The sequence below is a fragment of the Anastrepha obliqua genome, chromosome 2 (assembly GCF_027943255.1).
Source record: "Anastrepha obliqua isolate idAnaObli1 chromosome 2, idAnaObli1_1.0, whole genome shotgun sequence".
NCBI lineage: Eukaryota > Metazoa > Arthropoda > Insecta > Diptera > Tephritidae > Anastrepha > Anastrepha obliqua.
The window spans coordinates 81,499,114-81,643,292 of NC_072893.1; the positions used below are offsets into that span (position 1 = coordinate 81,499,114).

The 144,179-nt window shown below is 34.8% G+C and overlaps 1 protein-coding gene across 2 annotated transcripts; it reads right to left on the minus strand.

Moving 5' to 3' along the window:
* Window positions 1-4,151: 4,151 nt before the first annotated feature.
* LOC129239306 (uncharacterized) lies at window positions 4,152-119,229 on the minus strand. 2 transcript variants are annotated; one of them, XM_054874717.1, is made up of 5 exons: window positions 117,862-119,229; window positions 55,124-55,171; window positions 21,728-21,784; window positions 11,217-11,468; window positions 4,152-6,042 (listed from the first exon to the last, which is right to left on the minus strand). In XM_054874717.1, exons 1-5 carry the CDS (start codon window positions 117,991-117,993, stop codon window positions 5,269-5,271), a joined length of 1,263 nt encoding a protein of 420 aa, XP_054730692.1. In that variant the 5' UTR covers window positions 117,994-119,229; the 3' UTR covers window positions 4,152-5,268. The 2 variants fall into 2 exon arrangements, with proteins under 2 accessions (XP_054730692.1, XP_054730693.1); XM_054874718.1 differs by lacking the exon at window positions 21,728-21,784.
* Window positions 119,230-144,179: the final 24,950 nt, after the last annotated feature.

A 144,179-nucleotide genomic window follows, 5' to 3' on the forward strand; every position in this document is an offset into this window, starting at 1 on the left:
TGGCTCGTGCACTGGATTTTGATCTCTGCTTGTGAACATGGCAACGTATTCCAATGCGGCATACACTGGCATCCCAATTTGTTACGAACTCTGCGTAGCAATGTCGTTGATGGAACCTACTGAAGGCCACGAAAAAGTGGTTCTGGTATAAGAGGTTGTAGTGTTATGGTGCGATCCCGTAGTTTTGACGAGGAAAAGGGATACGAGATACGAAGTCTCATTGAGGCTGACCTAACCACATTTACGAATTTGAAAAATGTTACAAATAAGCGAAGATATATCTCTTTAAAAAATTCTATAGTAAAATTTTCATGACTGAATAAATTTAAAAATTGTTTATTTTTATTTTTCAAAACTTTTTTAGTTTACTTTTTTTGCACTCAAGCCTACAAGTAAGCCAATTTTCAGAAATATTTAAGAGTACGTCCAAAATACTTGCATCACTCCACACGGCATCGCTCAAGTGCGAATCAGACATTTCAGCAATTCACTATATAGAATTTGTAAATTTACATATATAGAAAAAAAGAAAGCAATTCCAAGAGGTAAGTTGTTACAGCAAATATCTGATTGCGAGAAAATATTCATTTTCACATCAGCATCGTCGAAGATAAGACGAACAAAAAAAAACAAAAGATAAGTCTGGAAGCAAGTAAAAAGGTCGATGTTGACAACAGCAGCAAACGAGGGAGACTTCTCTAAATTAAGCCCATAGTAGACAAGGATGAAAGTGGCAGCAAAGAAATTATTTCTTACAAAACGAAAATCAGCAACAGAAACTGGGATGCCAAGTAGGATGAAGTGCCAAGTAGTTACGATGAAGAATGAAAAATTGTGAGCATGAAATCTGCTAACTTCGAGAAGAACACAAAATCACTAAATTTTGTTACTTTTTTAGTTGCAAAGCATTTCTTTTACTTTTATTGTAGATTTTCAAAATTATTTCCGAAAAAATTGGCAGAGAAAAACATCAACTTAATTTAATTTTGAAATCACCTCCACTTTCACCTTCTTTAGAGTTGATACGTATTTTAAGTTGGCGGGAACAAAATTAAAAAGTTGTTTATTTTAGAGCACAGTTTTAGTCATCAAAACCGGGCTTTTAACTTTCCTTTGTAACTTTGAGTTTCTTTCAATTCAAAATGTTCCATGCAAAAAGTTTTCATCTAAAGTCTTCCAGTTACAAAATTTCGTGGGAATGAGTGGGAATTGTATTTGTTGTATATGGTTTGTTGCACAGGGTTTGTGATTGCTTGTTTCCTTCAAAACACACGCAGTTTTTTATATTTTTGTAATTTTTATGTTTTTATTTATTTTCAGTTTTTTCATATTTCATATTTTATTTTATTTACTTAATTTACTAACTCTGAATTTTTCAAATTTATTTTATTTAATATTTAAATACTATTACTTACGCACTGTGTTTTTATTTTCTTTTTCTAATTTGTTTTGAAAAATTTGCTCTTCGTACCAGTAAAGCATTTTTTTGTATTTTTTTCGACCTGCACATTTTGTTGGTTTTGCAATTTATTATACACATACACATATAAGCTATTATTAGCAACTAAGCTTAGCGACTAAATTTTTATGTTATCTGATTTATTATTAGTATGCACTAAATTTTTTATTTGCTAAAATTTTTTTTTTTTGTTAAAAGCTAAATATTTACAAAGTCTGCATTTTACCGTTATTTTGTTCTTTTTTTTTTGTTTTTATTAGTTATTACACTGGCTTTATTTATTTACAAGAGCTATTTTATTTTTCGTGACTTATGCGTAAAGAATTAAAAGTATTTTTTATAAATATTATTATCTTATTATTATTATTTTTTTTTTTACTCTATACATAACTTTGTTTTGGGCTTTATTTCAATTCAATTTTTAACAATTTTTTTTACAAATTTTTATGCTCACAATTTATTTTTTCCTACTTTACTGATGCATTACTTTTGGGACTTTCGCTTTGTTTGGAAGATATTTTTGATTTTCTTCATTTGCATTTCACATTTTTACAAGTTGAAGCATATTTGCTAAATATTCTATTTAATATATATTTTTGGATAATAAACACTTTTAGGTTAAGTTAAGAAAAATTTCAATTATTTTTATATTACTAAATAGGTTTGGTGTAGGCAATTGAAATCTTCAAAGGGAAAATTAGTAGACATTTTTCAAATGTCGCTTTTTCTTTTTAAGGAAAATTTTAACACAATTTAACTTAAAAGTGTTACAAATCCAAGCTAAATCATTGGAAAATCATGCATGCAGTTTTTTGAAAATAGATTTGTATACCAAAAAAATTAGCGGTAGAAACTGAGAAAAAATAATAATTTAACAAAATATATCAGCAAAAAATGTAGAGCAAAAACTTTTTCATGCGACTTTTCTCTATGTCTACATGGAAAAAATGCCAAAAGCTGCAAAATATTCAAAACGTAAAATAATGCAATCAATCTCCATTTTATTGCTTAATATACAAAGTGGCGCAAAATTAATCATTCAATTTGTTTTTTTTTTAATACATTAATATGACTTTGATTGCAAGAAATCTTTATTTTTATCTTTAGGCATTCCATTGATTCTCTTTTTGCATGCTACATAATTATAAAAAATTATAAATCTGTTGTTAGGGTGATTAATTTTGCGCCATCTTGTATATACAAGATTATTCATTTAGCGTTTGAAATTTAATCTAATTTAGTTAATTAAATAATTACGAAAATGTCTAGCCACAAGCTAGATTTCTGGCGCATCTTTTAGATGTTGGAGTAAAAAGAAATCGGTTCTCCGAACTACAAACACTATTTGAACCACCCAATACGTGAATTGGTTTGAGTAATCGACCATACACAAAACCAAATTTAACACATCTAAAAATTCATGTATCAATCGATCAATATCAAACGCCCGTTTTTTCAAATATCTTGCCGGATTTTCACTCTGAACTTGTCTTTTCTATTATTTACATTTAAATAACCATTTGCTCCAAAAGAGTCATGGGTGGATGCAAAGATATGCACTTGGATCAGAAGATCTATTGCATCCTTGGATTTGTGGACACTATGCTCATTTAAAATTTAAAAAATTGTTTTTAGACCAAAGTATGAGAAAATAGGCAGACTAAATTTTGCTTCGTATGTTTTAATTTAACTCGAAATCTATCTCTTTTGCTTCATAACACTTACTTACTCACTGTGGCTTCGGTTTAAAAAAGGGTATTTTGAAGCAGCAACGAGTTGAGAAGTTAGTGTGTCGCATTTGAATGCATGACAAGAACTTGGCGAACAAATTTTTTGAGCGAAACATGAACGTAGGTCATCATCGCCCAAGGGCGAGTGCTTTTTAAATAAATATTATATCGAATTTTCCGGCCATCAGCAATCCATGCTTCCAAAGCAGCGAAGATATCCTTGAATTTCTTGAAGTTCGTGTTTGAAGTGAAGAAGTCGAGGGCTCTGCACAAAGTTAGCATACCAGTGCGTTCGCAATAGAGTAGTGATGTGAATAAAAAATAATTTTTGGACAAAATCAGTCACTTTATATTGAAGGACTAAATATTTTCATTTTTCAAATTCTTTCCGCAAAGAAGTTTTCAAAAATTTTGTATTGAAGAATACTAAAAATTTTAATTTTAATTTTTAAATAAGATAGGGTTATATTGTATATATCCCCTACAAAAAATAATAATAATGAATTTTTTTCTGGAAATTATTTACGTCAAAGCGAAACGAAAAATTTCGAACAGAAACTTGAGGTAACCAATTTACTAAATCCAAAATTTTTTGCGCCAAAAAATTTAAAAAAATTTTGTGTTTAAAAAATATTTGCGCCAAAGAAAAATTAATATTTCCAAAACTTTATTGATATTGAAGGACCAAATATTAAAAATTTAATTTAAAAAATTAAAAATTTAGTGCATAAAAATGAAAGGCTCGATTTTTTTTTTTGTTTTGGATAAAATATTTCCCCAAGGAAAAATTAATATTTCCAAACAAAGATTCTATGATTCCTTTTTTTTATGATTGCAAACTTTACTACTTTTGAAGACATTTAAAAAAGGCAAAAGCAAATTTTAAAATTCAAAACAAAATCTATGCTCAAACATAAAATTGTGAGATTCTACAGTAAAGTAGAAACATAAATATATACACTATTTTTTTCGAAAACGTCTGTTAAGAATTTGGCTCCATATAACTTTAAAAATTAAACAAAAATTTAATATTTATAAAATATAAGTGAGACTAGAAATTCTGTTACGACATAATACACACACCACACATACACATCTGCGCTGATGAAGCTGCAAATGAAACATGCATACAAATATTTTGCTTCTCACTCACTACTATAATTTGCTTTTTGTTTTTTGTTTGGGACATAAAACACCAAATGACGACAACTAAACGTCAAAGTTAACATTTGGACTCGTCATATGTTGCGATTTACAAAAATAATAACCATTATACGGCTACACATACATATGCACGTGCATATGCATTTCAGTAAGTGTGTATAACTTATCAATTCTAGTAGTTCACTAAGCTTACAGGCTACTACCAAATTGGCGGATATGGCAACGCTGCGGCGGTAGTCAGTTGAGAAGATGCGCGAACCCATGTCTTTCTTTACATGTATGTATATATGTATGTATGCATTTGAATTCGTTTTTTGGCAAACATTTGTTTACTTTGAAATTTTAAAGGATTTACATTTTCGTGTCAAGCTGCAACTCGTTAACTGCCCCGATGCCTTTGCACTCACCACAATTCGCGCCAATTGGCCCCTAATGTCAGCGATGTTTAAATATTTATATGTATATATGTACTCTTAACCACTAATATTGCTATACACGCGCTTCAAGTCCCCCGCTCTTCGCAAAGGAGCATGGACTTATACACATACAACAAAAAAAAAATATATTTTTTATACACTCATGCACTCAAATTCGGGCGCCAAGCTTAATTAATATATCATACATATGTATATACACATATGTATGAATATGTATATTTATGTATATAGAGCAAATCACCATTCTGCGCTCAAATGCAACACTGAGCTTACACACGCTATTTACAACTATGTACATGCAGAGGCGAAATGTGAGAAATCGAAATGTATTCTTTAGCATTTAGTACATCACATCACTGTTTTGTTTTTAATTTTTAATATTTAAGCTTAATAAATTATGAATTAGCAAAAACCTACGCTTACTATCAATTACTATTTACAACGTCCACCATAATGCGTCCGCTCTCTCCCCTACACTTTACACGTGCAATGTTTGCGAGTCTGACGCGCCTGCATGCAATCCGCACCCCACTGGCAAGCCTTCCGTCAACGACGCCGTTGTATTCTTGGGTGTCACTGTAGGCCCCACCGCCACCGCCACCGTCGCTGCTACCTTTGCCGCTTGAGGTGTTTGGCTTGGCAGCAATTCGTTGTGTATGAGCACCTCTTTGTCTAGAGCGATGGCGCCGGCGGGCACATGTTTACGCGCTGACGGCCGCACGAGCATGTAGAGCACAAGCAGCGCGACAAAGAGCACGACTGAGCCGACCACGGCAAAGGTGATGCTTTGTGTGAGAAAATCGACTGTATCCACGCTCAGCGGCCGCTCACCCACCAACTTAGTACGCAACACAGAATTGTGACGTGCAGATTGCTCTTGTTGATTTTGATTTTGTGCAATGGTTGTTGACCTTGTGGCATCTGATGTGGTGGGTGTTGTTGAACTGCTGGTGCTACCAGTACTGCTGGTACTGCTGCTACTACTCGTTGATGCAACATTGGCATTTGGATTGTAGGGGCTGAGGAAATCTTTGGAGCTGTCCTTCAGTATGCGCATGCGCGAATCCGTCTCACCCGAGTTGGCGCCTATATCGACCGCGCCAGCCGCGCCGTACATGTGCGGCATCATGCCCTCCCTGCTGGCCATATTGCCCGTTTCCAGAGTAATCGCTTGCATGCCGGTAACAGTGCTGTCGCTCAGCTTGTGCGTGTCCACGATCAGTTTGTAAGAACGACGCATGCCGCCGGTCTCCTGTGAACGAGAAGGAAAATAAGAAGAAATCAGAAGGAGAAAAATTAGTAAAATTACAAAATTGGGAAAAGGTTGTATATAAAAAAGTGGTTTGTGTAAAAAAGTAGAGATCTCCATAGTCAATGAAAATAATTGCGCCAATCTGTGTGGCGGCTGGATGAAAACGATTGCGTTTTATACACAAAGGGCCTGCTTCATCGTCTGTGTGTCCGTTTGCCTGTTCGCCTGTCAACCTGATAGTCAGGGCAAATGCTTGTAAAAATGTTAACAAATTAATTTACAAAAGCAATGAAAAGACAACGCGCGATAGTTGCAAGTTGCATGTGGCACCGCTACACGCATGCGTTGTTACTCTCTCATGCGGCACACAAAATGTTTCCATTCCAATCATTTTGCAGCTGTTTGTTCATACTCGTATGAGCCACCATCACCGGGTGCAACATGCCAATCGATCAATATTTGTGCGCTGTTCGCTTTGTTGCACGCTGTCAATTAGTGTACAAATATTAAAATTAACAACAATGAGAACTGCTGTTGTTGTTGCCAGTTCAACAAATTGCGTCAGGATTTCAGCAACATGAGCAACACGAAAGAATGCAGCAAATCATTTATAATTGCATGTCTTGTCACGAACTTCGGATACCACTAATCACATCGGTAGGCAGGCACGCAATGCAAACGGGAAGGTTCGAGTGGTTAGGGCAAGTAAGGGTGTGCTCCTTAATAACAGATGAAACAACCACGTGGAACATTTTAACCGTAATTAAGTTGTTGTATTCTGTATGCAAATGAAAGAATATCTCAATTGAGTTCTTTGAGTGCTGAAAGCCTGCGTTGAATATGCCTGGTAATGTGAAAAGCTAAGACAATATAATTGTCTAAGAACTGTCTTCAAAAACCCTACTCATATCTGCCTCTTTTCACTGCCTCCCAGCACAGATAAAACCAAGCTAAAAAGATTTTGGAAAGTCTTCTAATCATTTATTCGAATTCCATTAACTTTAGTCACATTTTATATTTCCGACGCGGAATAGCAAATATTTCTCCCAACTCAAAAGTTTATCTTTGAAATAATCGAGTATACAAAATTTTCGTGCACAAAATGCCTAAACCTTCACGGAAATTTTGAGCTACTTTAAACTTTCACTTTATTAATATATACTAAAATTTAATGGCTTATAAAACTGCGTACCCAAATAAAAAAAAAATAATTAAAAAGTTCGAGATTTTAAAGAAAATGTGTCGATTTTTTATAAATCTGTCAAAAAGTTTGATAAGTGTATTTCTATAAAATGAAATATATTTTAGAAAAATAATTCAAATTGAAAAATAAATAGGTAAACTGTCCAAATTTGTCCATATGGGTGCCTTTTTAATTTCAGCTACCTTTACTCAAAGTTTTATCCGAAAGGCGGCGATACTTTTTGATATCCTATATTCTGGCGCACCATGAATAAGTGCTTGAACGACAAACGACGATCCAAAAAATTTTTGGTTGATTATCTTGAAACCGTTTACTTCTGACGTTTTTTCCCCCAAAATTTAAAGTTATAAAAGCAAATTACAAAAAATAAAAAACCAAAAAAATAATAATAAAAGAATATTGGCAAATACTCGCACGTGTTACACCTGAGGGAGCTTACATAGTTTGAAGACGGCAAACAAATTTTGATGATTAACTGAAAATTGTGTCTCTTAGTGACAAATTCTGAGCAGAAGTTTACTTTGAATGTAGATGTCTAGATAATATTGAAGATTCTGGTTCTTCCCTTTGGAAATACGAGAGGTCGCTATTAAATAACACGACTGACGCTGCTAAAGAAGAAGTGCATGCCAGAAAGCGTCAGCAGTTTAGCGCGAAGCCAACACTTTCGTTCACCGTACTTTTTGTTTCGTTACCAGTCTTTGTTCGCATTGTTTCGTTTTTTACCCGAAAAATGTTAAGCCCACAATACAAAGTTTACTTGTATGTACCAAAACATAGATTGCTTTTGCCAATGACGGAACAAAATATTGGAAAAAAATAAGAATAAATTACGAACCATGGTTTTTTAGCTGTAATTCTGTAAGCACCGAACCCAAAACTGTGCCAAACTGTGTGTTAGAAGAGCCCAATTTCATCGAGATCGAATGAGCTAATGAAAATTTCCAGTAGTGATGGTTGTTATCTTCTAAATTCATGCGATTGTATCGTCGGAATGGATTTCTGCAGGTCAAAATAACTATCTTTAAGTTCCAGCTGAACTTCGTAGAGGAATACTCACAAAACCATCCCAACTGTGGAGGAACAAGTCATGGATTCACCCTCAATGCAATGCGCTGGTTCATTCAGCTTTTTCTGCCGAGAAGATCCTACAGTTTCTAGACAAGTACAACAGTATGTGCTCGATCATACGCTTTATCAGCCGGATGTTTCATGCGACTTTCGTCTGTTACTTAATGAGAAATCTGCACTAAAAGGGACAACGTTCTAATCCGTTGAAGCTGTGAAAGAGAAAGCGTCACGCGTCTTGCAGTAGCTGACAGAAGAAGGCTTCCAGCTTTGTTTCGAGCAATAAAAGACTCGTATGGTGCGTTGTATGGATATGCGAAAGAGGTGCATATTGAATGTGCTAGCAACTAAATATGTATATATCAAAATAAATTAAAATGTATTACACATCGGCTAAGCTATTGAAAACAGACGCTTCCAGCACGATTCCACGATTGCAGACGTCTTTTAACACGATTTCACTCTTGAAATTTCGTTTCGAGTTTGTTTCAACCAGTCATAGGTCATTTGGGCCCAGATGAGTATAAATGGTGCATTTCTAACCACCTGAGCGATAGGGGCTTTTTTTTATAGCCAACAGAGGTTATATCTAATGGTACGTAGAATAACCGGTATTCGGCTTAATCAAAAGAATGGTAATTTGAATGTGTAGTAAATTGCTCTTTTGAAGGAAAGTAGGGAAGCCGTTCTATGCTAGCAATAGTCCAACAGGCTGCAGCATTTTCTAATCACATGGGAGTACTTACGGAGATCAGTTAGTCTGTGGTAAGGAGGTACGTTTATTTTGACGCTGTGTCGCTTTGGTCTGGATTCAGAAAGCAGTTAGCTTGTTCGACTTCTAAAAATCTCCCAGAACGAAAATACCGACCATTTTGCTGTTTCTCTGAATGTTTTGTGTGTTGCTTTATATCAAACATTGCCTTAAAGTGCAATACTAGTTTTTTGGCAAGAACAAATACTAATAATAATAGAAGAGGATGTATCTGGCATCAGCTTTGCCGAAAACAGCACTAGGCATAAGCGTCTAAATTTTTTTTACAGAGTGTTTATCGTAAATATTAAGTATAAAACGACTTGAAGCACAGTTTGAGTTCTCAGACTTCTATAATAAAATTTAAATAAGAATGTTTTCGTGGTATATTTTAACCCTACACCTCCTACCTAAATGGGTGTTTTTGACCTTTTCTCAAAATAGGTGTAATGAAAGTTCATTAATAAAGGCAGTTAGAGGGTTAATTTGTTCCACGAAAATTTTAAACTGACAATTTTACTGGGGGTCCCTGAAGACAAAAAAGGCGTACGAGCTAAGGAGAGTCTGCTAGTAAGCTTCGTCGAAACTAATGTTTACACCTTTGGTATAGATAATTGTAAACACATACAACTGTGAGCATTAGGGAGTATCAGATTTATATGGAAACAATTTTTTTTTCTTGCTTTATTGCATAGGATGATATAAAAATTAATTTAACGTTTTTGTAAAATTTTTGGGCTGTGACAGCAATTGGGTCGTAGTTTTTATAAAGCTACTTATATTTTTTATTAAGGGAGTGGCATGGATGTGACATGCGATGCATTGCCGTCGCATTTCTGCTTTGTGTTCCCATGCGCACTTAATGAATCTAACCAAATTCACTTACTTCTGAAATATATAAAAAATAATGCAATATTTAACATTTTTATAGTAATAGGCGTATGTCTAATAAAATGAGAGGGAAGTATATGAAACTTGATGAGGATAGCCTATTAAAAAATATATTCTACTTACAATTTAAATCAAAAAACGCATGATCAGGCTAATTTACTAACCAGAAGGTAGCCCAAGAAAAGTCAAATATCAAACTACAAACTCGCTATCAGTCTACTTTTAACCACCACTGGGTTACTGAAATATGCACAGTGCGACTAAGTTCCTCAGTCTGCGTGCGAGTTAAAAAGCAACTCACAAGATCACTCTAGCTTTCAGCGTAACAAAGCCACATCGATTCAGAAGAAGGCACCAGCAAGTGGTTACTCGTTTTTGTATTTAACAAAAATATAAAAAAATAACAACAAAAACAAAGATTTAAGCACATGTGTATGCAACAATGGCACACGTGTGCTAGCTGTATTGCTGGCCGCTGATGGCGAAAGCCGCAGATGAATTGCCGATCGCATGTGATCATGCAACTTCTTGTGTCTTGATACAACTTACAAAGGCACGAAAGCAACGAAAAGTGTGTTAGAAAAAAATAACGCTAAAAAATATTGGACATTGAAAGACTGCGCGCAGATATTTGCTGTGCATAGGCGCTGCGCGGCAATTGTCAACAGCTATGTTGCAATGATGTAATTAGACAATTAGTGTGGCTTTCACACCCGGACGCAGTTGGTTGGACGCGTCGATTGAACACCTTGGGAGTAGCGGCAATACACACCTATGTGTTTGTATATGTATTTGCAGAGCCATAATATGTGTTTGTATGTATGCGCGTGTTGGACAATTAAGTGGCGACAGCAGATATGCAGCAAAACAAAAGAAATGCAAAAAATTAAAAAAAAAGCTAGACAATATGCGGTGTGGAGAACCCGTTTGCGGCGAGTGCAGCCACAACGATGCTGATCATCTTTAGCCACGCTATCAGCATAGTGCGCCACGGTGGCAATCAACGACTTCAATGGGGCTTTGGTAAATATGTACATGTAAGTATGTGTGTATGTGCATACTTATGTATAGGCAGAGCATGGCTGAAATGGCCATAGACCTGCACTACTACAATCGCTAATCTCTTTTACTACTTGTGACTTTGATTTTGTTAAGCTTTTTATACAGACATACTTGTATTTATTTTAATGCTTTTTTTTAGTTACAGATGATCTCTTCTTCTTGCCCTCTCCCTTTATTTTGGGATGCACACTCACTTACCTTATGCTTGCACGTAACTTGTACGTGATATACAGTATCTGGCCAGAGGGATAATTCAACAGTAGAACTATCAGTCAATAGATTGCCCATTAGACCGCCTCCGGAGACCTCCCAAGTGACCAGACACTGTTTCGATGCATTCGTAATCGCCTGGTCCCAAGCAATGGTCGTCAGTACTAGCGAGTCTTGGCGCAATGCTGAGTTAATGTTCAGCGGGAAGGGACCCAATTGTTGATCGCAATTGTTCCAGCACTGCAAAGAAACCAAAATGGAGAAGGGTTACTTTAGCAAATGAAAGGAAATGTAAAGAAATAATACAAAAAAAAAACACAACATACAACTTAAGACTACTAGCGCAGCGCTTAATAAAATACCAATAAAAAATCGGAATCGCGATCATCTACCAAAAGTAAGAAAAAATTGGAGAAAATTGCATAAGAAAGGAAGAGATCAAGAATTAAGCACTGCAGCTAACGCAGTGGTAGAGTAGTACATATAGATTGTGTGTATGTGTGTGTATACTGCGCGTTGTAATTGAAATTAATTTGTGGCATATTGTTGTTTTTGCATTCAAATTGTTAATACCTCAACAGCATGAATCGTTGTTGTTGATTGTTGGTGGCTTCGTTGCCGCAATTGAGGCAGAGTCAAAGTTCAGCCAGAGCGCAATGGCATTTAACCCGTTTTAACCCATTTTATGCAAATTACCGCTCATTGCATACTGCACGACCGAGTCACGGCGTAAAGGGCATGGCTGGTTAGCTGATTGGCAGCACGAGGGAGGAGTAGTTTGTCTGCAGCAGCGAGTGATGCGTTCGCGGTGATAAGTGTTGCAAGCGGAGCGCTAGCGCACAATTGTTGTTTTTGGACATAAAAACAAACATTTTGAAATGCCTGCCTACCTGCTGATCATGTGGCACATACGCAGCTCGCGCGCACCACCAACACGCGGTGGCAATGAAGCATAAGAGGCACGAAAGAAATTATGATAAACTTTTGCTGGTTAAAGACAAACGTTGAAAAGCAACAACAACAACAAGAACAAAGAGATTTTGAGATGTTTGCATTGCCAAATAAGGCTAAGTGCGCTGCTGATGAGGTTGCAACACGACGCAGATAAGCATGTTGCACAAACGATTTTCATTTTGTTTTTGCAATTTTGTTTACTGCATTTGTTGCATCAACAACAGCGATCTTTATTAGTTTGTCATGCCGCAGCGCACTGTGCAATAAAATAGTAAAATAGTTGAATGAAAGTAGCGAAAACTGACGTGGCATGCACAATTGTAGGCGGTGTAACTGGTAGCTGTTGCACGGTAGCTGCATAGTTTGTCTTGTGCAACATAGCAGTGGTGGGGTAGCCTGCTTGCCGCTAACTTCGCTCAAACTTGCTACTTGTATTGGCTGCTGCTTGTTGCAGATAAGATAAGCACAACATCGAGCAGTGGCGCAGTTTAGTAGCTTGCCACATGCTATTGTTGCGCTTAATTTTCATTAAGCCAGTTTTCTCTTTATAATTTATAGTTTGTGGCAGCCTAAGCAACCAATAAAGAATTTTGCAGTAACCTCCTGTGTCAAGTTGCAAGTGGCTGTTGCAGCTACATACCTACTGCAGCTGTTGGATTAGATTAGCTGTTGAGTGCTATGTAGTGCAGACTGTGTTGCTACAGTTATTTCATAAAGTTGCTTTGGAAAAAGAAACACAAAAGAAAAAAACATTGTCGAAGGACTGTTGCACAGTTTGCCAAAGTGTTGCATACTTTTTGTTTGCAAGTATGCCTCAAATTTCTAAGCAAGTACTCTCAAGCTATTTGCAGCATGCCAACGCACTTTATACTCACTTGTGTATTGGTTGGCATTGGCGCCGACTTAGAATTTTGTTGCAAACTTTTCATTACAGCCGATGCGGCGCATACTTGCAATTTTTCATTTGGTTGCACGAAAGTGAAACATTTAATATGCAACTTGCTTTTTGGAGTGTGTTGCATAGATGCATGAGCACCAAGACTAACTTAGATTTGAAAATAGCAATACGAGTACATGCGGCAGCTGTTGCTGCTCAAAAATTCTGACAGCTCGGAATTTAATATGATATGAAAATTGAGTTATCGTGTTGTTGCATATGTGGCGGGTATGTACCTAAGTTCATACCTACGTGCAAATGTGCGCGAATAGTTGCAACATAAAACATAACAGCACCCACAGAAGCGCAATTTACCTTCTTGTTGCATGCAACAAAAAGTGAATCACACTTTTTTCCAGCGCTCCAACAACGGTACACTCGTCACAAACCCCGGGAAATTTTGCATTTTTACGGCAACTTGAAAACTACGACACACCCACACGAACTTATGAACACACATGCAACGCTTCAACGCCGCAATGTATGCAATGCTCACTCAACGCATACGCATAAATATTTTAACAGCTTATTGAGCGCCAAAGTGTGCGCAAAAGTAAGAGAAAAAATATGAAGCAGCAAAAACAGAGCAAGGAGAACGCAAAGTGGAGGCGGCGGCAGTACGAGTTCGTAACAAAAATCCGTTTAAGTGCAAATTTTTCCAACTGCTCTGGGAAATGGCAAGCAACTTAGCCGACGAGTGAGTGCGTGCGACGTGACAAGTATTTATGTATGTATGTATGTATATTAAGTAGCGGCACTGTAATCTTAGCATCAAAAAGTCAAATATTTCGTATGTGTTAACCGCCGGCAGCATATTTTAGGGAAGTGTAAGTTGTGCACATATTTAGGCAACCTGGCAGCCTTGCCTCTAACGGCTTCTCGAAGGTAATGAGCATGCTACGAGTATTTGTGTTGCAACTTCTAACTAGTGTACAATATTTACTTCCCAGTGTTGCATGCATATTGTATGTATTCTATGGAGTTTGGCCCGCTTGAAGTGCATGTGACTTTCGGGATTACCGCTAATGTTATTAAAAATTTGTTTGTGGCAAGTAAATTCGTGAATTTCTTATGTATGAAAGTTGATGCCTGATGAAAATCTAATTTTTATAAATATTTTACAAAGCAATTAGAAACAGCAGTAGCAAAGAAACACTGAAAGATTTTTTGAACAGAAATTACTAGAAGTTCTCACGAAAACTAGAACGTATGAGATGCAAAGAGATATATCGTCCCCTTAGTATTAAAATAGCCTATAAATTTTTTGATGTTTTGAGAAAATGAATTTCAAACTTTTTGTCGAAAGTAGCTCTCACTCAAATCTCGTTATGTCTGTAAATATTTATTATTTTTTGACTGACGTTTTGACCCACTTTGTGGAACTAGAATTTGACAAAATTTTGACCACATATGAAATCGACTATGGAGAATCCAAAAATTCAATAAAAAAATAATAGCCTATGAGCACATAGGCTATTGTTATACTAAGGGGACGATATATTTGGAACTTCGAGTATGAGGTTCGAGCTCCAAAATCACCTCAGACTCAGTGGTGTACGCAAACTCTTCTTCTTTACGGTCTAATTAACATACATATATATGTACATATATATGTACATATATTATATATGTACATATATGTCGAAGATGTGGCGAACCTTTGTAAAAAAAATCTGAGCTACCTTCTAATTGAAAGATTTTCTTAGCAAAAGTTTAATGATTTTTAGCGAGCTTTAATTTACTAACATTAGGTTGGTAGGAACTGCGATCTGGTGGGTTAGTTCTAGAACGAGGTACTTGATGTCAATCAGCTTTGAAACAAATAGAATTGTCTCATCTAGGTAAAAGATCGATGTGTCTTACTCGAAGTTCCGATATGTCTTACTCTAAATATACGCTCTTCCAAGAGATGCTACTAACAAAATGTAACTTCAATACGCGCCAGTAGTGTCACCTCTCTGACTTTGCACAGACTTTTCAAACGAGCCTCGTATATATGTATTTGTGAGTATTTGTGCAATGAATTACGAGTGGTAAAAGTTTCTTATAATATTTAGAATATCTAGTAGACAATTTGGAGGCGACCTCGAAAAACGAAACTAATTGATAGGATGCGATGAAAGAGCGTATTGCCACTTCAACTGAATATGATCTACGACTCAACCTTATGGGGGAAAATAAAGATTGTTGAAAATATTTTTGTGGACCCTTATATCAAAAAACTATGAAGCCCTTAATACTTTCTAATTTGTAGAGGTCATTTATAACGTGAATATGAGCTGGAAGCTACAAAGGAGATAAAAAATTTCACACAATTGCGGAAGCGGGAATGGTTTAGTATTATTTGTGCTTTTTTTTATACTGAAAAATCCAAATTTAGTAAGTATTGATTTGGATCTACATATTTTTGCAGCAAATGACATTTCGTCGAGGGAATAATAAGAGCGGACCAGTACACTGCGGTACTGGTATCTCACTCAAATTGTATGAATGTACACTAATCACCTACCCTGCCAGAAAGCAAAAATAGATTAACGAAATCAACGCAAGACTGAGCCTTGTCGAGGCCCTATGCTCCCGAGTGGAGTGAACAAGGGAAAAAGAAACATCAAATCATGCCACCAGCGCAGTTGTCATTGATAGCCTCATTTGGAGGTGCAGTCCGTGAACTGACAACCTTAATTCCAATCGAAAATGTTGCAATAAAGCTGAACTAGAAGATGTATCAGTCGATGTTTGGGGAAAAAAGGAGAAAGGGAACGATTAAAGGACGGTTGAGCTAAATATTAAATTAAAAATTTCTTCTAAACGACATGGAAAACATACAAAATTCTTTAACGTAAACCTAATACTTTAGTTTTTATTGATAGTACAAATTACAAAAATAATGCAATATTTCTTTAAAAGAAAATTTACAAAAATACTCGACTCAAAATACCTTAACTTCCAACTGATTACTTCGCCTCATATGCCATTAGATCTGCTGATTTACTCGCTCTTCTGAATACTGAAATATTAACAAAAGCAGCGCCTTTTAAAAACATCAACCACTTTAGACTCTCTTTTTCGCTGACTCTCTACTTCTTTTTCAAATATTTTTTTCCTCTTAACTACCGCTTTTAATTTCCTTTTATCTGCAACCTTTTCGCACTTTCGCATTTCCATTTCCATTTCCCCAACAAATCTCCACAGACCTGCCACACTTACTCTCACCATTGCGGCAAGTTTGCTATTTACGCGAATTTCGCATAGTCAAAAATTTAAAACAAAGTGCATAATGCATATTTTATAAAAGTATGCGCACTGAAGGCGGAAAGTGTAGAAGCAGAGGTGCCATGCGGAGCAAAAATAAATTCAAATATACGAGTATACCACACATAAAGGTGCAAATATAAATGGACAACCAAGCGGCAAACCAACTATGAGCAGAATGTAAATTGGCAGCAAGTGTTGCACACCAACTTACAAATATGCGATGTCATAGGGACGTAATTTTTTTCACGATTTTTACGATTCTAGGATACGCGGGATCTCGTTATTCAAGTTCCGGGATTCCGACACTAATCTCGAAATTTAGATATTCATTATTTTGCAAAAAATTTCGTCGAAAAAAATTGCATCACTATTGTTTGACAAGATCTCCCAAAATATTGTATAATAAAAAATGAATAAAAGAGCTTTAAATGTACATTTTTATGTAAAGCGAAAAGTGTTTCATACAAACATACAAAACAAATACTTTAGTCAATGTTGCCTTTTTTGCTATAAACGGAGATGTTTTGCTCCCATGTCATATTCTTCGTAAGGAGTTAAAAATCCCGGGATTATTTGCCGACAATCTCGGAATTTTCGAGGCACTTCTAGCATGTACACATAAGTGCACATATAAAAAACATTGTTAAAAATTTCGTTTTTAGCGCTGCCTGTTTTGTTTTGGTATCTTTTTCATTTCATAGCATTTCGGTTGCACTCATTACTTTTTATAGCACAATTAACTACGAAAAAAATCGAGTCTCGCAGTTCACACACACACATGCGCACACAAATTTCTATTTATATAATGTATATTTCGTGTTGGCCAGCACCAAAGGATCGTCACGCAGAAGGCATTGCGGTGTGAGTAAGAGAGAGCAACTAATTATTTCGGTAGGATGAAAAAATGTAATATTAAAAATTATGCTGCTGCTGGAATGGGACTTGACTTGACCCAAAGTAGGCGAACCAGTCCAAAAAAAAAAAATGTTAAATCAGCATCAAAGCTTTTTACAATGGTAGGACTGGTAGTTGCTGTATATCCTTCATAAATATTTGCAATTGTGGCTTTTCATGTTTAATTTGAATATATTAATATAAACAAACGGGTATCTGTTTTAGGAATATTTAGGCATAAAATTTCACATCGCGCTATATATTAAGTCAGCTGTCAAGTATATACCTGATTTTGATATCTCCAATCAGCTTAAGTTGTCAATTGTTATGCACAAATTTTATAGCTGCACAACCTGCAGAAATCGTGGAGAATTATAAAATCAATGTGCAGTAGAAAATGTACACAGAGCATATCGACTGCTAAATGGGATTCCTTGCCTTTTCAGCTTAAGGAAAAGCAAAATTCTTTGTTTGAAGCTAACAAAATCACTAACCACAGTAACTAATCAACTACCGATGTGTCTCGAAAAACTCATTTTCTGGTAGATTTTATAGGCAGAAGCTATCAGTGAAATGTATACTGAACATATCATATATGTATATATTTTTTAATTGAAGATAGAGGTGGCGTTATCGTTAAAGGTGCGAATAAAGTATTTGATTTTACCTCTTGACACGTCAACTCGCTAGTCTTAGTGCTCATAAACCAGTCGCGATTAATGACATGGCAGCTACTATTAGGTGTGTTTTTACCAATTTGAGATCCATTATGCTAGTTAAGTCATGCTAAATGGGCCGACCAGATGATTTGCAAAAAACGCAGTAGCTCGAAATTATTTACCTACGCGCACTACGAGCTATGGCTATTACACAAAAATATTGAAGACATAAAATATTTTATTTCAGATTTCAGAATCCATGCCATGTCATATTCTCTCGAAATTCGGATCGTTTTCTCCTTTCTCTTTTATGGAGATCAGCAAGACCATGAAAGTAGTAATGGAGCGATTCGATGTCAAGTGATCTAAGTATTTTGGACAATGTCGTCGAGTTTTCTGAAAAAGGTTTATTTGTGGCCTTGATTATATAAGAAGAAAAATGAAGAAATTAAAAAAAGTATGTAACCTTTAGATTAATTCAATGGTAAAAATTATGGTGAAATATCTTTGTCACTTTTTAATATTTTTTATTAATTTTGTAAGATAGAATATACTTTAAAACTTTTTGTAAAAAAAAAAGAAAAACAAACATTTTTATTACAAATGTTAGGATGAATTTTTTTTGTCATTTAAAAAAAAAAACACAAGCCGTTCTTTGTTTTTCTTATTTTTGTAGTTAATAGCTGAAACCATGTTTAGTATTCCTAACAAGAACCAAAATTTGATTGAACATTGAATAAATCTCAAAATTATTAATTTTTTTAATTTTTAACTTTTTCAGTTTACTTTTTATTATAAGCAAGCCTACAAATAGGTCAATTTTAGAAAAATCGACGACATTGTAAAAAATACGCCCAATGCGTGAAACTCAATTAAGGAGTACAGTCCAATGAATATCGATATTGTCATCCATTTTTTATGTGGAACGATGACCTGGGCACGACATTTTATCGACCATCTGGAAACGTTTAAAGCAAAATTTTGTCCCATATATTTCTTCCAATGAATTCAAAGTTCCAGTTCTTGGTTCAACAACAATTTTCAGCTTCTATTTGCTTTGATGAATCGAAACTAACAAAAAAAAAACAGAACTAAGAGCGTATAGTTTTATACTAACTAATTTATAGAAGTAAGAATGTGAAAGAGAAGGCTACACAGTAAACAGCTGGTGGTCGGTGGCATTGGAAGCTCGCGCAAATATAGCAGCATCAGCCACACAAGCAAAGCACATGGTCGGAAGTAGTTTCTATGCAAGAAAATGCACAACTTAGAATGCAAAAAAAAAGAATTAAATCAGTATAATTTCTTAACGACACCAAACTTTCCCTTTATTATTCTAAACGAGCTATAGAACTCCATACCCAGAGCTTTTTTATAGCTTCTGATTAAAAGCATGAAAATTCTGAGGACTATTTTTTGGAATTTGTTAAATTTTCTTAACTTTTGGACAAAATGTAGAGTTTTTGTTACACAATGAACTATATTTTCATAAAAAATTGACGAGCGAAAAATTTAACGTGGGCGAATTTTTTTAAAAGAAATAGAAACTTAATTATGTGAACAAAAGTGTTTGTACTAAATTTTCTTTTTTTGTAACTAAAAAAAGTAAATTTTTGTTTGTAAAGAAAAAAATTTAGCGTGAGCAATTTAGCAACGAAATTCTTTTCGATGAATCAGCATCAGCAACTTTGATCGAAATTTATGTAAATATGTATAAAATATATATGAATATATATACGTTTTTTAAAGTGTTGAAAACACTACAAATGTTTATATACATCCCAAAAAAAATTTGTAAAAGCTTAATATAAATTTATTTTTAAAAATTAATTTGAATAAATTTACTGCCCAGAGATTAGTAGACACTCAATAAAGAAATCATCATTGACAGATACTGGCTTAAATAGTATACTAGATTTTGTAATAGTCACAGCAGTATGGCTAGATACTGTGGTAGGAAAGCAGCAGTAACAACAGCAATACGAGTTCTTAGATCAGCAGTGATATTAGAAGATGGTAAGGTATAATCAGGTGAGACTGTATGAGAAATGCAATGTATAGTAAATAAATAATAATTTCTTTATAGCCACCGCATCTCGACAGGCAATAACGAAACTCCAGGAGTAATTGTGCCATAAAAAAGCTTTTCATAAAGCAGATCTGCCGTTCGGGGACATAAAACTGTAAAGTTCACAATTCGTGGGACAACATCAAAGTGTACAATACGAATGTAAATAGTAGCTTGAATGAATTATTGCGATATGCAAGTAATTCAATTAGCGCTTCGTTTATCGATTTTATGTCGCTGTAAAATTTGTTCGCTTCTGTTTATGCTGTAACCAGGTCTTATAGCCTGAACTCTACCAGCAATGAAAGCACCGCCAAAAAGTGCCTTTTTCCGTATCTCGTTTTCTGAAATTTTTATTATGTGGAATATTTATTTATGATAACTCAATAATATCTAAGAGATTGCAAGAAAATGTTGTGCTTGAGTTGAAAAATAGCGATGTTCAAATAAAATTTTGGAAGACCATTTGCTTTGTTTTGTATTGAAGAGTGAATTTTACAAATTTGGTTCCAAAATCGAATTACGCAGCACAGCAGCTTACTATTATTTATTGTTTAGTTATTAAGTAAATATTTGTTATTATGACGTTTTCAAAAACATAGGCACGAAAAAGCGGCATTTTTGCACATCCTTCGCGCTAATTGGAAAATTTTTACTTCCAAACAAGGCTTGAGTATTATACAAGGTGGCGCAGAGTTAATCACCCGAACAGAAGATTTATAATTTTTGCAACTGGCGTCGTACGTCAGTCATATTTGAGACAAGTAATCAAAATCACATTCAAAAGCAGTTTTGTCATTTTTTTAGTAAACAAATTATTCAAAAACAAAATTGGATGATTAATTTTGCGCCACCTTATACTCGTTCTATAGGCTCCATAGACAATCTTAAATTTGTAAGCACTTTTTTAGTGTTTGGCCGGGTTTCTATTTCTATTTGTGCTGTGCGTCTTGGTGTTGTTCCACAATTCGATAGAGACCTACAGTTTTAAGCCGAATCCCAACAGAAAATGTTTTTTATGAGATGATTTTTTATTGCAGAAATACACTCGGATTCTTGTCATTGCCTGCCGAGGGGCGACCGCTATTAGACAAAAATGTTTCTATCAATTTAGTGTTTCATGCACGGAGATTCGAACCTACCCAGTCCCGAATGGTAAGCACGCACCAACTCATTCGGTTACGGCTGCCGCATTTATTTTATTTTATTTATTATTTATTTATTTATCTGGTAACAAGCGCAGTGGTAATTAAAAAAAAATGCCGCTAAACACTGTTACTCAACGACCGCTGCCATAGTTGACTGACCATTCGGGTACCGTAAGTTCGAAATTCACAGCGGGCATGAAACATCGAATCATAGAAAAGATTTGTTCTGGTAGTGGGCGCCCCCTGTAATACACAATGGCGAAGCTCTGAGTATACTTCTGCCATGAAAAGCTGCTCACGAAAGCCATCTGCATGGCGGAGACGACATAAATTTGTAAGGCTGCGCATTCCACTTAAAACTAAGCCTTCTACAATTTCTCGATACCTCTACACCATTTATCTAGCGCATCTCTAGGTGGCCATATCACTTTTTAATATCCAGGTACTACACAATAGAAATCCTTAGCCAAATTAGTAAAAGCACTAAATAAATATGAAGCAGCTAAGCAATTTTAACTTTATGTTGGTATGCATAATTTTTTTTTTGTTTTTTTTTTATAAAATTGAAGTTAGTTCGCACTCACCAGAAAACTGAACGCTTCTGGGATATAACTATTGATATTAGGTGGTGTGATGCACATCTGTAACGTAAAAAAGAAGAAAAAGAAAGAAATTTTGAAGTTGATTTCGTTTTCTCTTTTTTTAATGGTTTTTTTTTTATTATTTAAATGAAATTGTAGTTTTTGTAGTATGTGTTTTAGTTGCATAAAAGTTTAAATTAGAATTTCTAGTTTTGTTTTTGTTTTTTGGTGTTTCTATTGCTTTCTAATTGCAAATGGATATATTTTCATACAGTGAGCGAACTAAGTAAAACAAGCAAGCAGTGTTTAATGCAACAAATAGGAAACAGACAAGGAAGTGAAGAAAAAAATAATTGAAATTCTAACGAAAAATTTAGCTTGTGCTATTTTTTGGTAAAAAAAAACGGGTTTAAGTGCAAAACATAAATTCGAGGTGTTGCTGGATGGCGGTGTAGTTGGATTGCAGAAAAAGTCAAGGCTGCATGCAAAAAATAATTAAATAAGAAAAATAAAATAAAATAAAATATCCATGCGTGGACATGCATATACGTTTACATAGTTTAGTGCATGCTACATTCCTCTATACCAAAAAAAAAAAAAACTTTATATCAATTTGCTCATTTTCATGCTTTAAAGCTTGACTAGTGATATTGCACTAGATTTATTCTAGCATTGTTGTTTTAAACAAAGTAATGTAATACGTTCAACCTGTTGTTACTTTTATTGGTGTATTTTTTTTCTTTTTTTTTTGGGCACCATACCTACATAAATGTCAATATAATGAACATGCAGCGTGGCTTGTCAACACTTGTAAGATAAACATCAACATTTGTGTTGTTTGTCGCAAAAATTTAAAACACAAAATTTGTTGACGAACTTTTGGTTTCATATTTCATGCAGCGCAAGGCAATGGCAACGGGCAGTGATAGGAAGGTACTAAGGTCGCATGTTAAGTCAAATTCGAATTCAATGGGGTGGTTTGGTGGATACTCATAAAAACTAAGCGCGTTTGCTTACAAAAATGCAAATTTTGAAATTTTGTTTCAAAGTTTCTTACAAGCTCTATTTTGGGTATAAGTTTACCAAAGTCAAAAAATATATTTAAAATATGCATGACGTAGAGAAAATCCATTTCAAGAATTTCACTAAAAAACTAAGAAAAGTAATAAACAGTTTGTGGGAGAATATCAAGGCGCATGCCACGAATTGGGGCAAACAGTATATAAGGTGTCAGGTATAAATAAAAAGTCTCATATTTTAATGGTATGCAATCAAGTATTAAGGGACAGGTTTTAAGAATTTTATATATATAAATACATACAAATATTACATTTGTAGTACATATAAGCGGTAAATAAAGTAATAAAGTCCTACGAGTAAACTAAAAGTCAACTGTGAAAACAAGTTTTTTAATTTGGGATTTATGCAATGTTGAATACTTTGTTATAGAGTTTTTAAAGTGAAATATTTTTATACAATTTTTGTTTTTTGATTTTTTAGAATGAAATATACTTTTTAAAAAACATTTTTTGGGAAAAACTGTTTTTTTTTTAACTTTCGAAAAAAATTTAGAATTTTGTTAAAAATTTGTGGTAAGAATTTTCATGTGTTGTTAAAAATTTCTCCCCAGATTGTTTTAAATTTTTTTCACTGATATCTGAAGCTATGTTTTTCGAAAATTCCAAAAAAAATGTTTCCCAAAATGTTCTTAAAAGTGTGTTTAGTCCCCTTCTAATTGCGGTCGCCCCTCGGCAGCTAATGGCAAGCCCCCCGAGTGTATTTCTGTCATGAAAAAGCTGCTGCCGTTCGTAGTCGGCTTGATACTGTGGGCCCCTCCATTTATGGAACAACGTCAAGACGCACACCACAATTAGGAGAAGAAGCTCGGCCAAACACTTAACAGAAGCGTACGTGCAAATTATTTATCTTTTATACCAAAATGTTCAAATAAAATATACAAAAAATGTACGATAATATTGGGTAGTCGAAAAAGTCTTTTCATATTTTGTCAATAGATGTCGTTGGAATCATCTATCTCCAGTGCTACCAATCACATTGTGTCATATCATATGGTGTTAGAAAGGTGATATTTTAAAATTCATTTAACCAAAAAAAAATTAAATTCGGAGAAGTTGAAAAAAAGTTATAGCTGTTCAAAAATGAGTAAAAATAATGAAGAAATTCGCTATATTTTGAAATTTTTATATGAAAAAGGGAAGAATGTCACGCAAGCCATCAATGAAATTTGTGAAGTTTACGGAGACGATGCTGTATCAGTTCGTGTAGCACAACAATGGTTCGCTCGCTTCCGTTCTGGAAATTGCGATGCGAAAGATGCACCTCGCTCCGGTCGACCTATCGTTGAAAAAGTCGATGAAATTATGGAAAAGATTCACCAGGACCGTCACATAAGCTGTCAGGACATCGCCAAGGCACTAAACATTCATCATCAAACGATTTTGAACTATTTAAAAAAGGCTGGTTACAAAAAGAAGCTCGATGTTTGGGTACCACATGAATTGTCTGTGAAAAATTTAATGGACCGAATTAACATCTGCGATTCTTTACTGAAACGAAATGAAATCGAACCATTTCTGAAGCGAATGGTAACAGGAGACGAAAAGTGGATCAAATACGACAATAATGTGCGAAAAAGATCATGGTGTAAGGGTGGTGAAGCTCAACAAACGAATGGTCGCAAAGCCAGGATTGACGCCTCGAAAGGTTATGCTGTGTGTTTGGTGGGATTGGAAAGGAATCATCCACTATGAGCTGCTCCAGCCTGCTCGAACGATTGATTCTACACTTTAATGTCAACAACTGATGAGATTGAAGCAAGCAATCGAAAAACGGCCAGGACTGATCAGCAGAAAGGGCGCCGTCTTTCATCAGGACAACGCTAGGCCACACACATCTTTGATGACTCGGCAAAAACTGGGAGAGCTTGGCTGGGAAGTTTACACCATATAGCCCTGACCTTGCACCATCGGACTACCATTTGTTTCGGTCAATGCAGAACTCCCTTAATGGCGTAAAGTTGGCTTGAAGAGAAGCCTGTGAAAATTACTTGTCGCAGTTTTTCGCCGAGAAACCACAAAAGTTGGAAAAATTAGCGCCGAAGATGTATTTCGCTCTGGTTGAAAATGTATATAAACCTATAGAAATCGATAGTTGAATCGACATGTGAGTACTTAAATCATCCGTGTGAAACCGTTTGCATAAAACTGGTGCCAAGAAGAATTATACTCGTACATCATACATCAGCACTTTTAACTTCATTTAATATGACCCTACGTTTCTTCAAGCGAATAGGTGAATCAATTGGAATAAATAAACATATCTCGGTAGCGCTGGAAAAGAGCTGCCAAAAATTATATTTGTTTGTGAAAATAGTAAGTTATAACAGTTTTTTTATGTTATACTCGCTAGCGGCGAATCTTGCTCGATAACGGCTGTTTTCATATGCAAATTTTTTGTCAAGAGCAGAGCGATAGCGATCAGAGAAGTGGCAAATTAAAGAGGCCTATTATACGAAATTTGCGTGAATAAAAATTGAAGTCACATTGAAGAAAAAAAGTTCAACCCGTGAGGCATGTGAAATCTGCACTTCATTATAGTAAAATAGAATGGGCTATAAGTCGGTATAGAAGTTTCCTAAAAATTGTGATAAAAAAGTGGAGATTTTGATGAATTTTTCTGAATTGTTTTATATTTCTAGTTATTCACCAAAATCCGTGAATTAGTTATACAAGATACAAAGTGGTGCAATCTTATTCACCCAATCGGAACTAGACAAACTACAAACAGACAAGTAATGGAGCACCTAAGGGTAAAATAATAATTTTCATCGCTCAAACTCATATTTTTTATTTAGTAAAAAGATATTGATTTTGCTTCACCTTATATTCAAGATCTCTAATCAAGCGGTCGCCGTAGCCGAATGGTTGGTGCCCGACTACCATTCGGAAGACGTAGGTTCGAAACTCAGTGAAATACCCAAATGAAGAAACTTTTTCTTCTAATTTGTCGCTCCTCGGCAGGCAATGGCAAACCTCCGAGTGTATTTCTGCCATGAAAAAGCTCCTCACACAAAACATTTGTCGTTCGGAGTAGGGCTAAAACTGTAGGTGCCTTCATTTGTGGGACAAAAAGTGTGTAAGAACCAATTATATACACATATGCATATATATAATCTTTTCATTATATGTACACACATTTACTTATACATATATGTAAATTCAGGTATTTTTCACAATCGAGTTCTTCTCTAATTAACATCACCCATTCGACAATTTGATGCTGCTGTTTCTGCTGTTATTCGGTATGATCAGTTGATATGTATTAGTATGTAGCAATGTGTCTTTGTGTGAATGAACATGCAGACCGTTTGACGTGTAACTTGCCGCTTGCTGTTTATCTTGTGGATAAATTTTGATTACTACATTATTTAAATGCCTAATTAACAAGCTAAATACGCATAAATTATAATTTTGGGCAGGTTGTTGGTTTGAAATCCCTGCAAGCACCACACCACCAAAAAAACTTAATCCAACAAATGCACCTATCCATACATGTATATACTATTTACATATATGTGCACATATAGATGTATGAATTTAGCTCCCTGGTTCGGCAGGTGAGTTGACTGCACGCAATCCATTACAAATTCACATAATTTTTGTTATGGAAATTATTTTGATTTAATTTAAAACAAACACATACAGATGTTTTCAGTTAATATTTACATTATAAATTTCGATAATTACTAACAAGCTGTTACTCCTCTCGTTGTTGTTGCAGTTGTTGCTATTGCCGCTTCCACATACTAACCAACTATTAGGTAGAGAGTACCTTATAAATATGCAAAATTGATAATTTGAATTTGAATTTCATTTCGTAGGGGGAGGAGAGCAAGAATGCGAAAGCGAATGATGAGCGATTTACGAGATTACATGAATATTTGACAATTTATGCATAGCAATGATTAATGACAATGAAAACGGCAACTGAGATGTGGTGCGGTAGAAGTCAACTGGAGTGATGATGATGAGCAAATCTGAGCGCGTAATGTAGCGAGAAATGATGAACTGACGTAAAGACTGGGTAACTGAATGACCGAGATTGATCAAATGAGTGCTGGTTACTTGAAGTGGCAATTAAGGCAAACGGAATTTGTATTATTGTACAAGTAAGTGTATGTTAGGAGTGAGTACGTGAGTTTGAGTGACATTGTGTTGTGTGCTGCGGCCAGTGGGCTGGACTGGGTGTTGACAGCTGGCAACAGTTGAGCAGTTGGCCAATTAGTTTGACAGTCAAGTGTTGAATGGTAGGCAGGTAAATAATTGTGTATACATGTACTTATGTACTTATAAATATACATAGCTATGTGTGTATGTATGTGATGTGCGTAGTGTGTGTCTTCGATAAAGAGGCGGTTTTAATTGAGTCAAAGGTAGTAATTAAGATTGTACGTATATATTTATGTGTGTATGGAGATATATTTTTGAGGTGTTTACATGTGTGCACTTTCACTGATGCAGCTGTGTGTATTTGGATAGATGATTGGATGTAGAGTGATGATAGAATTTGGTGTTAGGTTGGATTTTTTTTTTTTAATTAAAGTTAACGAAATATAGGTGAGCATTTTCTTTACAAAAACCTAAGTTATTAGTAGAGATCGGATTTTTATGCAAATTGAATATTTTATTATGATGAGTTTCTACCTAGGTGCGAACTTCATGTGATGTTAAACAAAAATACGCACTTGCATAAGAATCTGATGTCTAATGATGAGTTTCTACCTACATAGGTGCAAACTTCATGTGATGTTAAACAAAATATGCACAGAGCATAAGAATCCGATCTCTAGTTATTAGTAATAATAAAATTAATTTAAAATTGAATTTGTAGTAAGTTTGTTCCAAATTTAATATTGAATCATTAATTTAAATAACTAAATATTAAACAAAGAATAGTAGAGATAAATAAAATTGGGAAAAATTGTTATTAATTATATGCCTATGTCGTAACTGATAGCAAAATATTTGTTTATACTGAAGTATATGTGCTATTTTTAAATACGGAATAAAGAAAATTGGAAAGGTATTAGCCAGCGCAATTGCTTATTCGCTGCAAAAGTTGCATAATCTCAAACAGAGAACAATATGTATACAAAAAAATTAGATAAATACTCAGAGCTCACAACATCTTTTAAATTATATAAAAAACTCACTGCGATACCAATTAAAAATATTTGATTTTATGAAAATATGTATTTACTTGTACTTGATTGTTGATTTTTGATCATTTTGTTTTTTTTTGTTAATGAATAAGAATTTTCTTTCATATAAGGAATGCTTGATGTTGTTTTTTTTTTTGTTTTGTTGGAGAAAATGCGCAAAACCGGCAACAAAAACTGTCAAAAGTTAACGCGAAAAATTATCAAAATTGCTAAAAGTGAGCCACTTCTAACTTGCACCTTGTCAAACAAAAATTTGATTGGCTATAAAACTGCATACACAAAATTTTTCTAGAATTTCTGATTAAAAAGTTTGAAATTTGAATATGTGAAGGTAAATGACAAATTTGACCAAGACAGAGATGACCTAAAGTATATTTAAAAATATTAAAAAAATTACAACATATTTTATAAATAAAAAGTTCCTTGCCAGTCAGGTTTGAAAGAAATTGTAGCAATGCTAGTCAAAGAAAAAAAATCTGAGACTGAATAAAATTCTCTAAAACAAAAACCAACTTCTTCCACGTTTTATATGAAAAGTTGCACTTGAAAACTAAGTTAATAAAAGCCGAAACAGCTCAGCTGTGCTTCGTCACTTAAAACTTAGAACTACAAATTTAAAAATCCATAGACCACCACATGCCATTCCTAACTCTTGTGCATACACACAAACTCATTTGCTGTGAAATTTGTGAATTTATAAAAGAAAAACGTAGATGCTCTTGAAGAATTTCCCAAAAAAGTTAAGCAGTTTCCAAGAACATCAAATGACAACTGACATTTTATGTCAAATCTCAAAATTGAGCTCACATTCTTCTGTTAGTCATACATACATCATGCACACACACATATATAAGTATGTACATAGGAACATGCATAGTTTGTTGCTATACACGGATTGACATTCTAAGTGCTAAATGCCGAGTGTTTATAGAAAAGTTGTCGAGGATTTGATTTTACATAACATAAGTGGCGCTCTCAAACGGCCAGCAGGCATCAGCAAAAAGGATGTGCGCTTAAGGCGGCGCAAGAGCAACTAAATTCCAATACATACATACATAAGTGAAATATGCCAGTGTGCATACGTAGATGCGGGCAAACATATCATGCACAAGTGTGGGCGTAGATGATGCCGAGTTAAAATTTGTCAACACTGCCACACAAAGCCCCAAAGAGCATTTTAGTCAAATTGTAGTCATATGCTTTTAATTTTGTTTGCTTTTCTTTAAGCATCGCATTGGCGTTCTTAGTCATTTGTGTCTTCGGCTGAAAATACTCATACATATGTATATGAGTATGTGTGTGTACAAGTAGTTATTAAATATATAGGCTCAGGCTCGTCAATCTGTCGGGATTGCCACAGCTAGTGAGACAGTCTGTGGGGAGTAATTTTCTGAATAAGTAGAAATTGAAGCCATGACATGAAATTTTAATTAAGTGCTTGTACGTGTAATTGTAAGTATCATATGTACGCATGTATGCGCATATGGTATGTAGGTGTGATTGTTTGCTGTAAATTTTAAGTGCAGAACAAGTTGTGCTATTTTCATATAAAATGGCTTTTCGCAGATGTTTGTGTGTTATAGGGCTCTGCTTTGGCCTAAAACCGGTCGACAGGGTTGTCGTTTCGGAAGTACACACATATACCTACACATTTATGGCAAATACACAGCTATAATGCTTATTTTATTTGCTTTGTTCTGCCTCGATTTCTTGGCATAATGAAATTACTTGTTAAATCGCCATTAATTACATTGATTAAAATTTTAATTGCATACTCTAGGGAGACGGAGCAAGGTTTTGCGGTTTTTTGATTGTTACATTTTAAACTAATGTACCGAAAGAGTTTGTCTATCGTATTGGGAGTAGATGATTGTGTCCATACATTTTAAATTTTTTTTTTTTTTGCATTATTTGGAAGATAAATTTTTAATTTCTTGAATAAAGAAGGCAATTGTTTAGTGTTGCGCAGGTGCCTGGTGAGCTTACTTACTAAGCTGCAGCTTTTGATTCGCCTTGCTATCCCAGAAGCCTTCCTTAAAACGCCAGAGGAAGTAGTTAATGTTTTACTCAATTTTCCACCTTCAGATTTATACATTTTCAATGGAGCTTCAAAATCTTTCTGTATACTAAAATCTCTGCGGCAGTGATATGAAAATCGTGAATCGGCACTTATAAGGGGATTATTTTGGATCGAAGGATGCCGTCCTTTTGAACGCAGGCAAGCAGTTTTTGAAGCTTAGTTCCAAAGAACGCCCGGCTTTTGTCGGAGAAAAAATTAGTATTTATGTGCAAATATTGCATATGCCAAAACAACTGAAGCACATGCTTGAGGGGCATGGGAAAAAGGAAAAATTATTTAGAGTTATAATCGACAAATTCAGATCAATGACGCACTATTCTGAATGCAGTGTCAAAGCCAACATCATCCAGGCTATAGCACAAATTCCGCCAGATAAATTACGGCGGAAATTTGAACGATGTGCTATTCCGTAGAAAATTGCTGAGATAGGCCTTTCAACTAAACAAAAGTTTTGTTAATACCTCAGACAAACGTTTGGTGTTGCCTTTTGATCCACTCTCTTTGGAAAACCCTCGCCGACAAAAAACCACATACTCCTTGTGATGATATATTTTCACATTTAATGTTTTTTTTTAAATTAAATTTAATTAATTCCCAATTCAAAAATAGTTTGTTCATCAAAATGTCCAGCTTTCTAATCAGAATTTGCAGAACTATTTTGGGTATGCAGCTTTATAACCTATTAAATTTTAATATAAGTGAAGTGTAGGTTTGAAGTGCTTCAAAAAATGATTTTTTTACAATTTTGTGTTTGTATTAGTGTTGTGCATACTTTTTCCTTATAGAACACAATTTTCATACAGAGGAAACAAATGCATTTTTTTAATGGAAAAATTGCGCAACTCTGAAAAGGAAATAATTAAGGAGATTTTTTAGCAGTTTCAAACATGTACTTTTTTGCACTAAAATTCAATGAGTTTTATATCTGCGTACTAGAAATCCTTCCTGGAATTCTATTTAAAAACTGTGGAATTGAGATGAAAAGTTTGTGAATTTCTTTTAATTTTAATATAAAATTTGAGAGTTCAATTTAAATGGCTTTTCTTAGACAATGAGCTATACTTTTATGTAAAAATAGTGAGCATTAAAAAACAGAGTCAAAACTGATCAAAATGTTCATGTGCTGTCTTTTTTCGTAGGGTGTATACTCAAAAACAAAAAAAAATGTAATAAGAAATTGATAAATATTTATAAGTCTATGAACTGACATAATATCTTTTGTTATACCTATAAATAATATTTTTTTTTAATCAAAAAATAATAATTTTGTTGATCATAAAATTATATAACATTTTTTTCTTTTAAACGAAAAATAAGTTTTAAATAAATTGCCCAACTGGGAGCAAATTGTAAATTGCGTTAACAAAGAAATATAAGAATATTATTTAAATTTTGTGTAGGATTGGGAAAGCCAATTGTGCCATATCACTCACACACTTGTTCTTACTCAAAACATTAAATGAAAATACATACATATGTATGTACTACATACAGCAAATGCTTATTCTTGTTCTTCTAATTCAGCATAGCACTTTCGGTCTTGGTCAAATGATGTAGATGCTTTTTATATACAAACATACATACATACACCCATACATACTACATATTTTACGAAGTCCTCTAATATCTCCCAGGCGATCAATTTTATACATCACATGATGGACAGCAGTTACAAAAACAATATGGCTCACAAGTCAAAAAACAACATGCAACTAAAACAAAGAACAAATGATTTCTTTCTGGATTTCTGTGATTGCCAGCACACTGCGGCAGCGCTGTTAATTAATTTTCACTGTTTTATTTTTGTTTTCAAAGAGCTACTCTTGATTGTTGTTTTGCTTACACTTAGAAGCGCATTTGCATTTTGTTTGCTTCGGCTTCAGCCGCAGCCGCAGTCGCAGTCTCAATCGAAAACAGAAAACTATTATGAAAACTAAGCAATGAGTTGCCAGCAATCAGTCGAGGCAGTACAAGTATAAATGTATGTATGTATCTACGTATGCGTGTTATCTTACTGCTGCCTCAGCCACATCATGCACGCCTAACACTTCTAAAGCACTGTAGTAAAGTATATTTGATGTGTTTTTCTTGTCTTCGCTCATACATGTATGCGTGTGAGTGAGTGCTGGTATGTGTTTATTATTTCAATGCTTCATTTGAAAAAAAAAAATCAAAATTGTTCCATTTTGTTTGCTCTTACAACAGACTGCTGGGCCACATGCGCACAGGATCAATAAATATGTCGAACGCCTTGACATTAATGTGCTGAAAGATGTGTTCGCTGGCATTTACTTAAATATTTGGGCGCTTACATACATATATGGTATACAGTAGTGTGTATGCACGCATGTGTATATGTATGTGCATGCATATTTGTGTTGCTGTCTGACGAAAAAGTGCCACCTAGTGCTTATCAAATCTGGTGTTGGTGTCGAGACTGCCGCGCATTTTGTGGTTGCATGCTACATTGCCGTTGAGTGATGAGATCAATGAGGGCGCTGAAGTGTGGGTAAAGATGAGAGTATGCTTTGCCCAAGAAGAGATGAATAATTACGTGTCTGTTCTTAATATTTCATATTTCACTAGAATGGGGTTAAACTAACACGTACTACAATTTTTCTAATTAACTCACAACCAATTGCTGATAGTGTTAATCGATCACTAACGTCTCAATTTTTTCATTTGATATTTTCAATTTTTGTCAATTCGCTTTCCCACGCCTCCTTCAGCATTCATAACGTAATCTGCCTGCCAATCAATTTCCATAGTGTATGTATACACTTGGGGCACATTTAGATTAGGAAATTCGAGCCCATGCGTCATTATCACTTCGAATGTATTCTAGTAAATGTAAACTTAAACTTTTAATTGTTTTCGAGTTGTACATGGCACTCATACGCCGACAAAAAGACATTACACTGCTCGATTGCCTACATTAAGGCGTTGAAACGCCCAACTAATTATTGCTTGCTTTAAAAGTGTGCATGTATGTAAGTATGTGCGAGCAAACAAATATGAATGCGCGTGTGTGTGTACACTTGAGAATGAAATAAATTGATAATTGCGGGCGTGGATTGATTTACATGTCAAATATTTACCAGCTCAAGGTACCACAAGTCACATCACACCTAGAGACCCCACTTGCAGGCGTGTTGCCTTTCAAGGGAATTGAATATTTAGGGGTTCTACTATAAATATGTGTATATCCAATTTCTAAAACGTTTAATTGCCAGACCGGCAGGCCGCCACTGATATGTAGCTGTCAACAGCTCTACCTTTTAAAAAGTAATATTTAAAGAAGTAAAGACTTCGAGTTTGATTTGCTTTTGAGCTTCCATGATGATTTGCTATAGAACTTTCGTGATTTACGTATTCTATGCAACCGAATGTTTAATTTTTTCGAAATCTTTTTTTTTTTATTTTTGGAACGATGTTGTTTAACGTGCCGCTGAAAAGCATTCTATTTTTTTTTATCTGCCACAGACTCTTGTCCAAACAATGTGTGCGTGCATATGTATACAAGTATGTATGTATGTTTATATGTGCTCTGGGTTCAACAGTAAATATCTCTATTTTCTCTCATCGAAATGCAAGCTGTAAAACTGCTGCCAGTCAACTAGTTTTGTATGCTGCACGTTTACATGCCACAGAAATAGATGCAAAATAAAGAAAAAATATTTGGCAACACTGCCACGTGCTTCAAGTGTTAGCAGATTGCTCAAAATACTTTGCTGTTTACATATGCATACATAAATACATGCACACATACATACAAGTACTTATATTTTCTCTGCACCTCCTTGCCCTACATTCACAACCAAGCCACTTCAGCGCATTCTAACACTTCACTACCTAAATACCCACTTAAAAATGTACATTTGAAACTTTTTTTCTCACATTCTTCCGCACTTGCCTTTTGGGGGCCACACTTTTCAAGCGCGTTTCGTCTTATTGCCGAGTTTTGAGTCAGCTCTATTTGTCTGTATTTACACTTCTTTTGTATTGCAATGCTGCAGCTCATTGAAAATTCCTAACATACGTTCTAATGGAATCATTAACGTCATGGGTACGTACTCGCGGCTATATATTATACATATGTACATATGTATGTATTTATTTTTTACTTGTAAATCATATATTTCAGCTTTCACTTATACATACATACACACGCACAAGTATAGGGTGATCAATTAAGAGGAGTTTTTTTCATTTGCGTTTTTTTTACAGATCGCGCGCGAGTTGTGGCAAACTGTCATCGTGGATTTGTTGAACAGCGTTTGGCATTTCATCATGGAAAGACTCACACCGCAACAACGTCTACAAATTGTTCAACTGTATTATGAAAATCAGCGTTCTGTTGCCATACAGCTCGTGAAACAATGACTTTATTGAGAAGTCATTTCGGAGAGCAGCTGATTTCACGTTTAGGACCTGTGAGTTGGCCACCAAGATCTTGTGATATCACACCTTTGGACTTTTTTCTTTGGGGATTCGTGAAGTCCAAGGTCTATGCTGATAAACCAGCTACGATTGAAGCTCTGGAATCCAACATTACGCGTGTTATTCACGACATACCAGTCGAAATGCTCGAACGAGTGATTGAAAATTGGACCTTCAGAATGGACCACCTTAAGCGTAGTTGCGGCCAACATTTGAATGAAGTCATATTCAAAAAGTAAATGTCAAAGAATGTCCTTTCAAATGATAAATAAAGGTTTTGAACATAATTTACATTTTTTTTTTTTTTAACTATTGAAAAAAGCACCTCGTGATTGATCACCCTATATAACTGTATGTACAAGTAAATAAGTTGAAATTTAATCGTACTTTGGCCCTCGCACTCCAGTTATTTGTCAATGCAGTGGAAGTCAGTCAAAACATTTTGTAGCTTTTTGTTCGCTTTTTGTTCGCTTTTTGTCTTTTTGTGTAAATATTTGGCGATTGCGATACGCATTTTTGATATGAGTATTTGTGCCTCAAGTTATTTCAAATACAAGAAGGTGTTTATATACATATACATATGTATATACAATAATTTACTGCAATAATGTTAGTATGTGTGCACGGATCGTATTTATTGACTTGTGATAGGTTTTTCGCATTGCGAACCGCCAGGTCGTGCGAGAAAATTTAAATTATTCGAATATAGAGATGGTTACAAGCATGAAAACTGAGTGCGACAGTAATTTAAATTATTTTATCAAGTCATTACATTGAGTAAAATTCTTATACAAGGTGACGCAAAATGAATCATCCAATATTATTTAAAAAAAAATTATTAAAAAGAAACGTTTGAAGTCTTTAGTTTGCCCTTTACGCGCGCCATTCCTTGCCTGTTTGTATACTATTAGTTCCCAAATTTCAAATAAAGGGTGGTTAAATTTCAAGGGCCGATGTTGAATGTAAACCACACCTAAACGCCAAGTTTTTCCTGCATTTCATTTGACATTTTTCAATTTCAGACTAGCTCAATTTGAACCATGGAAAGATTATGTATCTATCGAGCAGCGCGTTAAAGTTAGTTAAAGCAAATGATTTTCAGTGATGAGGCACATTTTCATCTCAGTGGATTCGTCAATAAGCAGAATTGCCGCATTTGGGCGAATGATAATCCAAGAGTGATTGCCGAAAAACCAATGCACCCACAAAGAGTGACTGTTTGGTGCGGTTTATGGGCCGGCGGCATCATTGGGCCGTATTTTTTCCAAAATGAGGCCGGCAGGCAGTTCCTGTGAATAGTGTTCGCTGTCGTGAGATGATAACGAGCTTTTTATGGCCCGAATCGGAAGATATGGATGTGGACGATATGTGGTTTCAACAGGACGGTGCCACTTGTTACACAGCTAACGAAACAATGGCTCTTTTGCACGAAAAATTTTATGGCCGAATAATCTCACGTCGCGGCGATGTCAATTGGCCGCCAAGATCATGTGATTTGACACCGTTGGACTTCTTTCTTTGGAGTTATTTGAAAGAATAGGTCTACGTCGAGAAGCCAACAACAATTAAAGAGCTAACAGATGATCTTTGGTTGTACTCCTTCTCCCAAATAGCGATTCCTGGTGACGTTTAGAATATTACTTCATCAATGAAACACATGAGTTCCTAGTGAATTCAGTACTTAATCCAGTTTTTTTTTTTTGTGTGAATATTACACTGTGGCCGGATTTTCTGGTTTTTTGGGCAAAGGTTTTGGCAGATGATTTCACTTCTGGTTTTGTCAGATTGGATTCAGTTTTTGAGATAACAGTATTTAAAAAATTTTCTGGGTGATATCAGCGCCACCCATAAATTTCTATGCAATATGACACGATTCAGAAAACCATTTGCAACACGTCTTAAATTATTAAAAATTTTTTTTCTTTAATTCGCTTAAATTTTAACTATTCTATAAATAACTTTTTCAGTTGCAAAGTTATACTGTTAATATTTGCCAATACTCCAATCGATAAAGGTTGAAAAGGTCGTATATCCGTTGATTTCTGACTCTCAAAAAAATGGTTGTTAAGATAGAGATTTTACATTTTATTCGAGCGGAACGGCAAAAGAGATAATACGTTATCGATTTACTCTTCACCACCGCAACTGCGGCAAAAGGCATTTCAGAGAACGTCTAAAATAGAGATGGTGCAACTTATGTACATACGTGAGTAAAGTGGTAAAAGTTTGTGGAATCTTTCACTCAGTTCTCCGTTATCATCACTCCAGCAGCATGCTATTTATGTTCCTACAACAACAACAACAACAACGACCGCATGCGACAGGTTCGCAAAATTCTTGCGAGGCATTTCTAGTTGGTCTTAGTTACGAATTCCGTGAAACTCATCCACCAACTGCTGTGGCTCTAGCAAACTTTAAGAAATTATTGAGCTGGATCGGCAAGTGACATACCTCGAGTTAGAAGTTGTCTTGGACATTAGTAAAAGTCAATTACAAACGATTTTGCATGACCATTTCGTTGTGAAGTTTGCAGCGTTGGCCGTCGTACTATTCGACAGAAGCTAAAGAAAAACTTCGTTTTTCACCAAGACAACGCAAGCTCTCGAACAAGAATTCGAACAATTGATTATTTCAAGGAGAAAAAGAACAAATTATGAACTCATTGCACGTATTCACCGGATTTATCGCCCACTGACCTTCGTCAAAAATAAAATGTGTGGTAAGCGCTTTTCAACACCTGAAGAGGGTGTTGAAGCACTCAAATATAATGTTTTTGAAATGTCGGTTTCGAAATGTCTGTATAATAATATAATATATAACACAATAAATATTTCGGACAGCTGCTTCTTTGGATGCAAAGTTGAATATTCTGAAAAACATTTTATTTATTTAATTATTTACTTATATGAATGTGTATGTATATATATGTGGGTATTCCTTTATCCTCCAGCAAGCTATGGATCATGACGGTTTACATCGAGCACGCCAACAGTAGATGGACCACGAAGCCCACTTTCGAAATATATACACACGCTTGGCCTAGAAGGAATGAGCACAGAACTATGTAGGTCCCTCATGAATCCAAACCGGCCTTCCAAAAGTCCGGGGGGTTGTATCATCGCCGTGCACTACGTAATGGGAATGCATTAAAACATGCGGGATTTCCCTAAAATGACATTTGTCGCAGTTGCGAAGCGAGGAGGAGCTGGATAACGTTGAACACTTTCTCTGACCCTGTTCTCTTCTTGCCAAAACGCGATATTATTGTCTAACCTCTTGCCTCTTTGTGTGTCGGGCAGACTTGGAATCGGTAGTCATCCGCACTAATTTATCCTTTATCCGTTAGAGGAAGTGATTTCACCACATTGGTAATTAGAAGGCTCTTCGGCTCAATTTTGAAGCGGGTTTGTCCATACAATAAGTACGTTTTTTTTAAATGAAAAATGAAATTTTTTTTTTTTTAATTTTAATAAATAAGAAACTTTTGCATGAAAATTTCGTAGTATATTCGTCATATATCATGTTTTTTCGAAATATCGAAAAAACAAAAAATCGATGTTATGAAATTTCTAGACCACCGGGTCCCCTTAAATCTAATTAAATTCTCCTCTCTCTCTTTCTTTCGCTCTGGTTATTTGATATGATATCTACCATTAGATAACTGGAGTCACGGATTTAGAACTTTATCTATTGGCTTGCATTTCTAAACAGAATATTAATGCTTAAAAGCTATTAGGAAAATTTTAACACTTATTATATTTCAACAAAAATAAAACTAACAAAATAAATACTCAATGAATATTTATCTCATTCAATGCAGTCCCATGAATAAGAATTCCATTGCATAATTTAAAAAAAAATCGTAAAACTGCATTTTACTATGCTACGCATAATTAAGAAATATGGTAACAAAGCAATGTCATTAGCATACAAATATTAACATTCAAATATTCATATGTATGTACATACATATATGTCCATATGTGTGTACATGTACATTTTTTTTTCTATACTTGAAGATTTCCTTATGGGCACAACATTTGGCTGCTCACAAAAAGCACATAAATATTTTGCTTGCAAAGTCACGCGCCATTAGGAAAATATTATCTACAGCACCAAATATGTAAGTGTGTATGTATACATATATTGGTATGTGTGGACATGCATGAGAATATAGTGCACATTCGTACATACACACAAATGCATATGCAGCTATCTTGCCCTATTTTATTATGTTTTCTTAATGAAAGCAGCCGTATGTTTACATAGCAAAGAAAACACACGCACATCCAACAATGGGTATGTTTGTGTGGGTTTATCAGCAAAGAGTGGGAGTGTTAAAAAGTTTTAGAGTGGAAAACAATTAAGGTTAATCTTCCAAAAGAATGGAAATTAAAACAAAAACAAAAAAAAAGACTTTCACTATTTTCAATTTTCCACAAATTTCTCATTTTGTTATATTCTGATACATACATACGCTGGTCTATGTGGAACAGTAGTTATGTATGTTCTTAGATAAATATTTAAACTCAGTTAATGAAGCAATGTGTGTATGTGCAAACATATTTAAGTGTGCGGAAGAGCTTACCGTTATGCACATGAAGTAATTTTTGTAAGCAAGTAAATCTTTGTGAGTTATTAAGGCTATATTTTTTTCATGCAGCTGAAAAATTTAGCTATTGCTACTATACAATAACAATGTATGGATACTTATGTCTGAGAATAATTTTTTAAATATAGTCTATTTATATTAGTTTATAAAAAAAGCGGAAAAGCGAGTCTCCTTTTAAGAAAAAATTGTTTCTTAGTTTCTTATAAACGATTTCTTTTCAATGCGTAGATATGTATTTAGGGAAGTGAATTCATACAAAATCGGGCATTCTCAGCAGATGCAGCTTAAAATGGCAGACCTCTGCAGTTTATGCAGTTAAACATATTTGCTGCATTTATGTGTATATGAACACTCATACACAACCATCTGTAGGTATATACTAGGGTAGGTCAGTTTTATATGCATTTTTTTTTGTTTTTTGAATATCGCGAAGTTCTAAGCAAATGAGCTGAAGAAACTATGAGTCTTAAATCAATTTCTAGCTTGTTGAATCGCGAAAACATTTTATATTATTTTATAAAATCTTCATTTGGTTTGTTTTTGGTTTAAACAAAATTTAGTGTGGGTAAACAATAGGTGTTATTGGACGTGATGACAAATAGAAGTGGTTCCAGGGTACTCGTAAAAATGGGTAAAACTGGGCGAACTTCATTGATTGTACAATTATCTTTACAATTATCGGTAGATGGCTGTAGTGATCGATATCTCGTAAAGCATCGATCAAACAATTTAAAGTTTATGCCCGTTGTCAAGGTGACGTTTCACACTAAAAAAAATGTACTGTTTTGAGTTTCACTCAGTTGAGAGCGAAAAGGAGTTAACAATGGGCGTCAACAAAGAGAATATTCGGTACATTTTACAGTTTTTCTTTGATAAAGGCGAAAATGCAAACCAGGCCGCTGAAATTGGGAATGTGCCGATGCTGTATCAGGAAGTCACGTGCAATTTTGGTTCCGTCGACTTCATTCAGGCATTTTTGATATTAAAAAAATGTTGATAATGTCGAGAGGGTCGATAAGATAACTGAACTATACGAAAATGACCCTCGCCCAGGAGTTTAAGATTGAATCCAAAACCATTCTAAGCCGTTTACGCAAAAATTATACGCAAAAATAATGGATTTCTTGTTCCCAAAACTAAATAGTATTATACCTTTTTTTTCACTGATAACGAACAAGTTTTTTTGCTACAGTACTTAACAAAATAATATAATTAAATTAAGAATAATTTGTATACCATATCTGTATACCCAGAATATTAACTCTGCATTGTTTTGTTTTCACACAATTTTGAAAATACAGAATTATGACCCAAAGGAATTTAGGCTGTTTAGAATTTATTTCACATTTTTTCAAAAATTATTACACGTTTCTTAATTTAGTCACTGAGACAGAGAAAATGTCGTATTTCACATGCCAAAAATGGAGCAAAGTTCAGTTACTTTTAAGGTCCAATTTTTATTTTTGCGTTTACTGCGATAAGCTGTGGATACTTTTACATCAGAAAAATTGGGTGCTCTACTTCTATTAAAAAATATTAAAAGGAAAGCGTTTCCTGTTGGTCAGCGTTGGCTGACAATTTCATGAAATGATCACATCCTATAAAAACATCTTTTGAAGAATTTTTGTTATGAGAAATCCATTTCTGTCATTTACGTTACTTTTTGAAAGAGAAAAAAAATTAGTTTATTAAAATTTTTGTTTTCTAATTTATCTTCAATCCAACTACAATTGACCCACCCTAATGGGCGAGTATATCTACACCACAATCAAGTAATCAAGCAATGCTCTATCTCCTTAGTCTACCTAACCATACGCTCGCATCTCCACAACCTGTTTAATCGCCCAGCAAGGAGGCAGCCGTGGCTATCATGTGTCAGCTTACCCTTTCTACCAACATCATTTACTCCCTCTAAGCGCAATTCATTTTCTCACATTGTGTGCTTGAATTTCCTTTTCCCTTCTTTGCTTTCATGGTGATGTTTTTTTTTTCTTTATTTCTGCTGGTACGAGTATTTTTTCGATTAAAATCTTTAAATTGAAATTGAATTTTATGTGCGACAAACGCCCTCGACTAACTGCTATTGGGATAGCTACAAATACCCTTGAGCATGACAAAATTCTCTTTTTTCAGAACTATAATGTAGGTATATACATACATATATACATATACATATTTTATGCTTGTGTGAGTATGTGCCTAGATTTGTTGACTACTCCCATGTACATACATACATACATATACATGTACATATGTAGACTTCCTCGAAGGCTCTTAGGTGGTGTCCAGCATATTTCGTTGCGATAATCTAAATCTACTTTGTCGCCTGGTGTACCTACGGATATTTGAATCGGATAAATGATATGTTTAGAATTCCATTTTTCGATTTGATTTCCACGACTTTTTTACAATCAATAAACTTCTAAGAAGTATACGTACAATTTTTTTCGCTATGTCAGTTCAATGTCAGCTACGAGTATGTAGTGTGTTTATATGCATGTATTCGAAGCATTGTGTTGGTAATTTGATATTTTTCGTTTAGATTTTCTAGCTTATCAGAAATCGTCAATATATTTAGTTTGTTCTATGCTAATCCCAATAAATATACGCAGCGGTTTAGTAGCAGAAAACTCGTGTTAGTTCGTGAGTCCTTTCAGGAATTGTGAGCGTTTCATTACATTTGAAAATAGCAACTTCCATAGCCGTTTACTTTAGCTTATGACTTTTTTTCAATTTTGTTAATAGAAGTGGTAATATATTTTTTCTATAATTTTCTGCAAAAATGTTTTTTTGAAATTTTTTAGTCAAGGAATTAAAGAATCAAAAAATGCATAAAAATCAAATTCACTTCACTTAGTTTTTTCATTAATGTCGCAGCCTGCTTGCTTTGCAGTAGCGCAACTTGTTAACCCAGTTGTCTAAGACCGTAGTGATGATCTCTGGCTCTGTCTCACAAGTGGCTTACTCAATGTTCATCTAAAGGGTCCGTCACCGATCCGTCACTACAACCTACAAAGAAATCTAAAGGCGTCAAATCACAACTCCGAAGTGGCCAATTGATATCGTTGTATATATAAGTATCTACGAGTATATAATATATACATAACATAGTAGAGTAAAATATTTTTATGATTTGTTTATGAATGTCAACCTGATGGCGTCCTAATCGCTTTGTTCATAACCTTTGATACCTGAGTGAGCTTGTACCCACATCAGTTCAATCACATCAATTTTCAGTGACTACTTATAAGCAGTGTTGAATACGACCCTCTTTTAAGTGAACTCATTTTAAGGCGTTAAGAACTGACCGACTGTTCATATTATCATACATAGATAGAAGTGGTAGTTGGTCTTTAAACCAACTCATTTAGACCATTTCCGAACCATTGTGATATCACAGTAGCAGTTTGCCTGTTACTCCGCGTCAAACCATTTTGTTTTAAGTGCAAACCATTGATCTGACTGACACTTATGTATGTAAGTATATCTCCCTAAGGTCATCAGTATCATTCAAGAACGATTAGCCAAAGTATCTAAATCTAGTGGCATGCCACGCGGGACAGTGACAGAGGAGATGTCTGGCATGTTCTTCCACTTCCGCATTCTTGCAGCTTCTGCTTCTCGAAATCAGGTATGTCCAATCCTTGAGCATGTCGACCTAGGAGACAGTGGCCTGTGATCAAAGCATCTAACATAGAAAAGTTTTCCTTGATCGATGAGGTAGCTCGTTTGAGCGCCTGACGTTCCATTTTGGCCAAATTCTTTTTGTACCGTTAAATGTCAGACTATCAATACATCTCGTGTTGACTGGTAGTGACAATGCCACTTCTACCACGCAGTTGGTAGGCTGAGAGGTGTATACCTACAGCTTCCATACCAAGAGGGAGGCGAGTGTTACGACTGTAGCAAATTCTGAATTTGAATTTTTTGGCTGTGTAAATGCCGACGCCTTGAAACTCTGCGCCAAATATAATGTTTTTGCGCAAGCTGGTTTGCAAAATATGTATAATTTACTATTATTTATTGTGATCTCTGTACCACATACACACATACATATGTATGTATGCACACCAATAAGCTAATAAGCAAAAACATAAAAAATAAAAATTTTACTAAAAAAAATTAGTTTTTAGGATCTTATATTTCCGTTCAATCCATTTATACATTTCATTATCATTTTAAAACTATTTTTCTGATTAGCATTTATGTATGTAGGTATGTATCCGCATCTGCCATTTATTGTTTCTGAGATTTTACACGCCGCTGTATGCGCTCTACAACGTATTCTAGTAAATCTAATCCACTTTCTTTATTTGAATGCTGAATATTCGCTGTGATTCCTTTCTGCATTTTGTTCTGCTTTGTGCTTCCAGAAGATTTTGCTGCTGTTAACTCTGTTTGCATACGCCATACATACAAAGGATATATTACAGGTTTATACAAATACCCATACAAGTACATGTGCGTAGTGTTATCAATTTATGAATATGTATGTTTGTATATGCGCATGTCCACTGGACATTGCTTGCTATTTACCGATCATAAAGCTGATATGCTGCAGTAATTCTTTATAGATAGTAGCCCGTAAGGTGCCACGCTCCTGCCGCCATATTCCCCTTTCACTTTTGTATTTACAAATTATTATTATTTTTGCTCTTCTTCCTTTTTCTATATTGCACATGTATCATACATACATACATACTCAACGGTGTGTGCTCATAAATCGCATTGTTGTTTTTGCGACTCATCCATTTCCATTGTCGTTCCACTACTCGCCCATTACTGAATATGCACACGTATTCGCATTTTGTACAAGTGTTTTCTATACATTTACAAATGTGTGTGCGTGTGTTTGTGTTTGCATGTTTATGTTTTTTGTTTGGATTTGTTATTATTATTTTGTATTATAGTTTTTTCTCATTTCGATTTGCCAGCAACAGCAGCAGCAACTAGAAAATATGAATGTACATAAGTATGTACATATATATTCGTAGAAGTTACTGCACTGCATGCGCCAAGGATTACTGCACTTGGCAAAAGAAATGTCAGGATATTTATGTGAGGCGATTGTTTCGTTTTTTTTTTTTCAACTTCCATGGATAACAGCGTACATATAATTTTATAAATATTTATTTTTCCTGTGTTTGCATATTTATATATTAGGTATGTGGTGCTGTGGTCTGCGGCCGTTGGCAAAGCAAAAGAAGAGCAAATGGTACCGACTAAGATTGCATGTACATTTTTAAATGCTGCATGTATGGTATGTGTATGGGTGTGTGTTGGAAGTTTAAAAAAACACTAAAAATACACTTTGAGAGCGTTCGAAAATTTTGAAAACCTTTGAAAGCGCTTGGCAGTATTAAGTTAAAACCCTCAGAGTCCGAAAGTTTTAATTAAAATTATAAATCAGAATCGTTTAACTATGCCTTCATAATTAATGGAAAATTATTAGAAAGTTAATAGATAAAATATTTTCGAAAGATTTCTGTAGCCTTCTTAATATTTTTTTAAACTACAACACAACTAAAACGCAAATGTAGTGCTAAATTTTTTTTATTTTTTTCTTTGTACCTTGGTGACTGGTCTTTTAAAGATATGAATTTTGGAAGCTCTTAATTCTACTAAGTGTATCAGCAACTTAAAAAGAATACAACGATTCACGTTAAGCCAGCTGAGAAAGCGAAGCTACCAAGAGCCTTACCGGGAACTACACAGGCCGGCAAGAAATTATACTAGAAATGAGAGTATATTTTTGTAGGGATCTTTGATTTAAAAAACCTAAAGTCAGTGTCACAATTACTTTGGTGGCTCAGGCTTTCGAGATATTATGGCGTCAAGTGGAAAAAATGGCATTTGGTTTATAGTTGAAGTTATGTGGCATCGGAATTTTTTTATTTTTTTTTTGTTTTAAAGAAAACTATACAGAGCATTTTAAGTACAAGTCGTTTGCTTTCTAATGCAATGAATTTGCTCCAATACTTTCCTTTCGCTATTTTGAATTGCAAGCACTTTCAATTTTCTGCGTGGTCCTTAGCCCATTTTTGAATGTTCAGACATTTTTAAATTTTAAATTTTTAAATGTGCCATCTCAACGAAAAATATGATATTGGAGTATTATTCTAGATGGAGTATATTCGACGCTGACATCCTTTGTCTGGATATTTGGCCAGGGGGTGCATTTTGATGTTTCGTCTTCTTGAAGAGGCCTACAATTTTATTCCGCCTCCGAACGGCAGATGGTTTTATATGAATAATCACCGGGAAGACTAGCGAAGTTTTTGGATATTGAATTAAACTGATAGACGATAACATTAGAAGATCTTCGTTTTAAAAATAAGAATTACTCAAATGTCTGCAAAAAGAGAGGAACCAGAGGAACCTCCATGAATTGGATGTGAATGACTTGCGCAAATAAGTAAATGGGAGAGACAACTTTCAAAGTGTTTTTGCCCTGAAAGACTTCCTGTAAACAATATTGCTAGTTAGCTCATAGGAAGAAGAAAAAGTAAGGATTTATTATAAGAAGGCTGTGCTGGGTTTCTTCTGTTTAGTGCGGATAGTGTGCAGCCGGTAGTACTACTTTATGCTAGTCCACATTTTCTACTCATTAACCACATCAACTATTTAGTACTTAGTCTTGGTTGGATTTGTAGAGAAAAATGTTAATCAATATTCAATTAAAAACTTGAGAGCAGTATATCTCGGCTATGATGACATTTTTCGTCGCCACAGAGCCAATTCAAGCAGGATGCTCTGACTATTATTCCTAATCAATTCAATTAATTTATAAGCTGCATGTGAATTGATCGATTGTGTGTTAGGCAAATGAAATAATAAGCATATGGCGTAACTGGGTAAAAGAAGCTTTAATTTTGAGTGAAAGGAAACATTAGAACAAATTAAAAAAAAATCTAACTTGCAGTGAGTTGATCTACATACATTTTTTTAAAAGGACAAAAAAAAAATCTTTCAAGAAATATTAATTCAAGAATTTATAAAATTTTCTAGCAGGTATTACAATATATGAATATAATTATTATGTGTGTATTGGATATAATAATCCCACAATCCTGGAATTTTTTTTGTCCCGAAAACTTCGAAAAACTTCCTTTTAAAGCAAAACAGCAACATTGAAAAGTGCTTTGCGTTTACAACACTTTTATGCTAGAAATCAGCTGAGCTTCCTGGCATCACGGGATTGTAGTAATGACATCCAAAAAATCCCGGTATCTTAAAAGTCGATATGCATTTGTATATTAAGCAATTTTGAATTCAAAGTTCCCAAACCTGGTTGATGACCCTCGGTTATAATGATGGTTTAAAATTCGCTAAACTCGAAGAAATTCGCAGAATGCGATGGCTTAAAATTCACAATTCCTCAAAAAACTGTGAGGATACTAAACTGCAGAGAGAATAATAACCAAAATATATGTATGTGCATGTGTAGGAAATTTATCGAAGGCTTCTTCCATTGATTTGTTTTTTTTCACCTCACCACTTACAAAATCGATATCTGTGCCACTGAGTGAATCAGAGCAGATCATTCACATTGTCAGAAAAATATACTAAAAAAACTATACAGTTTTTGCTAGCAAGACAATCGGTGCACATGACAGTGCAAGCTGACTTCCGCTTACCGCCATACCACCGCATTTGCAACTAAGCCAACAGAACCAAGGAAAGATAATGCATACGTATGTATGCACATACATATGTATGTATATTACCAAATATGCGCCCTACTTGCCGTCGATAAGGTCGACGTCAGCAGCTTTTGCCGAGGCATGGCAATAAAGCGCACTAGTGCCAGTTGTTATTGCAACAATAAGCACGGAGCGCTCAAAAGGCTTCAATACTACGTATACATGTTGCTAATGTGCGGCAAGGTGCAGCAGGCTTTGTAAGGGGCAACGGGAATGCGGGGCATGTGTATATCCTGGCATTCGGCCTTACCGATAAATTTTCAATTGACCCAAATTTTTCACATTTTTTTTCGTTTGGCTGTGTTGACATTTCTCCACATTTTATGCTCTCTTTTCTTTGCTTCCGCTTTTGCACCGATTTCCTTTGCTGTGTTTTTACTCGTTTTTCGGGAGTTTCCTGTCAGTGTGAGTACAATGTTTTGTTTTTTTATTTTTAATTCTGCGAAATATATGCAAGCGTATATGTATAAGTAGTTACATATGTATATGCAGTAAAAGTAGTTAGGCAATAGTGCCGAGGCCTGCGGCTGGAGGTTCGGTAGATCGCTCATCCGCTTGCTTGTGCGTTGATTCACTGTACTGCCTGGCGTCAGTATGTTGTAACATTTGCTTTGTGCATTGTTTTTATTCTCATTTTCATTTTCAATTGTTGTGAAAACTGGAAAATGCATATTTCATTTTGCCAGCACCCAAAGAAAAGAAAACAGCGAGAATCGAAAGCCGAAAAATGTAGGCAAGCTATCGATCCAGCAGTCGACCGACTGCCACACTATCGATGGCTCTGTCGAAAGCAAACAATTGCAAGGCCTAGGCATACACACAAACACACATAAATTGCAATGAGTTGCAAGTATAGCAAAAGGAATAATTTTGACAAGCTCTCTTCAGCTTTTATCTTCATTTTGCGTCAGCTACTCTTTTCCCTCACTCCCCTGTGCGGTTTTGCTATTTGGCCTTTGTATGCGAGCATACAACAATAATAAATAAATTGCATTTACGAGTTTGCGTTTCTTGCGCCCAACTTGCACCGACTCGATTCACCAAAAGTTCCTTTTTCGTTTTTCCAACTCTTTTATGCACAGATTCGGCAGAAAATTGAATTGTTTTATATTGTTGTAAAAAGCACACATACATACATACATACAAACAAAGTTACATGTGTATGCACGAGTAAGTGCGTTTATGTGCCGGCGGTCTTTCTGTGCCACGATATGCCCAAATACCCATGAATACTATGGCACGCGTATATGTGTGACTGTGTGGTTGACATAAAATATATGCCACTTAGGCATAAATACTGTGGCGTCTACTGCTCCAACAGCTATGAAAAATGGCCGACATACAGTTGCACATACATACAAACGCATATATTTTATGAAATGTTGCCAAAACACACAATTTCATAAAGGCAATAAAATTGCCAGACTTTATTTAAAGGGCTGTTGCAATGAATCAGCTTTTAGTTGGGGATTATGGCGAGTTATGACGGGTACGGTGGTGCAGAAGTAATTGGCCGTATGTGCCACTTTTGATATATTCAATTTAAAATTGCTAGTGGCAGTGGTAGATTATTTTCGTGTATTAGTAGAAGATAAAAAAAGGCTAAAAATTATATAAATATTCGACGATAGACCAACAGAATTTGTACGTTTAAAGGAACTAAATTCTTTTACATTTTGAATCACACAAAACTTTAGATAAATACAAGGATCGTACAACCAATTTGTAATATATCTACATTAAGTATGCGTCATATTTTTCAGAATTAACTTATTCAGCAAAAATTAAAAAACTTGACTGTCAAACAGTTTCTAAAAGCTTTTCAGTTTTTTAATGTTCAAATCTTGAACAGAAATTCACTGTGACAAGCTGAGCCTAAGGGTGCATGAATTTAACTGGACCCATTTGTTCATATCATTATTTGATATTGATTAGCTAGGGAAAACGGGTGCGATTTAGAGAGCAAAGATAGTGTAGATGATGAGAGCTGATTACCTCCTAGTATTTTTCTCAAACTCGGAAATTAACTCACATGATTTGTGGGCAAGCTATGCATTTTATGAGAGCAGGAAGCATGAGGAAGACTAATACAGCTATAGCGAATGCTGTGTATACAACAGGTAATCCTCTCGGCGGGTTGTATGCAAATAAAATAATGTTGCTCTTATTGCGAAGAGCATGTTCTAGCTGCCGTTGGCTGCTGTGCAATGAGGAGAATTGCAGGATGCAATCAGTGTGAGCATTCCATATATCTCTTCATAACCTGGTTGAGAAGTGCGAAAATGTTAGGTGAATGAAATTAAATTACCAGTTTTCGGCCAGGAATTGCCCAGATGCAGGCGGGTGGAATATTAAGCATAATGCTTTTAAGCGCAAATATATGTTAAAAAACACTTTTGTTATTTTACAAGACCGCATTAAATTCATTTAATTTGTTTACATAGTTTTATCTAATTTCACTCTATTTAATTTCGTTTTATTTCGCTGTAAATAGTTTTATTTAATTTCATCTCATTCAACGGTGCTTCCCCTTAATGTCATTTCATTTCCTTTCATTCTTCAAATTTTTCATTCTGGCGCACAAGGAGACAATTTTTGCGAGCGTATTTACAAATGTATTTTCTTTCCAACTGATCAGTTCCACCAAATATGCGTATCCAATATGTCCATATTTTTATTTTGAATATAATAATAATACTTCTTTAATGTTTCATCTTTAGATATAAAAATTGCATTGCTTGAACCTCCAAAACCCTTACCTGCGTTTGTAACCGACTTCATTAAATATCACTCGGTTGCATTTCGTTTCATTTCAATTAACATCACTTCATTATCATCAATTTTGGCATTTGATTTCGTTGAAATAATTTAGTTCATTTGTTTCATTTCGATTCGTTTCATTTCTTCATCTGACTCATTACATATAAATTAATTTCATTTCATATCCTTTAATTCTACTTCATTTTGTCTCATTTAATTTCTCCTCATTTGTTTATGTCGTTTCATTCAATTTCATGACATTTAATTCCATTGTATTTTGCTTAATTTTTTCAAATCATTTTATTTCATCTCATTTAATTTTACATTTCATTTTATATCGGTTTATTTCTTCATTTCGTGCCATTTCAGTTCATCCAATTTCATTTCATTCCTTTCATCCGGTTTCATTTCATTGCGTTTTCTTGCGCTTCTTCAAATCATCTCTCTAAAGCATTTAATCTCTTCGTTTCATTCATTTTACTTCATTTGAATCGATATCAATAAATTCATTTTGTTTCACTCCTTCAAATCATTTCGTTTCATCTCATTTAATTTTGCATTTCAATTCATTTCGGTGTATTTATTCATTTCATTTAGTTTCCTTTCATTTCATCCAATTTCATTTCATTTTATTTAATTTCTTTCATCTCATTTCATTTCATTGCATTTTCTCTCAAATATATCTCATGCTGCCGATGCTTTTGCTGCCGATTAACGCGTCCCCATTGAAACAGCCTATGGCGGCAACTTGTGTCTTTATCTTTGATGTTCAAGTTTCCTTTTACTTGGCGACTGAAAAGTATGTTTTTTTATTTTGAAAAATAATTACAAACGAAACCTTCGTACAAAGTAATCATTCCTATTCCTATAGAAACACGCCATTCGGGTTTTCTGCATGCATCCATCCACATACTGGCTTTCATCAACCACAACCCTAACTCTAACTTACAATTGCCATGCAAATTTATGTATGAGTACATATACACATATATGTACATACCATACGAGTATATGCCAGTGGTAACATTAGTAGTGCAACGCCGTCATTCGCCACTTATGTTGCAATTGTGCTTGCGGCACAAGTGTCAATTGCCTTTTGCAAACAAAAACTGCACAAAAATATGTGAAGAAAAAATGCAAGAAGTACGAGTATGAGAGTAACGCTAAAAAAGCGAATAGGAGCGCCTACTTTTGGTTGGCTACTACGTATGCCCCTTGATTAGCTTAGCATGGTGCTTGTGAACGAAATATTACCGGGCACACTCACACCTTTTACGGGGCACAGCAAGTACACTTGAGTATTCATATGAGCAACATTGGCAAACTACTACTACACTTTTACTACCTCTCCTACGGCACTACGTCGGTACTTAAGGTTTATTAGCTTTATAAATGAAAACAAAATAAAAACAAAAACAAAACACTTAGGTACAATGAAATTGATACCCAGCAACAGAGCGCTAGAAATGAGTAAAGGAAAAGCGTATAGCGTAAATCGTAAAATGAGCAAAGTGTGCAGTAACTGAGTGCAATACTCCGTTGCTGATTTCGTGTGAGAAGTGAAATGAGTACATTGCACAACCCTTCATCCCACTTGCTGTGCCATAACATGATTTTAATTAGTTTAATTAAAAGTCCTGAGTGAAGGAAATAAAAAATAAGAAAAAGAAACAGCGGCAGTTTGTTGGCCGGTTTTTATTATCTACTCCTTTATTGTTCCAAACTTTTATACGACTTTGTACGTTTACATTTTTACCGTCTTTTTGTCGAAACAGAGACTTACTTAAAATATTTGAGCCTTTCAAATGCATTAATACCATATTAATACTACTTTCCTCTACAACACTGCCGCATGGAAACTATGTACATATAGGAAAATCCATCGTACCACGGATACTATTTGCAACTACCCCTACTACTTATTTGCCAACTACAGTGCTTAAATGCAGTCACGACTGGTGAAAGTCATAAAATGTTGTGGCACATTTGGCGCATACAGCCACTGCAAAAGGGTAGTTAATATTCGTGCCCACATACTCGTTATGCACAAATGTGAGTAGCTGGAAGTAGTAGATAGTAGGCTGGCTTGCAACAATCACTGCATACAAACAAAAAAGTATTGTACAATAAAAACTTGAAAAAGTTAAACAAACCGCCTAGCAGCGCCTGGCGGAAGTAAAAGCTTATGGGCGGGAAATGGGGCTGGTTCGAGTCTACTTCCTAGCTAATTAAATAAAGCAACCTTGTGAATACTGTAATAGGAGCACGTACAAATACAATGAAACAAACTTCAGCCAACAGCAACACTGTGCATACAAGCTATGAATTCGTGTAAAAGTCTACGTATGTATGCAGTTAGTTACAATGTACTTAGAGTGAGGAAGAATGACAAGCGAGATGGCATGGCATGGCAATCCTGTTATAAAAAGGTAGTTAAATTTTAAATACTTAATTAAATGCAAGCAAAGCGGCACATGAAGTTTCGCGTGGCGAGCAGCTGAGCTAGGAGTCAATGTTTGAGAAAAATGACAAGACAGCGTTGCGCAGAAGGCAATGCACACACATACAAACGTGGAAAAGGCTCCAGGAAGGTAGAGTAAACTTGGTTTGCTAAAATTTAAGGTATATTAACGCTTTATAGGCGTACATAACGGAATATTTCGAATATGCAGTAAATATGCGAGAAAAGGAGAGTACGGATCTTATTACAACTAAAGAGAGTATGTGAGTAGGTGCCAGGATGGTGTAGAATGGAGGAGTGGTGAGCAAACAGGTATATGAATATATGAGTTTGAATATACTATGAATAGTGTTAACACAATACAGAATGTAATAAAGAGTATATTTATTTTTTGAGTAAGTATTTGGAGTTTTTGGGGCTTGTGAAAAATGATGGGAGATTATAGATTTAGAATAGAGTAAAATATTTTCTATTTATGTAGTGAAAATTTTGGAATTTATGGAGTAGTTATATGGATTATGCGATCACATTTATGGGAGTATTTTTCTAAGTAACAGATAACATATAATTATTTATTTACATGTAACGGATATATTTTATGAGTTAATAAACACAAAATAAATAAATGATAGTTTCAGCTGGCACGGAGTACTCTCAAGAAAAATTCTTTTTTATATAAGTAAACAAGTTTAAATGCGTTTTCGGAATAAAAGAGAATTATAATTAATATTCAATATTTTCTTGGTGTATTTTATGGGCCATAATAAGTTTTAATGTTTTTATATATTTTTAAGACTTGTATAATTAACTTCAATATTATTTAGATCCTTTTTTATGAATTTTAATTGAATAATTTTTTTTAGTTTCTGGCGAATTAGTATTTATTGATTATGAAGTATTAATAATTTTAATTGTTTCCTTACTATTTTTATGGGCTGTAATTAGTTTAAATATTTTTTAATTAAAAATATATTTTTTTTGACAAACTATGATTTTTTTTTTGAATTCTAATTGAATACATTTTATTGTTTCTAGCGAATTATTATTTACTAATTTTGAGGCATTACTATTTTTAATAGGCTGTAATTGGTTTAAATATCTTTTATATTTTTTAATGAATTGTAATTGAAAATATATTTTTTGGCAAACTATAATTAATTTTTATTAAATTTTTTTTATTTGATATTAAATTCTAATAAATTTTATTTTTTTTTTATTTTTATTTTTTTGTACGAATTGTTTTTAATCGTTCTTTTTTCTTGAATATTTTTTGACGAGTTATAGCTTATTTCGAGGTGTCTTTTGTTTGTTTGTATTTTATGAATTATATTAAGTTACATTTACTATAATTAATGTAATTTTTTAATACTTTGGTATGCATTAAAATTATTTAAATTTTTTTTTTAATTATATTTTTTATGAGTAGTAATTAATTAAAATACCTTTAATATTTCATTAATGAATTGTCACTAAAAATACATAGTTTGTATGTATTTATTATTGATTTCGAATTATTACTATTGCTCTAATAGTTTTTTATTTTTGTTCTACAAATTATAATTAATTATACTCTTTAAAAAATGTTGAGGAGTTATATCTATTCTATTCTATTCTATTCTATTCTATTCTATTCTATTCTATTCTATTCTATTCTATTCTATTCTATTTTATTTTATTTTATTCTATTCTATTCTATTCTATTCTATTCTATTCTATTCTATTCTATTCTATTCTATTCTATTCTATTCTATTCTATTCTATTCTATTCTATTCTATTCTATTCTATTCTATTCTATTCTATTCTATTCTATTCTATTCTATTCTATTCTATTCTATTCTATTCTATTCTATTCTATTCTATTCTATTCTATTCTATTCTATTCTATTCTATTCTATTCTATTCTATTCTATTCTATTCTATTCTATTCTATTCTATTCTATTCTATTCTATTCTATTCTATTCTATTCTATTCTATTCTATTCTATTCTATTCTATTCTATTCTATTCTATTCTATTCTATTCTATTCTATTCTATTCTATTCTATTCTATTCTATTCTATTCTATTCTATTCTATTCTATTCTATTCTATTCTATTCTATTCTATTCTATTCTATTCTATTCTATTCTATTCTATTCTATTCTATTCTATTCTATTCTATTCTATTCTATTCTATTCTATTCTATTCTATTCTATTCTATTCTATTCTATTCTATTCTATTCTATTCTATTCTATTCTATTCTATTCTATTCTATTCTACTCTATTCTATTCTATTCTATTCTATTCTATTCTATTCTATTCTATTCTATTCTATTCTATTCTATTCTATTCTATTCTATTCTATTCTATTCTATTCTATTCTATTCTATTCTATTCTATTCTATTCTATTCTATCATTTGATTTTTTTAATATCTTTGCTTTAATATTTTTTTATGAATTTTCAATTTGCTTTTACGTTTTTATAAATTATGGTTAATTTTTTGTTTTTATAGTTCCTTTATTATAACAGTCAACTTTATTAATTTTTTTTTGTTTAATTTTTCTGTATGAATGTTACAAATGTCTTTTTTGTGTCTTGTAAAATAACTAATTTCATTGTTTTTGTTTTCAATCTTTTTTCTATGAGCTATAATTAATTCATTTTTTTTTAATATTTCGTTTCGTCTAATTATTTACGTTCAACAGTTTGTTTTTTTTAATATTTTTTATGATAAGATCAATAGATTGTATTTTTTTATTTGAACGACTTGAGAGTTTTTCCGAGTTGCTGAATTTAAAAGCTAAAATAGTCAAATTAAAAAAAAGAACAAGAAAAAAAGACACACCCTCTTTACATTGAAATTCATATTTTTTTCTATTTAAGTTGAATTAAATAAATATCAAGCAAATCATGCTTCTTTTCATTTAGGTTTGAAAGAAATTCAATAAATTGGCATTTCAAATTACTAGAAATTTATTTAACCATCACGAAACTCAACAATTAAGAATTACTACAAATTTTATTTTGGGCAAGATTTTTTCCTTTTAATATGTACAAGTAGCGTTTGACTATTTTAGCCTTCAAAATAAATTCGTTTAATTTTTTCTTTATATACTTACATTTTTACAATCATCGAAGTCCATACAGTGATGCCAATCTTGAACAAACTGTAATGAGAGTAAAATAACTAAAATTAATAATAGAAACAGGAAAATTGGATAAGAAAAATGTAGCATATTTTTGAGTACTTCACAAATTTTAAAACTCACTACTTATGTTAAAGGTTTCTAAGATGCGACCCTATGTACACCTCGACAGAATTTAGTATCAGGAGTGAAATCTCCTCCTAAAACGGCGCTTTTTAAATTCCCGCGTTACTCATATAAAAGAAGAGAAGAGACCGACACTAGTCATTCCATTCCATTCTAATGCACAAAAAGCGCGCGAGTTCGGCGCTAATGGATTTTTCAGCAGGGGACATACATGGCATACGTACCTATTCAGCTCTTGCAATGGCTGCTAATAACTAAAAATACATGCTATGAACGTTGAGGGAACTGCAGCAGTGATTAATATGCGATCGAGTGGATTAACTCCCTCTGAAAGCGACAAAATGGCTTTATTCGCTCCGCGCATGACATCTGAAGAGTTGTTATTCCATTTTTATTGACCCACCTAGCTTGGCCCCTCTTAAGGGGCATAGTGAAAACGATTAAAAGAAATTTGTAAAATTTTAATTTGAAACACTTTTTATGCGCTAATCCGACAGCTTGTGCGTCTCTTCGTAGCCTTGAAGATTTTTATTGAGTGCATCTTTTATATTTTGAAAATTTTATTGCTTAATTTTTTTTTTGTTTGTTTATTATCCGTTGAGTAAAATGATTTACCACCACTACTGCAAATACCAGCAGCAACGCACGCCCAAATGAGACAAAAGGGGGCAGGAAGCGCATCACCGCTGCCGTAAAAATGCGTTTGTACTCTATGCATTTTATGTATTTCGGTTTTAATTTTTTTCCTTAACTTGCATTTTACGGTTTTACAACTTTATTTCTTATGATATTTTGTTGTTCTTGTTACTCTTGCCTATCACCATCTATGGCTCGTAGGTGCGGCAACAAGTCATTCTGCTCAACAACTTAATTCGCTCTGCAATCTTTATAGTTACACACGAACTGGGCGAACGCTTCGAATAAAGGCGTTCAGCTTCAACGCTTTGATCGACGACCAAAAGGGAGACAAAGTACTTTAAAACGACTATATGTTTCGCCTGAACACCGCCCCTTTCACACACAGACACATACATACGCATGTGCTTCAGTAAAACGCAAGTCTACTTCACAAATTTGCTTCTTTAATTTCTTTCTTTGTGCGCTTTGTTTGACTTGTATGGCTCAGTCGTTAATAGTTTTTTACTTCAGCTGCTTTTATTTCTTATTTCATTTTTCTTCAGATGTTTGCTTAATTTATTATAGAACGAATACGCTTAAGAAACAAAAAACTATCAAATTGATTCATGGCGCGTATTTCGTTTCAGCTTTACTTTAAGCTTCAATTTAGTAATAAGCGAATGTAAGTATTTGTATGAGATGCCAAGAAAAAAATAATAAAATATTTTAAATACAAAATCTGTGCTGAGCTGCTAATTATGAAAGCGAGCTCATTGGCGCTGCACAGGAAGCTGAAGACATATTTCTGAGTAAAATTTTATTTCAAATTATAATTTTGATATATTTGTTTTGTTGTTGAGTGATTTCACTGCATAACCACCTCTGACCTCATCTAATGCATAGCTTTGTGCGTGACTTCCATTCGTTGGGCCTAGGGTTCGATGCGCAATATGTACCTATATGGAACATCAAATGATGGAAAAAGTTTCTACAAATAGCGTTTACCTCTCGTAGATAATGACAAACTTGTGAGGGTATTTGAGACACTATCAACAGGAATTACACGATGTATATTTCTAAGGTAACAGTGCATCCAATCAAGAAAAACGGAATGACAACCCAAATATGGAAGTTTATCTATGGACGCTAAAGAGATGAGTCGTAATATGGGCCAACTTATGTATGTATTGTACATACAATAGTTCAGTAAAACAATTGCATACGTTTTTAAAAAATAAAATGAAATTTTACACACTGCAAAAATGTTATGTTGAGGTAGAGCAAAACCTTTTTGCGAGTTGACTAACAAAGTTCCTGAAATTTCTGGCTTAAGACCCTTAATGGCACTCTTTCTATTATTTTACGGTGGATTTTTCTTAGCTTCTAAGAAAATAACAGATCTCAAAAGACTATAAGAAGTTGAATAGTTCAAAAATTATGAAATATATGTATGACTTATGTAGGTAAGAAAACTTGACTAGATTAACATAAAAATAAGAAATCACAGATCATTCATTCAATAATCATAAGGATTGATTTTTTTTTAGCGCAGAGGCATGATAAATTAATGCATTATTATCGACTCCTGACCATCAACCCTTTCAAGTTTTTGAATTTCCAAATTAAAATCGTCTCTCTTGCCAACACAGCTGCCAGCTCATATTTGCATCAACAAAAATTTCATTAAGACAAATGTCAATACACGCGGGAATATGCATCTAAGTATGTGTAAGCATGCACACATACTTACATACTCACGTAGGTACATAATTGTGCACATATCTAAGGCAATTGAAATTTTCATGCTAAAGTGGCTTCTAAGCACCTTAGGGCTATAGACATACCGACATAAGCATGCAACATCCGGTCGCATCATTGATTACCTCGCTCAATGAGCTGGCAGGCGTATCTTCCATTATATAGCCTTTCCAATTTCACCTTTTGTGTGTAGCAGCGAAATTTGCATAAATTCAATTACCTTAGATGATTCCCGTCACTTATATACATGCAAAGATACTTACTAGGGATGCCAATTATGAGATCCCGGTGTTTTTAAGCTCTCGGAAATTTCGGGATTAACTTTTATCAATGCTGGAATCCCGAAAAAATTTAAATGCTGAATTGAAAAAAGTACAAATTTATTTATTAAAAAGTTTTATTATAATAACAGCTACTCAATTTCCAAGAAACTTGTGTTAATTTACTTAGTTTCTTACTTTTTTGCCGTTATTAAATTTTGATAGATTAATCTCGTGACGAATCGCGAGATCCCGGGAGTAGTTTAAAAATATCCCGCTAATATTGGCAACCGTAATACATACTTGCAACAGTCGGCCACACAACCGCACAGCCGCACATCTGGGCGCATTTTGAGAGAAATTTGAATGAGAGAAAAAAATTAGAATAAAATATTATTACAAAATGCGAGCAGACATGCTTATAAATAATTTTATGCAATCTCGTACATACACACGCACATACACACATTAATAATTATGAAGAAGCAAACATTTGCTATGCAGTGGTGAAAGGTAGGAAGTGCCCATGGGGATATATTCAAACCAGTTGGTTGACGACCGGTGCGACCCATGCAGTAAATCTCATTTACAAATAGTTGAAATTGAAACTGAAGCAACAACGCAAGCAAACGCTAAAAGGCTAACACGAACTATGTAGATATGTATGTGTTGCAATGAAATAAAACGGAAAAAACTAGTAAATGACATGAATCGCTACTTCCACAACAGCTCAGTTGGGCTCAGCCCCTATGTGGCATGTTGGACAATGCAAAGTGCTGATGATGACTTCGCTGCGCCAAAACAATTGTAACACACAATGCTTTGTTCTACTTTGCTATGCATACTTTTGTTGTTGTTGTTGTGGTTGTTGTTGTTGTTGTTGTCACTGTTGTTCCTCATTTGGTTGATGACCTACCGCAGTGAACAGCGACACATTTGCTTGAGGCGGAGACATTTGAAGAAAGACAAATGAAAAATGGACGAAGAAGCAGCGAACAAAGGCAGAATGACAATGATTATGAGTAAAACTACTGAACACTGAGGTAAGTACTATAACACACACACACACACGCACCCATACATAGATCCACAATTTAAAGGAAAATGACACAGCAAAGATGGTGGCAATTGTCAACCGAAGCGGAACTACCAACCAATTTTTAAAAGAGACGCAAAGGTCAGCAGCAGTTCAGCTTGAGTTATGGCTGCCACAAGCGGTCACAAGCCGCCAGCAGAAGAGGATAAAGAAATATACTCGCATACTTATGTACGTATGCTCAACATTGATTTGCTGGATAATCATGCGCATAATAGCGGTAATAAAATTGTGAAAAACAAAATATTTAACCAAAAAATATCTCAACTCATAAAAGTGTGTACGAAAGAAAACCAAAAAAGAGCTGGCATGCCTTTAATGATGGTAAGGAAAGCGTATGAGACAGGGCACATCAAAGGAATTACATGCAACCTGCATCTGTAAAGGTTGGCTTGGTCTTTCAGCAGCCAGCCAAAGCTGGCCAACAAAAGGATCAACTTCAACAAAGCCGCAGCTATAATAATTTCAATAGCTGCACCATAAATTTTTTTCAGAAATGACTTAGTGGTGGGCCTGCTGTGCTGCTATGCTGCAGTTGCAGTTTCAGTAGCACTCTCTATAGCTGTCATTGCTTCAACCAACCCAGCTGCTATAAGTTTTTTGTACTTTTGTATTTTTGCCGTTTTTTATTTCTCCAGCTGTTCGAGTTCATGTTTGCCTTCACGGCGTTTTTTGTTGACGCCTTAGGAATAGTAATGAGCGTTCTAGTTGTGCTAGCCTGAGCTGACAGAGAGCCAAGCTGAGCTTGAGCATGGGAAATAAGTACCAGTTCTTTCTTTACAATTAAAACAAGAAGAGCAATGAACGGCGAAGTTCTAAAAAATGTGCAATAAAATTCGCTTTCGTTCATTCTTTCCGTAAGTATAAAACTAAGAACAGGATAGTTCGTCTAGTATTTAGAATTTAAACTGACGGTATTTTCGACTTTGATTGCCCGAAAAACATTTAGTTTATGGTCAGACTTTTACAAAAGGGTCGCTTTTCGCTTGAGCCAAGTTTAAGAAATGGGCTGGAGAATGCTTTGTTGAAGGTAAGCGTTTTCTACCGAAAAACCAGCTGTTCATTCAAACAAAAACATTTCGGAGTCGGAAAATCTACACGTCAGCAAGTTGAAGCCAAGTGCGGATTTTAGCCGAATGAACTGCTTTATTTCTGGTAAACGTCATGATCTTCTTGCACAAATAGAGGGACTTAGAGTTGTATGCTACCTCCAAACGATAAATGACTTTTTTATAAGAACCTTTTTCATGCCATAAATAGACCCGAAGATTTGCAATTGATTGCCATGGGGCGACGGCTTTTAGAAAAAGCACATCCTATTAATTGGTGTTTCATGCCCACAGTGTTTCTACGGCCACGGTGGAGTTACATAAACGAAATTTGATTTCGGTGTTATGTGCTTCGATCCTTCGACTTTTAATCGTTTGCGCACTCTCTTTGTCAGCCGAATAACGAGCCGAAGCAGTGATGCAAATGGGTCGCCTTGAAGCTGTGATTTGACACCATTAGACTATGTTTTGAAAAAGCGTCGTTAAGAATGAATATTCCACCAAACATCCAGTGATAGTTCAAGAGTAGGAACATAAAATCAAAGTTGTAATGGCGGTAAAGTGCCGAAAATCACAAATATTTCCCGAAAAATTTTGTTAGCAGAATGGCCTACTGTAAAGGCAGCTGTGAAAGTTATTTGAACGCAATTGTATTCCATAGCAAAATTGACTCTTTCCAAAAAAACAAAAACAAAATTGTCTGAAAAAACTTTAGGTTGAATTCCAAAATTCTGGACGACTTTAAAGTTATGGATAGTAGTAGCTCTCAAAGTGGTATGAGCCTATGATTTACAGTACGTGAATTGCCACATAAGAACTGTTAACGCGATTTTCAGCCAACCCATAAAGCTTGTAGTCCACGTCTTCTATAAATCTCATATTACCAAGATTGTAACCTATCCCATGGTAGGCCACCAGTAAGAGTGCTTAGATTCAGGCGATTAATCTGTGGATGTCGAGAAGCACCCATGAATCTTTTTGCTTGACTTTTCACCATTATTCCTTCCCTTTTTTTATTAGCTCTGCAGTTTACTTCATGTATATTCAGTCACTAAAATCCCCGATCGCTTTGTGTTTTTATGCCTATTTTCTTTTCTAGCAGTTGGTTATGCGAAATTATATGTGTACGTTATAACGTCCTTCTGCGGAGAATATGGTTCGACAAATGGGCACTGATATGCTTTTTCAGAACTGTTCTGGTACGTTTAGTACTCGTACAATCCACTTTGGATCTATCATCCACTTCTCGCGTTTATTACTACTCTGCTTAGTTTTACTACCCGTTTTTTACGTATTTTTTGTGAATTGTTTTTTACCGCCATTTTCCGCACTTACTGCTCCAAATATCATGTTTACTTTCATTTATCCGCAAACTTCGCTCCTTTTCGTTTTATCGGTTTAGCCTCTCGAGCTTCTGCTATCATTTATTTAGTTTTCTTTGTTTTATATATTTTTGTAATATTTATACGGCTTGAAATAACAATTAAATGCATTTTTGCCAACTTTTCACTGCATTTCCGACGAAAAGTAAAATGCAATAAATTCTGGACGTTCACAAAAGCAAGCCTAGTTGACTGTCGGCATTCTAGGTGTGTATGAATGCAAGTGTGTATGTATGCGTGTATACTTTGTATTCAATTATACAACTACACATTTTTCTAAGAACCCACAGGGAAGCATCCTGATCAAATTTTTTGCTCTAAATTTTCCCAACATTGAGAAGAAGAACTTTAGAGGAAATAGTGCAAGGTGTCCTCGTATTTTTATATATTTCGAATAACATAATATATATTCTAGTTGTTTATTGTTCGCTGAGGACCTTAAGCTCTTTAGCAGAATAAACTGTGTTTCTGGTATCCTGTATTTGACGAATGAGTGATTTAAATAATCTTGTTAAATAGTTCGTACGATGATAATACATCAGTTATCGCTAAATATTAACGATAAACATTTTTTTAAAAACACCTTTCTATAATTTTATAATATTTTAAACAACCAGCGCCCAGTTTTTGACTCAGGCTTCTCATTTGTATACCGAGTCTGAGTTTTAAAGACACCTACAGTGTAAATTCTTATTTAATTCTTTGGTCCACTCACAATTAGAATAAGCCTATATTACTTGGAGTCCACTTTATAATACTCATCTTATTAGATTTGCGTGCGTCCAATATAAATTTCTCCGCTTCGCTCTTAAAACTCTCGTTTTTTCTGTTGCCGTCCGTTGTCATTCTATTATTCTCAATGTAAATTCTTATAAGCCTGCAATATCTTAAAAGAAAGAAGATTGCTTATATTTGTTTGTGATCTTGTCTCTGGGTTAATTGGTTGCCCAGACCTACTTCAGCAGATAAGTTTTAATGTGCCTCTCAAATTCTTGTGTTTTAATAATTCTTCCTTTAATGTGCCTGTTACTAGAGCCAACTACTTTTCTTTTACTCCAGTTTCTAGAGTATTATTTGTTTTTGAAACTATTTCAAAGAGGTGAGTTATTTAAATACTTACATTAATCTATCGAGCAGGACTCTAATAAAGATGTATAAAAACTACTCAAGTTAAGAACATCATATCATTTATATGCAAGTAGTACCTGTAAGGGCTGGTCACGAATTTAGCAGTGTCAAGAGTAGTTTGTATTTAAATGAAAATAAGAACAAATTATAGAAGAGAAAAACTAACTAAACTAACTTAATTCTTAGTTGAAAACCATTCATCATCATTACTTTTGTTATGTTGGATTTATAGAGCTGTTTTCCTATACAGGTATTTCTTTTATGAATTGGAGTTATGCCAATCCAGAAAAACGATGACAAACACAATAGCATTACCACCACTATGCTTAACAGAGACTAGCGTGTGATATGCATCTTTCTGTTTTCTCTGTAGACGCCAGACATAATTCTATCGTATTCGATAAATTATTTACTAATGTCTCTTTGGCGAACAAAAGTCTAGATTTTTCATTATTTCTTGTAATTTTTTTTTATTTAAACGCCTACTAATTATTTTGGAGCACAGAGTAATGCCATATATTGATAACATTTCACTCTGGATAGCTCCGGAATTTTTAAATGGGTCTGCCAATGAAGCTTTGCATATCAACTCATCTTTTCTATAGGTGGTTTTTCGCGCGTTGTGTTGCTATTCCTTTTTTGCGTTACCATATTTCTGAATATGTTTAAGTGTATTATAAGCAATGCTTCGATATTTCCAATATTGTGTTTCCAGATGATTTTAGGTGCTGAGTATGCTGTTGCAGCGCTTCATAGCAACAGGATTCTTAAGATAATTTATAACAAAGTGCTTACGGAAGTGCTTTAATGGTAAAACTTATCAAAGAATTTCAATTAGATAAATTAAGTAACGTAAAAATAAGTTTCTGAGTATCTGAGCTTAATTCGAGTTCAGCTCTAACTGGTACTACTCGCTTGTAAACAAGTTTTATGACGGAGCGAAGAATATATCAAGCACCGATAATTGCGGTACACGTTCACTACTTAGTAAATAACTTTCGAAGAAACATGATGTTACTAATAGTTTAAGAAGCTAAGAAGAAAAACTATGGAGAACTATAAACTATGCCATAGAGTTCTCAATTCGCGACGACCACTGTAAATAATATAATTGTTGAAATATTCACAAAAAAATATTTCTACTGAAATATCATAAAATAGCGACGTAAACTTACGAATCGGTTCGTTTAAGCCACAAGTTGTTGTATAACATTTTATGAAAAGTATGGGTTTATATCTTAGAGGTCTGGGCGAATGTTATAAGCAAAGGACAATTCAGGTCAATCGCTCTATAATATGAAATGCCTTTTAAAAAGATAATATCATGATTTTTTATCTGTTTAAAAGGCTTAGTAAGTCCAAAATTCGACAACGGAGATTATATGTTGGCATGTAATCATGAAAAAATAGAGAGAAATGAGGAGCAAATTTAGTAACAAATTTTTTCAATTCCTTTCAATCGATCTGTATTACCATACAGCCTACGGATCTTATACAAAGCATGTAAACTAAAGATCGTACTAGGCATGAATAGGTTCTTTATAGGGTCAGCAGCTCAATAAATTCTTGGGAGCTCCGTTTCATAAATTCGTTTAGAATTCGCAGCGCAAATGTGGTACTTCCGAGGTATACAGGGCTACCCATATTTGACGGACCCATCTGGCAACCCTGTACTTTTGACAGACACGTCAGATCGGTTAATGACATACCGCGTTGGAAGCGTCAGTCCAAGCAAATATTTACCATAGAACAGTACACGCCACGTGAGCGCTCCCAAATTGTTGAAATTTACATTCAACAAAAGAAGTCAGTTGTGAAAACTCAAAGTGCGTATAAAAAAATTAAATAATGTGAAAAGTGCGACTGGTGATGCTCTTTCTAATCTAAAGAGGCCAAATCAAAACCGACCAAGGCGATCGGAAGAGAATATTGCTCTTGTACGGGCCAGTGTTGAGACGGTGTTGAGTATAGAACTATATTGAGAAGAAGTACACAATTTGGAAATTTTTGTTTTTTTCACAGTTGTACCCCGAATTTTTTCGTATCTGTACCCTATTCGGCATTCTCAATCCGGCGCCTTTAGTGTAGATGTGTGCGCAAGATGTATTATTGTATCCGGTCAAGTATTCAGCAGTAAGGTCTAGAATTAATTGAAATAAAATTTCGTGTTTTTTTTTCAAAACAATAACACTATTAGATTAAAATTTATTTATTTATGTTAAATCCATTTGGAAGAAAATATTATTATTATTTATTTTTTAATATCTGTTCCGTGCACTTTTGAATAGCGCAAATTTCGATAGGCAAATACTTTTATGTCCGTACATATGCACTCGTACATGAACATTTTCACATTTGATATTTTCTAATATGTGCCATATACGTACTTACTTTGAATGCAACAATACCATTGTGTAATAATGAATCTCTTTTCCAAACATTACTCGTAAAAGGTGAATGCCATCTGAGCAAAAAATTTATGAGTGAATAAATGAATGGGAGCTGCTCAGCTCAGCAGAAATACACACGTGCATACGTATGTATAGACGAAGTAATGAGAGTGTGTTAACGTTGTGTATGTATAATATATGTGTGTGTGTGTAGTATTTGTATGAGCATGTAATTAATGAGGTCACATAGCAGAGAGGTAAAATAGTGGCAGCAGCGGCTGCAGAATTTAACCCAAAGAAATGCTTGACTTGTATGTATGTATTTGTGCTATTATGCATTTTTCTTGTCCAAAATATTAATACGTACAAAAGTCTCACAGTACTTAACAATTCACACAAACACACTCACACACACACATAAAAGAATCCTTACAACCAAGTACTTTTCTAAGGCTCTCAAACAGTAACTGTATTGTACAAGAAATGAAAGGAAATAAAAGTGAAAAAAAAATTTGCTATTATGAAATACCACCCTGCTCCCTATAACCTGAGTAGTAGTAGGTGATTATTTCAAAGAAACACACACACGCATGCTCATATGACTTTTCTTTCTCAGCTATGTGAATGGAATTGTATGTATGTGTTCGAGACGAAATTCAATTGAGCGTAAAATATGTTGTCGTAAGGACATTTTCACACATGCACAGCATGCCAATAGAAGAAGTTAGCTCTAAAAATGCCCTCTGCAGCTATTGAATACGAAATGAAATGGGTTTGATTTTTTTTTCGGCACAATAATTTTGCTAATACTACTTTTCAGTAAACATATGTATGCATGCATGTAGGGATGTGTGTTTACACTCGTTTTGCGCATGTAATGATGACAAAGTGCCTAAGCATTTGTATGCACAATTGTAGGCTCTGTCCGAGAAATTGAGCTGCTAAAAGCAACAGGGGCTTAGGAACGACCTGAGTGAACAATTCATTAAATTAGAATGAACAAAGAGCCTTGACAATCTTGGTGGGTACTCACATGAACGCATACATACTTAGAAACATCCATGTATGGACATTCACACACTATTCAGCTTTAATGACAAAACCTACAGAAGATACAAAAAACAAAGCATAAAGAAGTATTAGTTCGTAAGTTAATCTTTCAGAGAAGCCTTTCAGCGTTTCAAAACAATCGGGAACACATATTTGCTTACCGGTATGTGCATGTGTCCTGCAGGAACCAAGGCTACTCATTTGTAAATTTAAGTGCCAATATTTCAGTGCTAATTTAGCTGTGGTGAATTTTTAACTGAGTTTAACCTTGCAACATTGAGCTATTAAACTTGGTTTAGCTGGAGTGCAAAGCTATACTTAAACTTGAGTTGGAAACTGCGCCACTAGTTACAAACCTAGTTTAAAAATATATCAGAGAACAACTAATTTTGGCTTAGAGCGCATCTACTTGGGTTAGGTTAGGTTAACTTGATTGATTAACAGTAAACTCACATATGCGCGAGTCCATTCCTAGCTATTTTGGACTTGGTCGTAAATTTCTCTAAAAATGCGTTTTTAATTATATATGGGCTTGAAGTAAACTGAACAAAATTTAAATAAGTTTTAATAATTTCAGATTTTTTCAATTTTGAATATTTTCGTATAGAGGTTTTTAAAGTGAAATCACTTCAGTTCTTTTTAAAATTTTTGTAACAATTTTTTTTTATTCTTTAGACAGAAAAATACTTAAAAAACATTTTTTTTAGAATTTCTTATTGCACTAAATTTTTGGGAAACAAATTTTTTTCATTTTTGAAAAACACCACCTCTAGATTTTTTTTATTTTTTTAATGACAAAAACACATTTTTTTCGAAAATTTTTTAACACAAAAATGAAAATATTTTCTAAAAACAATTTGTAAGGGCATATTTTATCATAAAAATTAAAAAAATAGGAAAGTGTTAAAAGTAACCAAAGAGATTTAACTTTAAAGAACTGTACCAAAATTTTCAACATTCGTTAAACTTTTTGAGCGAACATCGTGTGGCCAAAAACATTTTTTTTTAGCAATGGATCAAAACATAAAATATTAAAAGTCAATATTAAAAACAAATCGCTTCCATTTTCCACGATTTTAAAGAAACCATCAAAAAACACCATTTCAAATGAGGCGAGGGCCTTAGCATTATCTTCTTTCATTAGTTGTACATATTTTATATTGCAAAAGTGTTAGCTTTGTCCCGAAAGATGTTGTAAGATAGTATACTGCTAGTACCACAGTTATCCCTTCATCTACAATCTACCCTTGGGAGCCTTAAGTGATAGATTTCCAAGCTTGTGAAACATGACACAAGGTGTTCGTCTTCGATATCATTACTATGTTCAGATCAATTCTAAAATAGCTGAGAGAGTTTTAGGTATTTATGTATGTCATACGTTGAGCCTGAAAGAGTTGCACGAGTTTTGGCTAACACTAACTCTTTTTCTCCGAACAGAGAGTAACTCGTCCACCTTGGCTTTAGATTTTCATATACAAAACGATTCTGGTAATTTCAGAAAAAGTGACAATGAAATTATTCATTGGTGAGTTCGCCGTGAACTCAGCTGTTTCAGTTGCAGCGTAGTTCTTGGCGTGAAAAATGTTACTAAAAATTGGAACTGCTTGTAGAAGTTAAACAATTTAGCGACACTTTATAAAAAATGTTTCATTACATACATATTTAGCTAAGTGAATCAAAGAAAGTTTGAACCAAAAAACTTTTCACCTACCTTACTAATTTTTTCCTACTGATCATATGTGGCTTCATGTGCTTACATATGTATATGTGTGTGTGTGCGACTAAAGAAGTTAATTTTCTGCCTTTATCATATGCACTTCTCCATCACACTCTATTTCCTAATAAAATCACATTTTGCACGCTAACCGCGCACAAGAAGCGGTGAGAGGCGGCGAAGAAAATCTACTGAAATTCTCATGGGAAAATTAATGATACCGGCTGAGTAGAGCAGTCAGTCATCTTTATTTATTTATTTTTTTTTTTCTTTATTACATAAATATGTATTTAGACGTTGCGCACATTAAGCCAAATCGCTTTGGTAATACGTGAGCGCCTTATTTATTTTATTATTTATGGATGTAGTCAAGAATTTGCTGCCGAGTAGCTTTCAAGAATAACTTAGCTTTTAGATGCTCTGTAATATTTTATTTTACAAAATTTCATGCTAATTGTTAACAATATGCGGCTTAGGGCGATTTATTTTTTTTCTAAAAAAAAAAATGCTAATATTTGAAAATAAACTAGTTGAAAGAATTTAGTTCACAGCATGTCAGAAAAAATAATCAAGTCAGAGCAGTTCTTGAAAATGAACCCTTTCAAATTAACCTGCCTTAAAACACCTACGGGCGCTACTGGTCAGTGCCTTGTTTCAGAAACAGTCAGCTGCTGTCCAACAAAAGCAAGAATGGGCTGACTGCTACACTCATTGACAGCTAATTTATGACTTCAAGCGTTCACATCACAAAAACAAAAGATAAATATATTTATCAAAATATAATGGTTAATGCACACATACATATGAGTTGTACATTTACCATAAAAACGCGTAAATTTTTATAATTTTGCTACTGCTACAGATATTTCATGCTTGTGAGATATATAAATTAATCATATTTTTTTTGGCGGTTGAAACTTGTTTCCAGATCTAAACACACACCAGCACAGTTAAGTAAATGTACGCGCATGCATATGTACATATTTTTATTATTATAATTTTCTCATTTTTTCTCAGCATTAAGCGTGCTTTTAGCCATCACCATCACCATTGCTTCAACGTTCCGCTTATCTAAATTACACGCGCACGTTGCTTTTACGGGCTTTAACGCCATTATTTTAAAGCGTGTAACAGCTACTACTTTATATCCCTGCATACATGCACATATGACGGCGCGTCGCTTGGCTTTGTGAGCTGCAGCATCCCATTCCCATATCAAATCGCCAGCGAAAGTCTCAATTAAAGCGCTGCAGAACATAACATCTTCGAACGATGGCTTTTCGAGAAAATTATGAATACCAGTACTCGTAACCTGCGCGTGCAATAAGTCTCTTTATGGCTATTTTATATTCGGTATTAGCTACAAGTCAAGCACGCTGCAGTGAAAAGCCAGACTGCACAGCAAACATTCTGATTCATCAACTGGTATTTGATGAAGGGAGTCATACTAGTTACAAAAAGCCTAGAGTGATACCAGTTGCAGAATGACTAATTAGAGGTGCGTGCAAAAATAGTATTCTAGTAAATAAAAAAGCTTTTTCATATAAAAAAAATTATTCAAATTTAAGTATGCGCGCAATGTGAATAAAATGTTGATTTGTGTAATCCTGTGGAGCGCTGCAAAATTTGAAAGATTATCCGTGCGATACATTTTTAGATAACAGAGTATATAAATAAGAAAAGCGTTGCTAAATAACAGAAGTTAAAATAAAAATTTCATGAGATGCGTGATTTTTTAAAGTAAAGATATCTTAAGTCGAACACAAAAATTTTGTAAAAAAAAAGTTGTATGAAATATTTTTGAATCAATCCTTTATCAATTTATAAACGTATTTACACTTTCAATTCACCCGAAAGTTATGATTTTTGCAAAAAAAATTAACTAAAATTTTTTTTACTCTTATGAACGTAGTGATATCGCGATAACTCACAAGCTCGTTAAGTTAAATGGCGTTAATTCATAGCAAAGTTCGGTCCAACGTTCGGTTAACTCGTGCAAAATTTAAATAATTTGGTAGCTCGTATTTTTTCGCAGCCGAACGACTTCGATGATGTTCTTCTAATGATTCGTGCCTAAGGTGGAACAACCTCAACATGTTCTCCTCAGCTACTCTGCTCTCGTTGTGCTGAGATACTGATAAAATTCAGCCTACAGTCTTTTTCACAACCCTCAAACATAAACATCTCTCCTCTATTATTTCTTTCCTGTTTTTGTCTTTTATCATCTTAATGGTAGTGCTAGAGACGAGATTTGTGTTTATCGTCTAAGTGGACCCTTGAATGAGCAACCATTTAAGCTAATCCTACCTAATCCAGCTCCTGGGCTAGTAGTTATCGCGATTCCACTGTAATTCATTAACTGATTTAATATATGGGTTAACTAGTTCATTAACTGGCCCAATAGTGATGCTAAGGTTTACTAGTTAGTTAACCAGTGTAAAGCTAATGGAACCGTCTGGGATGAATATTTCCTAAGATATCTCGAAGTTAAAAATACCAGTTGCTAACATTGAAAAAAGATTAAGACGAACCACTTCACCCGCTAAACAAACTGGTAGTAAACTGGTCCAGAACTAGTAGGTTTGACTGCAGGGTATTATTCATCCTATGCAGGCTGTGTATAATATTTTTACACGTACAAAATTTGTATATGAAAGTAGGTGTGTTTTTGTGAGCCATAAATTTAGGGTTAATCAATTCAATTGATTGAATTGACTTTATCTGTTGTTTCTTATTTGCTTGGTCATTTATCTGTATTTTATTGTTTTTCATTATGGACTGCGAGTGAATGTTTTTTAGTTAAATTTTGTCGCTTATCATTTTTGTATTGTGTGAGCATAAAGGCAATTAAAGTATTAATTAGCTTTATTGGCTGTTTTTTGTGCTCTTTGCTTTTGTTATTACTATTAATAATTTCAAACCAGTTTTGCGTGCTTAAAAGCTCGTTAGTAACTTGAAAACAAAATATCTTATTAAATTCGGAGTTACATTAAGGCCACTTACTTGGAATTCAAAATTAGTTTTTGAATTGATCGTACAAATGCATCGTTGTTGCTGCTCAACAGCTGTTATGTGGGGGCATTGAAGTTTAAGCATGGAGAATTATACGAACTAACAATGCATGTGAATAGTGAAAATCCCCATCGAGGCATGATTGGAGCTTAACAGAGACTTTAATGAGAATCCCAATCACCATAACGCTCTGTACAGTGTTCCGTTTAATTAAACAACTCCGACTATTTAGAATGTTGAATACTTAGTACACTTTCATTCGTCATCTTCCACAGCAGCATCTTCCTCAGCAGCAGAAATTTTCATAAAGCAGTTTGCAGCGAATTTAAACTAAGACCCTGAAATTGCATGGGCAAGAGCTTAAACTGACATGTCTATGGAAACGAGCCGGCCAAGCGCAGCGCCTTGGCGAAAAGATTCTTAGAGTTGTGACCAAGATCAGACCGTTAACCGGCTCTCAGCAATTTTAAAAGAATCAGCTCAATGACTGACATTCACATTGACCATGTCGGGGGTTTGTTTACGAAAAAACTGAGATTGTGTGGGTAATATACGAAAAGGAACGACTCATAGGACGAGAAGTTGAATACGTCTGAAATGAGCGGCAGAATTCAGCTGCGGAGTCCCATATGACGCGCCAGCCGAAGCAACTCTCACAAGTTTTTTGTTTTTGTCACCATAGGAGATAGCCAAACTGCGTAATTTATCATCGTTAGCGCATTGCCGAATATGTTCACAGAATACGAAGCTCTTATAGCAACAAGCAGTGAATGTTGACTGTTTTTTCTCCAGAATGTTTCCAACAGAATTATGCTTTTTGTAGCTGAGTATCCGAGACATAAAACTTCTTAAAATTGCTAAAAAAAAAATACCCATGAAGTTTTTCTTGGAAATGAATGGTTGCTAAAGGTCAGCGAATTGTTGTTAGTGGAATTGTTGAAGAAGAAATTCAAGAAGTGATTTATCCCTTATAATTGACTAATTTCTAAAATAATTCCTACCATGAAAATATTCATTTCAAATAGGATGTAGATCTCTATAAACATTGGAGCGAACCGATGATGCTATAAAAAATAGAGGAGTTTAATTTCCCTAATTTTAAAATTTTAAAAGGGCACTCACCGAACGTGAACTACGATTAAGCGATGCTGTCTAAATATTGCTTTTAACCCAGTAATCTTGGACGAGAAAACTTCCATAGTCAGGGACTGTATGCTGAGTTCATCCCTTAGCACGTAGCTTTGGGATCAAGAATGAGAGAATACAAAATTAAGCACATTGAAGTGAAAAAATAGCCATACTTTGGCACGATGCGAATGTATGTAGATGAGGTGAGTGAGGGAATTAAGAAGAGAGCGTCAAAATAACGAAGATTTTTAAACAAAAATAGGAAGTTGGAAAGGGTTAAGGTAGAGAAAGAAGATAATGGAAAAATGAAAAGAAAAAAGGTGTATGTAAAAATATTGTTTAAGCAAAGTCTGTAAAGTAATTCCGTCAAAATTCCTGAGAGCTAAGTAACGTTCCACGGTATGCGCGAACAGCTGTATTCCCTTCATTGTGTCTTTGAATATAGAAACTACTGAGATTGCCTTTGGTGGAACAGCGAGACATATGTGCGGACAACAGAGAATATATTAGCTTTAATTTAAAACATTGAAAACAAAACTGAATACTTACAATTGATCTCAATATTCTGACTAAAGCTTTAAATTTTATTCGAAATGTTTTGGAATTTTTTTAAATTTTGTACAAGCTTTGAAACTTTGAGTTAGATTGTTTTTTGACGTAGTATGAGCTCTATTTTTATAAAAGAACTAAAAAATAATTAAAGAATAAAATATACATAAATGGCATTCATATTCTTTGTTGGATGTTGGACTGAACTGCTCCTCCACTTATCGGTGTGCGTCTTCATGTTGCTCCACAACGGCCTTTAGTTTAACATTAAATATCATTCGAAAAGGCTTCCTCTAGCTAAATCTACTCTACTTCAATATCAAATACCCGAAAAAATTTCCTACAATTGAATCAGCAATAGGAAAAAAATATTTTTATTCATAAAATTTTAAAATTATTAATTTAGTTAAAAAAAAAAAAAAATTTGCCCAAAGCCACACAAAAAACGTCTCAAAAAACATTTCTACAGCACAATCAGCGAGCTGCACTCAACTTTGACCGCCGCGTCATAAAACCACAATCACACACAAACAAATTTATATTACAAAAATTGAGGAGAGAGTTATTAAAACAAAAACGGAAATAATTTGAAATAAAAAGTTTAACGGAAGCAAATCATTCGCTTAAAATTATGTGCACAGAAATGTTGCAATGGCAAACCATTCAGGCGTTGCAACCTATAGACTGGAAAATTTGTACGCAACAAAAAAGGCAACAAATAAAATGGCAGCAGGAAAAAAAAAATCATATAAAAAAGTATTTACAAAAAATATGTACATGGAAAAGGTGAACAGTGATGCAGTGAAAAAAGTGAAATGCAGCATGCAACATTCGTCACAGAGCCAGCGACAGCGAGCAACTACAAGCCAGTAGGCGAATGAAGAGTTGTGGGTGGGAAAGTTGATGCTAGCCGCTGAGCGGCATTGCATGAGTTGCATTCAATGCAACACACTCAAAGTTTTGCTGGTGTGGGGCCAAGCAGGGGAGAAACTGAATTTATTGGAATTTTCTTGTATGTTCATCGCACATTGCTGCTACCTCCACTTCTCACTTCCTTTGCTGGCCCAATTGCTTCTGTTCAGCTACATTTGCTGATGTTGTTGTTGTTGTTGCTTTAGCTATTACTGTTGGAGCTCATAAAAAACTTTAAAGCTCAAATTGGCGCATAAAAACCCATAAAAATCGCTTTGCCGTGACAATGAAAAATGCGCTCATGTCAGCAGTGTAAGCTTTTTTATTTCTCCATTTATTGCCTTTGTATTATATTTATTTTACGAATGTATTGGGTATAATGCAGATTTTGCTGTTAAATACAGAAGTTGGCCAAATGTAGCTGTAATAAAATAATAAATTCAAATCTGCTGCTCAACCATAATAAAAAATTTAATTAAAAATAAAAATTAAAAGAAATCTTTAATGAAAGTGATGAAGTACAAGGTTTCAAATTCAACAGACAAAAGCTTTAAATAACTCCTGAGCTAAAACGAAGTAATATAAAACAGTTGCTCGGGGCCCCGTCTGAAGTAAAGAATGCACTCACATTCTTTTACCAATACACTCATATACTTAAAATTGCTAAGCTACAACGAAAGGCAGTACATTTTGCCATAAGGTGCAAGTATATTTCAAAAACGAATGTAAGCAACGCAAGGAACAACAAATTTCACATTTGAAAATATTTTCGAAATGAACTTTATGCTATGTACAACTTGCAGGTTTTTAGCGAGCTTTTCGATAATAATTGCTTCACCCCTTTTGGGTATTTGGTCGAGCTCCTCATCCTATTTGTGGTGTGCTTCTTGATGTCTTCTACAAATGGAGGGACCTACAGTTTTATGCCGCCTCCGTCTGGCAGATGGGTGTTTTATGGTGACGTTCTTGAAAATGTTTGGCTTCTGATTTCTCTATTTACTGATTTGTTTGATATTTTCCAATATGCCAATTGTTCATATAAAAGAGAAAATATTGCATTCCCAATGAGAAAGCTTTCAAAACGTAAATTTCCTTGCACTGTTGATATTTTAATTACAAGCTGAGCAAACATTAAATGTTAAAAGCAATTTCATGGTATTCAACAACAAAAGAAACTTTAACTTTACGCCGTGTATGGCTAGTAGAAAATAAAACCCATTTTTGTGAGTGAAAATTTTTAAAATTCACAATAATATTTTTCATATTAAAATTTGATCTCAATTGTATGATTTTATATACTATTAATTTTTGTAAAAATTTCGAAAATACGGATTTCATGCAAGACAAAACTATTAATATATATAAAGCAAAAATATTTTGCGCCATATAAATAAAATTCTAAGCCTTTTGTTTAAGAGAAAACAATTCACTCTTGTTTGCTACTGCCTTGAATGCAGCCTGAGTCTATTATTTTTGTAATCTTTTGTTTTGAATCTATTTCGTCACATATTGACGTAGACAAAAGTTTTATTTTGCTATTCATTTTTAACTTTATTTAAATAGCTTAGGGGTTAGTAACACATCGGATATGAATGAAACACGCGCTTACACATATTTTTAGCCAAACAACGCTATTGTCTGTCCTGCCATGTTGACTACACTAATACCGCTGAAGGCTGAAAATCCGCAATAATTCGCATCAAACAATTTGAAAGCGCATAGAAATAGAAAAAGAACAAAATAAATCAAATAAAACAAAAATAAAAGGAAGCTGTGAAAAAACGTCAAATATAAAACAAAAAATACAATATCGCGCACAAAAACGCGCAAAAAAAAACAAAAAAAAAAAAATGCAAACAGAGGTGTGTTAGTGACAAGAAAAATGTAGCTAAATATTTGAATAATTCGAATTTATTAAAAAGAAGTCAAAAGAGCGCCGTGAGAGGTTTTTATTGCATATACGCCTAAAAATATGCAAACATGCATAGCGAGGCGGAAAGTATTTGTATATGAGCAAGAAAGAGAGCGTGGGAATGAATGTTTCAGGAACTCAACTTTTTTTTCAAACTCATTTTTTATTTAATTTGTTCTTGTTTTTTGTTTTTTTTTTTCTTCTTGTTTTCGCTCTATTTGCTTTCCTACAAACGAGTCAAACTGCAAATACGGCAGCTTAAACAGGATTAAATTCGCATTTACAATGGAAGAGCCGAGCCATGCTACAGTAAATTGAAGGAAGGAGAATGAGAGAGTGAGAGAGTTGTAGTCGTAAAGGTGACTGCATTAAAAACGCAATAAAAAGCCGCTCACAGCAAATAAATTATGCATACCGAAATGCGAGCAAATACATATTTAAATATGCAAATATGTGTGGGTGTATGTGTGATAGTATATGTTTACTTAGTACTTGAGTAGCCCAATTGGAAATTGGTATGAACTTTTGTTCATATGAGTGCCTTTTGTACTGCAAAAATTTCAGATCAGAAAGCTTGCATCTGCCAATTACGCTTCCCTAATCGAGTCACTCACTAACCCGAAAAAGCTTGCATTATACTCCCTGAAACTAAGAGAAGATGTCAGAAAGATCTGTCTTTCAGACGACCATTTGATATTGTGATTTATGATGCACTACCAAGATAATCACTCACAAGCTCTGATCTCTCAAGTATTCTGCTGAAGAAATAGGGCCTTATCCTATCAGAAGAGACAGTAATGGATTTTTTCGAAAGAAAAAAAACTTAATACACTATTAATACACAATATACACTACTACTTCAGATAAGACTACTCCGCAGATTAATCAAACGAATCCGTCTTCCCTGTCGCAGCACTTGTTCAGCTGGCTAGGTTATCCATTTAAGTAGTCAGCTACTGCTGTAAGCTCATTGGATATACAATGTATATATAGACTGATAATCTTCCTGATAGGTTTTCGCATGAACTTTGTTTTTGTGCTACTGCTACCATCTGGTATGAATTCACGTGGCTGATTCTGCCAAATTCACTGAGAACTGAGTAGCGATCTGCGTTATGTACAACCATCTCTATGCTCTCAATAGCAGAAATCATCTCACTGTCCCCCATCAAAAATGTACGAACACATTTTTGTTATCATCTTAAAACAGATACATACAATAACATCAAGGATGATGAGGTTGGGCCATTTGAAGCAAAATTGTGAGTGTAACTTCGGCTGTCAGCTCACCGGGGGCTCGGCAACAGAATTCTGCCCGCTAATTTCACACGTATTCACACACTCGTCCAATCAGTCGTTGTTTAAATGGCAGCGAATTAATGTGAGTGTAGGCTCCGTTGATTTTTTTCATATATCACCAAAACAATCTCAGTTTTTTCGTAAACTGACTAATCGGTCGTAAGGCCAATCGCTCGTCTTACAGAATGAAATTATTGCACTTTAAAAAAAATTTTGCATATGATAAGTGGGCAAAAATTTCCTAATGGCAAGTGTGTATATGTCTAAAGTGTAAAAATCGTCATCATTCAACTGAGATTAAATAAAATATTCCTACGGCAATGGCTGAGTGCCAGCGAGCAATGAATATTTTATAGTGTAAAATTTAAAATAGCAACACATCAGCATGCGAAAAGGAATTAAAAAACACAAAGCCATACACACATAAGTACAGATGTATAAAAATAGGTGTATAAATGGAAAGGTGTGTCCGTAAATGCCTGCCTTTTCAACAATGCAATCGAAGCAATTCAGGTCTAGCGTTGAGCTTTCGATAACATAAAGAAATTGTTTTTCCAGAATATATTTTTCAACAAATTTAAGTTGTTGGAAGGCGTATTAAAATATGGAATAGCTTAATTTATTTTTAATTTTAAATTAATTAGTGCCTGGATTTCTCGAAAAATTGAAATTTAAATTTAAATATTGTAAATGAGAAATAATAGCAGGCAAATTTGGATAGATGCCGCATTTAAATTTAAACTAAATTACTTTCATGCAAAGTGATTTATCATAGAAGTAGATTAGATTTAGTAGTAATTTAGTATTGTGGTTTTGTTTGTCAATTCATTTTCCTTTTTCTAGGCATTTTTTCGGCGGAAGAATAATTTATATTTATTGTTTTTGAATTTTGATGTCAATCTAATATTTTTTCTTGTTAAAAATCTATTGTGCGCGCCATTTTATTCACTAGAATTCAATAAAAAGCAATTTAAATAAATTACTGGAGATCTGCAGTGAAAAAAAAAATTCTAGATAATTGATTGCTTTGGCGAAGAGCAGCAAGCAGAGTCAGGCCATATATGGAGGGACTAATCAAAGTTTGCTTAGCTATTGCAGATAGATAAATTCTTTGCAAATCAGAAAAATTCAGGCAATAGAAAAGATTTTGTAGAACTTCCGCGAACTACAGCGAGATAATTATAGCAGTTTGCTATTTTGTATATACTTAAGCCTTAAATTTAATTTTTTTGATTTTTTTTTTTGCAGAAAAATTTTAACTTTGGACTTTTTTCAATTGCCAAGACTTTCTTCTTCATTATATAGCGTAAAGTTTAAACTATCTTTAAAATACTTTTGATGTATAATACAAATCTGAGGAGTGGTATAAATCAAGTTATTCGAAGTTTCAACGTGATTCAGACCTCTGGGACTAACCGAAAGAATTTTTTAGAAAGTTTATGCATTTATCAACTAAAACATAATGTCGATGCAGTTGATGCTCAAATTCCAAATCGACAAAACCTACTTTCGGACTGTTTTTTGAAGCGCATCCCCAGGCTAGAAAATCCATAGAAATTATTAACGAGTAACTATAGAAAATTTTAATAACAAAGAAGCATTTATTTTTGTTCTCTTTCTTTGTTGTCAACTCAGCGAACTTTTATTAGGCTCCTCCTGTATAGGCATGAGCACTCACAAATCCATATGCAAAGAAAGAAACGTTAAATTTGTTGGCAAAAACAGAGAGCAACTTTTTAATTTAATTTTAAAACGCTTAATTTTTGCAAATTAGACTCAATACAAATAATGAGAAAAAATATGATTGTGTGCATGCGGCCTAGATATGCAAATACTTGCATGTGTGTATGTATACAATTGCGTGTACGTGCTCATTGTAGCATATGCCACATGCGTTGCTCGCTACTGCAAATGTGCGCCTTCCTTTAATTGCCAAGAACCTTAAAAGGGGCAACAAAACTTTTGAATACAATTTTTTTTTACTATTTTCCATTTGGGTTTTTGTACCGCCACAACCTAATTACATTTCGGTTGTTGAACGAGGCATATACGAAATGTGCACTACATGGCGACAAAGTGCCAACTGAAATTGTGTGTCGAACAAATGCATGTGCATTTACATACATACATACATTTATAAAGGGAAGTACGTGTGTGACTGCATTCACATATAGGCGCACACACACAAACATAATTACGTGCAAAGTTAGTTATTTAGTTTGCAAGTTAGTGCTGAAACTCGACAATTTTAAGTGTATAACTAGGTTTTCTATTTGCGTTGCAAATAATGTTGCCACACTATGTTGAGCCCTTTTATTTTATTTAGTTCGTTTTTTATTTTTATTTTTAGTAACACACACATGTACCTAGGTACATCTAATTTTACGGCATTGTGAGTTATGGAATGAAACTAAAGCGAGTTTGAAATTAAAATTTAAAACACTTTTAATACGAGGGTTGCTATTTATATTTTTGGCCTTGGGCATTTCTAGTATTATCAAGCGTCATTTGATGTTTCCATTGGAAAGTATGAAATATTTCAAATATATTTTGAAAAACAATGAAAGCGTTTCCAACCACCAATGCTAAGTTTTCTGTTGTTAAGCAAGAAATATAAATAGCAACCCTCGTACACATGTAAATATGACTGGGAGAATTAAGTCTGCAGACCATTTTTTTCAATATGCGCAGTCTAATTCCTGTTTAATTTTTTTTGTAATTTTTTATAAAAATATACTTCAACATATAACACAAATTTTAAAGGGGGCAGCTCCTCCAGGCAACGAGTTTTTCAAGAATTTTTTGCAAAAAACACAAAGTATTTATTATCTTTAAATAAATTACATATAAATATGCATACTTAAATGAATATACAAAAATTGTTTGAAATAAAAAAAAGCAAATGGCGGCGAAAACGCTGCTCAAACGTAGCTCCTTTAATTTGCGCCGTGGAATGTACAGCCTCTTATAATCAATTGAAATCAACTAGACAACATTTTTTTACTAAAATAAATTATTCCGCCTAGCACTTACCTATTTTTAACGAAAAAAAAACAAAAATTATTAAAATTTGAAGTGAAAAAAAAAACAATTGCACTTATTTTATACAAAAATTGATCAAAGCAATATTTTTAGTAATAATTTATATAAAATTTGAGGTACACGCAAAGGCCAGTATGTTAAAGAATATCCCTGTAAAATTTTAAGATGATATCGTGATTATTTTTTGCGCTATATTCCCCGTATTTCGAGAAAAACGCGATTAAAGTTTTTGCTTTTACTCATCTTTGGTTCGACGCTCATCACTTCACTGACTTTATAGCGACTTTTTAGGCTTTCTATTAAGCCTAAAACATTGAAAAGATATTCTTTAGATTATAAATAAATTGTTAAAGCTAAAAAAAGAAAGGGAATTTTGAAAGTTCTGAAGAAGCTGCCCTCAAACTCAAAGCTCCTTACTTTGTGCAATAGTTACACAAATTAAAAAAATTGTCATTAGAATTTTTAATTATTTAATTAGAAACTTAAGTAAAATTCTGGGTATGTAGTTTTATAGCCACTTCAATTTTTGTATAAAAAAGAGTAAGTTTGCTCAAAAATTGCGTTGACTTTTGGGATTTTTTCTTTTTTGCATACGATATTGAACAATTTTTTTTATTTTTTAACCTTTTGCAACATACTTTGGTCCGTGGAATTTTAACAGAGACACAGAACAGATTTCAGGTTTGTGTCAACGACCAGCAATATTTTCAAAAATATTTCCTTTAGTTTCAAAATTTTAATCACGGCAGATGTTGGAACAAATGAAAATGTCAACTGCAGGCTAAACAAAGCAAGGGCGGCATTCGAGCTAATGCATACAGTATGGGGAAAATCGCAAATCTCCAGGCGCACTAAACTACGAATATTCGGCTCATGCGTAAAGTCCGTATTGTTGTACGGAAGCTAAACTTGACTGGTCTCTAACACCATCACACAGAGACTACAATCTTTCGCCAACAAATGCCTCCGCATCATCCGTAGAATATTCTGGGCGAACACCATCAGTAACGACGCAATGTGGGGATTGACAAATGAGGAACCCATCCTGAGGCAAATAAAACGCAGAAAGTGGCGTTGGATAGGTCACACATTTAGAAAACCACCAGATATCATCACGAGAATGGCACTGGACTGGAACCCGCAAAGTAGCTCAGATCGCGGTCAACCAAAAAACACTTGGAGACATCACATGGGACGACGCAAAAAGAAGAGTCCAGAACCGTGTACGATGGAAGAGTCTAGTCGAGGCCCTATGCTCCCGAGAGGAGTGAACTAGGCAAAAATTTAATAATTGATACATTTTATTGATGCAGAGTGATTGTAAATATTTCAAAGTTTTATAGGAATAAAACAACACTGTAGTCGGCTAACTCATTTCTGATTTGTTGCAGTTTGATAAATAAATTGTATGATTTTTCAAGACATTTTAGAAAAAACCTTCAAGGAGATATTAGCTTTCACATACAAGAAGTCCTGTGCAAATCAGCGCATGCTGTACGTAGCTATTAGCGCACATACAACTGTGTTCACAATAACAGAGGCACGACATGTTGAAAAGTTTTCGAAATTTATATATTTTTTTTTTTTTTGGGTTTTTTATCTGGGTTTATACTAGAAGGAAAACCATATGACTTAAAGTTTCAAATAAAAAGGAAAAAAATCAACAAATTTGGAACAAAATTCAAACTTTTTATGCATGCAGTTATGCAGCCAAATTCATATAATATTTTACCAATTTAAAGAGGCTCAAAATTCGCATTGATTTCTGATATTTTTGTTTTGTTGACGGTGTAATGCATTTTCTTTCATACCTATAACGAATGCATATTTTGAGACTTTATATGATATTATATTTTCTATTCTACTTTCATACAAATCGCTCCATCCTAATCTATGTACAAATTTAAAAATATACATACATATCTGCGTGTTTTCATGCGTGCAACTGTTTGTACGTTTGTGCTACATACAAGCGCTGAACAAGTTTAGTTGTGGCATCTTTATTTGCCACCTGCCTGCACATGCAGTGCATGCCACCATATTTGTTGCATGTTGTATTTGCCATTTTGTTTGCTGTGTAGCGGCCACAATGAACTACTTAACGAAACAGCGTTGACAGTGATTCCATGGGAATTCAAAGCACCGCCCCCATTTTCCTGTTTAATGTAATGCTCCTCTAAAGTTGCCACAAATTGTTGCGTGCATGCTCGATGCTAAAATGGAAGTTGTGCCTCTAATAAGTTTTTTTTTCGCTATTTATGAAAGCGTATGTTTTTTTGTTTTTTGTGGATTGTCGCATGCATGTAAATATTTACATAAAGCAGGTTTTTTTTTATTCTCGAGTAAAAAGTTTATAAATTGAAATAAATAATAAAAACAAGCGTTAGGGAAAGGAGATTTTTTTAATCGGTAGATAGTTTCTGGGCGTTCTAATTTTTCTTCGAATTGCTTTGTGAATTTAAAACCGTACATCAAGAATGCGTCATGTTATATTGGTTTCCAAGGCTGTTATAGTTGTAGTGATTGACGGGTTCGCATAAACCAGTGACTTTAAATGGCTCAACCATAAATTGTTCAGAGTTCAATTGTAAAAGTAGAGCTCCTTTTCTGAAGGTTTTCTATGATTTCATAGCTCAGTAAAATTGCAGTATAGCAGCTGGCAGTGTCCGGCAGGAATCCGAGAAGTTTATCGATAGGCAAATTCTAATCTTGGTGTATTTCTGATAGCACAAAGTGCATGATAAAATTATCTGAAGTTTGGAGTTATCATAAAAGTGTAGGTTGCTGCTTTCAAAATACTTTCATACGGGACGTTTCAAGCGCTTCTTCTACGACGATTGACTTCTTCTAAAAAAGTGACTTGAGCTTATGAACCCAGGCATATAAAAACTTTGATCTCGTAATTAATTTTTGATTTGCGGGAATAAGAAGAGCTCATTGCGTGCCAAATTAGGACTGTATGATGGATTATCACCCAATTCGATGTTCTCAATGCTGCTTGTTTGAGCAGATGCGCGAGAACTTGCCTTGTCGTGACAGAGAATGATTCGTCTACAGCGATTGGTTTCCCTTACTTTTTCGAATAGTTTTGGTGTATGATTTAGAATTGACTGTTCGAAGTGATTCGTGCGCGAACAGATTTTCTTCAAAGCCCAGAGTTGTGTGCATATATACAAATATAAGAAGATTCCTTTGGACACATGGTCAATATGTCCTTGTGCTATACTTAAGTTATTTAACACAGTATATAATTATTACATCTAATTTTCATTTACCATTTTTAAGCCTCTTGTAACTTGCGGAATATTCATGTATAATAAATAAATTGGTTTTTACCTGCAAAGAAAAAAATTAAAAATACATTAGTCAACGAAAAATTGGAAAATTGTATTTTATGTGCAAATATTATAAGTATGTATGTGTAAACAGGTTGAAATTTTCCAGGATTTTTTTTTAATTTTGTACAAATTTTGAAAATCGGAGTTACATACATGGTTTCTGTGGTAGTACATCTGATTTAAAGATATTAAATTTAAAATTAATAAAATAAAACATAAAAGTATTCAAAGCTCTGCAATATCTCGCGTTGTTATTACATATTGTGAATGCAGCTGTATATAAATATTTGTAACATTAATTAAAAAAAATGTTTCTTATTTACATCATTTGCTTCGCTCCGCGTGTATCTAAGCTTCTCTACCTTTTTCAACTATCTATTTCATTAGCGCCCTAATCGTTTTCTCATTTCATCCTCCCTTACAAAATAAAAATGTATACTAAATGTTATGCTAATTCTTACTTAATTCCCAGCAATGAATGCGAATTGCGAGCATTCTTGCTACAGCTACTTCCTTCGCTCGCCAGCTACCTAAGACTCTTCCAAATTAGTCAGTGAGACGCAGCACATATGAGAATATTCTCAATTTGCTCTGCAGCTAGCTGCGTAATAATTTCTAATTTCATGATTTTGTTTTTTTTTTTGTAATTTAAAAAATATGTAGATGAGTCAAACAAATCCAAAATAACAACAACAACTTGTGCTCAAAGTTAAGGTGAATAGCAGTTTAAGTTGTAGCGAGCAGCCAAGCAGCAGCAAAGTTAGACAAAACGTTTTCTCAACCCTAACGAATTCAATTTGCAACGCCGGAGTCGCCCCGGTAATCGTTTTTCTCTTGCCGCTACCACATCCAACCATCAACCACTATTGTTGTCTTGTCGCTGACTTCACACATACTTGGCTTCTGTGCTTTTTGCTGTTGCTGTTGCTGTTGTTATTCGTAGTCATATCGGAAGCAATGGATTTTTGCTTTCATGTTGACCTTCGCTGCCACAGCTCATCCCCTTTTCAAGTATTTTTCAGGTGTTGATAAAGCAAAGTAGACAAATAACAACAACAAAGCAAAATATTATTGGCAAAAAACTAAAAATACATCATTCAACGCTAAGAATTCCATTTATTTAGGCATGCAAATCGGCTCTTTATCACACACACGTGAAATTCGGCGGTAGGGTAGGAATTTACAATGGAATTTGCATTAATTTTCGAAAAATTCAGCGTCAACGAAAAGCCGGCATTATATGAACAGGCAGGCGCATTGTAAGAGTAGATTTTAGGAGCTGGGGTTACACGCACCGCAGCAAAGTCGTTGAGTACTAGCTTTCCAGGCACTACTGGTACACTTTACTTTTATTTAAGTATTTATCTACTAACTTTTTTTTTATTTCGCCCGACTGCTGAAAAAAATTCCTGGTATGCCGGCATAGCTCTTGTGATGACGTTGCTCAGCTAACAAACGCGTGCACTAATTCAGCGGTGAGCCTGTGAGCTTAGCTAAGAGCGGCAGTTTAGTTTGTTTTTATCAGTCTGAATGCGCTTGACTTGCTTGAGATGGTATTAGAGGCCTGACAAATTTTGGATTTTTTTTCACCCCTAAGCGCGCTTGAAATTTTCAAAAGCTTTCCATTGTGTCATGTACGTATGTACATACTCGTATTAGTGGTGGTTGATCTTGGATTTTTGCCTGTCTTTCTTTCTTGGGTCTTAAGTAACTTAGTGCCGCTTTGTTGTAGCATTTCAATATGCGCGCCACATTCTTTTCTTTGACTATTTGGCAGGTGTTACTAAGCCGATTAACTGTGGCTTGATTCGAGGAATTCAGTTATGGTACTTAGACATATTTTTTTTTTGTTCAAATGCATTGGATGGGGTATGAAATTTAAGTTGTTTAAGAATTATTAGAAAGAATTTATTATTTTTTCTTAATTATTTTAAAATTTAAAACATACATACTGACGTACTAATGGTCAAAACAATAAATACGCGATATTTTTGATACTCTTGACTACTTTTTTTAAATTTTTTTTTAATTTATAATAACTTTTTATAAAAGTATGCATCATGTTACAGCAAATAGAAATCAAAGTTCAAAACTTTGTACAAATATATAAACATTTGAAAAATTTTCAACGAAACATCAAAATTTTTAATCTGAATAAAAAAAAAGTTTGGTATGCAGTTTTGTATCCCATTAAATTTTACTATAATATGGAAAGTGCACGTTTGAAGTGGCTTTAAATTCGCGTTGAATTTTGGTAATTTTTTTCTGTGAATGTATTGCGCATTGCCTCCATTTAACAAATCCGCGACCCTTTTTTTATTATATAGTGTAAATCCAGCGGTGGATTCAATGTAATGGCGTTGTAAATCTTCCATTTTTAATTTGCATCATGGCACCAAATATGAATAAAATATCTTCAACTTAAAATCCTGAAACTCGGTACTCGCTTTCCGAAGCAATATTTAAATTTACGGACTCGAACCCTATCCCGTATTCTGGGGATGTTTTGTATAGTCTCGAAACTTATAAATGTCTCGACACTTCGATTTCATGTTTCAACTCATGACTCTTCTCTAGAGGCAAATCTGTTCTAATGGAATCAAATCGCAGCTTATAGGCAGACTAGGCTGATTACTCGATTTTCAAAGACAATGCGTAAAGCATTGAATGTTAGATGGGTTACGCGGCACCTTGCGTCTTTGCGTCACTGGCTCTGACGACGAGTGAATTTTCCAATCTCCAAATTTGACAATTATATGTGTTAACAAAACTGAAGAATTAGAAATTAGCTTCATCGGTAAAAATGCTCAGTTCCCTGTTTTCAAAAGCTACTTTCGAATCACCAACCCCCCAGCAAGTAGTGAAGAAAACAAAACAAATTCCCTTGAACTCAACGTGGCATATGATTTGGAAGCACTGTATTATTTTTGTGTTGGTCGTTTGGAAAGAAAAAATGTAAAGCAATTTGTGATGAGCAATTTGAGGCGAAGAAAAGCAAACGAGAAAATGAATCTAAAAATATACAATTGCCCAATGGGCGATTAAATTTGACTGGAAGATCGGTATCCTTAAAATACCCCCACTTATGGAAGCACTGGCCTGCTTAAGCAAGTCACTTGTGAGCTAAGAGGCTAAAAGCAAAGTTGCTTGAACATCGCTTAACTGTTTTATCGCTCACAAAATATATGTTCGCTTGGCGAGCAGCGGAATTTTCTAACGAGGAGTGGTGAATCGAAGAACGGCACATTTTACATTAAAATTAGTTTCTGCCACATCACGCATATTGTTTCAGTTGTCTAAGTTCATCAAAGAATCGGCTGCTCGAATTCGAAATCCTGGATGGGTAAAGAAAGTCATATGCAGTTTTCTTTAATTTCAAGTCACATCCAGTAATAAAAGCAGGGAAATATGTATATATTTTATAGCTAGTTGACAATACTATTACACCCAAAAAGGAAGTTACCGCACCATAAAAAGTTGCAAACTATGGTCGAATATAATATAAAATACCAGTCTAGCTCAATAAGAAGAAAATATGAACCTGACCCTTGTATTGAAACCTACGCATATTTTATACTTTTTCGTTTAACGCTTTTATAAATGGAAATACGTGTTTCTACCACACGCAGTGTTTGCAAACATAACAGTGTGTGGTAAAAGCGTGTATAACAAAAATCAAAAACAAAGCGAATCAAGTCTAGTAGTAGTTAGACATTTGACTTCCGCCAAAAAAAAGGGGTCTGCTGAGGCGGAAATACCTCAAATGGCGTTAATAGTGAGTTTCCATAAACCTCTTGCAGCCATGCTACTTGCGCTTGAAGAGCAAAAAGTGAGCTTGTCACCCCAAAGGGCTTTGAAATTGTTATTTGAACAAGGCTTGCAAAAAAAAAGGCGGCCCTCAAAGAATTCGAAAAATGGCATAACTGCGCACCAGACATATTTATATGTATATGTGGGTATATGCATGTGTATCTGGTACTTATAAAGCTTTATTGTGGCGAGCATATTAATAAATAATTTTTTTTTTGCACAGCTGCTATTTGCTATCACCTACTTGCCTATGCAAGAGACGCTTCGTGGCGTTGCAAGAAAAACTAAACGTGCGTCGGAGAAACCCAATAATTAAGTTATGAATGTGAATGCTAATACTGGACGATAGCAAAAGCAATAACAGTATACTCTTACGAAAATTCAATATAAGTAAATATGTATGTATGCGTGCATGAATGTGTGTATGTAGAAATACAGCGCACGCTACCTTTTTTTCCCCTTAGCAGTTCAATAGTTTTCTTGCATGCCACTACAGTTCGCCTCTTCTAGCCAGCGCTGCCGCTAATAATAGATTTTCATCACGTACAAGCTGAATATAATTTTATGCTTCGCATTATGACAATCAAATGTCGGTAATAATCATACAAAGACATGACAATAATCATGTTGATGATGCCACAACGCACCGTTGACTGCTTACAATGGCTTCCATCTCCTATAATACATACTACTACTGCTTTCGTGTTTGCTGCTGCGGTTTCCTATCACTAGCAAATGGCTGCTCTACTCGCTTTTATGGCGCTACAAAACAACGGCAGCAACAACAAATACATATCAGTGACTCGTGTGGTAGTTAAAATGCAATGTTTGTTATTAAAAAGTACTAAGATCCGTCCATCCGTCCGTTCGTCCGTCCGCTTGTCTACCCAGTTATAGCTGCATGCAACGGTGGTATGAGTGGTAGCTAGAAGATACTTTTTGTAGACACTAAAAAAGTAAGCGAAGCGCGCAGCGAAACATTTCAAAGCCACCGTCGCGCCAGACAAAAACTCAAGCACATATTATTAAAACACTAACAAAACGCGTGCTTATATGATTTCTGATAAGTTTTTTACGTTTATGACATGCTTAGATAGATAACAAAAAAAAAAAACAAGAAAAACAACCAAACAAAGAAATGAAAATATTTTCGATACAAACATTGAACGCACGATACTTTTATAGAGTGAGTATAAATTTTATATTGTCCTGACTTTTTTGAAGACTACTATTTGCTTCTGAATGGAAGGGGGAAAAGCACAGTGCTGGATATGGCATAATAATAAGCATTTTGTGTTGTTGAGTTTACTTATTTTTGCTTTTGATTTTTTAAAGAGAGATGAAAATGCCAAAACAAAACTCATAATAATAAAAACAATAATAATTCTAATGATATTGCAATCGTTTATTGATTGTTCAGTTAATAGTAATGGATATGTACATATGATTTAGGGATTACAATCCCGAGAATACGGGATCCTGATGCCTAAAACCCTGAATTTATGTGCTTACAATCCTGCAATCTTCGGGATTTCTAATTGCTTAAGGAACATAAAGGCAGAAGAATCTCCTTTTGTAGCTAAAAAAATCAACATTGACATGAAAAATTTAGCAAACATGGATATGGTATGTTTTAACGCTTTTTCTTTCTGTCTATTTTTAATATAAAAAATAATGTATATGTACATAGGAATGCCTCTGTCGTAAGAAGTTGCACTGACTTACTTGCTTTTTTATCGATCTTTTTTCGACATACCGTAAGTTACTTTATCAGATATGTATTATTATATATATATATATATAATTGGCGCGTACACCCGTTTTGGGTGTTTGGCCGAGCTCCTCCTTCTATTTGTGGTGTGCGTCTTGATGTTGTTCCACAAATGGAGGGACCTACAATTTCAAGCTGACTCCGAACGGCAGATATTTTTATGAGGAGCTTTTTCATGGCAGGAATACCATCGGAGGCTTGCCATTGCCTGTCAAAATAGCGACCGCTATTAGAAAAATGTTTTCCTTAATTTGGTGTTTCACCGAGATTCGAACCTACGATCTCTCCGTGAATTCCGAATGGTAGTCACGCACCAACCCATTCGGCTACGGCAGCCGTATGCATATACGATATGTAGATATTATTAGATTAATAAAAATTTAACTATTGCCCAGCGTTTTGTTACCAATAAATCAATTTTCACTTAAAAAAGTAAGTTTATTTAAGACTCATTTATTTACTATAAGATAGGAGAGCTACTCAAACCACAGTGACGCAATTTTTTCAATTGAATTTGTTCTAAAATAATGCATATCTAAGCTTCGTGACTAGTCCCGGGATCCCGATGTTGTAATAACTAAATCTCGAAAACCTCGGGATCGTAAAACTTGAAAAAATTAGCAACCCTAATTTGAATGCGTAGTAGAACAATGGTGAAAATGTCTGCAGCAGATTCTGTAAATGAAAATACTGGCAAAGGAGATCAAATGTAGTTCGCTAAAATTGAAAATAGGGTTACCTTGAATAAAACAACAGCTCTGCCTTGAAAAGGCAAGGTATCTTAGTGCTGAATTCGTCGACAAACTACTTAGATTAGGCTATATCGTCCCCTTAGTATAACAATAGCCTATGTGCTCATAGGCTATTATTTTTTTATTGAATTTTTGGATTCTCCATCGTCGATTTTATATGTGGTCAAAATTTTGTCAAATTCTAGTTCCACAAAGTGGGTCAAAACGTCAGTCAAAAAATAATAAATATTTACAGACATAACGAGATTTGAGTGAGAGCTACTTTCGACAAAAAGTTTGAAATTCATTTTCTCAAAACATCAAAAAATTTATAGGCTATTTTAATACTAAGGGGACGATATAAGGTTAGATTATATAACAGCCCTTCAATGCGGGCGTACTTGCACAGGAAAGTAACGAGCCTTCATTTGGTGCTAAGCAGTTTAGTAAGTAGTTGAGAGATTATAGAGAATATGAGCGGGATTTGATGATTAATTAGAGAAAATTTGAGAAAACATTGCCTGCTCACAAGTAAGTTCCAAAAGCGTCTAATATCTATTCCCGATAACTCCTCGGGCTTATGTAGAAAACTTAGCTAGGTTATCTGAATCTGAGCATCACAAATGCAGAAAGCTGAGGAATAGATACTTAGTCGATTTTATCTGATCATGCTTCACGCAACCAGTGTTTGAGAATGCTTTATTGTTTGATTATTTCATTTAGTGTTCACTATGCTGTTACTGAGCGGATTTTCAAATCCAACAGCAAAGCGAAAGTGTAAGCACACGAATAGAAAGCTGTCCAGCTGTCCAGTTGTCCAGGATAGAGCTGTCGATTTGCTACTGAGATAGTAGCAGCGCGATATCAGTTCGACTCCACTTTTACTACACTGTGAAGATCTTCGCAGCTAGAAAGCAAAGCAATAGCAAGAGGAAAATTACGAACAAGCAAAAGCTTGCTTAGATTTCAGAACAGTTCTCAATGGCTGTCGAGTGTACTTCTGCTATGAGAAAACTTCCCATAAAAAGCACCTGTATTCGGAGGTGAAATAAAGCTATAGGCCTTCCTATTTATTAAACAGCATTGAGACGCACATCCGAAATTGGAAAAAGAAAGAAAAAGTAAATGCTAGAATGCGATTATTAACAGTTAAGCTACACTATGAACTAAGCCTGTCTATAGAAACAGAATTGAACGTCTACCTAAACGGTAATGAATTATTTGAAATAAAATGAATTACTTGAAACATTTCTTAGGAAATGTTTAATTTATGGTCGGATTTCGGATGAAATGCATTAAGTCGCCATTTGCAGATAAATTTACTATAAGTAGAGCTTCAAACAAAAACTTGTTGGCCCTCAATAGGTTGGTAGATGGTATTCCTGACTATCGAGAAACATTAGTAGGTAGATAAGTAATTGGCTGTAGTAGCTCAGAGATACACTGTGACTTAAAAATTAATCTGCACTCAGTAATATAAATAATAATAATAATTTAGTCTATGGAGTGTGCCCAATGGCCGACATTTCGACCTAAAAGATCTTTTTTGTCCTACGACATGCTTTAGAAGCAGTTTATAATAGTGCTATTAATTAGCACTATTACCATTAAATGTATTACATCAGGTTCCATTTAACCTAAATGTTTCCTGCCTCAGGCTGGAAATCAGTTGAAAGCAAAATTCTTTCCGCCTTGCGGACAAGCTTCAGAATATCTGCAACAGGAGCATTCTTAATTTCATTCGGATCCATTTGATCTCGATGAAAGGTGTGCAGTCTTGTCTTTGCCAAGGTAATTTGATTTGCACAAGATATCATCTGTGGTTTCATCACACTCCAGACAGAGTTATCAACTCTGCCTCATTCCCAATGTGAGTTTTTTAGAGAAGGTAGTTTAAGTAATAGTGACTTGGAGAAAACCTAGTATTTGGCTGTGGTAGTTAAAAGGTTTTATCTATAAGCCTTCTAGCTTGACGTATTTGTTTTGTGACTTCCCAATGGGTAGTTCTTTGAGTTCTTTTGAGTTCTCTCAATTATTTACCCTACATTTAACCTCTGCCCAGTTGATACCACGGTATGTTGCTGGACCGTGAAATTGTGCTGCCTATCCCACCTTGGCGACTTCATCAGCAATTGCATTACTTTATTCCAGAGATTACATTATTCCAGAGTAAAACGGAACCCAGAGTAAAAACAACCAGCCAACCTACCTACCTAAAACGGAACCCATCTTAGTACAATTTTATGTTTTGTACTAAGTTTATTAAGGTTGCCAAGGTATTCGTACCCAGTAATATAGGAATACGCTAATTGTCGGCCATACCTTCAACTTGATAATGCAGACTAAAAGTTCCTAAATAGACAAATTTCTATAGCTAAGGGATTTGACAGTATATTCAGGGAATACATATATTATCTTTTGTCGAGTAGCTGATGCCTTCGAGGGCTTTGGCTAATTAGGTAATCAGTGATTGTGTGGGGCTAGTTATGTTACCAGTGAGCAACTTAAAGCCAGTTTAACAATTTCATTCCTTTTCCTTTGATAGATTCACCTATCCGCAACAGAGCACTACTTACCACAGCTTATGTTTACCCACTCAACTATTAGAGCCAAGGAAAATGGCCAGCTAAGAGGCCGAAATGCTTGTTTTAGACTACACAGAATTAAATTTTTAAATTGAGTAGTTATTCCACTTATGGTATTGCACAGCGTCTTTCTGTACATCAGCACCGAATTTTTCTTTGCTTTATTCGAAGTTCTAAAAAATTAATTTATGATAGCCAAAAAAAGCCTGAATATTTTATGGACTGGGTACTTTTTGATAGTTGCTTTATCCCTTGGTATGTGTAATGCAACAAAAAAGTTAGAAATAAATTAAACTAATGCAAATTTACGGTAAAAAGTATTGCATGAATAGAAATCATAAATCGAAAAACAGCTAATCGATTCAATTTGTAATGTTGAGCTCAAATTGATTTTTTGCAAAGATGCCAGAAGATGTGAAAAATGCGGCAGCTGCCAAAAATGAGCGAAATAAAAAAAACGAAATTTTAAATTGATTTTTAATATAGTATGCGCATACACACACACATACATAAATACATTAAAAATAAGCGTAGTTTTTATGTATGTGTATGTATCATTCAACCGTGCGCACATTTCGAGCCTTTTGGCAATGGATGCATGAATTTATTTTAATTTTCAGCTTGATCGCATTTTAATTGTTCTTCAGTAGAGGTATTCGTAAAAAGTGTTTGTGCTTTTTTCGAGACATAAAATATATAAATTTCTTTTTCTTTTTATGTTGCTCTACATTTCTTTAAGAGGCGGCATTGCTGCTGTTGATATGAATTTCCGCTCGAAGTTGATTATTATATTTTTCTCAGTACATTGTTTTTCCTTGTTTCCATAGCTCTGATTTACGTGTGCATGTGTGTATGTACATACATATGTATTACATGTTGCAGAAACAGCAGCAACATTGCAACTACAAGCTTTACCTACTAGTAAGCCGTATACATTTACTTACACTTGAATATGCGCGTGTATGTGCATGCATCTATGTATGTATGTGTAAAAGCGTTGATGTTGCAGCGCGTAACGCAAACATTACTTCGCTGTAATTTTTTCCCTTTCCATAAATTTTGCCCGCGGCAAGCAAATGTGCGGCACGCGATTTTCACTGCGGTAGTTCGCATGTTGTGTGTTACCCATTTTTCCTTTTGGTGTTGCTTGCACCAGCACCAGCCCCCCCTTCACGCCAGCACGCACAGCATATTTCCCAATATGCTGCCTCATTTCAAGCATATTTTCCATTTTAATATGAATTTTATTTCTGTTTATTATGCTCATTTTCCTGATTTTAATTTTTCTTTACTTTTTCACTGTAAAAGGCGAAGATGCGTGCGCGCAAATTGAAGAAATGGAGTGGCATGCAATTTGCTAGTGGGCGTTGAATTAATGATACAAAAAGTCGACGGTAGAGTGCGTAGTGATCTGAAGTTTCCTCTGAAATTAATTTTTTGCATATATTTTTCGTGCAAGCATATAAAAAAATTCTTTTCAGTTTCAACTATTACATGCGCTTTAAAATGTTTGTGAAAATTTTATGTTCTTAACGAACAAAAAAAAAAAATAATTTCCTTCATCTACCATTCTGCTAATGAGCTCTTGACAAAAGAGTTTTTTTGAGGTCAGCAATGAAAATAAAATGGTGTAGGAGCACAGAAATTATGTATATATGTATATATGTATATATGTATGTGTGTACACATACACATAAATTCGGTTTCAAAAGCTTGAAAGAAATCAGACGAAATGGTCCAATAAATAAAAATAAAATGACCTGACAAATGTTGATAATCATCGAGTGTTGATACGCGCAATTCACACAACGACGGCGGCGGCGGTCGCCTACGCATTGAATTTGTGGCGACAGTAGTGCGTAAAAAAGATGAAAGTTTATGAAAATGTTGCGACTAAATAAATTTGACATATAATAGAACTGAACAGGATTTGCATTCCTTTTTTATCAGGCGCGGCCAAGAGTTTCTGAAGATGACTTTTAAATTGCGGTCGACTATTGGGCGTTCGAGAATTGCGTTCCATATTCATTATAGCTCTCTTTTGTTCTAGCATCTAAGAGCTACATTTAAGTAGATATACAAGTATATATCTAGTATGTAAGGTTAAGACTTAAATAAATAAGTTATATGAAAAATTTAATAAATAAAAGAAACAATTTAATTTATTGTTTTATTCTTACACTGATCCTGCGCTCAAAAAACGAAAAATATAAAAAGGAAAACACAATGCAGCAAATGTAACTGGGAATAGCAGAAAAATATGCAGAGGGATGTAAAACTTGAATCACTGCTGTTTTCCTGCACTTGACTGCAGCTAATAACAATTTTGTCCATCCTGCCAACTATGCAAGCAACGCGTAGGCGTCTTTCTCTTTTCAAATTCATTGTACTAAAAATAAAAATTTTATATTTTTTATTTTTCATTTCTAATTTTTTCTCACTAGTGGCAAACAAATGAGCAGCTAATAAATTTTATTCCATATTTAAGTGATTTCAAATTTGATTTTTCACCCCTTTAGCTTGTTAATAAAAATGCGGCGTTCAGCCAATTAGTTGCGCTACTTTTTAGCTATACATTTTTTAAGAATTTTTACAAAAAATTTATAAACTATATCATATTTGTGAACAGCTGAAAGCCCCTTTAATATATTTTGTAAATGAGGGATCTTAAATGTTGACCCCGCGCTATTTTATACTCATTAATTTAGTGGCCTTTTGCCTGATTTGTTTTTGCTGCATTTAAGATATTTTATTATGGCGGTCACGCCCCAAATGGCTTCTATGTGATAAACATTTTTTTTTTTTTTTTTTTTTTTAATGGAAATACTTTATTTGCAATCTATCTTAGAATACAGATATTCAGCAAAAGAGATCTTATTACCTAATGACAGCATAGTATTTACACTGGTGCAAAACTACATAGAAAACTATAGAGTTTTTTTCTTTTTACAATTCTTATGTTATTAGATTTAATTTTTACTCGAAAATTGTATAACTTACTTCATGTATAACTTATATTTTTAAAATTTATTGGAGCATTTTAACAATTTCATATTTTATTTTTTATTTATTTAAAAAAAAAAAAAAAACTTAAAACAAAAACTTAGAACGTTATAATTTTGCAAGGAAACTGAAAAATGCTATTCTCAAAAAATAAATTTATATTTAAAACGAAGTAAAATTAAAGCAGCAGATTTGAACAGTATAATTTAAATAATGGGTATTTAATTTTTAAAACTATTTATACTATTTTTTTATTAAACATTTTTATTTTGTTTTATTTTTTATTTAACATCTTGCATTGGAAACCATAACTCACAAACTGCGCACTCTGACTTCGAGGTAAAAGGTTAAGTCGAAAACTCATCGTTGCTGCTGCTGCTCTTATTAGTATTATTATTATTGAAAATACACCCTGCAGTAGCTAAAAAAATTCAAGAATGTGTTGTAGCAATTATGAAAAAGAAAGAACTCAGGAATATTAGACCACCCGCCGTTTTGTCCAAAAACGTTGTTTAGAGCAAATTCAAGTTTTCCTAGTTTGGTTTTAAGTTGATGTAAATCATTTAAAAAAACATCTTACATTATTATTGACTTTAAGAGTTTAAAGAAATTTAATTCCGCATATTTCTGTGGAACATTTCAACTCAATATTCCTTACCCGTGGAGTCATTTTTACCCCTAATCTGAAAAATAGTAAGTTTTTAATGTAGATGGAGGGTTCCACAAGAAAGTTCGCGAAAATATTTCAGTCCGGGTCTTTTCAGACGAAAGCAGTGTGCGGTAATGGACAAATCTGCAACATTAATTTGTTTCTGGCAAAGCTGCATGGCACAAAAGTAATCGTCTCATTTTATTTTTCAGTAATTTTTTTAATATTTAAAATAAATGATTTTGGGTGATGGAAACCTTTATTTTGACCTTTACGCACTCCACTGCCTATTTGTATGCTGCAGTTTTCTAGTTTTCAAAAGTGTCAAATACGATTAACGTACGACGTCATTTCTCACAATTATAAATCTTAGATGTTCAAATTTTATAGATCCATGATAGGTCAACCAGTTTCCAACACTTCTCTTCTATTTGTTTAACTGTCATTAATTTTCTATAAAAATATGCTTCATTCCACGTCAAATAACTTTTAAATCAAAGTTTCAAACCTTGTGCAAAATTTATATAAATTCGTAAAATTTTCATCACAATTTCAATTTTTTTTAATCAGAATTAAGGGGGACAGTTTCATAGTCTACTTGATTTCAGCAAAATAAAGTGCAAGTCTCAAATAGCTGAAAGTTTTCGTTGATTTTGAATAACTTTTTCTTTGTTTGAAGATGTTGCCCATTTTCCCATTTGTAAAGAAAGTTCAAGCTGTTCCAGTATTTAGAACGTAACTGTGCCCGTATTTTGGAAGCTTCCTCTCCAACTTTGTTATATGACGCTTTCCGGTCAAGTTATTTTTATTTGAAGTGGCCTAATTACAGCGTCACTCTGCCGACTTGTCCAGCGGTTCTCAACTTTAAAGTTTTCATGTAGAAAAACTTCCAGCAATAAATTGATAATGAAATAAGAATTGGCGATAAATATAATACAGTATTCAGTATTCATAAACATAGCGGCCTTCCTCTAACTCTCTCTTCACCTGCACCTTACCTTCATCCATTCAAAATTCAAATTGATAATTCTGCGCATTCGAAAACCGTTGAGTTGAGCGCCACAGCCGTTGAGAGTTGATAAAGTTTAATAATTTGAAAATTAATTTTCGACTGTCTTTGTGGTCCATTGTCTGAGTGCTAGTCCTTTACCTGTACTACGCAACTTAGCCTGCTGCTAATGCTCTATTCAGCCCTGTAGCTTGGGTCTGATTTTTCTGCCTCCACTTGGCGATTATGGCGGAACTCTTCTTCTTGGGGGCATTCCACATGTGATAAATCAGGTTGTTTGATATGGGATCTTCTGCGAATGCAACGCCAAAACAATGTTAAAACTCTTAAAAACGAGATCAAGCAAGAAAAATATGTTCAGCTTCTTTCAAAATGCTAAAGGTACTGGTTTCACGGCTTTCCAGTATAGATGATCTGAGTTGAAGCGACAGAAAATTCTTTCCTAGTAACGGTTCATTGGGTAATATTGAAGATTAGATGGCAAGAGTACCAGAGGTACTCTTCAAGTAGCACTTACATGCCGTTTTGATGCCATAATGTGGACCACTACCTGCAAAAAATTTAGTGTTTTTGAGATAGCACACGATAAGACAGACCTCCACTTTTTTGTTTTCCGCTTTTTTGAGAAAAAAATTGTGCAGTTTCCCTTAATAACGGTCAAGGGGTCACCGATGTCTGAGAGGGGGACAACTGAAACCGGTTCTATCGACGCCTTCCTGGCAAGCTCATCGGCAATTTCCTTTCCTTCTATATTCCTATGCCCAGGAACCCAGGGAAATGTTTCCTGCACGTTCAAGACGTTTGAGTTCCTTCTTACAGAGATCCCTAACCATTTTACATGATTGCAGAATCGCGAAGACGTCTGCTTGGCCCTTGAGTTACACTGTTTCAATAACGGATTTCAGGACACTCGCCAGCAGTTTCTCTACGCTCTGGATTGACTTTCTCAGTTACGCATTCGTCATAAGAGTGACACTACCTAATGGCATCTTTTTAGTCTTTAGTCTCGCATCAAATACCAGACACTCGATCGAATATTTCGCTGGTGCAGTTAATCTTTTGTCACTTTTGAAACTTCAGTTCACGGTATTGAGAGTGTATCCTATAATTTTATTGTTTTTACTTTTTACTTCAAAAGTCTATCCTGAGACCCTATTTGCTTATTGCGCACTCAGTAAGCTAATAGTACTCTCGCTCTTTACAGTAATTTGTTACTAAATGAGAGTAATTGTTGCTCTACGGGATGTCTGGATTTGTGAACTCCTTTGTACTTTAGAATTGCTTTGCTATGCTGCAGAATGCTAGAAGTGAATGTTCGTTTTACCCATTCTATCACAACTCTTAAAAAGCAGCCAAGAATATCCAGTTAATTGGCTTCATCCGTGCTGCAGAAATCAAAGGCAACGGAAGATAGATACACGGAAAATAGATACACCAAACAAAAATTGTTTTTATTTTTTTTAATCTACAAAAAGTCCTCAAGTCATTATAGATTCTTAAATTTATGCAGAAAACAAACTATTTGCAACTTTCATTTAATTTTCAGTGTCCGCAAGCAGCAGCGGCGCACCCGAGCGGCATGTTAATCACATGTGGCAGGCAGGCAGGCAGCAACTAAAATTGCAAATGTGCTCAAGCGTTGGAGTGGCAAGCAACCAGTTGGGCAGCAACTTCCTTTCGATTTCTTGTTGCATTTCCTACATATATACGTATGTATGTACTTACCTAGTTTTGAAATCTGTTTTGCGATTTGTTGCTTTCTGCAAAAATTGTTGCCTCCTGCTGTGGCGCGCATTATGATGAATGCATGCATTGCTCGATTATTCGAATATTCTACTTTAAAATTAATTTTTGTTATTTTTTGCGCTTTTTGGCTTACTGACGTTGCGTGGCAAGCGAATATAAGATTCGAGTTAAATCGCTTTGTAGACTAAGCGTTGCCTGTCTATGTGTCTGTTTGTCTATATTTCAATTTACGCATTGCGAAATGAAGTCACGCCGTGCCACATGCACATGTTGCACGTGTGTATGTAGATTTGCATATTCGCATATTCGCTTAAGTGCATTTTAAATTAAGTTAATTTTCATAAGAAAATTGCAAATTGTGTTGTATTTGTATTACTAGTGTGTGTACGAGTATATTTTTTTTGCGCGCTGATGAGCCACACCTTTGTTTCTTTACCATGTGGCAAGAACAGCAGTCACATGTTGGTATAAAAAAAATCTAGCAAATCGTATGCATGCCGCAGTAATTGAAAATACATATATATACAAACATATGTATGTATTAGAGATTTTCATTGTCTTTTTATTTGCCTACAATACCGGGATTTTCGGGATTCGTAATTTCTTCCGCAGCATATTGAATTCCCTATTATAGCAAATGAAGCAACAAGTGTTTGAACAAGATCCCGAAAATATCGGGATCGTAAAAATCGAAAAATTGGCATCTCTAGCATGTTTATATTCCAGAGCATGACTGTTATGACAATCGTCCAATTGCTGTTCATGAAGACGATGATGACGCGAACGTTGGTGTAGAAACAAGTGCTGCAACTCCAGGCTGAGACTCTTCAAAAAGTCGTGCTTTGCTTTTATTATTGTTTTTGTTGTGCAAAAAGCAGTAATCTTCTGCTGGGCGAACTTATTATGCATTCCGGTCTGGTGTGCAGGAAATTTCCCTCACACATATTGTATACTGCGTAGACATTTACAGTTATATTTAAATGTGGCTGCATGTATATAGGCGTTACGCCTTACAGGAAGTTTAAAGAAGCAGTTTTGTTATGAATTGAACTATTTTACTTCGAGATAGAAGTAACTTCCGTAATAGTTTAGTTATATTCAAGGTATATTTTGCCACAATCGAGGGTTGTGTCGAACTTTTTCTACTGAGAGGCGACAGGTACGTCTTTGATACGAAATAAAGCAAACAATTTAAGTGGGGAAGACAGTTTCAGGCATATGAACGCCACGGCTCCCCATCCTGGTGCAAACTAGCAGGTCGCACAGCTTCTTCGATACCGAAGCTCAAAAATCCACCTCAAACAATGACTTTTTAGTAGTGTTGAGGCACCAAATGAATCTCTAATGGCGATTTTAATGTTCAGCGTACGGTAGGTTTAGCGAGCACTGATTTTCATAACAAATTTAACGATTTAAAAGAGTTGTTGATTCGTGCTGCGTTTTATAGTTAAAATATAAAATAAGTATTCCCGCTGTAACTTTATCAAGATATCCGCTATATACAGACAAAGTTTGAGCACGCTATTGAAAAACCTTGTACCGAGAAATGTTTCTAAAACCTCTGTATGCAATTAATTTATTGTGACTAATTTAAATTTTTCCACTTATTTAATTCCCTCTTGTTTCGATTCCATCAAATTCAGTAACTGCTCATACATACCATATTTCCTCACAATTAAATTCGCTAATGTGTTTGCATACAACTTCAAATGGTTTTTCAATTGCAATTTGCAAGCTGTTATTAACACTTTTGCAACGTCAACGTCAACGTCAATGTCATCAACATCATCATCTTCATCATCATCATCAGTATAATCACCACCATCATCAGCAGCAACAGCCTCGTCATGAACAACAGTTCGATGCCTGTTTTTTGCGATTTGCAAAAGCGCAGTTACAAAACGCTCGAAGGCAACTGTGGGTGTTTTTTTATACCCAATGTCCTTGAGCCACATTACGCGGACTGTGTGCGGAATATTAGCGAGGGTAAGCCCGCAAAAAAGCTTCATTACGCGCTGCAGTTCTGCAACACTCCGTTGCAACGTAATTCCCAATTACGCCCGCTGAAGTGCGTACTTTAAAGCGCTAGGAAAAATATTAAGCTTCGCAGTGCAAATGTTCCATATGATTGCGCTCAGGCAACGTGATTATATACCCACAAATGTGGCAGGCTTTCAAGTGCAAGTCAAATACAAATACGCTAAAGACGGCAAAAAATTGCTGATGTGATTTGAGAAAAATTCAAATTAAAAAGTCGAAACAAAAAAGTCACTAAAAATTTATACAAAAATTATATGGCAAAAAATATAAAATTTTGCATTTTTGAGCACTTCAAAATTGGTGAGGAAACTTTGCAGCCGTGGAAATACAATGGAAAAAATACAAATTTTCTAAGCAGTAGAAGCCAGCATAGAAAGAGAAGGATGATGCCTAGCTCCTAATAGTCAGTCAGTGCTGAAATTGATATTAAGTACAACAATTTTCCTTAAAATTGATGGCATAGCAATTATTTGTTTTATTGATTTTTGTATTTATTTCACTTAGAATACAAAGAGATGAGCTCATTAAGTTCGCGGCTGGTGAAAATTTTTATTAATTTAGAACTAATTCAAAACGCTACTATAAATACATTAAAGTTTGAATCAAATGAAAGCAAAATGCCGTGAAATCATTTTGTCGCGAAAATGCGCAACACCGTCTAGGGAAAAAATTATTAAAAATCCATAAGAATTTTTAGCTACTTCAAACTTCAAAAAGCCTAGAGAATTGCATACCCAAAGCTTTTCTAAAAATTTAAAAACTCTAAATTAAAAATAAGTGTAAAATTTTAATGGAAATTTGATGAAAAAATTGTGCACTAAATTAGAGACTTGGATTTAAAATTAACTTGAAAAAATGTAGGCAAAAACATCAATAATAATGTTACTCCCTTTATAAAACGAGTGGATTTCGCGCTATGTCTAAGTTTCTCACTAAGCAAGAAAAAACTCAATAAAATTAATACAAAAAAAGCAATTATACAGGTGCGGGATGGAAACTCATTCTCACCATAATTTTCTATGAAAACCGAAAAAACGATTTTTTTTAATTTCCCCAGAACCTGCCAAACATAGAGTTTTGATTGCTACAAAAATTGTTGATATTTGAAAACAATTTAAAAAATTTGTCTAGAAAGATAGGTACTAATCATTTATAACTAAAAAAATATGCTTTATTGAGGCCTTTAGGTAATGATATTAAGAAGTTGTAATTTAACAGCACCTCCGTCATATCGTCCGAATGAATACAAACACTCCGGCTCTAAAAGTACTCGACCCCATCTGCTGTTAGTAGCAAAGAAAGAGAAATGTTTCCTTTGCGCTAGAAATACCAGGTAGAGAAAGACTGGGCTTCACTTAGTCTGTCCAAATGACGCCGGTTAGCACCAGAAAGAAACAACTGAGGGTTTTTATGAGCAGCTTTTTCACGGCAGAAATACACTCGGAGGTTTACTTGTGCCTGCCGAGGAGCTACCTCTATTAGAAAACTGCTGTTTCCATCATTTTGATGCTTCACGCACGAAGTTTGGAAGCTACGCACTTCCGAATGGTAGTCACGCACCAACCTATTCGGTTACGGCAGCTGATTTTCGGAAAGAGTGTCTAATTTTGCGCCACCTTGTGCTTGCCCCAACTACAACTAATTCGTACTCCTGCGATTTCTTCTTATATACACAGCGTCGTAAAATTAAACAACTCACTAATATTTTTTATAAAAATATGATTCATATTAAAACAAAAACCAAGTAACGCAAAGTTTTAAACTGTTACAAAATTTTCCAAAATTTCATCAAAACTTTTAACTTTTTAAACAGAGCTTTTAGAATTTTTCGGCGTATTCAGCTTAAAAGCTCATTGAAATTTACCTGAACGATATGCAAATGTCAAGTGACTAAAAAATATCGTTAATTTTTGAAAATTTGTTTCGCTTACTGTCCACGCTTTTTCTTGTATGACAAAAAAATAGCCATAAATCAACCATATTTGTGTAACACTAAAATTCAGTGGGCTATAAAACTGCATATTCAGAAAAGTTCTAAAAATCCTAGTTTAAAAATTCATTATGCTAACTTTTAGACCTTTACTCTTCCATCACCCTGTATGTTTGATTTTCTACTACAAAAATATTCATCTGTTCAAAGCCTACCTTGTGGCAAGTTCTAATGTTGAGTGCTGCCAGCATCTGTAGACAAAGCTAAGCGCTCACGATTTGGTAAATATTTAATTGAAGAAAAACAACAGTGGGATAACGAGTCATCAATAAATCAACCGATAAGCACACGTATGTATGTATGCGTGTTAGTAAATATACACAAGTAGAAAGAAGTCACAGAGACACGATAGCAAATAGATCGCAATGTAAACTAATAAACTGCGGAGTCAATGAGGCAAATAGTCAGAACAGCAACTGAAAGCAATACAAGTGAACAGCCACGCTAGTCAGTCACTTAGTCAACCGTTCAAGCAGGCAATCAGTCAGTTAGTTAGTCGATTCGCGCGTATCTTCTGCTCACGCCAAAGTGGAACTTTACTCGTACTCGTATACATATAAATTACCAGTTCCACACTTTGGAGTTACCCGCCAACCAGCCAGGCTGTCGAAGTGTAATGTATTATATATGGCATGCATACAAACAACTTGCTTAGGGGGCATATGGAATGCAACAAATGCAATGACAACAACCAAATTGACACCATTAAATGCGTTGAAGTCACATTATAGCCAAGCATTAGAACATTCTATGTGTGTGTGTGTGTGTGTGCGAGTGCGCCTAAATAAATAATCATGTGAACAAATAAATTCCTTAATTTATGAGCAGACAATTTATGATAGGTATGTGGCAAATCAAACATATTTGCTGCTGCCAACAAATACGAAGTCCGCTTACTAGAGCGTTTGCTTATCAAAGTGATTAATTTTTCATTTGTATGTGTGTATGTAAGTATGTGCGTGCATATGTAATTGTATGTGTGTGTTGATAGCAGTTTAATGATGTAGGCCCCTGGTAGTAGAAAGGCTGTCAACTGTTGCCGACAAATTATATACAAACGCATTAAGTAATTGCAGTAATAACAACAGCAACAATAATATTTATTTATTACAACAGCAAACTTGTAATTAAAGTGCCAACAACAACAAACACAACAAGCAGGCGATATTTAGACATTATCATTCTAAAAAAGTGAAGTTGATTGCAATATGCAGTGTATGCGAGTGTATGCGTGTGTATGCATTGTGATTGTATTCGTGCAGTGTGACATATTCAGTGTTGTTTGGAAAAATCGATAAGACTGTAAGTGTGCTGCGCATCGAACGCGGCCTGAGGTCAGCATGAAAGCGCATAATTTGTCTTAATGAACTCGGCTTGTTCGAATATCCCTGCAGGGAAAGACTAAATTAGTATGGAAACATTTTACTTCAGACATTGGTATTTAGTAGAAGAAATCAGACTAGTTTCTAGTTGACTAGAATAATACTAGCAGTAAAATGTACAATTTGAGGGCAAATTAGTTGATTTTTTTAAGTAAGAAAATTTAAGACTCGCTTATAGACGCGCCAGTGGAACGCAATTATTAAGAGATTATATATATGTAGGTGGATCATCTTCATTGTTGGCGTAACAGTTCGGGTCGAATTTCAACCAAGAATCACGATCCATCGCAGGCATCCTCCAGTTTTTCAGTCCAAAGATCTTGGCACTTTCAATAAGCGTGTCAATCAAGGTTTTCTTTGACCTAGGCCCTTTAAAAGGCACATACTCGTACAGATTACTATTGCAGATCTTTCTTGCAATGTCGTTTGGATCTATTCTCAGAACATGTCCTGCCTAGTTAAGACGCTGAAGCTTCATGCAGTTTGCGATTTGGAATTCATTTAGCTCAGCTGGGCACTCATCGTTGTAACGTAGGCGATAATTGACATGATCTATTCGCAACGATCGAAGGATGCGGCGTAGGATTTTTCGTTCAAATATGTTAAGCTCTTTTTCATCCGCCTTACGCATCAGCCATGTTTCAGAAGCAGAAGTAACCCAAGACCTAATTAATGTTTTATAGAGTCTCAGCTTCGTTCGCTTAGCAGGAAATGAGGATCGTAGAGCCTTGGAAAGTGAAAAGACAATACAATTGACGACACTTGGATGAAACTTATCGTGCAATTATGAAGCAAAACTATTACAAAGCATTTGGAATCGATAGCATCAGCGCAGAATTACTCAAAAAAGGACGATAAAGGATACGCAATGCGCTTTATCCACTAATAAAAACCATCTGGTGCAGTGAAGAAACGCCTGCAGTATGGCACGTAGGCGTTATTACCACACTATATAAGAAATGTGGAATACCAAACTACCGTGGTTTACTAGCTTATGCGTTGCCTACAAAATCTTCACTACTCTGCTAAATGAAAGGTATAAAGTATATCTACGCTATGTAATTGACTTCTATCAAGCAGGTTTCGTAAAAGGAAGATTAGCAGTTCATCAGATATTTAATTTGAAGCAAATTATGGAAAAATTCAGACAATCCGAAGTTCTTCTGCACCATCCATTTATAGATTTCAAGCAAGTATTTGCTGCTGTTGATAGACGAAAACTGTGTAACGTATTTTATGATTTCAATATTTCTTCTAAGATTGTTGAAATGACACCTCAAATAGCGAAAGCCGTGCACAAATCTTTGAACAACTCCTTTGCCTCAACTTTAGTCGTGTTTGCTTTGGAGAAGATTACGCGAATGTCTGGTATATCCCTGAATGGCGCCATTATGGTAAAATCATCGGAAATTTGAGCCCTTGCAGGTGACATCGATTTAATATGCAGGAGTACAGCAGTTTTGAAAAAGGATTTTCCAAAACTTCAGAACTCAGAACTTGGGCCTATGCATAAATACATGAAAAACTAAATATATACTTTTGAGCAGGTGGCGTTGTTCAAATATCTTAGATCTATCACATCTGCGCACGCAACATCCAAACAAGAAGTTAGTGCGAGACTCCAGACGGGGCACGTGGCACGGATAAATACATTTATTTGGAAAACACTATATGGAATTCTATCAAATAAAGGCCGCAATTATTCGCAATTTACTCATTTTTTACGCTGTCTCGCACCACAAGTCAGCAAGACTAGAGAAACGGATTTTTAATGTTAATGTAATGTTGTCAGTTGGAGCTCTGAAATGTCAATAGAAGTAAATATTTCTCAACATTTATGAATTGTTTCCAAATGGTCTAAAACTGATTATTTCTAAAACCAATTAGACTAGTACTTGTTTTACCTAGTATGAACTGGTGTTTTGCTGACTTTTGGCCTCTGAATTGACATTTCGTAAGACATCGTAGTGATAAAAATACAAAATGACGCAAAATTAGTCACTCTATTGGACGATTTATAAATTTTGTAAATAGCGCCGTATGGTACGTCAATCATATTTGACACATATGAACTAGACAGCGGCAGTATAGAAGCAGAAGAACAATACAGCGCGTAAAGGTCAAAATAAAACACTCAAAATCATTTCCTTTTTATTAAGTAAAAAAGATAGAACATGAACTAGTTTAGCTGAAACACTTTTCATATAAGTGTTCATAGTATAATTATTCACAACCAGTATTTTCTCTGCAGGGATGTTAAAGAATGTATTTGCGTGAGTAATTTTAATGCCTTTCAATATAAAATTATATTTTCATTAATATAAGTAGAAGCATTATTTTTAATTTAATAACTAGTACATAAAAGCACTCAAGTACAGTCTTCATTTCGTCTAAACACTTATTTAATATATAATTAAATTAATTAAAATTAGAGAAGTAAATAATACTATAATAGAAAGACTGGAAAATCGGCATACCTTGAAAGGCGGATATGGGTAATTTTAGCCAAATAATTTTAAAATAATTTAATTATTAAAGTTTTTATAATGGAAATAAAAAACGGGCATAAGCATAGAATAGCGTCTACTACCTCGGTAGAACTGGGATATTAAGCGTCTTTCATCTTTTCGCACTGATTTTAAGGGCATATAACATTTTTTGTGTAAAAAATACAGTACAATCGGCGTTAAATGAACTCCTCGGCTTAACGGCATCATGCAAAGTGCTCAACAATAAAACATTTACGTCTGCTTGCTTAGTAAATTTTATTTTTTTTTAACATATAATAAATGCAAGACTTTTTTTATGGAATGCGCAACATTGTAAGGGGAAAAAGTTATCCAAAATCAAAGGAATTTTCCAGCAACTTCAAACGCTCACTTTATTAAAAATTAAAATTTAATAAACTATTAAACTGCAAACGAAAAATCTTTCTAGAGGTTCGAATTAAAAATCGTGGAACTGGAATGAAAAGTTTTTTAATTTTTGTATAAAATTATAATTTTTTTTTAATATTTGTATAATTTTGGTAATTGGATTTATATGATTTGTGTTAGACAATAAGCCATGCTTTTATCAAAAAAAAATAAGAAATATAAAAAAAGGAAATGCGCTATCGTTTTACGGCGGGGTGTATTTGTATCATTTATTTGAGTTGGAAACACTTCGATAAAATACGAATGCTTTTAAATTAAAATTGATGCATTTTGAAATAAATTCACGAAACACTAATTCAGAATAAAAACTGGTAAAAGAAATATGGAGAATCTTATATGAAAAGAGGTCAAATAACCGCTGCCCAACTTTCTTATGTTAAAGCATTTGAAATGGTTCCTACTGACTAAAGCGCTAACCTACTTTAAAACATTTTGAGAAAAATACTAAAATAAAATTAAATTTAGTAATTTAAAAAGCACACTATTTAAGGAAGAAAAATCAAGCATAATAGAGTACGAAATCTCGTTTAGTTCACGAAATGAGTGAGCTATTGAAGTATTCGCTGCATAATTGGTACTCAAGTGCTTAATATAAAAACTATACAAAGAACGAAGAGCCCTCCTTGGGATAATAAATTAAATAGCAAACTTCACTACTGTCAATTTCATCACTTATCAGGCCATATACAAAGGCTGCACGGAGAATAGCACTTTCGCTTTCAAGTGACGGGTTAACTAAAAGGAGACTGCATTTATAAGCGTAAGAGTCGTTTGGAGGTAAAGCAAGATAATTTATTTAATTCTAAAGTAACAACTAGCCCATATGCAACATTTCTTTTCAATACAGGCCACTTAGACATGGAAAATTTAAAATCAGTGTAGTACTGATTGTTTCCTTACAAACAAAAATTAGGTGAATATGTGGTTTATAGCCGATGACCCGACAGTTTGGATATTCAAGCCAGTGTAGGTAGTTAGATTAAGCAGTAGACGAGCGGATTATGGGTGCAAGCTACTAGTAATAGGTTCGCGGTTCGATCACCACTGCACACATAAAATAATACAAGTATAACATAAAACAACTATTTTTTTGTAACACCTAAGAGTCAGCCCTTGATAGGCCATATTAATATCATAGACTGACTATGAGTATTTAAGACAATTTTTTGAAAACTTAGTTCTTGAAAGCTTTAAAGTTCTTTTTTTAATGAAATTGTTGAGAAAATGAAAAACTGAGTATACAGCATTACTATATAAAATGTAAGTCTTATTTTAAAATAAAATAAAAAAATTTTTAAATGTAAAAAATTGGGGACCGGCTAAGCCGGTGCGTAACTACTACTCGGAAGTGCATACAACACCAAATGAGAGAACAGGTTTTTTTTTCAAATAGTGGTCGCCTATCGGCAGGGAATGCCAAACCTCCGAGTGTATTTCTGTCATGTCAAATAACCTCATGGAAAAACATTTGACGTTCCGAGTCGGCTTAAAATTCAAGGAGCTCGGCCAAATAGGAGAAGAAATTCGGACAATGGATGTAAGAGCCACTGAATCTTTTTAGTTTCACTATTTTATTCAGAACAATATGTGAATACTAACATCATTTGAATGTCCATCATGAGTCTACAGTTAAAATCCTCCAAATAGTCGATTTATAACTGCCTAATTGTTGAGATCGTTAAGATATCGATGATGGGGGTTATTCAGCGACACAAAACGTTTAGTTTTTGGACGTTCTGCCTGTCTATCTGCCATTTTCAATCCTCACCAGAACAAGTTTCTCTAAATTTGTTCACCAGCCTTTGAATTGTCAACTCATTCGGATGATTATTTCCACCAAAAAAATTACGAATTTTGAGATATGTTATTCTTGGAGATCGATAATATCATAACAAATTCCAATAGTTTCAACAGTTTGTTCTATTGTATGAATATCTATAGTTAAAATTGTACATCTCTTTACTTGACAATTATCAAAAATGATATAAAAAAGGTACTGTCTAGGAATTATTCACTACTGACATCTAGGCGTTGAAAGACCCTTTAGTTTTACGAGCATGTGAAATTTTACCTGGATAACTTTTACTGCCGCACGGTGTTATACCATAGACTATTATGTATACATACACTGAGCTAGAACTGGATGTATCCTATATAGGCTGAATGGAGCCAAGCTCTATTTTTATGCAGTCTCATATGATGAGTCTCATTTCATTTCCTCACTATGCGCTTGGCTATCAGAAATAAAACTAAGATTTCAGTTGCTGTAGGTATACGCAAAGAACAAGAGCAAAGTTTTAGCACGCGACCTACTTTATAAGCATAAAATGTTGTCCCTAATGCTTAAGCGCAAATGAACGCTCTGCTTTTTAGTTCGATGGCAATCTATTTTTTAATAGAATTAGAAAAGTTCGTTCAATGTGCATTCATTGGAAAAAAATTGGCGAATTTTATTAAACCCACAAATCTAATTAAAATAACATTTAGTTACTGCCAATGAACAAAATGGGAAAAGATAAAAGTTTTAACTAACAACAATTACAATAAAAGTAAAAATTGTGATAGTAAATTAGAAAACTACTAAGTGCTGAGCGTTGCCATACCAAACTAGAACGAACTAGAAGATTATCTATATAATCATATTCAAAACTAAAGCTTTTTTATGAAGCTTCAACGAGAGGCACTTAGCTGCTCGCTCATTAGTAACGCAAAGAACCCTCCCCCAGTGCATTTAACTGTAGTTTGTAATTTTATTTTTTTTATTTTTTTTTTTTTTGTGTATTTTATGACAGAGGGGAGCTGATACATATTTTGTTCTTGTAAGTGAGACATAAAAACAAAAGCAAAAAATATGAAATAAAAAGCCATTGCAAGCGTTAAAATTATTTCTGCGATGCAAGGAGAGCGAGCGTTAGGATTTATGCGCGCTATCAGCAAACGCGAAAGCGAATGCGGTTAATGTGGCACGAACGTGCGGGTGAACGGGCGACAGTCAGTGAACTCGCTGCGCAGAGCTACTCAAATATTCAGTGCTGATATTTTTTATTGTAGATATATATATATTACTGTATGCATTCACATACATACACATCATTTTTACGATAATTTGCTGTTGTCGTGGCTGTGTGTGCTGTGATAAGCGCGCTGGCTGACTGCCCGCTGTGCTGTTCAATTGTTGATATAGACACATACATACATACATCTCAAACTTTGTACTGCATATCATTTTTCTATAATTTCTTTATTTAAATACCTGTTTGCGCGCACGCATTGCTATTTAGTGCCACATTAAAATATTGCGAAATGCAAAAATTCAGTATGCAAATATTCTTGATTGCACTATAATTTTCTGAGAACAACATTTTTATTAAAATTTTCGCATAAATGTTTTCGCAACAAAAAAGATGATTGCATACTGGAAGTTTCAAATTTTTATGAGTTATATAATTTTTTTTTTTTGCATGTTCTTGCAAGACATATGTAAATGACTAATTCTAGAATTTCCACTTACGACGCCAAATACTCGTGCATCATAAAAATTATTGTATTTCATAGTGTAATATGATTTTTACTGCGCTGCTCCTCTAGTTACAGCTCCAGTAGGCAATCGCTAACTCGGAAAGGTACTGACGGACCCTCTCACTGGTTTGCAGACTTACTGCCTCGCTAGCTGGTTGGACACGGAGTTTGTGTATGTTGTCGCCCCTGCTATGCTGCTTCTCTTGTTTCAATTTTTATGATTGTGTGGCGCTTTTTGTTGCAATAATAAAAAAACAACAACAACTTGACACCAACGTGTATATTTAAATTTTATGATTTTCATAATCAACGCTGTGGTTGTTTTTGTTTCTGTTTCGGTTGTAGCTCTGACTGGCATTATATATAGCACCTAGCTGGTAAATAGAGAAGGCGTAATTTTAATTGCTTTTCCAGTGAGTAAACATACATACATACATATGCACGATTATGTACGACAGTTGTCATAACAACAGCTACAACACCAGGCGCAATTACAACAATATTGTAGGCACAGGATGTTGCAAGAGTGCATACTTAAATGAAATATTTATGTGTAGGAGTTGTTGTATATAATATCTAGACTTGTGTTTGTAAGTGTGTGGCTAACCGTGTACTGTTTGATATCTTTTGGTTTATTTTAGCTGTAAAATTAATTCTGTTGTCATTCTTACTGACAGTTTAACTGGGTTTTTATAGATGAATTGTAGGTTTTTTTTATTGTCATTCATATAAATAAATTTTAAAAAATTTATTTTGCCGTTATTTCAGCGACGTTATTTTTTACTACTTAAAATTATTATTTTTTATCATAATCAGCAACGGCATATTTAGTATTTCCTTATTTTATTTAGTATTTCCTTATTTTAATGGAATATATAATACGAGTATATTGGAATTTTTTTAATTTTTTACCGCTCTTTTTTTAGGTTTTTAATGCCAAAATCATTTTGTTACGAAACAAATTTTTATTTTTATAAAAAAAAATTGGTTAAGCAATTTGGTATAAATATTTGCAGTATAATCCAATATGCAAAGCCGGTTATAATGTGATTGGTAAAGGGAAAATACTTTCCTTGTGATATATGTAAATGTTAACGAAGATGTTAATAAACTGTTCGAGCAGTAACTAGAAAAGCAGCAGCACTAAATGATTATTAGTGCATTAAAAGGAAAAGGCATTAAGCAAATGAGTGATTTATTTCTGACAACACATCGAACTGTTCTCAACTGTGTTCAAAAAACACTTTCCTTGAGTAGAGAAAATATAAACTTTACTGCATCGTTTACCGAGGAGAGTTTAGATGATTATCGAATTCAGAATGGACCATCTTGAAGAACAATGAAAAAATGAAAAAGAGAAAGGGAGAGAAAGTGAGATGCTGCTATTGGAAAGAAATATATATATATATAATATAAAAACCCTTTTTGGGTGTTTGACCGACTTTTTCCTCCTATTTGTGGCGTGCGTTTCGATGTTATCCCATAAATGAATGAAGGGACCTACAGTTTTAAGCCGACTCCGATCAGAAAATTATTTTTTAAGAGGAGCTTTTTCATGACAGAAAAACACTTGGAGGTTTGCCATTGCCTTTTTCTATCACTTTGGTGTTTCATGCACGAACCTACGCACTTCCGAATGGTAGTCACGGACCAACTCATTTGACTACGACGGCCGCCGTAGAAAGAATTCAAGGTCTTGAAATAAAGAGTATTTCAAAAGACGCGCGTAGATGTGCTTTTAAAATAAAAAATGTAAAAAATGTAAAAAATTTAGATTATTTCAGGTTTAACTATAATATATTTATTCAAAATACGGCTCCTAACAATTATGTGTGAAAAATGATATTATTTAGATGCCTACCAAGAGCACGTCACAGGCTATCATACGGGAATTAAAATGTTCAAAGATTCGTTCACACATTACCGCATTGCAATCGGCAATCTCGAGCCGAATGTTGTATTTCAGTTCTGGAATAGTTGTTGGCTCATTCAAATAGACTCCGCTTTCCAAAAACCCTCACCTGATCTACTAGTGCTTTTCCTATTTTCAATAGGACCCGTGTTTTCTTTGTATTTTAGAGTCATTCAGATGATTATTTCTACCAAAATATTACGACTTCTGCGATATGTTGTTCTTGAAGATCGACCATTTTCATGATAACTTTCAATAGTTTCAACGTGTTGTTCTATTGTGTAAGTATCTATGGTTTAAATTGTACATCTGTCTACTTGACAAATGTCAAAGATGACATAAAAAAGGTACAATCTAGAAATTATTTACTACAGGCACCTAAGCGTTACTTTTAAGATACCCTTTATTTCACTGCCTTTGTCTCTAAAAGCTAAGACGCTGTACAAAGATGGAACATTTGGATTTGATGATGTGGTATATACTGAGGATTTATTAGATAGTATCATAGAACATCGTAAAATTATCGGAAACATTCACATCAAAGTTAAGGCCAAGTTGGTGGACAAAGGTTTTTAACTCTTGGTGCGACAATTCTTCACGAAACTTATTAATTTGCAAATTATGATGCTTCATTTTAATTAGATATCAAGATATGTACAGATTCACCTGGTGTTCTAGTTCCAGATATAAAGAAACGTATGATTATGTTAAGATTATTTTTGATTTGGTGAAGCTTCATAATACTTCTTAGCACAGCCATCAATTATCTGTCTATACTGTTTTATATGATTAAAATGTCTAAAGAATAATATTGCTATAAATGACGAAAATAACTCGAAAGCATTTTTTCACTTACGTGAAGACTTCAAGAAGTTTAAGGCTCTGGCAACAGATAAAGACGTCGGTGAAGAATACCACAATACAGTAAATCCATCACTATTTGATGTAGATTATGACTTCTGCGTACTTCAAAAATGCCAGTTCCAGAACGGCATACTTCGCAGAATTTAGCGAATAATCTGCCCTGGAAGAGCTTAGTGCCCGTTTTAGAAAGAGAACGGGCTCTACTTTGGCTCAAAAGTATGAATGTGATCTCCAAAGAATGTCAAGCTGAAATTTTTGAAAGCTAAGTCTGTAGAAAACAGTGAAAAAAGTCTGATAGATTGTTAGAAGAGGCATTTTCTGGAGATGTAGAATCCTTGGCACAAATCTTAAAGTATGTTTCCTGTCGTAAGATTATGGATGAAATTATAAACGCTTGTTTTTCAGTGAGAAAAGTGAATTCACTGAATAAATTTGAGTGAGCGACACACTAAACATCCCTGTGTTTCTGAGCCATGTTTCACAGTGGTATTCGTATATGTGCCGAATAAGCAATTGAAGCGACTCACAATGTATTTTTGAAGAACTATTGGATCCACTATGAAGATGAAATCAATTGAAATATGCCATATAAATTTGAAAAAAAGAAGTTATCGAATTTTCTTCACTACACTTTTGACTCGCAAAAACAAGGTAGGGAATAATAAATTTATTTCACTTAATTTAAGTGACTTTCGATATTATTTATTTTAGATATAAATTAATGGAAATATTAATCAATTGCTTAGTGCAGAATAACGTTTTGTCGAATATCGTTCTGAGCGAAAAATGTAAAGAATAGAATATTTGCAAAAGCAAAAAACTTGTGTCTGAAACATAATTTGTTAAAATTAATATTTTTGTCATATTTCCGAGGAGAACAAGTTAAGTCCAATGAGCTTCTTGTTATGCTCGTTAGGGTAAAGTGAGATATTTAGAGAATCCTAACTGCTGGGATTTTATTTGAAACGGATTTTGACACTCTTAATGACCACAGTTAGTGGCCTTTCCATTCATTCTTGTTAAACGTTGATGAATATTATGACCCATGACAGTCAGCCCAAGATGATTCCAGAGCTGAAGAATGAAATCATGCAATGCAGCCCGAACAGTGGCAAAAAATCACAGTAAATTTTGATATGTGCAATCTGTTGCTCGTTTCGGTCATTTAACGAATTTTGCGCTTCATACATAAATGTCATAGACTAAAAAATATGAAATAAAAATATCATTTCGACAAATTTTACGACAAAATTTTTGTATTTTATTTATAAAAGTAAGTCTGCGGTCTTATTGTATAACCTTCTACATAATTTTTTTTATTTTTAGAAATGTTGAAAGAGCTTCGAAATTTCAATATAAGTTGCGCAGTGCAAACAAATAGCACTTAAAAAAATGAACAACACAAAAAATAGTCAAAAAAACAATAAAAAAATATATTATTATTATTTATAGGGGATACATACAATATAACCAATATATACCTACAATATAATATAATAAAAACAAACAAAAAATTACTTTTATGAATTCAATAGAACTTTGTGCCAAAAGTTTTTTTTTTTTTTTTGGAAAAATTACTATGCTTGAAATTTTATTTTTAAATTTGACAAAATTATTTTCAAACAAGTCTAAAAACATTTGTTACATATTATGCTACGTACGTATGTATGTATATACATACATACCAATTTTAAACATTTTGAAAAAATCCTAAATACTATGTAGTACACATTTAAAAAATAAATGCTAATAATTTGAAAATAAATTGTTATAATTATAATAATAATATTTTAACATTTTTCTAATTAGTCTGAGCAGGAAAAGCAAAAAACTAAGTTTTGAAAAAATGAATTGGTATTCTAAGTATTCAAGGTTTTTTTTTAATTAAATCATTTTGAAAGAATTTCGAAATAAATACCAGTATTTTATATATTTGAAAGTTCAATCGAAACGTAGGAGGTGAAACGAAATGCACATGCATTTTTTGCAAGACGATGAAGCATGCAAACAGAAAAACATAACAAAAGTAATAATATTATATTGTGATGCACACAACATTGGCAGATTGAGACTGAGTTTCTGCTGTAATTTGTTTTGCTGGCCTTAACTTAATTTTGGGCAAAATGATGATCCTACAGTTGCCTTCCAGGATGGGATTTTTTGGAAAAAATAAATGGAAAAAAAACTGACAAAAACAAAATATAAAAAAGTAAAAAATATATAAAAAAAAATAAAAAATATATAAAAAAGATATAAAATATTATAAAAAAAGCCAAAGATAAACTAGTTTACTTAGAGCCTTTTCAAAAGCAAAACCATGTATGACAAGACAATCTAACGTTTTTGCTATTCTTTTAAGCATAAAATATTAACGTATTTGCACCTTAAGGATAACATTTTGTATATCTGGACTGGGACCCCTATAACTGAAAATTAAAATCCGAGCGCGCACACCAACTTCCAAAGCATTAGAAACAATTTAAAATTTTAAATAGGCTGTCACAGTTTTTTAGATGCCAAACACAGGTAATTTGTTCTATTCACACTTCGATCATGCTGATTTGAAGCGGTGAGTAACATCATATGTGGGAAAGAATATCGAAATATCTACATATATAATTTAAGGGTAAAGGGTATAAGAAAATATCCTTGTGAAATATTTCCTTTTTTGGGCAAGCACGCGGCATATTTGGCAAGATTTAGTGAATCTGGAAAAAGTTAGTGCCTGTTTTAGGAAGAAAACAGACTTCACATTGGCCTAAAAGTATGAACGTTTTGTCTAAAGTTTTTTCAAAAGTCTGAAGGTTTTGAAGGTTACGGCTACGTAGAAAACTTAAAAAAATGTGAATAAATATAAAAAGCACAAATTTGTGACCAGGCATACGAAGGCAAGTTAGAAAATAGCAGATAGATCCCTTTGAGTACCTTTTATAAGAGGTGAACATTTTTTTTTAGATATTTAGTACATATAATCACAACAATAAAATATATTTTTTCACCTTCATTGAGAATTATTCTACTAAATTTTAAAACACTCAACGAATTTATTTCGTTTTATTTACTTACACTGAAATTTAATACATTAAATAAAAAAAATTATATAATAAATGGATTTCAGTTTCCTTAATCAAATCAAATTAATCTACTGAGTTTAAAAGACACAAATATAATAAATTCATTTCGCCTTCATTGAAAATTAAATATTTTTATTAAATGCTTTCGGTACTTTCCTCTTTTTTGGTTTTGTTTGTTTTTTTTTAGTATAAGAGTTTTGGAAATTATCTAATAAATAATTTGAAACCTATTTGCTTCTCGAAATATACTTTAATATTTATAAAGAAATAATATGCATTTTATATAAAATAGCTATAATAAATTATAAAAAAAATTAAAAGGCGGGAAATAAATATTGTATATATGTATATATCTAGTTTCTTTCAACTGCTATTAAGAGCATAGGGCGACAATAATAATAAAATAAATATTAGCAACCTTTCAAAGTTTTCTCTATTTCAGAAAAAAATCATTTTTCATGTTTAGAAAAATCTAATAAATTTTTAATAATGAAATTCAATAAAAAAAACTTGACTCGGTACGTGAAATTGCAGAAAATAAAATATTTTTTTTCTTTTCATGTTATTTGTTTTACCAAAATGTCTATTAAATTTCAAGTTCAATGCAATTCAAATAAAATTTAATACGACATCCAGTAGCCGCCGATTAGCACTACACCAACTAATTACCTCCACAGTTCTTGCTGCTCACACAATTACCGCAAGTACTACTGTTTCCAGACTAATAACCATTCCTCATACAAATCGACAACAACAACCTTGACCGGCCCTTCTAACTTATTTTCACTTAAATACAACGTATGTAAGACAAACATTGATTGTCCTAATCCTGCATCAGTGGTAGATAAAAAGATTTTATGACTTGCCGCTAGAAAGCTGAAAGTAGCGTAGAATGCGAACGACGACCATTGCAACGCATTACAGTCCATTCAAATGTCAAATGTCAGGCCAGCCAGTGGTGACTGCTAACTGGCGGAAAGGGAAAGAAGCAACATTACAACACAACACATAAGCAAAAAAAAAGAAAAGGAAAATACTACCAGAGGCCATTTTGCGTATCCTGCCATTCACGTGCAATGAGTGAGCATTGCCATACTCTTCCATTGCTGCTATCTGCCATCTGACATCTGTCCAATGTCATGCTATCTGCTTATACTAAGCTTTCTATCACATGTACTTGTGATTTCCCTAAACGATTGGCTAGCTAACGAGCTTGCGATCTTTTCATCCTCTCGGGTGGTGAGACAATGGCGTAAACGTAATTGTAAATATACCGGCAGTAACAAAAAAAAGAAAACACTGCTTTGTTGAGATGGTCAAGGAGAGTGTAACATTTAGTAGAAAATGAGGTAGATTCACCCAAATGGTTTTGCGTGGCTCTCCGCCTGTTTGTCTACTCTAAATACTCTAAATTGGCTCTCACACTCGAGCAGTAGCGCTGTTATTTTTCGCATCATTTAATATGTGTATGTGTATTTTCATTCACATATAGAAATCATTTATCGGCACCGGCAAGATATCAGGTATATGCCGTTAAAAAGTTTGACTTTCATTTAACACGGGAAGGCCTCACTTTTTTCCTTCTTTCTGCATTTCTTAAACACTACTTCGCATTCAGCAGGCATCCGAGGCCAGTGACACCCCTACTTGTTTAATTTAGTTTTACTTCTGCTCCTCCACAATTACCGTGTTCTCGTTTTTATTGTTTTATTCATCCATATGTGTATGCACATGTACACATACATACATGTGCCCTTTTTTCTTATTTTTCGGCTTTTCATCTGTGTTGATTTTTTTTTCTGCCACATCTTTTAGCCCTGCTTCTTGCATTCGCTACTATTTTGCTTTTTTCTTTTCTTCTACTCTGTTTATTGTTTTTTCTTTGTTTGTTTTTTGTTTTGCTCTATCATCATCATGCGGAACTCACCTTTTGATAGCAACTTTGGCGGCATCTGAAGAGATCCTTGGAGCCCACTGCCTGCGCATTTATAAATCCCAGCAACGTTGTGACAGTGAATGCCATCATTAGGGCAGAGTTGATTTCCTTTTTTGCCGACATTTTCTCGCAGATTCGTGTTTTTTGTTTTTTTTTTTTTGTTTTAAGTTTATTATATTTTTTACGTTGTTGCTTTGCACTATCAAAGGCTTTGAACTGATTTTTATTTCTTAGGATTCAAGATTACGCCTTCGGAATATTTTTACTTTGCACTTTTTAGTTGAACACTTTTGTACTTGACACTTTTTTATTTGAATGAACGTAGTTTGAGAAAAAAGCAAAAATCGAAATATCTGTAGTCCAGAATTTTGCTCAAAATGTTATTTCAAGATGCTTTATTAGAAAGTTGAGTGGTTCTTATTTTGTATTCTTAATTCTTTTTTAATTTATTCGTTATTGAAAACTTTTTGTTTGCTTTAAAATAATTTTTTTTTTAAATAAATTTTTGTGGAGATGATGTAATTATTTAAAAAGTTATTTATTTCAAAAAATTTTGTGCAATATTTATAATAAATATTAACTGAATAGTACTTTTAAAGTTGGAGTTCACAGAAGTGCTTAATATTTTATTAAAAAAAATGCAGAAAGAAATTTAGATATTTCGCGGAAAATAAATGTTTTACTTGTGTGGTGTTTCGCGTACAAGTTTCGTTGGGCACTAATATTTTTGTGAGTTCCAGTGAGTTTTATTTTCAGTTTGAATATATTTAAATTTTTGTTTTTAAATTTGCTTATATGAAGGTTCATTCAAATCATTTCATATTTTTGATTATTTTACCAATAGCTTCCAATTGCGCTCCCTGGATCTGCCAATTTATGTTCGGTATATATTATCGAAATTATTTTTGTTGATCTATCACTAATCTAATTTTTTCTTATATTATATTTTGATAAATCTCCCGCTAAAATATTTTTCACGTTCTCCCACCATTCATTTAAATTTTGGCTTAAGCTTTCTCGCAATTTTTCACAGCTTCACATAAATTTATCAATTTTGAAAAAAATTTCTAAAATAACTTTGTCGCTAAAGCATTTTGCCGTCGCTCAAACACTTGCCTCACGCGTTTCGTTGCGACGTTAACGAATTTTCTATTCAACGTTAAAAACTTTGGTATCTCCCAAAGTACAAATATATACGTGTGGGTGAATACTACGACTGGTTTTGGATAAACACGCTTCTTTCAATCGCTACAGACGTAAAATACGACGACCAGTACTCCGTAGAATATGGCAACTCAGTTCACAATAATATCCGACGATCGAAAATTCACCAGAAATTTTATTATTACAGCAACTCACGACCGCTCACGACCAACTGAAGCAACTGGCTGCAACGACAAACAATTTAAAAACTTCTATACGAAACACCAGTCAACCAAACGACAGCAAAGCAACCGAAATACCAGTCAGCCAAGCAGTCAAGCAAATCACCTAGGCAAGGGAAATGATGTATCGACCATACGAACAGCGTATCAACGAAACAGCGAACGTAGAGGAACGAACGAGCCGCTGAATGTGGTGCAACAACATTGGTAGAGAAACCGAACCGAATGGCGCGATGAAGCGGCAACTTCAATACCGAAACACAAAACCGAGTGTGCTGCGAACAGCGCCGAAACGTTGTATGTAGTGTAACGAAGTGAGAAATGCAACGAGGTTGGTGCGGCAGAAGATAGCGATGAAGAAGCCGCTGCTTAGTTAGACAAACGTGTTCCAATGCATACAGATATAATTGTAGTTTGTTTGGATGAACGCTGGGTTGGGTGGAGGCAATGGCAGGGAGGTCAATAATTGTTGGCGGGCTAGCTTTGATCGCAGCTGACTTGTGAATGTGTGACTAAATATGTTGGTACTCGCTACTTGTTGGTTGCATTGCTGCACTGCGTCCGAACTAATCGGAATCGTGCAACAAACGAAGAAGTTCAGCTATTGTTGCGGTGGATGTTCCAGTTGAAATGTTTATTGACGCAACATTTTGCTATGCAACGTGTTGGTGATTATATGCTGACTGGCTGCCAATATGACTGCTCCTATGCGGTTTTAGGGGTATTTCAGTTCCGACTCGAACAGGTTTGAAGGTAGCTAAAGTCATCTTCTGTTTTTGTGTAGCCTCTGAAAGGAAAACAAATGTTTAATTCGCCGGATAGAAGTTGTATGCTGTAAACAGCAATGTTGCGCTATGACTTAATGTTACGACAGCATCTGCAGCAGTTTTGTTCGATTTGAAATTAATCAATGCTGAGAGATATGTGTCTGAAGTAAAGATAAGCAAATGCAAAAAAAAGAAGAAAATACACAATAATAAAATGTAAAAATATTTAAAAATATCACATTTTTATTTTATGTATTGACGCAAAATTAGTCAAGATATTTTTTGATAAAATTATATGAATTAGGAGCTTTTTTTGCTCAAAAAATTGAATTGAATGAATTACAATTTTTAAGGCCAAACCAAACCAAAACGAAACCGAACATTTTCAAGGGCTCAAATATAAACGACCGCGGACTTTTTAAAAAACCAGTATTTTTATTAAAAAAAAGAAAGCAAAAAAAAAGAGTTTAAGTTTCAATTACACTAATTTCAACTCGTAACACATTCTTATATTTGTAATAAACGCAAAAAATTGTGTATTACTAGTAGTTGAATGGTTTTATATTTTATTGAGTGAATGAATGAAGGGGGATGTTAGCAATTCAACCTCAAGACCCTCTGCACAATAACTTATCCAAGCCTTCTTCTTCTTGATTGGCGCGATAACCACTTACTCAATATTGGTACCTTGTTCTGTGTCTACTCTTTCTTATAATGTAAAGCAAGCAACAGCGTCTATCAGTATAGATCTCACCTACCACATTGAACATACTCGATGGATGAGTAGATCGAAATTTTAAAGCAATTTTATTGAACAGAAAATGGGAATTTTGGTACCAGTACTCATAATCTCTGGGAAAGAGATACTCAATAAAAAAATCTCCCAATTCGTGCAAAGCGTTTCGTTATTATGTAAATTCCAAAAGCTGCTTTGAATTTTTTCTCATGGAATAGAAATTACGAAATGTTCGACCAAAGTTCGACTCCTTTTTTGGCTAAAGTCGCACCGAAATCGAGCAGAAACATAACTGAAGCCGAAGTTCGGTCCTTCTCCATAAAAAGAAAAGTCCTGCAACAAGAAAAGTCGGGCATATCTTACCCAAATGCATCATCAAAAATCATTCAAACAAGGTCTCTTTCTAACTTTGTATGACTTTGGAAGTATCTATTTATTTATTATATTTTACAGCTCCCAAATATTATATTTAGGATCCATCGAAATATTGTTTAAAACGAACAAAAAACTGTGCTTTTACTTTTTGTCGTGTTTAAATTTTGGGCGAAGTAAAAAGTTCTCAACGTTTATTCGTTTTATTTGGACGATGAATGATTACATTTCTCCTCATGCAAATAGTTCCAAATTAAAGTACCAGTTTGTCTGACTAATCTTCAATTTCTGGACAATGGCCCAACTTGACGATTTTCATAATTTTGTCAACATTTGCGACGATTTGCCCTCTATACTGTTGGGTCCATGATGGAAATTGTAATCCTCTTTCAAAGTAAATTCGTTAGTATTAAGTTAGAATGGACAGAGTGCTAAACTGAAGAGTGAGATCCGTTAAAACAAAGTCCGTTTGAACCAAGTTCTTTTCACATGTCGGCACTAAGGCATGAAAAATTTGATTCTATTACGGTCGAAAACCCCTGTGGTAGTACTTAATATATAGTTGCATAATTGCAATATGTAATATAATAAAAAAAATTTAATTAAAATACAAAATTAGTTTCTATACAAAAATATCTGAAAATTATAATATTTGCTAATTATTGGAATTTGTTTTTGAATATTTTGAATAAAAATATTAACAGTCTTGCAGACTAAAGCTTAAATTTGTGCTTTCGCAAGCAGCTTTTAATATAGCTTTCGTTCTGCATTGAATGGTCATAAAAAATCTGTGTGCTTACGTAGAAGTCTGCGTATATGTATACAAATCCTTAAACATTTAACAGAATCCTTTTGCAACGTGTTGCACTATCAGCAATCACAACTTTTTTGCAGAAATCAATTGGAAGTATATCATTGATGAATTATTTTATTTTTTGTAGATAATAAAATTAGAAGTGAAAATTCTATAACAAAATAAGGGGTTATTATTTGAAATTACTAACGGTTTAAATGAATAATTATGAAATGAATAATTAATTAAACATTCTTATTTTTTTAATGGTAAAACGTGTGGGCATTTTGCATAAAAAGTGAGCTTTAGCTAAGATTCATTGTTCTGAGCACAAGGGGCATGTAAATAGTATAACTCGCTGTCAAAAATTTTACCAATCAATCAATATTGAACTCAATGATCGAACTTGAACGCAATGGCACGCTTGAAAGCCAACTTTTTCTGAGAAAGTAGATTCTGATCTCAGATCCACTTTTGGTCCCTAAGTGTATTTAAATTGAAAATATGCCGCATTTTCGATCGAATATCTTATAAAAATGAATATAAAAATTTAATGCTCCAGTCGTAATAGTAATCCTTTTGGTATTTGCTTGCGGTTGGAAAGGCAGAGGTCTTTACTTTTCTTCTGCCACCATTTACATTGGCATGACAAATTGAAAAAATTAGCTTCACTGGGTGTTTCTAATTGGCGGCAGTTAGTATGAGACAGAAACGACTGCCACTAAAAAATGAAATGAAAATTAAAATATCTAAAATTGCTAAGTCAATTACTGGGACAAACAGGAACCAGAAGAAGTAGTAGTGGAAGTAGTCAGAAAAAGCCTTCTACTGTATACAATGAAACCTCCTTTGAACGCCAATCAACGTCTGTCCGCCCAAGAGAAGAGTGCGCTCAAGTGGGGGTAATTTATTCTGATACCTAGGACCTGTTATAAGAAAAAAATTCCGTACTGGTATATAAATGTTATAGGAAAAGGTGTATGTTAGAGGAAGTTAGTCATTAAAAATGTATACAAAAACGTATAAAAAATTACAAATGACTTTAACTTTAACCTTACAAACACTTATCGTAAATCAAGAATATGAGTGAAATCCAGAAAAAGATTAATATAAAAAAATTTGCAAATTTTTTTAACTCTTGCAATTTCAAAATCTGACAGACACATCGAAAAGTGTGATTTCTCTATGTAATCTAAGCATCTTCCAACCGGTTTTGTCTCAAACCAGCGCAAACATGCTCGCTTCAACCACTAAATGATTTCGAAAAACCTCAAAAAAGGGGAATTGTAAAAGTTCGATTTATTAATACAACCGTTTGAAGGTTCGCTTATACAAAAAGTATGCGAACAGCAAGTGAACGTACAAAAAGTATGCTCGAACACGCAACATGTTTGTCGACCTTGCAACACATTTGTTTTGGCTGCTGTATTTTGAAGATTCCTTTTACATATGTTTGTGTGCATGTAGCCACCGAGCTTGTGTTGTTTTTGTTGGCATGGATTTTTAAGCGCGCATTGCACGCATTTCCTGTTGATGGCAGTTATTGAAGGTCATTTTGGGTGAATGAGTGAGGAAATGCGTGTGCGTGCATGTGTGTGTATGGATGCGTTGTAAGAAGCCAGTGCAGAGTTATGAGACGAGCGAGTGTACGCACAGATATACCATACATGTACATTAACAATATCTAGATTTGCATTAAAGTAAGTAGAGCAGTTAAAGCACTTGCTGCTACCATTTCTTTTTAACGCAAATACACACTTATGCACACATACATACTCACAAATTCATATGATTTATGCAGATGACTTAAAAGCTTTTACTATAATCTCCAGCTTCTCGGCAGAACAGTAATAGCAAGGGTTGGTTTCATGAACAACACAAAAATCGGTTAAATGAGCCTAAAGCCGCACAAAGCCCTTGCTAAATTTTTTCTTTAACTCCCTCAGTTTTCCTCTGATTTGGTTGAAATTTCGACATAAAATTACGGAAACGTTAACTTTTTGAAATATGTAAAAAACACAAGAATTGGTTTTTAAAAAATAAATCGGTAAAATTAGTCTTAGCCGTTTCAGAAGAGATCGTGAGTCCACCGAAGATGACGAACGCAGTGGAAGGCCGTCGACATCGAAACTGATGAAACAGTTCATGAAAGAAACAGTTGATGAAAGAAAAATTGATCTACTTCTTCTTCTTATTTGGTGCTTAGTTTCAGAGCTTACTTTCAGAGCCGAGCGTTTGTATCCATTCGAACGACATGACCCAGCCAACGTAGCCGCTAGATCTCTAACAACTCATCTTCCGTAGAATCTTTCTCTCAAACACTCCAAGCCTCGCTTCATCGGATATTGTCATCGTCCAAGCTTCGGCGTCATACGGTAGGACGGGCATGATGAGAGCCTTGTAGAGTGTTAGTTTTGTTCGTCGAGAGACGACTTTACTACTGAGTTGCCTACTTAGTCCAAAGTAGCACTTGTTGGCAAGAGAAATTTTAAGTTAAAGTTGATCATATACGGCAAATTCACCATCAGTTAGCTGGCAGAGGTCTTCAACATTGCTTGCGAATACATTCAGGATATTTGTAATTAATGATCTCGCTTTGCACTGTGTTAGATTAGATTAGATTTGTGGGGGGTTGGACAAGTCTACCCAGGTAGATATCAGTAAAAAGCAGAGAGATAGGAAAGATAAAAAGGGGATGGTAAAACGGATATATTAGTTTGAGGTCACTCTTCCACAAATCTCTTGGACTCATTGATGTATTTAAGTGATCCCGAAGAGCAAGAGTATGAACTTTGTCCATACTCAGTATATCGCAACCCAATATCCTACGTCTGATTCTGGAAAATGCAGGACAGCTACAGAGAAAATGCTCTGCAGTGTCGCCATTCTCAAGATAGGATAGGCATATCGGTCTGTACACGACCCCCATGGTAGCCATATGCTGACCATTGACGATGTGCCCTGAGATTACACCCACCAGTACTCTTAGGTCCTTTCTGTTGAGTTTTAGGAGAAAGATCGCTGTTTTCCTGTTTGGTTCTTTCACAAAGCACTCGGTTACTCTGCACGAGTTCAACTCAGACCAACGACCTCATGAAGTCATCAATCCATCGTTGAATCGATGCGGAATTGACACCTAGAAAGGGTTCAGGGCCTAGTGGCATACTTGTACAGCCTTCATTTGCCAATTTATCAGCTAACTCGTTCCCTGTAATACCACAATGTCCAGGCACCCAAATAAGACAAACTTTGTTTTTGTTTTGCAACACTGTTCAGTTTTGTCTTACATTCACCGACTAACTTGGAAGAGCAGCGTGGGTTAGCAAGGGCTTTCAGTGCAGCTTGACTGTCACTGTTGGTACGAATTTGATCCCAAAGGTCCCTGAATTTCTTTCAAAACAAAGGCCACGCGGATATTGCCAAAGACATGATTTCCAAGTATGAGTCCGACCCAACATTCATCAAACACATCATTACTGGATACGAGATATGGGTTTATGAATACGACACGCAATCTAGATATCAGGCGAGTGAGTGGAAACCTCCGAATGAACCAAGACAAAAAACCACGTCGGTTTCTGTCAAAAAAGAAAACAATGTTCACGGTTTTTATGAGTCGATAACATCACATCACAAACTTGTATTTTGAATTTTTCGCACACATTTCGGGAAGTTTTTGATCAAGGTGGTTTTCCTAGTTATGAGGACATGAGTCGCAACATACAATGTAACCGTCGCTTAAGCATTCACTACTCACCACTTTGGTTGGCAGCCAACAGGGCAACACTCTCTTGAGCGCTGATCGTGACCAGTGAAAAAACTAAGAAAAACAAGGTAAACAGCAGCAGGTGTTTAGCAAGGAGCTTAAAAGTTTACAAATATCTTATTAAATTAGATACTAAAATAAACTGTTAAATAAAATTGCATCTAAAGGCATGTATTTTCGCTTCGTCCTTCTCTTTCTTCGCGAAGGTGGTTATTGATTTCGGCTACGACTCTCAGATCAGTATATGATTTAATTGCGTTATTTATAAAATTTATATTTATATTTTCTATGGGTGTCGATTTTGTGCGCACTCAAGGGGTGTGATTTTAGATGCAAAGTACTTTTCATTGAGTCGCTTTACGTACATTTTTAAATGGGATTCGAAAAGTTGACGAAATTCCACTATGAAACTTTCAGGTATGTATCAGGCTAGTATGGAGGGAGTGAATTAAATATCACATATCTCAGGGAAGTACTGTGTCAGGGCAAATGGTTACCGCCCTTAACTAAGCACACAAACGAAATTCAGGTGGAACTATTCCAGAGTGGGAAGCTATCTAGACTGCGTCTGATCGTTACTCACAAAACATGAACGTTTTAAGTAGGAAGAAGTGGATAGGGATATTTACCCAAGTGTTGGGAGATGCTGAGTCTACGGGCGAGGTCTTGGCTGTGCATGAAAGCGCAGCTAAGTCGCCAGTAGCAACCACTGAAGTGGCAGTTGGCTACCGCTACAGTATCTAACACAAGTGAACACCCAGTGAACGACAAGACGGAAAGGGAACTCTCCCCCTTTAGATCAAAGTCAAGGTTCGAGAGGTCCCTCCACAACTAGTAGTGACAACGTCACCCCGTAGAGTAGAGTCAGAGGGAACTGGAGGATTGCCAACCACATCACAAATAGGAGGAGACGCTCGGCCAAGCACCGAATAAATGGTGTAAATGCCAATTATATACTTATATGGACATTCAACAATGATGACGCAGCAGACTAAAAAGAGTTTGGGAAAAAAGTAGTTCGAAAGGCATTTTCCACATGTAATCAAAAACCCGATTTGTGACACGAAAGCAGCAATTTATTCAACTCCGCTTGCAGATTTACTATTTTAGTTGATGCGCAAAAGTGATCAATTGAAGTCCAGCTGATAATGAGACAATTCCGTATTCACTGAATACCACTAGAATACCATATTTTGCTTCATCCTCCTCTCAAATTATTTGAAATTTTAAATTTCCACGAAACATCGTAACAGAATAGGATTCCCCCTCATTGTTAGTTCAGTTCTTAGGTGTTCTCAGTTACCATTCCTCCTTTTCTTCAGATCACACTTTTATGCAAACATTTCTTTTTTTATTGTCCACTTGTGCAATTTGACCTCTCCTCCGTAATTTTCATCATCACTCTTCTTTTGCTTGTCGACTTCTAATCTCTTTCAGCTACCTGTCACATCCGCTGCTAGGAACTCAAATACAATATTTTCTAAAGCGAAAAGAAAAAAAAAACGTTCCTAGAGACAAAACTGCATAGGTTGATAAAAGAGAATCTAAATCGATTCAATGCCTACCAACTACTACCTGTTCGACTCGGGCGATTAAAAAGTTTCAAGAGGCACAATTGGACCAAAACTGGTTTCGCTGCAGACGGCTGCTTAGACTGAATTCCTAGAATGTTGTTTCTGTTTTTTTTTTTGTTTTTTGTCATTTCTGTTTTTACTATTTGTGCCGTTTTACTGCTTTTGTTGCTATTTAATTTTTGTGTATGTGAGAAGGCGTTTTTTATTTTTTGCTGCGCCTTTGTTTGATTGCTCTTTGTTGATATTCACTGGTGCAATGTTTGTAGGTGAGATTTGCGCAAATAATTAAATATTAAATTTTTCCAAAGCAGTAAAAAAAGGCAAACACCTGAAATATACTACATACAGGGTGGCCCATACAGGGGTCTGTTTTTTATAAGTAGAAAAAATGAACAAAAATCAATCGATAACGGTGCTGCACCTCTGTGAACCAAATTGTGCAATGTCTTGGTTCAATTTTTTTCTGCAGCTTCTGATGTCTTGGTTTTAGCTTCCATTTGTGGTGTGCGTCTTATTGTTTTTTCTACAATTCCAATTAGTTTTAGAGGTCCGCACCGACGCCTTCATTTTCATATTCCAAGTCAGAAAAGGGCAACCATTTTTTAATGAGATTTGTTTAGTAAAAGGAATATCCAGTTGGTACAGTAAGATTCTACGCAGAATGTCATTGCCTGGTTCTACGACAAAATGGATTGAAATCAAGCCCTTTAAGGATGCCTCCTAATAAAAAATTGTTTTAGCTGAGGTTTCAAATTGAAATTCTGTTAATAAAAATATTCCAATACAAAGAATACATATGCATTTATTTTATATTTAAATACAGTTGTGGACATGAAAACAGCAGTACCCTTAAAAAAATTATTTTGAAGCCATTTTTTCCCCCCCTATAAATAAAAAGAAAAAAAAAACAGAAGAAAATTTCAATACCCAATATCTACGAAGGGTTAAGGGTTCTGATGTGTAGAGTTTATCTGAATAAATCTGCCAGCTACGTAAAAACGTTTCTTTATTGGTGTCGTTGCGTTTTTAAGTGCAACGTTGTAATAGCAGAGTCTTAGGAGCCCCGTGGTCTAGAAATTTCAAAAAATCGATTTTTTTTTTCGATATGTCGAAAGTATAGTACGTTAAGAATATACCATGAAATCTCCATGCGGGAATTCCCAATATTACAGCTTCTACAGCCCATTAACTAGGTAGGGAGCGGACCGCGTGCTCCTGTACCTCAAACTTTAAATTCACTTAACTCGAAACGACTTTTTTCGGCCTCGTGTTGTCAAACAAAAACAAACTATTAACCTAATCGTCTGAAATTTTAATATGTTGTTCACAACATCAATGACTATCGTCCGTACTAGAATAATATTATTATTTCAATTATTTCGTATTTTTTTGATTAAAAAACTGTAAAAAACAAAATCCGATTGTTAGAGTGTCAAAATCAAAACCGCGCCATTTTGTCAATTTTTTTTAATTCATTCTAGTACGGGACATAGCTATAGTCATACTCATTAATATTTTGCTTGGTTTTTGTGTTTCAGATAAATAGAAGAGCCAAAGTGGGCCACACCGTCCAGGTCCAATTTTTCTGGAGGGTCAACTTCACCGCCATTTTATAAGTTATTAAAATAAAAAAATAAAAATTTAATTTTTGTACGTGAAAGAAGTTAAATAAAAAGCCTTAAAAATTTAAGTATCGTTTTTAATTTTTTTATTGAAAAAAAAAAATTCCTGAAAATACCCTAAATTTTCGAGTTCTAGACCACCCTTTAAGTGTTTTAAGATTATTCAAACAATTTTAATAAACTTTTGCTCATATTTAAATGAAAATACGTTTTTATTATTCATTTATAAAGCCGGAAAAAAGGAGAAAAACTAGCAACTTCCCTTCAAGACGATCGCAGAATCGTAAGGTGCTCCAAAGGAATCCCATGCGATCAGCTGTGCAAAATAAAAGAGAGGTGAACTTTAACGTTTCTCACATGACTGTATATAGAAGACTGCGGAAAGCTGGATTAACGGCTCGCATCGTACGAAAAAAGCCACTCCTCACACCAAAACATAAGGCAAAACGTTTAAAAGTTTCAAGAAAATATGCTAGCTGGACAGCACGGGTTCAGGGCAATATGTTAGACATGCAACTGGCACCGATAATCGGCCGCAATACACTCTAAAACCACTAAACATGGGGGCTTAAAAATAATGACATGCAGCACAAAAAGGATGTCATAATGGACACCAATATTTGTTATAAAATAATGCAGAATGTTAAGTTACCGAATTGCAGAGAAGAAATTCCAATCAAATGGGTCTACCAGCAGGTAAATTATACTTGAAGCACGAGTTGGAAGACCAAGGATTGGTTTCGCGCAAATACAATTAGGGTTATGGAATGACCACCGACCTCAATCCTATAGAAAATATGTAAGGAGAATTAAAAAGGGCTGTAGACAATGCCGAATCGAGTAAGAATCAACAAGTTTATTATTATTACTATTACTAGAAGACCATTACGCATTGCGAGCAGAGTTGATCTATTGTGAAAGGCCTGTTTTTGTAACTCTAGAGTTTTAGGCTGTTTAAAAATTTAAGCACAATTAAGTTTGTTGCTCCAAAGATTGCATGAGATACTACGATGCCACCAAGGTGGTGAAGTCTTTGTCTGCCTAATGCCGGACATTCACAAATCACATGTACTGAGCTTTCTATGTCCATTTCGCAAAAGCGGCAGACACTGGGCTCAGATAGACCAATATTATTTAAATGATATCTCACGCTGCAAAGACCTGTAAGAAGATATCCTGTCAAAGACGCAGATCTACTTTACTGGGACTTAGAAATTGTTTGGCTTGACACCGACCGGTACAATTTAGTTAGTGTGCAGCGAATTTCCTTTCCTTCCATTTCCTAAGAAATTCGTTAATGTGGCTTTTTGTGAGTCCAATGTGGCTTTCTGCTCTTCGTTTTGCAAGGTTATCAGCCATTTCATTTTCCTCATGCCTTTCATGCTCCGGAATCCAGCCAAGTATTACTATGTTGAGATTCCCTAACGTGTTGAGAAGGTTTAGGCAATCATTTGCCAATTTAGAGGGGATAGTTGTTGATAGAAGCGCTTTTAGAGCCGCTTGGCTATTTGAAAGTATGTAAATGTGAGTAGCTCTTATTTTCCTGCGAAGGCATTCTCTCACACATATTTCAATGTCATGTATTTCTGCCTGGAATATTGTTGGGTAGAGTCCCATCGGATTCGGTTTTTTGAATTTAGGCCCATTGATTCCAGCCCCTGCTCTACCATTTTCCAATTTGGACCCACTAGTGAACCATATATAAGACCCAGGCTTAAAATTGATAGAATTAGTTCCCCAGGCTGTAACTTGGAAGTTCCTGAAGAGTATTGGTTTGGGTGATAGTATGTTATCCCTATGAAGAATGGGATTATGTAGGAAGTCTTCTAGGATCTTTAAATGTCCTTTCATATCCCCACTTTTAAGTTCAAATATACCTTTTAATCTCGGCACTCGAACGAGCTTCCCTAGCAATCAGGAGCACAACCAATGCATCAGCTGCACATGTTTTCATAGCCCCTGTAATACCAACACATACCAGGCGGTGCGGTTTGTTTAATTCGTTTACTGCTTTTCTTTGCTTAACCTTCAGCTACCATACTCAGGATGCATACGTGACTATGGGTTTCACAACTGTGGTGAATATCCAAAAGACCATTCTAGGGTTGCCTAGCCTTGTGTATGCAAAGAATGCCCTTGTCGCTTTTGAAGTAACTCTCTCAATATTGGATTTCCTAGTAAGCGTTTTGCCAAGACTGCCGCCAAGATAGTTCGCTTCTGTCGAGAGTTAAAGTGTTGTTCCGTTGAGGATCGGATATTTGAGATTTATGTTCCTTCTCTTAGTAAACGGTACAAGTGTTGTTTTGGATGGGTTAATGGAAAGCCCTTTTCCGTGCACCATTTGTTTATTATAATAAGCGCTTGCTGCATGCGATCCGAAATGGTTCCCTCATGCCAGCCTAATACATAAACTACTAGGTCATCAGCGTAACCCTGAGTGTGAAAGCCTAGGTTGTTCAGTTTGAGGAGAAATTCATCTATAACTAGAGTCCACAAAAGAGGAGAGAGTACGCCTCCTTGGGGGCAACCCCATGTGGCTTTGGAATATTTAATTTTTTTTCCTAGTTCGGTGCTGATCGTCCTAGATTTCAATATTATCAATATTTATTTAATTTTTTTCGTAATAATATTTCAAAATAATAATAAAGCTTTACTTCACATCATAGAAATTTTTCTTTACTTTAAAATTTGTTTGTAAATTCATACTTTTTTTTTAATCTAAAATTTTTTTGGTACTGCATTTTCCTGTTCGCAACTGTACATACATACAAACATAAATCAAACACACATGTTAGGCACGTTCGCCGTACGTGCAACATCTAATTTTTGCTTCAGTCACAGCAGCTTATTAACTTCATCATCGCTTATTAACTGTTGTAACACATCCACGCATACACACACACACACACATGACTGCATAACTTTATTCAACATTTGTCAACTACATATTTAGCTAAGAGGGGAAGATTGGATAGTAAATCTGTGAAAATTTCGCATGTGCAGCGTGAAGAATTCAAATTGACTGCAGTGACGCACAATTTAAGGCGAAGAGGGATATACGCACACAAATCCAAGCGTAGCTGCATACGCGTGATTTAACCACCAACAGCCGCCACACAACATCTTCCATAATTTTGTTGCTTCTTCTTCTTCGCTCGGCTTATGAAATATACACTATGTAAGTACGCCGTCCGCTTTGGTGCATTCACGTCAAATTAATGCCATCAAAATTCGTCTAATATTCAGTGTGACCAATGGCAATTGGTTGCGCCACACACACTTTCATTGCACCTTCCACCCCTCCGCTGCATTAACATTCGTGCGCGCGGAAGTTTAATAATTCGCTGTAGGCCAACTTAACCGGCTGCGCGGCCACGGACATGCGTAATTAGAATGATGTTGGTCGCATCGATTTTTCGGGATTCTTAGTGCGGTGCAGTGGAAGTAGCAATCATTGCTTCTTTGCCCCGCGACTGTCTGACATTCGTTGTTTCCCCTTCACTCAGCCATTCTCATGGCCATATCTTGATTTTGACTTTAGTGTTGCGCAACTGCTGTCACATGCGTGTGCACGCATAGCGCATTTAACATAAAGCAAGAGGAAAAAAAAAAAATTAAGTATTTTACTCAACAAACAAACATGCAACAGCCATGTCGGATGCTGATGCTTCAAGGCTTTGATATGTGTAACGAATCTAATGGTAAGCGCAAGCAAGGCTGCAGTCGCCCTACCAAGTTGTTGTACTTGTATTTATATGTGAGCGAGTTAGTGCGTGTGCGCTTTGATTATGTGATTTATGCCGCATGTATACGGGTATTTTCACGCAATGATCTGCAAATTTTGCTGCCAACCAATCAACCATCAAAGCAGCAGAAAAATATTTAACATTATTTATTAACGGCTAAGAAATTCCTTTTTTTTGTATTTTTGCTGTTTTTACAAATTTTTCTGGGTAGCGTTTGCGTTTATCGTACAAAGCAAGTAGGCGGCTAGAGTTTAGTAATAGAGTACATTTAATCTTGTATTACATATTTGCTCCGAGAACGGGGCTACAATAAAAATGGAGTTGTATATGACCTTGGGCTATACTTATGTATATAAGATACAGTCCTGATCAGCAAAATAGGCTCAGCAGGATTTTCTACTTTAACTGCACCTTACTGCTATAAGAAAACCTACAAGTAGTTATTGTCTTTAGTGACAGTCAAGCTGCACTAAAGGCTTTGGAGAATCCAAAGCAAACCTCAAATATTGTTCAAGAATGTAAGAAGAAGCTTAATTCTAGGGCAATGCAGAATAAGCTCAAATTTATATGGGTTCCAGGACACTGCGGTGTTCAAGGGAATGGAATTTCCGATCAATTGGCTAATTATGGATCATCGGTTACCCCACAGGGAGCAGAGCCAATAATCGGGATCAGTTCTGCAAGAATCTTGAATTTGATCAGCAATTATGTATGCAATTTATGTAAAGAGCGATAGTCCCGTCTAGACCTCTGCAAAACGGCAAAGTGTTTTGTGACAAACCCGAACAGAAAACTGTCGAACTTTCTTCTAAAAATTAAAAGAAAAGACGTTCGATTGATGATGGGTATTATTACAGAACACAATCTATGGAATCAGCATATGACCACCATTGGAATCATTGAGGACCCGATTAGCTTGTCTTGCTTAGAGGAGTGCTGAGCACTTTCTATGTGAGTGACCTGCATTTGTTAGAGTAAGGCTATGAATTCTGGGTTTCGATGTTATGAAAATGTCTAATATTTGTTCTCTCAAACTGAAGGATATTTTCAGATTTGGTAAAGAATCTAGAAAATTCTCACAGGTCTAGCTACTTCTAAAAAAAATAAATAAATAATTGGCGCGTACACTTAGGTGTTTGGCCGAGCTCCTCCTTCTATTTGTGGTGTGCGTCTTGATGTTGTTCCACAAATGGAGGGACCTACAGTTTCAAGCCGACTCCGAACGGCAGATATTTTTAAGAGGAGCTTTTTCATGGCAGAAATACACTCGGAGGTTTGCCATTGTCTGCCGAGGGGCGACCGCTATTAGAAAAGTGTGTTTATTAATAATATATATATATATATATAGTAAGATTTAAAATTTTGCAAATGGCGTCGTACATCAATCATACATATTTGACATTTGGGAACTAAACAGCTGTAATATACAAACAGAGAACCAGTGGAGCACGTGGAGGTTAAAATAAAGATTTCCAGTACTCAAAATCGTTTTTATTATTTAATGCAAAAGTCATTCCAAAACAAATTTGACTAATTTTGCGCCAACAGACGTTAAATTTCTCATGCTGCTGGTGCCAAAGCAGCCCGGCACATTTGCGACTTCTATGGAAAATGTGTCATAGACGAGTCTGTGCGACGAAAATGGTTCGTAAAGTTCAAAAATGGCGCCTTCGGAATTCAATGAAGAACGTCTCAAATCATCCGACCGTTCGGTCATCAAAGCAGTCGTGAATTGACGGAAAAAATGAACTGCGATCATAATCACCTTCATTTAATGGAGTTTACCAAAAAATTGGCACTGAGTGTCTCACGACCTCAACGAAAACAACAAAGGAAATCGCCTTTAAACTGCTTCTCAGCATCTCTTTCGCCATGGAGCAACAACCGGTCATAAACAGCGCTTTTTGTACCGAATCGTTATGGGTGATGAGAAATCGTGCCTACACATCAATATGAAATAAAAAAAGGAGTGAGTGGCTCGAGGAGATACTCCAACGCCGATAGTTAAATCGGATCTTCATCCAAAGATGATCAGGGTATATGTTTGGTGAAACCTGGAGGGCATGGAGCACTGGAAAATGCTCGAAAAAATGCCACGGTCAACAAGCAGCTCTGCATTGCCCAGCTACACCACGTCGACATGGTCAAACCATACTCCTTCACGACAACGCCAGACTCCATGCTGCACAAGTCGTCAAAGCTGCACTCCAAGAGCTCGAATGGGAGATCCTTCAGCATCCGCCGTATTCTCCGGACCTTGCACCGACCGATTAGCATCTTTTACGCTCCCTGTCAAACCATATGAAGGGCGTTACCTTCGATATCAAAGAGGTCCTTAAAAACTCGTCTTCTTTGACACCCGATTTTTGGCGGAACGGCCTCAACAAATTGATCGAGAAGTAAGAAGAGGTTGTAAACAGCAACGGCGAATATATATTTATGAACTTATTGATATAATTATTGTTTTTTTGTTAAAAAAAAAACTCTACGGACTTATTCCCCAACGAAGTAGTAATAGCCAAAGTCGAATTTTGCCTTTATTAAAAAAGTGTAGAGTAATAACTTCAAATAGCCCAACTGGGCCCAAATAAGCAGCCTAACTTAAGATAGGATTTCAAGAGAAAATCTTTCCACATCGAATAGCAGTTCGAGTTTATATAATATTATTACGAATTAAAACATAAAAGTGCTCTGCTCAACACTTCCCAGAATCGAGTTAAGTTGTTATACTTTGTGGGCACAAAGCTCTAAAAAGTTGTTCGAAATTTGAGTTCAATATTGCGTTTCATTTGGATATACATGTACATATGTATGTATGCTCATAATGATAATCATACAACACATTGATGTCATACAATTAGCTTTTCAAAAGAGTACCTAATTTATTACATAAACATACATATACATATGCACTTGTATATGTGGACAAGTACGTAGATGTTTCTGCACAACGCAGCAACCTACATAAAGTTAAATAAGTGTAAATCAATTACTTCAAATTATTAAATAATTACGTGCAGATATGTATGTGTGTTTATATATTTATTAATTATTTAATTAAACATATACATACATTTTAAATCAACTAAAAAATTTAACAGCGTCATTAAACCATTTTCAATTTCCCGTATTCATATATGTATTTTAAACGAAATGGCACCGAAATTAGCAACAATCGGATAAATGGACTGTGCATCCAAAGCAAATAAATTCTATTTAATTTGGTATGTACAGGGTGTGTACGATATTAGCTTTGACTTTGAAACTTCAATAAACGAAACTTCACGAATTTTTGCACAACATTAATTTATTATATATCTACAAAATCGTTCAATAAAACTTCCATTAGCTTCAATAATCTCCTCGATCTGGATCTGGACACGATTGCATGCCCGAATCAAATGCTTCTTATTCATTTTGGCCAAAACGGTATTAATGCAGGCTTTATAGAAGAAATGGTCTTATGAGGATGCTTTTTGGTGTCACGCTCAACTATGCCTTATACGTAGTAATCCATGGGATTAAGGTCTGAGGAGTTAAGCGGTCATAAGTTAAGAAATTGTCAGCCATCCCAACTTGTGTCGCCATCGCTTGGTGTGAAGTAGCAGAGTCTTGCTGAAAGATGTATGGGCTGTCACCGCGTACCGTACCAATCCAAGGTCTAACTATTGTCTTTAGAACCTCGATATATGCAGCAGAATTCACTCGAAATCTTTGAGTAGTGGAGTGTGCATGACATATTCTCATAATACCTAAAACCATACAAGTGGCTGGATATTTCTTATGCATGATTGGAACATAGCCGTAGCGGCTGGTATTTTAGGCTTGGTCAAAATTCTTTTTATCAGAAAAAGTCGCAACTTCTCAGCGCTTCAGATGCTACTGGTTTCGGGAAATTATAGTCACATATACGCATGTCCTCAATTAGCGTATGCACCCTGTACTTATTTCGCGCGATGCGAATGATTATCAGGGTGGATGCATTTATATTGGAAAAAATGTGGCTCGCAAATATAATATAATATAATATAATATGTAGTTGCATGAGACAAACCTACATATGTGTCTTCTTTACATTTCTACAATTTTTTAATAAATATATTTTAAATATGTATGTAAAGGGTGTTCCAAAAACAGGTGTTATTTATCGCTCTCGAGAGCTGATTAACGATTTTTTATGGCCGGAGAGTGGCCAATACCATCCAGCACGGCGTTACGTGCCACACAAGCAAAAGTTTCCGAACCATGTTATCTCTCGAAGAAGTGATCACAATTGGCCACCGAGATCTTGTGATTTAACGCCTTCTGACTTTTTTCTTTAGGGAAACGTGAAAGAGAAGGTCTACGCCAACAGCCCAGGGTCGATTCAAGACTTCAAAGATAGAATTCGTTAGGCTATCGAGGACATAGGGCAGCCACTTTGCAATTCGGTTAGGGAAAATTTCATGAAAAGGATATTGTCCTGTAAGCGTGGTCGTGGTGGTTATTTGCCTGATGTTATTTTCCACTATTAACGACATACCTTCCTCTTTATAATGAAATAAACATCCGATCATTTATGTTAAAAAATAACATTTTTCTTTGAATATCAAAATAACACCTCTGAATGGAAACCCCTTTAGTAGCTGTAGTTTTATTGGACCACAGTGCCCCGTGATGTCTTATGTGATCTATTGTGGTGAGGCTATATATGAAAACTTCTAATAAGTTTGAGCACTTTCTCGGGCTTTTTGCTCCACACTTAGGACACATTTAAGTTTGACCCTTTGACATTTTTTTGGTGTAGCAAAAACTGCTTAAAGTTGTTTTGTTTAATTGTTCTAAGTACATTTCTGACTTCTCCTAAATTCCTGGGCCATTCAATAGGTGCTGACCTGCTGGCCCAACTTGACCCTTTCCTTGATTTCATTAACATTTTCGGCGAATAACTTACCAGGACGTAATCCTGCTTTGCTGTTGCATTCTATACTGTAACATAAACAGCACAAATATTTGTGGTACCCTTCTCCGATTTTTCACTTTAATCGTAGTGGTCCCGCTCCCCATTCGAATTTGGAGTTTCTCGTCAAGAGAGCATTCTTTGCCTAGCCAAATATAGAAATACCAACGTGAAAGGATGAAGCACCACGTAGTTTGCATATAGCAGTATTAAAGGTTAATCTTTTCAAGAGGTTTGGACAGTCAACTGATCCACGCAGGAGGTTGGTAACAAAAGTTAAAGGTTGGTAAAAAGAGCTAGTTAGTTAAAATTTAGAGTTCAGAGTAATTCATAAGAAGGTAGAGGTTCCCTGAAATTCAAAGAACGAATTTGAAAAAAAGAAAAACTGAATGCATTTTGTATAAGTACAAGATTTATAATATCTAAGATCGACAAATTTTCATAAAAATTTTAAAGTAAAAAAACAAAAATTGAGTACGCAGCTTTATAGGCCATAATCACGGGCAAGTTGAAATTGACTGAAAATTCTCATTGATTTTTGAATTTTTTTTCCTGACGGTGTTGCGCATTTTCTCATTACAACGAATGCAAAACATTTCTCTTTCAGTTCTGATAAAAATTATTTAAATTTGAATGGAAAAATGTCGAATTTTTATAAATTTTGTACGAAGTTAATAACTTGGATTTATGTGGCCTCTCACCACAGCCTTAACCACAACTATAGCAATAAACTCTGCTGATTAGACGTATGGACAGTTCTGCCTCTACAAGCGATTATTGCTTTCATACTATGTATAACAGCATAGCCTTGACCATAATTTTTTGAATTTTGCTTTCTCCATAATCGTAAGCAGCTCCGAAATATTATATTTCAGTTCAAAGTTATTTTGACATTTATGATAAAACAATTAAGAATTATAAATGAAGGCCTAAATATTGGGCGACTTAGTGTAAAATTCTCCGTATGCGTATGACATTATTGCCATTGCTGTTACGTCTACTTCAAAATCCGCTGTTTATGGTTATGCCACGGGTAGTCAACATTAGCTTTAAGGTTAAGCCAATAGCTATGACACCTCAAAATAGGTCTGAAATTCCACTGATTCCGTCCATTGGTGATCGCTTGGGAACTCATTTTGAAAAATATTTAAGTTGTCAGACCACTTCGCCATTTTCAATTGGAGTTTTGAAAGTGTCAATGGGCATTTTGAATGACCGATTGGATTTTAGAAAGGTTAGTTAGAATTCGGCCGCCGTAGCCGAATGGGTTGGTGCGTGATTACCATTCGGAATTCACAGAGAGAATGTCGGTTCGAATCTCAGTGAAACATCAAAATTAAGAAAAACATTTTTCTAATAGCAATCGCCCCTCGGCAGGCAATGGCAAACCTTCGAGTGTATTTCTGCCACGAAAAGGCTCCTCATAAATATATCTGCCGTTCGGGGTCGGGTTGAAACTGTAGGTCTCTCCATTTGTGGAACAACATCAAGACGCACACCACAAATAGGAGGAGGAGCTCGGCCAAACACCCAAAAAGGGTGTATGCGCCAATTATATATATATATAGGACTATGTTTAAGTTCGTGCGGTTTTTTTTCGAAATTTGAAACTTTATTGACGTAAAATGGTTACAAATTTAATATTCAAAGTATTGTCCATCGCTTACTACTACTTTTTCCCATCTTTCTGGCAATTCACGGATTCCCTTTGTGAAAAATTCGGTCGGTTTTGCCGCAATCCACGAATCGATCCATTTTTTGACTTCATCGTAATTACGGAAGTGCTGGTCAGCCAGGCCATGTTGCATCGATCGGAAGAGATAGTAATCGGATGGCGCAAGGTCTGGACTATACGGCGGGTGGGGTAGGACATCCCATTTGAGCGTTTCTAAGTATGTTTTGACCACTTGTGCAACATGTGGCCGAGCATTGTCATGTTGCAAAATAACTTTGTCGTGTCTATCGGCGTATTGCGGCCGTTTTTCTCGCAGTGCTCGGCTCAAACGCATCAATTGTCGTCGGTAGACATCCCCCGTAATCGTTTCATTCGGTTTCAGTAGCTCATAATACACAACACCCAGCTGGTCCCACCAGATACACAGCATAACCTTCAGGCCATGAATATTCTGCGCCGACGTCGATGTTGAAGCATGGCCAGGGTATCCATACGTTGCCCGACGTTTTGGATTGTCGTAATGGACCCACTTTTCATCGCCAGTCACAATTCGATGCAAAAAACCCTTTCTTTTGTGCCGTTGAAGCAGTTGTTCGCATGCCATAAAACGGCGTTCAACGTCTCTTGGCTTCAATTCATACGGCACCCAATGGCCTACCTTTCGGATCATTCCCATGGCTTTTAAACGTTTGGAAATGGTTGATTGATCAACTCCCAAAGTTTTTGCAACCTCTTCTTGCGTTTGAGCCGGATCTTGATCGAGCAATTCCTCCAATTCGGTATCCATGAACTTTGGCGGCGCACCCTCGCGTTCTTCGTCTTCCAAGCCAAAATCACCACTTTTAAAGCGTGCAAACCACTTCTGGCACGTTCGCTCAGCTAGAGCATGCTCACCATAAACTTCCACCAAGATACGATGACTTTCGGCTGCTTTTTTCTTCTTATTAAAGAATTCCCCGCAAAAACACATTATTTGGCACGAAATTCGACATTTTCAAGTGTGGTAAAAATATTGTTGTTTACGCTTCAAATAAAAAACTTATACTGACGTTTGTGCCTTACGACAGTAGCTCTCCAATGAATGTTTGGAAATGTGGATCGATGGAATAATAATCAAGTTACGCCATCTGTTGTAAAACCGCACGAACTTATCGATAGACCTATATATATATATAAATATAATTAGAATTGAGAAAGCGAAGACTGGATTTTAGAATAATCCATTGAATTTTTAATGATTTAAACACTATACGTAGAATTTATTTTGATTAATTTTAAATTGCCGAAAGATCACGTTGTAAATACTTTTTATACGGTTTTCCCTATATAAGACGTATTAAAGTTAAAAAAGACTTTACATTTAGGAATTTACGATCTGTATGGTTGTAATATAAAATAATGGATGCACTATTAAAAAATCCAATTTTTTCTTCTAAAACTCAAGCGACGAGTTTAAAATTCGATTGATTATTCCGAAATCCAATTGACGTTTTCTAAAACCCCGTTGATTATTCCAAAATCCACTTTACGCTTTCTGGAATCCAATTGACGCTTTCTTACTTCCAAGTGACCTTTTTTAACATCCACCTACAATTCTTTTTCTTAATAAGCGATTTCGATCGAGTTTAACAAAGCGCGTAAGTCGTTTCTTTCTCTTACTAAGCGACGTCAGTTGAAAGCACCAAGTGAAGCCATGTGCTTCACCACCTAAGATCAGTGCAACGCAGAAGAGGTCTTCCTCTTCGTCTTCCTACCACCAGCTGGTACTGCATGGAATACTTTACTTACTTTAATAATCAATAAAATTCTATCGTGCCGGAGAAAGATTACAGAATTAACTTAATTCTAGGTAATAGTTCAATAAAACAGCACCTCCCTAATGCTCTTGTTTGCATGAAAATTTAAAGCTGGTTTAATTAACCTGCTCAGCACTGCATAAAATGTTGTAAATGGCGGTAATGTGTTATAGATAATAAAAAATGGCTCAAAACAAATATGAATACGGTTATGGCTTAGTGGACAGTGGGGTATGGCAGATCTTCATCAGCTGGAGCACAGCGGACATGGCATTAGCTGGCGGGCAATTAATTTAACGCATAAATCCACTTATGAAAATGCATGTTGCATCGTGTTGCACGTTGTCAAGTGCAACTTTAATGGCTGCAACATGCGCATTAAATAACGGTAAGCATTTAAACATAAAATATAAAATGTTGTACATATGTATTCCGTGTATAACTGCTGCCACCGCCAACGTTGCTTAAATTGCTGTTGTTGTAGCAAATCATAAAAACTGTAATAATTTTTGCAACATTTACTACAATTAGGCAGCTAGTGAGCCTTAGTTGCAGTGCAGCAGTCGCGGCTGCTAAAAATCAAAAGTGTTATTACTGCTGTTGCTGCTGCTGCTGCTGCCGCAATCAACTACCAAAATTCGCTTAACGTTGTCATTGTTGCTCTTTTGGGATTTGTTTTTTTTTTGTTTTTGGCCGCTTGGCATTTTTATTGTGTTGGACTCGCCGCTCTCATGGCCATAAATTCACTGTTAATAGGATTTAATGCGGTGGTGATGTTGTCAGTGCCACCAACAGCCACCGCCACCGTTGCTGCAACATTGTACATTTGAATGCAATGTGCACGCGGTCAACGGTGTGGCGCTTTGCGTTTGTCAACATGTTTGGGCTGCTGCAGTCAAAATGCGATTATATCGTATGCGTGTGGCGGTTGTGAGTGTGTGCGTGAGTGAGTGCTCCAAAAAATCCCCAAACCATGATTTATATATATATGCAAAACCGATTAATCACACATGCCACCAAGTGCGTGAATTATTGCCTACAAAGAGCAGTCCAATGTTCACCTCCGTGAGATGGAAGGTACCGGTATATGCGAGTGTGGCGAGAATGTATGATGCATGTGCATGTATGTAGTGTGGCGCATCACCATTTGCGGCTTAAAATCTTACACATTCTTCTACTTATTGCGTAATCGTTGTGGCTTTTACTGAGTTGTTGTTGCAACCAACGGGATTATGCACAGTCTGGCTGGTTAAGTCGGAACTTTATGGATATATTAAAGTATTTGTTATAAATATGGTACTTTTTTTATTTAAATTTGCTAACCTCTGATTTTGATTGATTTGTGATTCCGAACTTAAGGTGGGATTCCCATTCCCCGGTTTAAAAAAATCGATTTTTTTTTTACGGATTCTTGTTTATTATACTTTCAAACAAATTCCTGACGAAATTCAAACATTTTATGACAAAATTCGTTAAATTGACGGAGTTATGCGTGATCAATGAACTCGGCGCGCTCCATAATACTGAGAAAGCGTGCCAGCAATAGCCGAGCAGCGCCTTTTATTCCGAGCCTTAATGCCACGAAAGAAGCTCGAATTTTACGTCGGGGTCAGCAAATGGTACAAAATCAATTTTTTGAAGAGGAAGAAGGCGTACTATATGGTCCTGGAATAGCTGATTAACACGACAATGCTGTGAGTCTTAAATATATACCTTTTCTCACATAAATATTTGAATGCGTTTCTCTCAAAACATCATTTTTCTATACGACCGCCATGATATCTCGGGAACTATTCGGTCGATTAGTGTCAAATTTGACACGAATCTCGAAATAATATCTGTCTCTATCATAAACTACGGAAAATAAGATACATGCATGACTTTTTTTTATAAATATAAACTAAATTCATAAGGAGTAAAATACCATTTGAATTTTTACTTTCAGACAAGCTGGAGGTGAGTTATCGTGGCGGCCAGCGACCAGGAATTTTCATAGAAATTTCAATTTTCCAGAAAATCAACAAAAAATTGAAGTTGATTTTATATAATGCATAATAAATATGGCTGCAAATTTTCCAAAAGATTCAACTGATAGTTTTCCCAATAAAAATTCATAAAAACCCGTATTTTTTGGCGTTTGAAATGGGAATCCCCCTTAATTTACTGAGCTCCTTCTTTTAGCTTTCCATTACACGTTGTTTTTAATTTATATTCCTCACAAACTTAGTCAAAATTCAAAAAACAGTTTTTAGTCACAATAAGTGACTGTCTCCCATTTCTATTGTCCAACTTTGGTGTCCAATAGTCACTATAGCGATCAGTATTGCTTGAATACCGGGAATATTCACTAACAAGCCAATTTTTCCACAAACGTTTCATTTAAGGGACTTAATTCTTTTAATATGAACTAATTGGGATCTCAAATACGTAAGTTTTTTCGGAATATCTCCACTAGGCGCTCAACCAGGTTTTTTATTTCAAGTATATTCCTTAAAAGTGATATTATCGCCTTGAAAGTATGACTCAATCTGCTGGTACTCATTTATGCCAGCGTTTGCTTCTGCTCTCGCAATATTTCTGGAACACTATTTTCAGTATATCCATCAGATCCGTCTTCGATTTTTCCATAGCTTCCTTTCCGCTGTTAAATCGCCGTAGTGGTTCCCCGCAGTGGTTTTTTGACTCGATCAAACAGAAAAAATCGCAGGGAGCCATATCAGATAAATTCGAAGGCTGTTGGGTGTTATTTGTTTCATTCTTGGTCAAAAATTCATGGATAATGATAAAACTGTGCGACGCTGGATTATCAAGCTGCATAGTTCGCGTGTTCTTTTCCCACAAATCCTTTCTTTTTTGGCGAATTGCTTGGCTTCGTGTAAACGTCTCATAACGCTCAAATCATAATCTTTAATAACTGTCTGACTTTCGGGAAAAATCGTACCGTTGTAATTCAGAAAAACCGTTAGCATCACTTTCTTTTTCGACTGAAAATGACGTTTTTTTTTTGTCTTGGTTCTTTAGTGATGGCCCAAAGCTTGAGGATAAAGTTAGCTTTGGTGTCTACTAGCCATTAATAAGGTAACTAGTCTGTCTCTCAAAGATTAAACGTACCTCATTTCAACTATTGCAGAAGCCGCA

What these genes read in the sequence shown, in the direction of transcription:
- LOC129239306 (XM_054874717.1), bottom strand. Translation starts at nt 117,993, where the DNA reads ATGTCGGCAAAAAAGGAAATCAACTCTGCCCTAATGATGGCATTCACT. An exon ending in GCCAAAGTTGCTATCAAAAG is followed by an intron (nt 55,172 to 117,861) that starts GTGAGTTCCGCA and finishes CTCTCATTACAG; the next exon opens with TTTGTTCAAGATTGGCATCA. An exon ending in CAGAAGCGTTCAGTTTTCTG is followed by an intron (nt 11,469 to 21,727) that starts GTGAGTGCGAAC and finishes GTTTCTTTGCAG; the next exon opens with TGCTGGAACAATTGCGATCA.